Below are 141,719 nucleotides of genomic sequence, written 5' to 3' on the forward strand. Positions count from 1 at the left end.
ACAAGTGTATTTTGCCTCTTTCCCCTCACACACACGGAGGCTCTGCAGGATTTATCCTCCCTTGGTAGGGACAGGAATGGTTCTTGTCTTTGGGCAGCAGCCTCATGCCAAGTAACGCCCTGTACCTTGCCTCCCCAGCCACCCCTTAAAGTGCTCTTGCTAGCACCTTTCCTCCTAACTTTCTGAGACTGTCAAAATACTCCATCAAACATTTTCTGTGCTCCACCCCAGAAGTGGCTGCACATTCAGGCGTGGGCTACTTCCAAGCCTAATGCCTGTGAATCAAGTTTGCTCTTTAAGCAGCCAAGCAGTCCCCTGCCAAATCCTTCCCTCTCATGCATGACCTTACAAGAGACACTAGCAAGCCCTCCCACAGCTTGCTGAGTAGCTTCTTCTAACAGAAGACCTCCACTTTCTCCTTTCTTCTCCCCGAGTCTGTGGGCCTGGAGGAAAAAAAAATACCATCCAACAAACAGGTTTGCAGATGCCAGGAAACAAGTGGAGGAACGTGCTTACCCCATGCCAATGTCTGGATCTTTGCAGAAGGTATCAGCGTCAACCCAAATACGGCCCCTAGATGCAGCAGGCTCATGAGGATGATATTCCTCCAGACGTATCGCATGGGGGGCTTGGGGCCCTCTTTCTCCCGGTAGGTCTCATCAAAGATATCGTCTATCATGCCCCGGTCTCCTGCCAAGTCCTCATGATTGAGTAAGTCCTTCTCCATGACGGTATCCCCATTCCTGGTCACCCGGGAGGTGACAGTGCCGACAGTGGTGGTGCTGGAAGTGGAGGAGAACTCCTTGGAGAAGCAGCAAAGGACATTTTCAAGAAAGGAAAAAGGGAAAACAAAACAAGAAGTTGGTGATTACCAATGCAGGGAATTGGAACACAAACAGCTAGGCTGGCAATACCAAGACCTGCAGCCTGCCGTTTCCCTGGCAGGCTGCATTCTTTCAGCTGAGCCCTTGGCACCAAGAAAAGCCTGCTCTGGCCCCACGGAGTCATGGCCAGAGAGGGAAGGGGCCTGATCTTTCTAGGGAGAGGAGATGAATGGTGGACAGGGTGCAGAAAGTAAAAGACTTGAAAGCCAGTCTTTTTTCCACCAGTGGCTTTAGTGAGATCATTTGCAGGCTGGAAGGATTTTCATTTTCCTTCAGCTTTATTAGTAGGCGTTTTTAGGTGGGCTTGTGGTCTGGGCTTGTGCATAAGCAGACAACAATAAAGGAAATCTTGTGAATGAACAAAGAGGTGGGAGAGAAATGCGGTCTGAAACACGGTTTTATTATAAATCATTGGGCTGCTCCTGATATCCTGCCTCTTTGTGTTACCCCATTAGGGATCACTGGAGGAACATCAGGAAGATACACAGAGGGACTCCTCTGGGGTACCTCGTTATGTCCCCCTGCCTTACCTTCCAGGCTGGGACATGGCAAGTTCAACATGCTTGGAGATCAGTGGATGGAAGCAGTCAAGCAATGTGCTGCCAGTTAGACATCATATCCCATGGCTGCTGCCAAGCCTCTCATCCCTCTCCCGCTTTCTACCCCCAGGCAAACTGAGGCACAGGAAGACAATCCTCTGAGCCGAGGCCACCAGCACGCAGAGAGGAAGTTTTAAGCAGCAAGTTGGCTCAGCCTGGCTCCCGGCTCCCTCATGTAACCGTGACACAACATTCCCTCTGCACACGCTTGTTTGCCCTGGCTGAGTGACAGCCTGCCCGATCAGGCATGCATGACGAAAGGAGCAGGCAGGACTGACCCTAATGAGACAGGTCACTGAACCCTGAATCACCGATTTCCATCTCCATCATGACAGCCACGTGCTTGCTGGTGCTCGCAGCCCTTTGTCAGGCCCGAGCTCAAGCGCCCGACGGGGCTGGGCCCGGGGGTGCCAAGCACGTGGGATGTCAGCGGTAGGAGGGCACGCCGCCCCCATCCCCTCGCCTCCCGGGAACCTGCCCAGAGGACATGTCCCTCCGCCACCCGTGCCATTGCTTCCACGTGGGAAGGGGCACTAAAGGTCAGCCGGCAGGAACGGGAGAGCCGGGACCGCGGGAGGGAGCGTGGCCAAGTCGGGAAAACTTCTTTCCCAGTAGAAGTCTCTCCTGAATTAACAGCCGATTCCCACCCAGGCACCCGGGATTCATAAAAGACCACCATCCTGCCATGGCCTAGTTTCCTGAGAGCGGCATTAAAATCAGGCCAGGCAGCTTACGTGGCCACCCCAACTCCTCCCATTCCCAAGGGTAGAAACTAGAGGGTTACAGACATACCTTCCTACGGGGAGGAGCTGCCAAAGCTGACAGATTCCCCACATTTGGGAAGTAAAATGATCTCTACAGAGGGAGCCCTCTAAGTTTTTCCTTCTGGAATCAAAGGTTAGAAAGGAAAAAACCTGGACACGAAGTATCCTACTGCTTTCTCTGAACCCGGGCAGCTGCTGAGCTCAGGACCAGCTCCTCTGCATCCCAGCTACAGGCTATCTCTGCTTGCTTTCCTAATTAATGATTTGAGGGTATGATACTCCGAGCTGCTGGAGAATTTAGAGGCAATCCTCCCCCAAAGGAACCATGAGAAATGTCTTCTAATCCAGAGATTAGGCAAGGAAAAGTCCTGCCCATTTCAAAGTGTCAGATATTCTCATCTGGCATTTTGGCAGGAAGGCACAATTTTCTTCCTTGGCTGGAAGACAATCTACCAAAAAGACCTAAGACTTGTCTATGCAGGAAAAATTCCCAACAGAGATCGGGTGGTATAATTAGACGGGTAACGCTCCCCATATGGACATGCTGCTTCCAGAGTAAGAATGTGGGGTTGGAGTTGCATTTTTCTCCTCCGCGATAGCTTATGTCACTGTCAAAGTTACACAGGGGCAGAGGAGGAGGAGGGAGAGCGCAAGGAAAACAGCAGAGAGGAAAAAACCTCTTCTTCCAGAGTCGTAATAGCCACATGAGGAAATTTACCAGCATACCTATGCTGCTGGAATTACGCTGATATAATCAAACCGGTCATTTCTCACATGTAAACTAACCTTAAATCAAAAGGGCTATAAAGCAGCTGTGAAACACAGCTCCACCATTACAGACTTGGTGGGGGGAACATGGGGGGGAAAGAGGGAGGGAGAGTGGGCAGCTATTTAGCTGGAGACCAGGGAAATGAGGAGGAAAGAAAGAGGATTTTTACTCCCTTATGGCCATAGTGGATCCTGCGGCTCCTGCCAAGGAAAATGGGATGGGGATTGATCTGGGGTCTAGAGCTGAGAGGGGGAGGAGGCCAGCTAAATAATTTTCATGAGCTCTCCCTCATTTCTGAATGAATTTGCAGCTCTCATCTGCAGAACAGATGTGTTTCCCCACCTCCAACCCCCACCCCCCCAGCACTGAACACGCCATAGGTGACCCTGGCACCCAGCCAGCTTGTACAACCAACTGCAGCTCAAAGGCTGCCATGCTGGGTTCAGCCTAGGGGCCCCAGGGCACTCAGTCCTCGGTCCAGTATATTCGAGTATGCCCAACGTGACCCAGGGACAGGATTCTTTCCAGCCTCCAGGATATGCCCCAAAATACACGTCAAGACCATCAAATATGGTCTGAGCACACTGCCCTTGGCATCTGTTTTGGGTGGGGAGAGGAGTAAAGTTCCTTACATCACAGCATCCCTGGAAGGTCACAGCACCTGCACAAAAGGACCGGGGGAGACCCCGTGTGCTGGCAACAGGCGAGAGAGCAGGGCTGTGATTTACTTCCACTCCTCAGCATAGGCAGAGGGAGGAAAGATGAAAAGGCAAAAGCAGGAATACCAGAACCAGCCCCTGCCTCCCCTCAGGCAAGGGGTGGCTGCCAGGAGGGGCAAAAATAAAAAACAAAATCTCTAAAGATCCAACAGTTCTACATATCTTCCTGGTGCTGTGCTGTTATTCAGACCTTCTTATGCCAAAAATGGGCAGTCTCCCCATTGTATGTCTGCTTGGCTCAAGCAATGCAGACACAGTCATTCATTTCATCTGGGCAGCTGGCTGCTTTCACCTTGCGTCTGTCCTAGAGACGCTCTCTGCTGCTACGTTTGCCTTAAAAATGCTGTGAAAGCTCTTTCTTATATAAAAAAATAAATTTAAGAAAATAAAAAAAAATCACAGTCTGAGCACTACCAAAAACCCCACAACCTCTTGGCACAAGAGACCTTGCTGAACAGCCCTGACCAGCATACTTAGATGGATGTTTTTAAGAGAAACCTGTATTTTATGCTCAGTCTATCGGAGGGCATGGGTTCTGCGGGGAGATAATCCCAGCGGCAGAGATCCCCGCTTCAGTCCCGGTCTCCCCAGGAGGCGTGGGTGATGTCTTAAGTTAGCACCAAATGACTTCGCCTCATGACTGAGAAGCGGCGCAGAGAGGACACACGCACACGCATATGCGTGCGTACATGCGTGTGCGTGCACGGACACGCGTGGATGCCCAGACCTTTTTTCCCCGAGACAGCAGCAGCAGCGCAGCACTGCCGGAACCGCGGCGATGAAGGAGGACGGGGCGAGGGGAAGACAAAGCACCCGCACCCCCGCGCCCGCCGGCAGCCCCCCGCTTACCTCCTCCTGCAGCAAGTGCGCAGGCATGGGGCGGCCCTCTCTCTGCTTCTCGGCGGCGGTACGCGGGCGCGCAGGTCCCCGGCGGTGGCGGCGGAAGGAGGCTGGCGCTTGTCGGCCCCTCGCCCGGCGAGCTGTGCAGCTCGGGGAGGCGGGCGCGGAGGTATTTAAGCGGGGCTGCTTGCTCGGCGGCTGGCGGGGCTGGGCTCCCTGCGCCCCGGCCTCCCAGTGACCCCCTGCCCGCGGTCGGGATGCGCAGGGTCAGCGCGGCGGGTGGCGAGTCGCGGCGGGGGCCCGGCGCTCGACGTGCCCGGGAGGGGAGGCGGGGCGGGGCGGGGCGGGGGGCGGGAGGAAGGATGCTGAGGAAGAGGAGGATGACGAGGGCCAGGCTCTCTCATGATGCCTGGCTGCTTTTTTTTCTTTTTTTTTCCCTTTCCTTTTTTTTTTCCCTCCCCCTCGCGAGCCGATTGGCTGCGGGAAATTTGGTGCCACCTCGGCCTGCCCTCGCCATTGGCTGCCCGCAATCTGCTGTTCGCTCCCCGCGGCGCGCACCCTGCGCGCCCGCGGCTGCCTGCGCGCACGGCTCCGCGCACGACGCGGGGAGCGCGGCCCGGCCGGCGGCCTGCGCGGGGGATGCTGCCGGCCCTCCGCGGGGCGCTGGGCGCTGGCACCCAGACCTCCGCACCCCCCTCCTCCGCCGCGGGGGCTGCCCTTAATGACATAAGAGGGGTGTCGGGGAGCGGCGATGGAGCCCCGCGCCCCTTCCCCAGCTGGCTGCGGGGTGCGGCGGGGGAAGAAGGCGCTTCAGCGTCAAACATCTACTCTGTATAGGGGGTCTGTATGGCGAACATTATATAGGTAGATATGTATATATAAATCATGCATCCCTGCGAAGGAAAGCACGCCCACAACTGTATGTCCGGATAAACACGTATATCTGTATAGGTGTTTAACTCGATAGGCAAAACCAGTCTGGAAAATGTTGGCTGTAACCTTTTTAAAATGAATCCTGGCCGTTTTCCACCAGAAAACAGTCCCTTTTGGCAGAGGGCAAACGGAAAAAGCAGCAGCTCCGTTTGCTATCAGCTGTTTTCCATAACAACCTTCTCACCAGCCAGTAATGCCAGCAACAGGAAAATCCAAGCTCTCTCCCAAGGAGACCTTCACCATTAAAAGTGAAGACGAGGGCCCTTACAAATAAGACCTTGCCTGTGGCAGAGCCTGGAGGCAGCTCTCCTAACCCCACCGTGTGGTCAGCGTGCCAGGCACCCTCAGCTGCTTAGCAGCAAGGCTTGGGGTGCCCTAGTGCCATCACCCTGGCCAGGACCTGTTCCAGCTCCTTCCCCCTCGCACGGTGTGTCCCGTGCTCAATCTCTGCCCCCTGCTGACACATGAGTCATTCTGGGAGTGGAAGAGCGATGTCAAAAGCCATTTTGATGTGTGCCCATATCCCCTCACACATATCCTGTCTGGGCAGCTATCCCGCAGCAATGGAGCTGACCACAGGAGGTGCAGACGGACAATCAAGACCTTGCAGAGTCCACCCCTGGGCTCATCCTGCTCAGACATAGTGGGGCTGATTCAGTGGCGGCTGTCAAAAGTGAGCGGCATTGTAATCACTGGGAGGGAAAAGTGACAATGAAAAGTAACAGTAGCCCCGTTGTTCTCTGGATTCGGAGGTGTCCCGCAAAGGGGGAAAAATATGTCTCTCCTTTTTCATTTCACTGTGACGGATGAAGAGGTCTGAGAGCAGCCTGTGTTTTAGTTTTGCGTTAGGAACTCGAGTCTTGCCTGCTTTCTGAGACACAGTATTAAAACAGAGAGCCCACGTCAGAAGATGTTCCTAGATGGTGAAAGCTGACGTGAGTCAGAGGGGGACTTTTAACCGTCCCTTTTAAGACTCTCCATTAAATGTTTGGTTAACAACACAGAAGGTTACTGAACACTGGGGAGAAATGATATTTTAATTAATGATTCTACCTACTTTCTATGTGAGTGTTGGAAGAACTATAAACTGTGCTAAAAACTACCCTAAGGAAATCTGATTCCTGCTATTTCCAAAAGAAAAACAGAACGGAAATAAATAAAAAAAAAAAAAAAGAAGGTGGTACTTTTTGTTTTTAAAAAATAATCTGCAGTTCATGCCGCATAGGGAAAATAATCTCAATGGCAATGCTATCAGTGGGTGACAAGGAGGCTTTGGGGGATTCAAGGTTTGCAGTTTTGCAGATACTCAGACCCACCAGAGCCCTTTCCTTTCCCACCAGTTTCTTTCCTCAGACGTGGAGGGCGGCTAAGAGAGAACATACAGGGCAGCTAGACGTTGTCATCCCCTAAAATTAGCACCATGCCTGGCTGCTCCCACACAACAGGAATAAGTTTTCTGAATATTCCTCTGCCAAGTTATCCTAGGAGGTGACCATCACATTTTTTTCTTGTACAGAGGGAGAGATGGATCTTAACCATCGTCAGGGCTGTGCTCACCTGGCAGGTTTCAAGTCTTATGCGCTAAGGACGGCCCTGAGGAAGGCCTTTCACAGCATAGTCAGCTTCTCCACTGGCATTTTGATCACTTTTTGGCATTTTGATCACTTTTGAAACAGGTTAATGCTCCTGAATGTGGCTGCAAGGTTCAGGCATTGACATCTTGGCGAGGTGCGCAGGGTAGTTTGCTTTCCCAATGTTTAGATTGCGGCAGCTCCAGCCCTGCCTGTCAAAAGGCTTTTTGGCACTTTGCGGGCTGGAAGCTTGGCCACGCCGTGCCAGCCAGGCTCCCTCCCCTGGAGAGCTGCTGGCAGGGGCAAAGGCCAGCACCCTGCGCGCCCCTGGCCCCCGCCACCGGGCCCTGCGCATCTGAGTCTCTGCTGCAAACTCCTGCCTCGGCTCTGCAGCTCAAGGTTTGAGACAAAAGGGGGGATCACTGGGCAGCCCAGGTGGGAAATCAGAAATGTCTAGTATAGACACAGCAATACAGCTTAAACTGGGCTTTTCTTGCTCTAGTTTGTATCTCTCCAGACAGGCTTTTCCCTCCTTCCAGGGAGAGCTGCCCAGCTGAGCCTTCAGCAGAAGTACGTCACTGGTGGATTTCACCAGCACTGCTTAGCAAAGATTCGGCTTCAGCCATCGTCCTCAGGAAACTGATTCAATTCTTCTGTGTCTGGTGACTGCTGCCTGAGGTCGTCATCTTTCATAAACGAGCTGATGCAATGCCAGGGCCATGGTGCAGGGCAGTGATGAGCAGAGCCATGCCATGGGCAGCAGAGGCCATGAACTTCAGCACGGGCTTTCTTTAGAAATGCATGGTCTAACTTAAGGCTGTTTCCACCTTCCGGAGAAGTCCCCCCCACAGGTTCATGACTCAGCTGAGGCACTGTGCTAGTAAAAAGCTCTTGCAGAGCACTTTTTATCAGAGGGTCTCACAGTTTTTTATCAAGGTTGGGGAAAAGGGAGGCACGAACCAGCAGTGGGGTTTATCACAAGACACTATCCGTGAGCAAAGCCTGTATGAGAAAGAACGGTTGCATTCCTCTCCTGGGACACACTAACCAGCCTGGTTTTGCTACCACAGTGTCAGGATGCAGAAAAAAAACATCCAGGCTAACCTAAGGACGTTTCACAAAAACATCTTCCTTCCTACTCTCCCCTCAAAAAACCAAAAAACTATTGCTTTTCCATTTAGCACTGAGTTTTGCAAGGAGATTTCATCTGGTGTTGGCATCTTGGAAATTTTAGTGAATCTCTTCAGTTACCCCCTCCAAAAACACTGAAAAAGCCACACACACAAAAAAGCTTGCTGCAAGGGCTTTGCAAGGTTTGTTTCATGTTGTTTGTTTGTCTCCTTTAACAGTATTCCCTGTCTCCCCCTTTTTCTTCTATTTCAACTGGAAGTTGAAAAAAAGAAGAGACTCAAATAAAGAGGGAATAAGCTGAAAACTGGAGAAAGAGCTGACCCCTACCCCTTCCCCTCTTCCAAAAATAAAGGTTTGCAAAAATTCTCCTAGGATTATTTTCTGCATCTCTTGCATTGTTTTCCTGAAGAAGTATGAAGCAATTCCAGCTTTACAGCTTTTTCTAGCGATAGGAGAATCATGCCATGGGCTTTTTATCCAAGGAGAAGTGCAGGGGTGGTTTTCTCTCATTTCACCAATCCTCCTTTCTTTCTCCTCCTTCCCCTCATAATGAATCTGCTCTTCAAAGGCATTGAGACCTTTCTGCAGAGTAGATGAACACCAGCATGGTTCACCACTGCTGCCAGCAGTTTCAGAGGGTAATAGTCCCCCCGGTTTTGACAGCTTGACTTCTGGGCACTGTTACATGTTGCAGAGAAATGAGGTGGGCTCCCACGGCTACAGAATGAGTTGGGACAAGACCTGGCTCAGACTACAGGAGTTCAGAGTTAATGCCTGCTTGAAAGGTGATGGCAGCTACAGGTCTTTCAGGATTGTCAGTCACAGGAGTTCAGATGCCAGGGGATCGGATGCCAGCTCGTGGGGTCACCACCCTTGTTTAATGTTGCTTTCTCCCCGTGCTTTCTTTTGGAATCTGGTGATCCTACCTTATATTTTCACACACTTCTTCAGCCAGGAGAGGTAGCAAATGGCTTTCCTTTTTGAAATGGACAGCTAAGCCTCTTATGTAGTCACCTGGCTTCAGAAACTGCGACTTGAGGCGTCTGATATCATGGCATTTACCAAAAGCGAGATTTATGTTTACAAGAACTGGCATCATCTTGCTTGCTCGCTTGCTTGCTTTCTATCTTGTTTCTGCCCCTCCTTAAAACATCATCTGTTGCTCCATAAATTCAGTGGATCCCACAAACTCCTGAAGATCCCCTGCTCCATCCTCACCCTTAAAACATGGCTAAATTCAGTATGGGTTACCTGGGCTCTTCATTTAACAGCTGCTGTTGGGAGCTCCCAGAAGAGCAGCAGTGGCCAAACCCCCAGCTGCCTTCCCACAACTGCCTGGGGAAGGGCCAGAGCTGAAAGAAGCTGATGCTCACTTTGCCACCCCACTGCTGCTAAGTGGGAAATGTGGGGTTAGAGGGAGGCAATGAGGTAGCAGAAATCACTGGTGTCTCATTGCCAGGGTCAGAAGGGAAAGCAGATGTAACTGGCGTGACAGGCCATGCCTCCAGGCTGTGACCAGGATGGCTAAATTCCCTGCCATTGATGCAGTAATCTTATCAGGACCGAGAATTAGGCTGATAATACGGTGATGACTGGGATAGGGTGCTTATCTTTGCACTTTGCCCCATCCCTTGTTGCCCGACTCAGTGCCAGACCCCCTGCCTACTCTCCTCCCCTCCTGTTACCCCAAACAAGCTTTGCTCCCAGTCCTCGGGCTGCCAGCGGCAAGAACCCAGCCGGTATTGTCTAAACAGGGCCATACAATGGGCAGCATTGTTGACACTGGATTTTTGCCCTCATTAAAGATGACCTCACAGCCCACCCCTTGGCCACTTCAGCCAGCCCCTCGGGAATGTGAGGCTGTCTTTTGAACTCGGGTAAATAAATTGGGAGAGGAGGGGGAGAAAGGGATGGGGAGCAGAGGAACACAGCAGTCTTTGTGTTGCCACCCTCTCTTCAGCACTGGTGCTTTCTGGTGTCTTTCTACCCACATCAGACATGGCAGGCCAGGTGCCAAGGAGCTGGCATGCTGATCGCCCTTCCGCACCCATTCCGGCCTGCATTTGCTGGGCAGCGACACCCTCTGCGGTTCTGCAGCTTCCCTTCTTCGGGATGCAGTTTGCTCTGGTCGTCTCAGCAGTCCTTTCTCTTTCTCCAGGCCTTCTGTGCCTTCCTTCCCTCACCTGCAGCCCACACCTCTTGCCCCTTCTCTTCAGGCTGAGACCATCCTCTCAGGCATCCCCTGCTGCCAGCGCTGTGGAAGGGCCAAGCAGGGACCTAGGGAAATGCCACCTCTTAGTGGCAGATCTTCTGACCCAGCTTAGGTGGCATAGGCAGTGCCACACTGCCTCCTGCTCCGCAGCGTCACCCAGGTTTAGATGCAGCTAACACATCTAAGATGCCAGCTGCATCTAAGGGTGGATCTCCATCTGTGTGGGGAGATAGGTGATGCTGTGGGGCTGTAAGCGTGAGCCCTGAGGACAGATTGCCACATAGTTAGCACAGGGGCAAATTGCAGCACCAGGAAAGGATGAGGGCACATCCAAGGTCAGTTTGCTGCTGCTCCTGTTGGGCAGAGCACAGTGTCCCATGTCGCTCTGTATCCTCTTTGAGTGTGTACTCTGCATCATTGCTTTCTACACTGTCTCCTTGCTGCAAGAGCAGCCTGGGCATTTGGGGGCTGCCCAATACTTAGAGAACAAAAAGGGTTTCCCAAAGTTAAAAATAACCTGGGGTCTAGAGATCAGGGAGACAACCTCCCTTCCAAGCTGCTGGCTGAATCCCAGATATTTCTTCTCCTTCTGGAGAGGTTTCTGATAGACTCCTATTAGGGGAAGCAGGCATACCCTGGCAGGGAGAAGCTGGTGAGGCTCCCTGAGAACGCATACTTGCTGCTGGTATGAGAAGCAGGAAGGACAAAGAGGGAACTTGCTGGACACTTGTTCCAACCTTCCCTACTCTAGGCTTAGCAGTGGCACACAGAGGAAAACCTCAAAGATGGGGTGTGCCTCTCCCTGTGTGCCACCTCCAACTTTGCCTACATCCATACCTCAGTCTCCTTTAAAGTGAATGGTTTCTTTCCTCTTGGGCAACAGGACTAGAGCAGAGAGCTGTCTTTGTGTTCTTCAAGAAGCCTGTCTTGCTTTTCCTCCTTTCCCTCTTTGCTTATCTGAGGCAAGAGCTGTATCTTGTGAGCAGCATTTTTTTGGTCTATAAAATGGGGGTGGTACTTGTGTCCTTTGTCTAAGGCCATTCACAACTGAAAATCCCTTAGGATTCCCACCTGGGCGGAGTGCCTCCCCACCGTGACGTGTGACGGGCCGCGGCAGAGTGCGTGGCTGGCCAAGGAAAGGACATTTGGAGTCCTGAAGGAGAGAGGTGCTACAAGCTGTTATGTTTTTGGCCAGGAACATTTTTAGGTCTCCTTGCTGAGAATGAAGCCCTTACCTGCCTGCCAAGTTTTGCTGCCTTTCCAGGTCTTTGAAGAGCCTGTCTACCCTGTCTCCTTTAAAGAATGTAGCTGAAAACACACTCTTCCCTTTCCACATCTACTTCCTCACTGGGTTCATGTTAGTTTTCATGGGTAAAATGCCCCATGTTAACCTGGTGTTTATGTTTGGAATGTTAATAGGGGGAGAGATCTGTTCCAAGTGTAAAAGAAATCTGGGCAGTTAACCCTGAAGGGACCCTGCTTACTCTTAGCTATTTCTGATTACCTTTTTGAAGTGTCCTTGTTTTGTTTCTTAAGCCTTGTGACAGTGCTAACATAGAAATCTCATTCAAAAAGTCAATCTACAAAGGCCTCTTACAAAGTCTGGTCCTCATGGCACTGGAGAGCTGCAGCAGATGATCTACCGCCACATGCATTCACGCATTCACACATTCACGCGTTCACACAGCAGGCATTCGGTGTGTTCTGGAAGGTATGTGTTTTGCTTCATCCGAGCTGTGTTTGATGGGGTCATGTTTGCAGAGAATTCAGGTATAAACTTGAAGAACAATCCACGTTGGCACAGAAATTACTTCAACCTTCTCTAGTTGATAATGCCAAGCAATTTTATCCCTGAGTCTTTGAGAAAAGAAAGTCAGGTAATGGCGAAGTAGCAGAATTGTATGGTTCTTGGTATAGAGTTACATGACATTATCACAACTGTTCTTACCCTCCTAATTTTACCTAGGTGAGGATGGTTGTGGAGGTTTTGGGAAACTGGGCTAAGAGCACCCACTTTCAGTCTGAGGGTTGCTGGAATGGCTCTGGGATCCATACCTGCAGTACAGCTACTCTGAATTTCCCTGCTGATATATGTGATGGAAGACAGATCAAGCTTCCTACTTCTGCAGCCTGTACTAGACTAGGAAGAGTGGAAAATGTGTTGGAGGTCACCCTGCTTAGATTTCCAATAAGATCTTGGCAAATGGGATATACGGACTGAAATAAATAGGATGCAGTTCACTAGACAAGTATGAAGATCTAGCTTGAGGGGAAGAGTCAACTGTCCAAATCTACACTGGGACAGTAACTTGGTGAGATAGCAGTTCTGCAGATAAGGGTCTGGGGACAACAGTGGAGCATGTGTTCACAATGTTATGCTACTGTGAGCAGAGCAAACTGTAGGTGTAGAAATAGTAGCATAGGAAAGACACATGGAGTAACCGTGTGGTTCTGCTTGGCGCTGGGGACACCTTAGCTCTGAGGTTTTGCTTTGTTTGTCCATTGTGCCATTCTGCTTTTTAAATAGTCTGCTGGCTCTGTGTTGTGCCTTGGAAATAACAACTCTGCAAAAGGAATTACATATAAAGATTAGCAACTTGAAGAGCTTCCCTGAACAGAAAAAATAATACACAGGGAGAATCCAGGCAAACTTACCCTGTCCTGCACCAGCAAAGCTTTGGTTGCATGTGTGACACTGGGCTGTGCAGCTCTGGGGGATGGATGCCTGTCAGGATGGCACCTCTCAAACCACTATCAAGGGACTGCAATGTCGTCCCCCTGAGGATGTGCCCACCTGATCACAACTTCTATAATAGGCTGAGAGCACCCCACAAGGACCCCAGCATTCCAGCTAACATGCCTGAATGCTGGGGTAGAATGAGTCTGGAAAGCGCTGGAACACAGATAACAGCTAGCTGGTGTGCAAACACACAATGCTGCCAGTGACTGGTAGGGCCCCGATGCCTCCTTCACCTCCTCTTTCTCAATCAGTCAAGTTCATCCTTAAAGAGCTGGCTCAACCAGGTGATTGGCTCATCCCTGAATATCAAGCACATGTAGCATCTAATCCAAAACCTGATGCCAGCCTCTGGCTTTTCAAATGACCACCTGAGCCTTTCTTATCTTGTTTTCCTACCTATAAGATGGGACCTTCATGAATTATTTGGAATTACATGATCAGGAATGAGTAGAGGAAAACAAGTACTGTGCAGCATAGGACTGTGCAGGTTGAGTTGATATAATTGCACTGCAGACAAATAATCTTCATCTAAGCAATGGTTTGGTTAGAGAAAACCGGTGGACAAAGGTAGAAAGGTAGTGAACCTTTTGCAGCTCCTAAGGAATCTGCCTCTCTGCTCTCTAGCCAGGATTTAGCCAGCACCATCCCCCCAAAAATCAGTGGAGTGAGCTCAGGACATGCTGGGGTAGGACTAGGGCAGGTCTTTGGTGCCCAGAGGGTCCCTGCCTTGGTTTCCAAAGATGTCAGGACTCCTTGTTTTGCATTTCCTCCCTGGGGCTCTCGGCTGGGTCTCAGGAGGTGCCAGGCCCTCATGTGCCGGGACCCAGCTCTTCCCCTCATGCTGCTGGATCTATCACAGATATTTCTTCACCCTTGGAGACAGGGTCTCTCCTCTTCAGCACGTGGGTGCTAATGTGAGTCTCAGCCACGGACTAAGGGAAAAACCAGCACCAAAATGTCAGCAGTTGACACCTGAGGGAGAGGGATACTCCTGCAGCAAGTGTCAGAGATGCTCGAGGTTTTGCTCTGGAGGTCCCTGATGTCATTGTGTCTCATCTCTAAAGTTTGCTCTAAACATGACAGGAACAGGCAGGGTAAGTTCCCCCGGCCAGGTGTGAGTTACATGACAGTTAACCAGTGCTGAGGATCTAAGTTTGAACTGCTAATCCAGTTTTATCCCCCCAGCCCCACCCCTTGGACTTTCCCTAATTTATCTGCATGGGATATCTGCATTGTCTGCCCCTGACAGAAGGGCCTGAGAGGTGGGAGTGTTCCTAAGGTCTCTCACCCAGCCCCTCTCAACATGCAGTGATTTAACTGCAAAGACCCTGGCAACTTTCAGCAGGCAGCTGCTGGTGGGGACTGCAGTACTGCCCTCCACGGCATGTGTCTGCCCCTCCTGCTGCAGCATGTGGATAGTGTGCAGGGAGCAGCAACCTGCCAGAAAAAGCTTTCCCAGGTGGAATAAGTTGCACTCCCTTCATCCCAAACAGCTGTGTTGGTCCTCAGGCAGGACTGATAGCTGAGTGCTCTGCCTAGCTCTTGAAGAAGACTGGTGGCCTCTCACCTTGTTGGCAGATGTCTCTGTAGCTCTGTCCTGGCAGTGACAGTATGGGTCTTGTTGGGGCTGTGCTGGCTCTGCCCATATTGTCTTTATTAACCAGGGTGACAGAGTAGGCAGTAATCGACTGAGTTTGACAGAGGGCAACACCAATCTGGTGTGGCAGGTGAGTGCTGGTGGGACTGGGATTCCCAGTGCTCATGGCTGCTGCGGGTTGTGGTCCCAGGCAGTAGGAGCCAACTAAGGAGGGGGCCATGCAAGCAGGACCAGCTGCACAAAGGGGACAAGACAGCAAGTGCCCAGGCAGCCGTCCTGCGCTGCTTGGCCCAGGAGACCTTGTGGATCTGCAGCTGAACCCAAGTCAGCAGTGCCAGAGGGTTGCTAAATAAGCTAACAAAGCTTGGGCTGTGGCAGCAGGAGCAGCAGAGGTCACTATGTGAAGTCATCCCGACACTGGGAAGGCACCAGCTGGAGAAATGTGCTCAGCAGTGGGCACCATGCCCTTAGAGAGGGAGCAAATTTTGGGACAGTTCAGAAGGGAGTGAGGAAAACAGGAAGGAATGCAAGGTGTGTGCTCAGCCTGAAGGAGCTGGTTGGTGGCAGCCACAGGAGAAACGAAGGGAGGGAAGGACGAGGCTGGACAGAGACAATAATCTGCTTCCTCTCTGCACTGAATAAGAGGGAATGGGGTTATGTTGCAGTAAATGACATTTATATCAGGCCTAACTCTGGCTCACAAATCGTGCTTAGCCTGCTGGGATGGTGGTCCAGCCTGTGCCTCCCCCCTGCCATCCTCCGGCCTGACATGGGCAGGGATCTGGGGAAGTCAGCGGATGAGGTGGTTTCCTGTCACCCAGAAGTGCCATCTTCCCCCTCCACCCATCACCTGCCTGGGACCGGGGGGGCCCTTGTGGAAAAGGCAGCAGCCCCAAAGCCATGTTATCGGAGGGCCCCTGGGGCAGCAGCAGAGGTTTGTCCTGATACACAGGCTTTCCTGCGTGCGCATCACAGGTCTGGGCCACCTCTGCTCCTATGGAAGGACCACCTGAAAGACGGTCGTGGTGGGAAGAGGGCGTTACCCGGCCGGGGTGAGGGGCCCACGGCAGCCCCTCGACCCACGGTTCACAAGCGGATTCGACGTGTCAGCACTGCTCGCCCGTAAGGCCTCTCGGGTGCGGGGCTCGGCGGGGCTCTGCCGCCCGCGATGGGCGGCCGCGGCCCCGGGCGGGGGCACGGAGCGCTGCTGCCACCCGGCGGCCGCGGCCCGGGCGGCACCTCGGAGGTGCCGGGGCGGAGAGCCCGGGGAAGGTGGGAGCCCACCCGCCTTCCAAGCGGGGCTCTGCGGGCGGGCACAGGCAGGGGAGCGGGGCGGGGAGGGGCCAAGGTCCCGCTGCCGTCTCGCGTGGGCTCTGCTGGTGGTCTGCCCTTGTCCTTCACAGCAAACTGCCGCTTTCCCGTTCAATGCCGTCCTGTGCTGCCACACCGCCCCCAGTTCACAGAGAATTTTGCATTTTGGCTGTTTACGGGGGGAAGGGGAGAAATTGAGAGAGAGATCTGGTCCATTGACGCCTGCAGGGTTGCCAAAGTCCAGCAAAACTGGAAGTATAGGACTGCAGCCCTCGCCACGTCCTGCAGAGATCTCAGCTGCTGGACTGTACCCCACTCAGGGGGGCAAGTGTCCGAGGTAGGCTGGACCCGGACTGCTGAGGGGTTTCAGCGCCATCCTCATAGGATGCATCCAGAAAGTCAGAAAAGGTCAATGATGCTCCCAGTGAGCTTTCTGAAACGGGGCAGGCCTGGGCCAGTTTGTAGACAAGAGCCACATGCTATAAAATTCCTGGGAGCTGCCCAGCAAAACTAGGTGGTTACAATAGTGAGTTTAAGAGCTTTACTAAACTCATAAGCATGTAATTGGTGAGGAGATGAAAAGCAGTGAAGAAGAAATAACAGCTAATGAAACCACACAATATTTCAATGCAAGATTTACTGTGAATAAACTGAAGAGAGCATAGACCTTACCTATGCTTCAGAGACTAAATGCTTACAGAAGTGCTGGTGCATCTAAAGGTGGGAACGCCAGCCGGAACACAAGTTCAGGAGAAGGGGAACAATGTCACAACAGAGACCTTCTTTTACTAGTCTGCCATTATATGAATTACGGTATTCCATCAGGAAGGTGGGTGTAATGATGCTGTTTTCCATCGTGCTTGCTCCTGTTAACAAAGGTGATGGAAAGTCCCATCTCATATCTTACTTCTGATGTTTCCTGTTATTTTTTCCTATGCATTAGCACAACTTTCACCAGTTTAGGCTATACTGTCTCGTAAGCAGCTTCTCCTCTTCAACTAGCTCTTCCTACCTCTGTAGACTTAAACTGCTCCTTACACTACCTTATCATAGAAACATACTGAGTGTTAGTAGGGAAGGCCTCTTTGGGACTAAACAGACAAAGTATTGAATTCTTGGATGTGGACCTCTTCCTGTTGGGGTTGAGCTATAGAAAGGCAGGCTGCATCTGCCAGGAACCTGGTGGGATGGGAGTCTAGAGGTCTTCCTTGCTCAGCTCTCTTTGCCTGCTGTAGAAGATCCAGCCAGTTTCTTCACCTCTGTGCCTGCTTTCATTTTCTTTCCTATTCATGTAACCTGTAAGTCCTCTAACGGAACAGGCTATGCAGAGGCTAGGGATTCCTGATTATTGGAAAGGCCTTTATGGTATAATGCTTTTCTCTAGTTGTATAACACACCACTTACTGGCTGGTTCTTCATTTTGTGCACAGAGACACTGAGGGAAAGCGGCCTGTCTCAATAGTCAGTGGCTAGCGTGAAGGGTTCAGAGACACAGGCCTTCCAAGCAGGTGCTTAAAAACCAGCCTATGCCCTTTCAGGAGCAAACCAAGGAAGAGTGATGAGCATCCCTTCCTCTCATAACACTTACTCAACACAAGCTTGCAACCTGCTGTGTTCTCAGGGGTATTATGCAGGGACCATCTGCATTTGGCACATAGCTGGGTTGGGGAAGAAATCTTTGATCTCTGAGTCCTGCTTTGTCTTTGCAGCAACACTGGCAGGTGTTTGCTTGTGATATGCCATGGGGCACAGGCTGTGTGTGTCCTTCTGTCTGCTGGCTGTGCTAAATCCGGGTCAAAGGAGCAGCCTGGATCCGAACATCCTGCCTCTGGCACTGACAGCAGGCCTGCCTACTGGAAGCTGCTCTTTGAGCACCTTGAAGGAAGCTGCTTGACTCTCCAAGCACGGGTCACCTCTGGGAGTGAACTGCTGGTTGGTTGCCACCCCAGAGCCAGCTGCACCGCACAGCAGGAAGTACCTTCTCCTTTCAAGCCAGGCTCCTGTGCTTCTTTAGGTGTGGTGCCCACTGGGTGTTCATCCCTGCCCATGGTGTTTCAAAGATGGATTTTCCTCTCGGTAATGCTAGTACAAGGTTGGCCCAGATGGCTCCTAGGAGCACAGAGCATGCTTGCTGCAGAGGTGCTGCATCAGACCTGCTAGCCAGCTTTTGGTTGCTCTTTGAGTGCTGTCATGTCACTTCAGAGCTCACCAAGGCTGGACCAGCCCTACTAGAACTAGGGCTACAGGAGCTGGGCAGCTGCTGGAGAGTCACTGGCGCAGGAGCGCTCAAGGCCCTGAGCAGCCAGTGGGAGCCATGGGGCCCGGGGAGACCCATCCCAGACCCCATTCGCTTCAGCAAACTGAGACTGCCACACTGAAAGTCCTGGGTGAAGTCAGGGGGAAAGATGCCTGCAAGGCCTCAAGTTTAGAGAGGGAATGGTGATTGGAAGTGCAGGCTTTAATGCTTTTTAGCTGATGTGGAACTCAACAAAAAATTCTGTGGTACGTGTGTACATGCACGTGCATGCATGTGCACATCTGCATGTATTGCAATGGAGGTTTAAGAAAACAACACCCTGCAGAGCAATAGTAAATGTTATTCATTGTCAAAGTAAGACTAACAGATCAAGAATATTTAGTTATTATATTCTGAAGAGAGGAAAAATGACCATTGTCTTGTAAAGGATCTTGTAATATTCTCCTACACCTGCTTCTTTCTGCTCAGCCAGAGTTGGACATGCCATTCCCTGTGAGTTTGTAGCCAGTCAGTGAAATCCTCACTGAGGGCCTCTGCACAGGTACATGAATGCAAGAGAGCTCTCCAGTGTGTTAGGAAATATCTAACTGTTACTAAATCTGTATTTATACACATACAAATGTTTATGGATACTTACAGCTAAGTTGTAAAACACAGTAACAAGTGTCTTCTAACAAGCTCAATTTTAATCTGTGCTTGTCTAAGATGCACTTCGCTCCCTTTCCACTTTCTCCTCCTCCTCAGACAGATTTATCTTGATGGATTGGAGACACGTAGGGTTGCTTACTGATGCAGTTTCTACCTCTTGGTCTGTAGATAGCAGCTTTCACCTTTTGTGTTGGCTTCTTAACAAGTGTCTCATAAGATGGTTGGCTGTCTTAGCCTCTGCATGTTCTTAGAATGAGAACGGTACCAAGTAATTCAAATGGAGAGTAAATCCTCTCTTTTGATGCTAAAATGGAGATAGCCAGAGAAGACTTGGTTTAAATGCAGAGGAATGAAAACACATCTATGTTAATACACTGTGCTGGGAAAATTTTCCAAATGCAGCATAAACAGCTTAATCGGCACCAAGGTACTCTACCTGGAAGTCTAGTTTTTTCTTCTGATGTTTAACGGTTGATTAGTACTGCCACCACCACTTTCCCATCCTCTCGCCCTCATGCAATCCCCGGGGGTAACCACCAGCTCTAGCTCAGCTCAAGTTGTCTGGAAGTGGGAACCAAATGTTTGTGTAGGAGCTGCATGGGAGCCTGCTGAAAATGGATTATCACCAAGAGAATGAACATAGCACCATAAATAAGAAAGCGGGAATTTTGGTGTAGAAATATTTATCCACGGCTGTGTCTTTTTTGGTTTAGTTGCAGCAAAGAGTGACTATTGTGTAGTGCTACAACTTTGTTGTACAAGGTTTCTCAAGAATGAGACATCTGGGAAACCTTAAACCTCTGTGATGATTATTAAGCTCCTGGAAGAAAACTAAAAGGACTGTTCAAAATCCAGATACAAGCTGGTTATGTTATAGAGCTGAACACTTCAGTCCTGGTCCTCCAGCAAGGGGGTAGGGGTGGGGAAGTGAGGGCTTTCAGAGCTGAGCTTCCAGTCCTGCTCAGTGCAGAGAGTTAGTCTGTAACTGCTGTCCCAGCATCGTCTCTAACTAGAAAAAGAAGTTGCCCTCAGGGGTGCTTCAGCAGTGGCTGGTGAGCTCCTGGAGGGGCTGTTCTCTCGGGTCTGGCAAGCAGATTTGCCTTCAGTGTCTCAACAAGTGTCTGCTCTTTATTAACTGATTGGACTTTTTTCTACCCATGACATCTAAATTCTTTGTAGTTCTAACTCATGGTTCGATCCTGCTGTTTTGGGGAATTTATGAGCTCTTTGGTGCTCTCTTCTCCTTACACTAAGGATTTGAGTGGGACATTGTCTAAAGGTATGTATGCTTGGCACAGCAACCAGTAAATGGGTTCTTTTTTGCTGGCTACATGATTTGTGGTACGTTTCATCTCACATCTTCTCTATTGTAATTATTTCAGCATCTCTGACCATCTCGTCCTTTAGATTACCTTAACCAGTAGCATGGAAGTGAGCACTTTGTATGCAAGGATCATGTGTGTTCCAGCTGCTTTTCTCACCTGAGGCCTGGGTGCAGGACACTGGGAGTGCTGAAGCTGGGGAGAAGGGGAGGCTGAGCTCCATGTCGGGGATTGGGGATGCCCCAAGGCAGGCACCTTTGGGTAAGGTGGAAAAGGATGGGCCGATTTGCACATACAAACTTAAGTCTGCATTTGCACATACAAACTTAAGTCTGCCCCAGTCGTTGGAGTGTTTTGGCTGTGGTGAGGATAGTGTGTCTCTGTCAGCAGTTAGTGTAGGGTGGACTCTCTGGGAGAGCATGAGAGTCTTCATGCAGGTGTTCGCTGATGTTGGAGTATGATTGCAGGAAGAGAGACTTACTTTGTGTAGGCTTGTCTATGAGATGTAGTACAGAGAGTAAGACAGCAAATGGATGTGAATGGATGAAACCTGGTAGGTAGGTAGTTTATAAGCAGGTTTTGGACAGTTTGTAGGTACCTGTTAGGTACAACATAGAGGTCAAAGTTGACTTTCTCTGTGTGGTGCAATTGGACTGGTATGGAAAACTAATCAGAAGTGAATTTTTGCAAGTGTTAACTGCTATGGAATTAGAAGTAAGAAAGATGCTTGAGTGAAACCAGCAGAAAGGATGCAGTCCTATAAACTGGGAGGTGGAAATGACACAAAATCTGCTGTCTTGTGTTGTCCTGTGACCCTTTCCCTCCCACACTGGTACAGATGGTGGAGCCTTCAAGCTCAGGCTGTCCCCAGGCTGCCTCTGCCCGAGAAGGAAATGGAAAAGAAGATCCTGCGCCACAATGCAAATACCACTTATTACTCTCAGCTTCAGTGACCTGGAGAACTGTTCACATGTTGCCTTTAAACAGCCGCTGCTTATACACTTCTTCCAGGGAGAACACAGATTCCCCAATAAAGTGCCATATTAAACCATAGGGTGTACACTCTGCAATTTCCAAGCCCACCTCTGCATTAACTCACACCTACAATATTGCACTGCACATACAATTTTAACTTGACACTAGTTGTTGCAGTGTTTGGCTTTGGTGAGGACAGTGTGTGTTTGTCAGCAGTTAGTGTAGGGTGGAATCTTAAGGAGAAAGTGACATTTTTCATGCAGGAGCTGTTTGATGTTTGAGTGTTATTGTGGAAGTCTTCACGTAGGCATTTGTTGGTGTTGGGGTGTTACTGCAGGACGAGTGGATTACTTTGTGAAGGCTTGTCTATGAGATGCAGTAGAGAACATATGAAAGCAGTTTAGTGTGAAAGGATGAAATGTGGATGGTTTGAAGGTAGATTTTGGAAAGTTGGTTGGACAGGTGCAAGTTATGTTTAGGGTAGCGGGCAAAGTTGACTTTGCCTGTGTGGTGCAATTGGCTTGGTGTGGACAGCTAATGACAAGTGGGCTTTTGCAAATGACCTTAAAACTCACGATCCAGCTGGCAGCTGCAGACATTCTCCCACTGCCCGGCTGGGCTGAGGAGGGCGGTGCACAGCTGCAATGTTACCAGACCCCACTGGAGTGACGCACTGCAAGCTTGAACCTCCGCACATTCTGGAGAAAGTGTACCAAGGTGGGCATAATGTCTTGTACAGGGATGGTGAATTCTGTTCTGTCCAGGGGAAGATTGGGTTAAACGTGCCACTTTGCCTGTTTCCCAAATTATGTTTTAGACTGTATTGCACATTGTCAAAATAAAGCTTTTTTTCCCCCCACTTAATTCTTATCACATTCTTGTAATGAGAATTAATAGACATGTTCAAGCTTGCCCTAGCTGAACTGGAAAAGAGGCAATAGGCATGTGTACTTTTTAATGAAAATTAAATCAAATCTGCCTTCTCATTATCTTTAAGTGTTTTACTGTGATTAATTCCCTCCCAATGTACTATGTATATTAAGGCCTGACATCCCACTGCTAAAGGGGGTTAATCTAATCTCAACACTTAAATAACAGGAATCATACTTGCTGTATAACTTGTTTGCTGTCTAGGATATCTACTCCATTGGACTTTTTTTTTTTAGGAAAAGAGCACATCATGGAACTGAAGATCCATCTAATTGTGTCATTATACACATTCACTCCTCTTTTCTCTGCTTTATACTCTTTGTAGCTTTTATAAATTGGATTGTTTGAAAAGGATTTTTATTTTGGCTCTGCATAGGCAGCCTGATACTCCTTTACAAGGGCCTTCTACCAGAGTTCACCACACTTGTGTATCACGTGATTATTACACTACAAATTATGGCAAATTCAGCTGTGCCTTATATTTCTCCTGTAAAACAATTACAAAAATACAATATAATGATCATGACAGGAACTAACTTCACAGTGAATATCTGAACGAACATACTGCTAATATATTCTTGAAATTGTTATTTGGATTATTTAGATGCAGCAAAAATCCCTGCTTTCTTTAATCCTTTGCTATGCAGGAGGTGGTTGGACTTTTTTTTACAGCAGATTCAATCACTTGTTGGAAAGAAAAATTGCTGTCTCCCATCAAGAAACAGGGTAGATTTATTCATATTGTATAAGCACCATAGACTGGCTATATAGAGGAGCAGTTCAAAAAAACCAAACCAAAACCCAAACAAAACCGGACAAAAACTGCAAAGACTCCTGCGTGCCCACGCTTTAAGTGCTGTGATATCAATTTTCCTGAGAGCCTTTGAGGGGTTATCCCCATAATTACAAATACAAGTAAGCTAAACTGTATGATGCCACTGAGAGAAAAATTCTGTATTACCCCAGTCAGATTAGCTCATGACCCTGTGAAAAGCTGGTGAAAAAGGGTAGGTTTGGATCAGGCCAAGAGACTGATTACAGGCTCATGGCAATGCTATGTAAATTTGTGAATACTAAGCGTGCGATTGCTAAAACAGTCACAACCACTGGGCATACACCTGGCACGTGTGTTCCTTGTCCTGCCATCACGTTTTGTCCTGTTTCTGGAGATCTTTCCACAGGATTATTTGAGAACTATTTCTGAAGGGTGCAAAGCTTCCAGAGTTGCAATGCCTGCCCAGCTGCTGCTGAACTGTGGGTAAGGGCTGTAGAATTTAATGTTGTTACCGTAGTAGAGCTGTTAGACCTGTTGATGAGCCAAGTTATTGCTATAAACAAGACAAGGGGTGTGGGGAAAAGTAATACATTTTATTAGGCCAGGAGACATCGTTGGGAAAAACATATTTTTTAGAAATGTAAGCCTTCTGTTTTTTTTTTTTAGTGAGAAGATTTGCAGGAACCTGAAGGAGGGTTTGTGCACTCAGAAGCAGGTCTGTTGTTTCCTGACTATGGCAGTATAATAAAGGATATTTCTTGTTCTTACAGACTGCCTTTTTTGTGATAGCAGCGTTACTTAGTAGACAGCATCTTTATATTTTATCCTATTTAGTGCTGCTTATCAGTAGTGGCTCTAATGATTCTAGTTGGGGGAATCTCGATGGAAAACTGTAGTGGAGGTGTTTGTGTGTGTGTACTTCAAGATAACTTGATTTTTTTTTTTTTTTTTTAATGTTAAGCATTTTGTTTCAATCAGGTATTTGAATCAGCAATTTGAATGAAGTCAGAGCACTGACAACATTATGCAAACAGTATACCATGATTAAGATTATTTATTGGATTTTTTAAATGTAACCCTTCTCTCTTTCTCCTCTTCTCACATGATTTCCAATAGATGAAATCTTTTAATTAATTTTAAAAAGTCATTATTCCCTCCAGCATGGAAGTACTGTTTCATTCACAGCTGAATGCAAGCCAGCTGACAGGACGCTGTTCCAGCAGTGTGCTGCTGTAGCCTACCGCAAGACTTGAGACGCTCGGGATGAATAGCTCACAGGTTACCCACAGAGCCTCTGGCCAGCTGACAGGGACTGGAGGCCTAACCCTAGCACCACATAATTCCGTGATGGGAAGGGCCTTTAGAGATCATCCAGCTTATCTCCCTCTTCTCTCTCCTTATCATCTCTAAGAGTCCTTCACCTAACCTGTTCATAACAACATTCTCCAGCAGCAGGAAATGTGTCCCCTCCCTAGGTGAGCTCTTCCACAGCTTTCTTCCTCTCACCTGCTCAATGGCTTCCCTCAATGTCTGAATTAAATCTCCATCCCTGAGGTCACAATGAAGAAATTATCTCTTTTTCACAGTGGCTTTTTATGCCACAGAACACTTACTGTGTTGTTTCCTGGTCCTTGCTTCTGCCCCAGGACAAATTTCCAGGCTGCCCTCAGAGTATCAGAACTGACTCTTAGAAACAAGCCGCTGAAAAAAGGAGCAGCAAGCCTGGAGTTCCTCTACTGTAAATGCAGTGAATACATATGATTTGTTTTGTTCGCCTGTAGCTGGGTGTGAGCAGTTCTGCTGACAGTCCTTCTGCTTGGGGAACCTCTCTGTGCAGTGAATGAGTGATCAGTCCAGGAACTACTCTGACACACATCATATTTTAAGGAATTTATGGACAGGAAAATTTCTGGGGCTGTGCTCCTTTGTCTTATCCTAACATGCTGAATCCCACTCTGATGGTGGTTTCTGGTTTTAGAAACAGTCCTCCATGGGTACCTCTGAAAGGTTTCTTCTATGCCTGCTGAAAAATGGACCTCAACAAAGAAGAGAAAAAAAAGAACGGAGAAGAGAATGTCTGTTGGCTGGTTGAATGAATGGTTGGTGTATAAGGCCCAAGGCACTGGAAGGAATAAAGATGTGAGGTAAGGGCTGAAAGATGCTATCAGACATGTATTGCTCCTTAGACAGCAAATACCGGTGCTCCATATGGTTTCACATCAAACACCACAGAGGGCAACACATAGCATGGTGATTTATGAGGTCCTGACATTTGGGTCATATTCTCTCTGAGCTGACATATCTACCTGCACCATTTAGTGTGAAACGAGGCAGCTTCCCATGCAAATGTGTATCCTGCCTCCCAGCAAGGAAGTGCTTGTACCATTTTGCAAGCCATATAGACAGCTCAAGACACACCTAGACTCCCTTCCAAAATCAAAGCATGCACTAACAGTACAGTTCAAATTTACTGGCTGAAAAGGACATTTCCAGACGTGCATAAATGAATGAGTCACCCCAGCCTGCCTGCAAAGCACTGCGTGTGTTTCCTTAGTTATAGGGTGCTCTTTGTTCTGCCTTGTGTTAGGCTGTTCAAAATCAGGTGACACAGACATGACCTTTCTTCTGGGGCAGGTGGGTGACTCAGTCTTTCAACACAGAAGCTCAAAGTCCCCCCTCCCACCACGTGCTCTGTGCCCTAGCCAGTGAGAAGGCAGATCTGCAATGTACCTGGGCCCTGAAGGATGCGATGTGATGTGAAGCGGTGCTGTGCCACAGGCAGCAAGAGATGCACTGTGGAAAAAACCCACATGCTCCCCCGAAGCAGCAGCTCTGTACCATAAGCCATGCTGCTTGTGCGTGGGCAAGGATATCTGCTGTATGCTCCTGGCCCTGGCATGTGGCCTTCCACTGAGGTCCCGTCCCTCAGCACTCCAGCTGCTGGAGAGCTCTGCAAATGCTTTCCATCCATTCACCCCATTGACTCCATTCCACCGCTCTCATTTTGCTAGGGAGTAGTAAAACAGAACAGGCCCTAATAATATCAAATTCAGTCCAAGGATCCAGCCCAAACCTCCAGTGACCTTCCAACCAGCTGCTGCCCTCTTAGTGCCCTGTGACAAATTATGTCCTGCCTCACTGTTGTTCAAGCCGCTCAACACCATCATCAGGTAGGTGACATCCAGGGGACATCTCTGCGTATACCACCTGGCCTGGCAGCATCACCTGTATGAACATTACATTCCAGAGAAAACACCCTTGCTTGTACCTTTGAGCCCCGTGGTCCCACGGGTGCAAGGGTCGTGTTGCTTCCCTGGGTAATGTCAGGAAAATAGCTACCATCAGTACCGGGGGACAAGCACCTCTCACGTTACATATTCAGACCTGAGGGGGGACCAGGCTCAGGCTATACATTCATTTACCGTCTTACCACCAAGACAGAAGCCTGTCATCCCAGGGTTAAGCCATCACCCGATCCTCCCTGCCAGGGGTACAGTCACAGGTCTCAAGCACCTGTGGGGCCTGGGACTACTTCTTGCTGCTGGCCAGGGGTGAATGCTGGCAACCCCCGGCTATTATTATTTCCAGTTTTGCCTGGTATAATCCTGTTTTTTCTCAGGTTTGCCTCAGGGCCAGCAGGCACTGCAGGGCTTCTGGAAATTCTGCAAAAGCAGAAGAGTCCAGCCCCTGTTTTCCAAAATGAACGCTAGAAGTTTATTCCCATTTTTTACTCCTGCTTTTAACAATGAGATAGCAAAGAGGACGCTGGGGACACGCTGACCGGGGTCACGTTTTAGGCCAAACCCCCGCTTCTTCCTGAAGTCTCCGCGGCGCTTGGCGAACGAATTGCGGAGCCCCCGAGCCCGAGCGCCGGCAGCTGCCCGGGGCGAGCCGCCAGCGCCACCTGGTGCCCCGCCCGCCCGGCGCCGCGCTGCCGCCGCGCACCGGGAGCCCTTCCGCTCTTCGGCGCTGGGCTGGAAATCCGAGACTCCCCCGACCCCCGGAGCAAAGGCTCCCCGTCCGGCCCCACGCAGCCGGGAGCCCACCCCTCTCCCCAGCGGCGGCTGCACGGCGTCCCACCACGGCTCCCAGGCCCCGCTGCGCCCCGCCGGAATTTCACCTGGAGCTGATCTGGGCTGCAGGAGCCTGAGGGGTCCGATGAAATCCCAGCCGCCTCCTCCTCTTGCCCCCCCTCAACTCAGGGGCCGTCTCCTAGCAGCCTCCTCTTCCCACGACGGCATCTGGGTCTGTTATCTCCGTTGGGAAGCAGAGGAGGTCTCCTGGCTGTGTCGGTGTTCCCAGGACTGCTGGGATAATAGGGCTGATGGTGGTTCCTAACAACGGGTAGTGCCACCCCCCTGGTAGCTGTCACCAGCTAGCTGGTATAAAAGAGAGAGAGGATGCGTGCTATCCGTGGGAAGCTGGTGGCGTGCCTTCTCCTGGGTTCCTGAGGTGGACAAGCTGTTTGGCATTGACTGATTCTCTCTCTGCTAGTTAACAACTCCAGCCTGGGCAGGAAATCTTCACAACCCCAGTTAAAAAGCACTTCTGCTGGCAGTGACTAGCCATGAGCTCATCTCACTTAAACAGCAGAGCTCAGAGCCGCTTTCGAGCCTCAGAGGAGCATGAACTGGAGGCAGTGGGGAAGAAAGCTTGGGATAATCCTGTTTACAATGGCTCTCCCTCTACCTCCTTGAAGATTCGAGCCATCTACAACCCCAAGTCTGTCCTGGAGAATCCCTATGAGAACTTTGAAGAGGTGGGGGATCCACTGCCCTACCAGGAAAAGCAGAGCAAAGCTGTGGCTGGGAAGACAAGTCCTTTCCTCAAGTGCTGTTTCTACATCTTCAGAGGTATCCGAGGTAAAGCTCTGATATCTAACTGGAAAGGATTTACTAGCCCTTGGGAAGAACAATGGTATGGGGGGGGGGGGGTGTGAGTGTGGGTATGCAGAAGGTAGAAACCCCATAGTATGCGTAGGCCAGGAACTGCTCAACATAGACTAGCATTGCCCCAGAGATCATCTTTGTCTGACCTGGAGGGAGCATCCTCATTCTGTGCACCCTGCTGTAGTTCTAGGATCTGTCCTGTTACCTTTGCTACAAGGCAGGAGATACAGACAGACTTAGTGGTGTGCTCATGGTCATACAATGAATCTGTTGACAAGAGCTTAGGTGTCCTGAATCCACAGGAGCCATCGCTCTGGTGAGGATGTCTTTGTGTGCATTTTCTAGATGGAGTGGTACTGGCCCCTGTGTTACAGTAAATTAAGAACTGACATAAATATCCAGCAGAAAAATTCTAGCACTGTCAGGACTGCAGTGACGATGATAGCAGGAATGTATCAAACAAGGCTTTGCTTGAAGACAGCTGAAAGAAAGAGGTGCTAGTTTCCAGTTTAAAAGACAAACGAAACTGAAATATTATGTAGGCTTATTCAAAGGCAATCAGAAAGCTGGGAGCAAGTCAGGTCTCCTGTAAGGACAGAGCCCTGGGCAAGGGCATTTGTTGAACAGTTTCTTATAGAAGGCATCAAGTCCTAATGCTGTAAAAACAGGGAAGAAAAAGCAATAAACTATTTCTCAGGGAAACTATTATTTTCTTGCCAATGTGTCTTTTTTCTTGACTTAGAAGAAAAGCAACACTAGGAGCTCTGCTTCCTGGTCTTGCAAGAACCTTTCTCAGAGCTGTAGCCTCTAACAGTACATGTGAGTGAATAACAGTATAGCCTGGTCTTGAATTGCACAGCCCCTCTATGATCAATTCTTTCTTACTTGTCATTGCAGTTACAGTCTAACACTATTGATTCACATGGAAGCCAGAGCTGAGGCTTCAGAGGCTTCTCCCGGCCAAGGAGCAGTGCTGGGTGGGCTTGGTGGGTAATTACAGATTGCCCAGAGGCAGTGTATCATTTACCTCTTTTATTCTGATACCCTTTCTTCTAGGCATTGTTTGAGACTTAAAGAGGAAAAACAAATCCATACTTAAACATCAAAATTCCATTTGTGAGATGACGGGGGTTGAAATTGGAGCACACAAATGAAAATACCTGTCAGGACACTGAAGAATTCCCTTCTTCTGTGACTGTTGCAGCAGTGTGTCCTGCCAGCAAGGGTGGTAAATAGGGGTGTAGGACAGACCAGAGCTGGGAAGATGAGATCCAAAGGCCAGTGCAGCCAGAAGAAAGGCCTCTATCAGCCTCACAGAGGTGGGGACTTCTTCCTTGAAGAATTTGCATCCTTCCTTCGCATCTTTACTAGGTGCTCATTATTTTTCAATGCCTTTCCAAATATTGCTGGTTCCCCACCCCCTTCCATTTAATCACATTAGTGTCTCACATGGAAAATGGAAGTAGTAAAGATCAGTTGCTTAGCTAACGACAGCTTGTAGGGTTTTTTGCTTAAAACCCTTTCCTTGGGATTATGTGTCCATAGCTCTTTGAGGGTACTGGTGATAGTTGGCTTACTGAGTTCTTTCCTTGCCCTCACCAGCTGCTGGGCTGGACTACCAGTGAGTAGCTGCTACTCCTAGTGCCACTGATCAGGACTGTTCCTCTCTAAACTGCGTCCAAGCAGCTCTGGGTCCTCTTGTTCCTGCCTGCCTCCCTCCTGCCACCTCAGCTGCTCACGGCCAGCCTACAGACAGACTCTGCTGCGTATCTTGGTGGCACGGTGGCCGGTGAGGGGCACCCAGCTTCCCACTGCCTTTGGAAGGCTGTACCCGAGGCTGTGAATTAGTCACTCACCTGGGTCACAAGTCTGGTTTAAAAGCAGCCTCAGAAGATAATGTAGATGTTGCCATTAATTCTTACCAGTAACTTGTTACTATCAGGAAGGCAAGAATTATAAACAAATTGCATCCATTGCCTGTATCCTAGATTCTGAGTTTTTTTCTGTGCTCTGCCTTGTGAGTGCTGGATGGTCATGCAAGATGCCATAAGGAAGCCTGGATGTCTTCTAGTCTTAAGTATCCTTCTACTCCAAATGTCATGTCCAAAACAGCTGCATCCCTAAGGGAGTAGGTGGTGCCAGAGGAGACACAGATGGAGACATGCTTCATGTATGAGGTGGTATGTTTCCATGGCATGTTTTCTCAAGAAACAGCTGAAACTAAACCTCAGCTGATAACAGTTTTACAATTACTGGATGCAATCTGAAAGGGTACTGGGCCAGCCTCATGGTCCTCCAGGTATAATTTTGGTCCAGTCTCTGAACCACGTTTTCAAGGATATTTGAGTGTCCCTGAATTTAGGTGTTCCCAAGTACACTTCTACTCCCAAAGCAAAGAAAGTCTGTTCCCAAATGTGGATAGTAGGGGTTCCCTGCCTCATGGAAAAACAAATAAACCTGTTGAAAGATTGTGATGTAGTGATATCTAGAGATGAAGGGGGTAATTTAAAAGTGACCTGAACAGACAGGTGGTTTTTCTCCATTGTTTCCATTCCTGTAGACCACATGCTGCTCTCTCCTGCACATGAGTTAATCCAGATCTTCTCCAGGCTCTCATTTCTGTTGCTGGTCTGGCATGTCCAGAACAGGCTACTGGTTTGTCTGTCCAGGAGTGAGGATGAATGCTGCAACAGGTTCTATGGTAGCTGAAGGTGCAAAAAGCTCTCTAATCTGTAGAGATGCCAAAGAGCTATTGAAAGGACAGGAGTAAATGTGCACAGACCACTATACCACTTTTGCTTGCTCCAAAGAAAAAAGCCCTTCGTCCCCTGCCAGAGATGACTTCAAATGTGTGGCCTTTGATCTGCTTTGATCCTGGCTTGCAGGAAGATGATTGTTGCATACTACTGGGGATGGGCATCAGGGCTGAGCTCTCTAGGAGCTGCAGAAAGCAGCAAGACTATGGGTATTATTGATGTGGCTTCCATCACTAGGCTTTCAAGTGGAAGTTCTTATGCCTTTCAACTTCAGGAGCATTTCAGAAATCACAACAGAAAGCCATTACAGCAAGAACAAACAAATACACTAATGGTGTCAGGTGGTCCATCAAACCCAAAATATCAAGGGTTATCAAAATATCCTCCTTTTAAAGGAATTGTTTCTTTCTTTTTGATCAACCCTGGTGGCGTTTAATGAGTTGCTTTTACTGTGTGAAGAAATCAGATCACTAGCTGGTGCAATTGGCATGACTGTATTGAAGTCAGCAGAGCTCCATTGGTAGACATCCTGAAGATAATTTGGCTCTAAATTTTATGCTGAAAATATTGAGTTGGGTTATTTGATTGAGTGGTATGAGCTACAAGAAATCTGCAAGAGTTTTTAGGTAAGGAAGGGACAAATATTTGGGGCCTGATGGTTCAATATACACTAAAAGGACTAATAGTTGTAAAGCTAGCATCAGATGCAGTTCTGCTATGGAAGTCCTATCAGAAGGTCAGCTGTTGGCACATGGATGACTGAGATGAAATTTTGTGTTTTCAAGAATACTTGTGACAAAGAGTAAGCTGAAAAACAGTCAGGAAAAGATCAGTCTGTATTGAATTCAAACAGAAAACTGGAGAGTGATTTAGCAAAATAAGAAAGCCAATATATTTCAGTTTTGGCCAGCCCCAAGTCTTTTGTTCATGCTGGAATGGTTCTTTTTAGGGGTTATTTAACACATTTTTACAGCTTTTAGTCAAGTTTTGAGAAGAAAAATGGGTTTGCTTTGAAAAGTGACAAAAAATCCACTCCCAAGACTGTTCTTTGGGAATGGGACTTCAGGTCCTCACGTGGCCTTTGAGAATGGCCATCAAAACTCTTCTATTTCTTCTTTACACTCAACAGGTCTGTGGGGCACTACACTGACTGAGAACACAGCTGAAAACAGAGAGCTTTATGTGAAGACCACACTGCGAGAGCTGCTAGTCTATATTGTGTTCTTGGTGGACATCTGTCTACGTAAGTAGCTGTCACATCTCATAGGTGTCTTTTCTGTGTGCAGCGTGAGGGCAATAATGTAAGGTTTTATTATTAGACTTCCTCACCCTGTTGTAGGTGTTAAATTTATTGTACATGCACTCATTGCAGCAAGCAGGTGTGTCATTAACCTACAGAATAGCTGCTGCACACACGAGTAAAATAACTAACTATTGCTCTAGACCTAATTGATGTTGGTTACGCTTAAGCAGTATTTTCTGATCCATGTTATCAGTTCTAGCCATCAACTCCAGATTCCTGGGAGAATCTGCCCAAGGTCATTTCTTAGTTTCAGAGCGAATGTTTAAACCCCAGAGAGCAGCTCTAGAAACTTCCTGGGATCAAAGACACAGGGTTCAGAGAGATTTTTCCCCTCTAGGACTGGAGGGGTGCCTGAGGTGATAAAGCAGATGGCAGCTCACACTGTTGTTCTTGGGTGGATTTAATGCATCCCTGTGCTGAATGCTAATGGGCTTTGTGTGGGTAGAACAATGGCTGTTTGTTTTTTGGGAAGGTTCGTTCATTATCACAAATGAACACCTGTGGCATGGGACAGTGAAGAGGATTATATTTCATGGACCCTATGGCAGGAGAGATAGGCAGACAGTACCAACCTGAGTTACTATCACACTGGCCCAGGGAGACAGTGCTTCAGCCACTCTTCCTAAAGAACAAAGATACGGACACAGACGTACACGTGGTTGCACACTGACTCATCCAGAGGTGGTGGTGATGTCTTGAATGTCATCTGCTTTATTTTTATTGTGCCCTTTCAACAGTAGAACATGTTCTTAGTGATCACAATGATGGATGCTTTTCTGCAGGAAGGAGCATTGGAGAGTTGAAACAACATGTTCAGGGAAGTTACAGCCTGCCCCTGATTGAGGTTTCTTGGTAGATGAGAACTTAACTGGAGCTTTCCAGTGGTCTCTATACCTTTATGGATTCAGATCAGAACTTCAAAATACAGATCATGGACTTTGTTCTGAGAAACAAAATTTGTCTCAGAAATTTTGTCTGAAGAAAAAGAGTTGTTATCCAGGGTGTTCAGTTGCATCATCCAATGGTCTTCTCTGTCTTTTAAAGTCTTATAGTCTGGCAGTCTGGCAGTTTAAATTCTGGAACATGCAACAGATAAGTTTGTAAATTCCTAAGAAAGCAGAAAGTAATATGATTAGAGTTCCCAAGATTTCTTCTCTTCTGCCTTGCTCAGCTTACCTGTGATAGTATAAGCTACACAGAAAGTGTATATATATATATATTTATGTCAGGCTCCAATATTCAGGTATAAGGGAGGACCCTCCTCTTGTCTTTTCTCTTAGTGACATATGGAATGACAAGTTCCAATGCCTATTACTACACCAAAGTGATGTCTGAGCTCTTCCTGCAGACCTCTACGGATGGCCGTGTCTCCTTCCAGTCCATCAGCAGCATGGCTGACTTCTGGGTGGTGAGTACAAGTCCAGCCTGGCATAGGGAGCCCTGGAAATCTCAGCTAGACTGGGATAGTCAGTTCCCTCTGAATGTGCTACCTAGTGCTTTCAGCAAGGCATTTTGCTGCCACAAGCTTTTGCCAGCTACTAGCAATAGATACGGTATCATTTGCATGCAAAATATTGACTGATTTAAAATATAATTTAACCCTCTGAGCACTGTGGCCAGAATACTGGCTAGGCTAAGTGTTGTGTGTGCCCAGAAGAGTCCATTCCCCAGAAACTTACCAGCTAGACAGGCAGGACATAACAAAAAGAAGTTGGTGTGATACGATGCTCATTGCACAGATAGGGAGTACCAGCCTGGAGAGGCCAAGTGACTTACTCCAGGTTTCCTTGTGGTAGGAAAGGCTTTGAACCCTACTGTCCAATGTCTTTATGCTGGTGTCTTAGTAATAAGCCTATGTCCATTTTCATGGGCAACTGCGGGAACAGCATACTTAACCTGCCCGTAATTCACACCTGGGCTCATCTGATCTATAGATCTTTATGAAGAAGCTGGATGAAAATTTGCACTGACTTCTATCAAAGAGAATAAAGAGGGTCTAACACATTTCTGTCAAAGAACTGGTGAAGGAATAATGAGAGCCACGGTGAACGTTGTTGTGATATTGCAACACTTACCTCTGACAGTCAGCCAGAAATTGTCAGTTAGCTCTGCATTTTCCTGATGTATTAAAAAAGTAAAATGAACCAGGGCACTATTGTTTTTCCCCCACTGTTTCCAGGGCCCTGGCACACCCCCTTTTCATAATTCACATCTCATGCCAGGACAATTTCTTGAGACTTGTGCTCACTGAAGTGGAAGGGACAAAGAGGCTTGCAGGGACATTGTCTCTTCACTAACCCAACAAGGTGCAGTAATCATATTACAGGCTGGTGAGAAGCCAACGATGACCCTATTGCCCAGCATCCCGCCTCGACCCTGTGACTCCACCAGCCCTGGTCTTTCCTCTCCTTAGTATATATCCAGCACAAGCTTCTACTGCTTTCCATCTTGGGGAGTAGAGAGGGGTGGGTCAGGTCTTACTATCTCAAGCCTAGGCCAAGAAAATTCCTCTGATACGTGAGCTTTGAAGAAGTCATTCTCCTCTCCCTTTCTTGCAGTATGCACAAGGACCCCTTCTGGATAATCTTTACTGGACAAAGTGGTACAACAATGAGTCCCTAGCAGCGCACGGCACCCAGTCATACATCTATTATGAGAACCTGCTGCTGGGTGTCCCACGCATGCGACAATTGAAGGTGAAGAACAATTCCTGTGTGGTCCATGATGACTTCAAGGAGGAAATCTCAGGCTGCTATGATGTATATTCAGAAGACAAGGAGGAAAGGGTCTCCTTTGGACTCATCAATGGAACGGCGTAGGTACATCTTCAGTAATCTGTTCAGGATTAGAAAATATATGATTTTTTTTTTAAGTTGCCCCAGATTAGTCTCTTCTAATTAAAATAAGATCTGGGATGCCAGAGTTGAGTTTTTCATATAAGGCCGGCAGTCCCCTTGCAGTCAGCAGCAGCAAGTCCTTTTTGCCTATCAATAAGGCCAAGTGTCTCTTTGAGGAAAAGCATTACAGAATGAGTGGCAGAGTGGGACCTGTTGGGAAAGCCATGAAAAATCCAGTGGAGAATTAGGTAGAGATTGTTGTCTATTTCTAAGAGGGTGAAGCTAAATAGAGACATTTGGGACCAGATCTATCAAACGGATGCTGCTATCTGCTTCCCCGTTGGATTTCAGGAGCCAGAGAGAAGGGAGTGCATCTCTTTCATCTTGAAAACCTATTTCTCTATAATAATGTGAGGTAGCTGCAGTTTAATAACTCTTTGCTCGCTGCATGAGTCTTGGTCTGTGAACAAGAAGCTATTGTTCATACGGAAATATGAGTGCAAGTGTGCTCTAAGTAGAGGGTTGTGTGCAAGATGGTAGAAGGCAATGCAGCAGATCCTCCATGCAAACAAGACTGTGGCATAGCTAACGAACCTACAGAATTTTCCCTCCGTAGTATTGCAAGTCATGTTGTGTCACTGCTGGGAAGCACTAGATCAGAAATCTATCAATAACGAAAAACTGATGTAGGCTCATATCTGGAATAGGAATTAAGTGCCAACTCGTTAATTAAAAACTGCTCTCTCCCTTGAAAATGTAGTCTAATTTCTCCTGGCTACAAGGTCATATCCAAGCCTGGGATGGTGATGCCTTTGCTTATGGCTTGTCTGTTGCAGGTGGAGGTACCATTCTGAGGAGGAGCTGGGTGGCTCATCTCACTGGGGAAGACTAACTAGTTACAGTGGGGGAGGATACTACATAGACCTCAAGTTGACCAGAGAAGAGAGTGCTGAAGCCCTGCAAGTCTTGAAGGAGAAGTTGTGGCTGGATCGGGGGACACGAGTCGTCTTCATCGATTTCTCTGTGTATAATGCAAATATCAATCTGTTCTGTGTTCTGAGGTAAGCTGAGTCTCACTGAATATTCTTCTGTCTCTTGCTTCTTCCTCAATGCAACAGTTTCTTAAAATGCAAATATTTTAATATGGTCCACCAGGGTCGTAGGACTGTGTGGTGTCAGTAGATGTTGCATAGATTAGTAAGAAGACTTGGTCTTCCTGACATAACCAGTCACACTTCTCTTCACCTTTCACCCTTTCCTATCATGGGCAGTGAAGCAGCAGAGATAAGGCTGCATAAACACATGCACAACTCTTCCACTCATGGTTTGGTGGATAGCTCATACTCAGGTTTGATGCCTCTCAAAATTATTTAAAAGCCTCCCTCCCCCTGTTTGTAATTATCAGGGTTTTCTTGTCCCCTTCAAGGTTAGTGGTTGAGTTTCCAGCCACTGGTGGTGCCATTCCCTCCTGGCAAATCCGGACAGTCAAGCTTATACGATATGTCAGCGCATGGGACTTCTTCATTGTTGCCTGTGAAATTGTCTTCTGTGTGTTCATCTTCTACTATGTGGTGGAGGAGATTTTGGAGCTGCGTATCCACAAGCTTCAGTACTTCACCAGCATCTGGAACATCCTGGATGTGGTCGTCATTCTGGTGAGGATCCTTGCACACTTTTTTTGGGGGAGCAATGGCAGAGAGGTGTAAGAGTCAAAACAAATGAAGGAATGGGGAAACTGGTCTAGATAAGATGAGCTGGCTCATGTTTTGCTCCAATAGCAAAATGAACTAGCAGAGTAAGTACACACATGCTCTTCTATCAGCCGGTAGGAGAAAATTCTTTCCTTAGAGATGCCTGAGAGCCTGTGAAGTCAGGGCATCATTCTGTGCATTAAGACCTTGTTTCCATCCCCCACCAGTAGACTGCAGTTGTGAAGCATGATACCAAGGAATTCTGTGACACTTTAATTTCTGCGGAAAGCATAGGCACAGCGGTCACTGCAGACTCTTCCTCTTCGCAGCTCTCCATTATCGCTATTGGGTTTCACATCTTTCGCACCATTGAGGTGAACAGACTGTTGGGAGAGCTGCTGAAACACCCCGACACCTATGCAGACTTCGAGTTCCTGGCATTCTGGCAGACACAGTACAACAATATGAATGCAGTCAACTTATTCTTTGCCTGGATCAAGGTATTGTAGGGGGTCTGTGAGGTGCCAGGCCTCCAGTCTCAGACCTCTTCCTCTACATAGCTTGGGGGTTGACTCTTCCATCCCTCTGAATGTATGAGGGTAACAGCTATATGACAGAGAAGGATTTTCCTCAAAGTCGTGTGCTCTGTTTTGCAGTAAATCCAGACAGCTTTTCACCCTGCATTCTGAGCCCAGTTATTTGGAGAGAATGGTCAGGGAGATGAGCTCAGGCGTTGTGGTGTAAAAGTGGCTTTAGAAAATGCTGAGTACAATATAATTTTGTCCATCCTGTACTATTTTAGTATTTTGGAGGATAATCTGGCAAACCATGTTTTCCTTTCATGATGGCCACCCAACAACTGGAAATGACTCATCTGGTGGCGTGGACTTCGCATTTCAATCAAAGCATCTTGGCATGGTGGAAAGCCACACTGTACTTGGGGCTCCTCATTAGCCTCGAGACATTTGTCGTTATAGCAGTCCCTCTTTATATTTTTCTTTGACACAGGGAACAAAGTCTGTGATACCACAGGAACATGGTAGCATACCTGGGACAAATATCCTGAACACTAAGCCACCATTCTCCTAGCCTGGCTGTCTTCTTGGTGCTTTGGTACTATAGTGAACCTCTTGCCTTAGTTAGCATGCACATATATGAGAGAGACTGACCTAGCTGATGGTTTGACTTAACTTTGTCCCTGTTCTTTCTTCTTGCAGATATTTAAATATATTAGCTTTAACAAAACAATGACCCAGCTCTCCTCCACGCTGGCGCGTTGCGCCAAGGACATCCTGGGCTTTGCCATTATGTTCTTCATTGTCTTCTTTGCCTACGCCCAGCTGGGTTACCTTCTTTTTGGGACACAAGTGGAAAACTTCAGTACCTTTGTTAAATGCATGTAAGTGTATAAATCAGAACCAGGTAACCATCATTTCATCAAAAGAATTTTAACTACTTTCCAACATTTCCCCAACTGCAAATCTGAATGTCAATCAGACATCTGTTGTATCCCATTGTAATAAAGCCACAATGGTTAATAAGTCACTCACAGTCCTCCAGCCGTGACATCTTCACGGACAAAAGAACACAGTGAGAAAATTGAGGGTTACAGACAGATTTCTGGTTGTCTGGTGTAGCTGGTGTAGGGACGTGAGTAGCTGATTCTACCAGACTTTGAGACTCCTTGCAGGCCTACAATTCAATGGAAATCCCAGCCTTTTCATGGGAGCGTTTAGTAAGAATTTTCAGTTTGCTGAAGCTAGACATCTTTCCTTTGATGTGGAGTTGTTAGACACACCAAGGGTATTCAACATGCAGAGAAGTTTAATGTCTTTCTGCAGAAAAGCATCATAGCTCAGCTGATAATTTAGTTTCTGTTCTGCAGGACCTTCTGTCACCTTCACACCTGCTGTGGGTCCATAAAGGACTTAGAATGGTGCTGTCTGACTGTCACTGAGACCTTGGCAAATTTGTGGGTTTATACACCAGCAGATGGCTTTAGGGCTAGTTAGGTTAAACTTCTCTGTAATTCTGGTGGTAAGAACTAAATAGCTCAAAACAAGTGATTTGAGGTAGGCTCAGAGTGTTGTGGTTTTGTTTGTTTTTTTAATAAGGAAGAGGCCCAAAGAGAAGCTCCAGAGTTCTGAAGTTCTCTGGCTTCCAAATACATTTGCTGATCACATCATTTCAGTGTCTGCACAATGGCTGTGTGAAAACTTTTCTGTTTTTCACCAAATAGTGCACTTTAATTCAAACAAAGATTTGGAAGGAATACCGTGTGTTGCTACAGGGTTTTCACAGGGAAAAGCAGAAGAAAAAATCCATTTATCTTATCAAGATGATAGCTTTAAACACTGAAATTAAAAACCCAGAAACTTCATATTTATATTATTTATAAATACATCTGATTTTGATAAGATCACACCTCTACTTCATTTCTGAAAGCTAGTAGTCATATAATATGCTCATTTTAATACAGATTCAGCACGAAGTTTTCTAAAATATGCTGTATAATAGTCTAAATAAGATTAAGTAGACATTTTGAAAGCAAAACCGATAAAAATAATTTCATACTGGAAGAAAACATTTCAACATCACTGAATTGGGACAATTTAAACCACAGAAGAGGACGCAATGCCACATTCCTCTTCCTTAGACCTGGAAAACATTCCCAGCTCCCTAAATAGTCCAAATGCAAGGAATCTGACATGGAGCTTTGCATTCCTCAGACAGGATTTTCAGGCTTGAGGCTCTCAAGGTCCTTCTCCCTGCACACGGCTTCACAGTCTGTCTTTCTGTCTGTCTTTTTTCTTTCTTTTTTTTTTCTTTTCTTCATTATTTTCATCGGAGGATTTTTTTTTACAAGGGTCATTTCACTGATCAATTTCCAGAGAAGTCCCTCAGATAACGTATCAAGATACGTGAGATGGGGGATGACCAGTGGGTGGATGAGCACCCACAGAAGGGAGTGTTGGGGAAGTGAGTTAAGATACCCAGTCTCAGACAGCCCTTCAGTCCATGGGCCTGCTCAGGCAATGCGCGATGTTAAGGGAGGTACCTGTTACAGCAGCAGTTTTCAGCCTGTGTTCCACAGACCTCTGGCATCCAGGTCCTGCCTTTAAGGGGTCTACGTGAGATAACTGAGATAAACAAACTTCTGATCAATAGACTTAAACTTGCTTCACTATAGGGGCTATGAATTGCAAAAGGTTGAAGAGCACTGTCCAGTACTAACATCCTCTCCAGAGTCTCATGAACTGTCTTGCCAGAGAAGGCTTCAGTGAATCAAATGCCTTTATAAGGGAAAATTCAGGTTGGTTTTGTTTTGCTTCTGTTTTTAACTCCTGTTTAGATCAAAGCACACTTTGGACAACCAGAAATTTGTGTGGAAACTGTGTTTTACTTTCCAGCCAGCTCTTACTCTAACCAGATCAGCTCCATTCACCGCTGAAGTACTATGGGTACATTTAACTCACCAGTCAGACTGAGTGACTTTGACCCTGCTCTGGCTTGTGCCTGTGACCATCTGGGCTGCAGGCAGGTTCAGGGTTCACCTCAGGACTGTCTGAGGAGGTAGGATAAATGTATGTGCCTTTGTGTGACCTTGTGCTCCTCCTTTCCTCCAGCTTCACCCAGTTTCGGATCATTCTCGGTGATTTTGACTACAATTCCATTGACAATGCCAACAGGCTCCTTGGGCCTATTTACTTCGTCACCTATGTGTTCTTTGTTTTCTTTGTGCTCCTGGTAAGCAAGAAAGCCCGTCTTGCCCCTGTATTGACAGCAGTGTTTGAGAGACCCCTCCCAATAATCCCCGAGTTGGGTGCAGTGCAAATGCTTAGAGAGGAAGGAAGGTTCTGTTACGACAGCTTTGCAGTGCAAATAGACCAAAGCAGACAAAGAGCATGTCATCGCAATTGGGGATTCGATGATCATGGTGATTAAGGGCCATATTCACATCGTTTACGGTGAAGACTAATACTGACTGGGAATGCCACTGATGTGGTAGCTGAATTCAAGGGGATCAGTTCAGCTGCTCTGTAGCAGGCAGTGAACAAAGCATGGGGGACGGTCTCTGGCTTCCTAGGCAATGGCTGCAGAGGGATGCTCACAATGACCAGGTTAAATACCCAGTGCCAGGAATCTGAATGTAACCTAAGATCGTGCAGGAGAGGCTACCAAAGATGGTATCTGAGCTGGGAACATACGTATCTTCAGCCACTGCTTTAACTGCAAGGACCTCCTCCCCAGTGAGAAAGCACTGTGTGGCTGAAGTGGGCCTTCCCTTCACCCACTTTAATATGCGCAAGGGATACCCCGTGTGGAAACAACTCCTTGTTTAACTGAGCACTGCACAGCTATGCCTGTCTCTTGCTCCTTCAGGTGCTGGAGCAGGCAAGGTGCCTCATGCTTATTCATCTCTTTTCTTCCCCTTTTTCTAGAACATGTTTCTGGCCATCATCAATGACACCTACTCAGAAGTCAAGGAGGAACTTTCAAGCCAGAAGGATGAGCTGCAGCTCTCAGACATCTTGAAGCAGGTGTTGAATAGTGGAAGCTGTGCTACTTTCTAGCTAAATCCTGAGGCATTTTCTAGAAGTTCCTGACCTATGTGGAATTTACTAGAGAAAAACAGTGGTTGCCAACTCCAGATCCACCTTCTTGGTGCACACAGGAGTCACAGTTCCTTTCTGGGATAAATCAAGCTCCCAGACCCTTTGGCAATGGGAAGATGGGGCAGGGGTTGGGGCAATCCTGTTACTTGAACATGGTGGTATTGTTTCTGAGAGACTTTTCTTCCCAGGTGAGATTCTAGACAAAGCTCTTTCAGTCCTTGCTAGAGTGTACTTTGATCAATAGGTAGGCCCTATTTTGCTAAGCTGAGTATGTTACAGTGGTGCAAATCTAGTGGGTTACATCTGGGTTTCCCATGGGCAAATTCCAGAAAAGGTCATGGAAGTTCAGAACTCTGTGCTAAGGGACCAATATTCTGGAAAGAATGGTATTTGAGACATTATCTTAAACAGCTAATGACTGGGAGCTCAGATAAAGGGCGAGTCAGGAGGAGATAAGCAGAGGGCAAACTTTGTCATGGAGACCCTGGCTACCATGTTGGTGTCACTTTGAAGGTGTGATCCTAGTTTAGAGATGGGACTCATTCAGCAGTGTTGTATTTTTCTTCTGGAAAGCTTAAAATCTCCCTGTATTACTTCGCATCTGCTCACCATATTGCATTGTCTGCTCTGCCCTATTTTTCACTGCTCTGCCTGCACGATTCTGTGTCCGTTTGCATCTTTGGTAACAGAGCTACAACCGAACACTCATGAGGCTGAAGCTGAAGAAGGAGCGGATTTCTGACGTGCAGAAAGCACTGCAGAATGGAACAAAAGAACTGGACTTCGAAGACTTCAAGAACAGCTTGAAGGAGTAAGTGAGTCAGCTTGTGGGATGCTCGCTTACCCCTTTCTCTTGGTCGTACAGGTAATTTAAATTCTCTGGTTTTCAAGGCTGGGAGAGCAGGTAGCTCAGACCTGGGCAATGTAAGACTCAAAAAAATAGTTATCATCTTTCCTCACATGTTTAATCTCCTGTTGTAAATGGGTTTGTGTTGCTATCTCTTTCCCATTTGGGATGTTTATATTTGTCACTGGCAGGAGGAAACAATACACCGGTTTCAAAAGGCATGCTCCCACACTGTGAGAGCCTAACAGTGTAATTCAGTGCCTTGAGCTTTCTCTTTCTATTCTTTTGCAGACTGGGCCATGCAGACCATGAGATCACAGCAGCCTTTTCCAGGTTTGACAAAGATGGCAACCACATCCTTGATGAAGAGGAGCAACAGCAGATGAAGCATGACCTAGAGGCGAAAAGGGTAAAAAAAGGGCAAGGAAAGAAACCCTCTGTTTGGTACAGATCACTCTAAAATGGCCTCAGGAATCCTTGGGTTTGTGGTATAAAGTAAGCAGGCAACTCAAATACAGCTCCAACTCTGCCTGGATATCAGCTGAGTATATCACTGCCTGTGAAGCTCTGTGTTATTCATAGTGAAGCTGACACAGAGTTAGTATCCAACTTTGCAGGAGTTTCTTTATCTATCTTCTAGGTTGCTTTGAACACAGAGATTGAATATTTGGGGAAATCCTATGGTGACAACAACCTAGATGAGAATCTGACCTACGTGGAAGCAAGGAATAACCATGCCAATAAGGCCAGCTGGGTCTCCAAAGAAGAGTTCCAAGTGTATGTTTGCGCTGGCAGTAGTTTAATCCCTCTGCAAATGAGGGGTCTGATTCCCTGCTGCTTCCTTCCCTGATGTAACTGTTTACACTGGTGCTGAGCAGTTTCAGTAAGATCTTGTCCCTTTTTATCTTGCACACGTGTAAATGAGCAGGTCAGGAGAGAACTGGGACAGTTCTTGTACTGTAGTTTGCTTTTTCCTGTAAAAGACTGGGTTAAAAATTTTTGCTTTCTCCTTCTTGAATAACCTCTGCAGCTGTCAGACGGACACAGGCAATATGCTGTCATGTTTCAGGTCAGAAGGTAGCCCACATAACTGGGCCAGGGGAAGCTGATACCTTTACAGAAGGTCCTGTGGGAATAAATATCCTTAATTTATAGCCTAGTTGGCCTTCATCCTCCAGGTCTGAGAATAACACTTGGCTGTTTCTTCCACAGGCGGAGCATGGCATAAATACAGCACAGAGAATCAGGAGATCCTGATTCTGCTGCTGAGAAACACTAAGCAATCCACATAGGGCCATATCAAAGGAGAGGCAGGTGCAATATTTAATAATGGGATTATACTGTGGTCCAAACTGGTTGGGATCCTTCCTAAGCAGAATCACTGATTACAGATGAAAACACAGTGTAGCAGGGAGTCTTTAGTGGGTGTGAATTAGTTCTCTGATGTGGAGCATTCACTCCTGTTTGAGGTCTAGCCCATTGTCCATAAGATTTCTGCTGCAAATCCTGCTGTTCACCACAAGAAGAAGCTGGCAAATGCTCTCTATGTCTTCCTCAGCCTCCTGCAACGTGTGCTGCAGCTGGAACAGTCCATAAACAGCATTGGCTCCAAGATTGATGCAGTGGTGAACAAGCTAGACATGTTGGAAAGAAACAAGCTGAAGAGGAAGGACCTGTTGGACAAGCCACTGGATAATGTTAGCAAGGTTGGTAGCCCTCCACCATGCATTTGAACCAGCTTCAGGGTAGATGACCAGCCCTGCTATGTGAATGGACCTGGTATCATCTTTGCTTTCTCAGTCCCCATTGATATAAGACAAAAAGGGTCGGTCAGGGTCAGCATTTTGTATGATAAAGCTTCTTCTGTTCAAGCACAGTGACAAAAAGCTTCTTGCTTTCATGTCCCCCCAGTTAACCATGCTACCCTTAAACACACCTTCCAGCTCCTTTGAGGCCAAGCTCATTCCTGTGGCAGTGGATGCAATTCACTTGTCTTCGGTTTCTTTGCACCTACTTATCCTCAGATGACAAAAAGGATGATACTGTCCTTCCCAGCAAGAGCAAGTCATGATAGCGTTGTGGACTGTGATCTTAACATCTTGCCTGTGGATTATTTATCACACAAGAGGTGGAAGATTGTTAGCGGTGTGCCCATAGTGACTCATTGCTGACTTGCGACTTTTGCCAAAGACTGCCTGTGTTCAGTCAACCAGCACATTTTGGCTCTTCAGCTTTAAAATCAAAGGCAGAAAGTCACGCAGGAGCCATGTCATTATTCCATGTCCTCATGGCTTTCATAATGAGAATAGTCCAACAGCACACAGTGACCTAGCTGAGTCAGAAAGAAGCCTCTCTCTTTTGCAGAGTAGTTTTGTGATCCCTTCCCATCTGAAAGAGTAGTTCGGAGGGTCCTACTTCTGTGAATGTGCCTGAAAGACTTTTCGAGTGTTTGCTTGCAGATTTGCTTTGCCCTGGGATTTCTGTGAATGTTCTTGTAGAGGGCAAAAAGGGATGACTGTCTAATGCTTGAATGTACATCCATCAGTGTATTGCAGCAAACAGTATATTGTATCTTTAATAGACAGGCAGGTTGTACTAATTTCTGGAAGAATGTGGGAATATATTTAAGTATCGTGCACACCTTGTCTCTCTCCTGGAGTGTTGCTAGACTTCTTGGTAGCTTGCTAACCATGCAGGTCACTCTTTTTTCTGGTTCACAGGAGGAAGAACCCAGTCAGGAAGAGCTGCTCCCCCAGAGTCTAGATGAGCTGGGGAAAGAAGAAGCAGAAAGCTGGGGAATGGAACGTGTACAGGGAAACAACCTGAGTGGCAACTCTTCCCAAAATGGGGTCTACCCCATCTTGACCAGGTCAAGTGTGCTGGGATCTCAGGTGCTCAAGAACATCCAGCCCCGGTCTGATGTGTGCTTCTAGCAAACAGCCCAGTGCTCCCAGTCTGCCTCCCACTGTATGAAGTCACTATTAGCTGTTTCCCCACTGTTAGAAAAATCAGGACAGCCAGATGCAGATACCACTGTTGTCAGGAACTGGTGATGTGAAAAATCAGGGTTGCTCTTTTCCAACGTAATGATGTGTAATGTCACAGAGCCAGAACTTCTGGCCCCTGTATCTCTGGAGTAGAAAGAAACTTGGAACCAGACATTGTATTAGTTTTCTGCCCCTGAACAGGCCAACACAAAGTCTGTTATCTTCTCCCAAAAAGTAGAGACCCCAGAACTCTGTGAACACGTATGTCCAGAATGGCACATTGCAATTTGTTCCCAACACACAAAATTGTCTGCAGGACAAAGATGTAGTAAACATGTAAAAAAGAAGAATATAATAATTAGTGTGAGATGGAAAGGAGAAATTTTGTTATTTGGGTCTACCTGGTTACCAGCAGTTTTGTTCTGTGGTAGTTGGTTTCCAGAATGCTTTGGTAACCCTCTCTGTACCTTAGATTCAGATGCTGAGAAAAGAGGATACTAACACCTCTCCCAGTTGGGAGGAGATCTAAAATATCATAAACAGAGAAGTAGTTGTTACTGGTAGAGTCCAAGGTCTAAGTGTTAGGGAACAGACCTCTAGTTATATGATTTCTAACACAGCTGTTGACACTAAGAAATCTCTTTATGTTGCCTATTTTCACACTCCTTAAATTGCATTTCAAGGTACTTCACAAAACAATGTACAAAATTGTGACAGTTCTCATTTTTGTCAAGGAAACAATTTTGTTTGCAGTTGTGGATGCTGACACCATTTCAGTTTAGGAATATTGTGAAAATGAGATGAACATTAGTTTTTCACTCACATGCAAAATACTTCTTTTTCAGGCATTTTTCACTTTGCTGAGACTTCTCTTTCCTTGTAGTTAGTGCAGACTATTGCAGCTATTACAGAACCACTGTAAATGTATTTCAAGTATCTTAATCGCTGATATTCTACAACAGTTCACCTCAAATAGGCTCCATAGGCTTAAAGCCAAGGGAAATGCAAGTTGTCCCAGACCACTGCTAACAATTCCTATTAATGCTACACTGTTTAGTGTGCTATGCAGTGCAGTGATAGGTTTAGTGGGGACGTTGTGCGGTGGTATTTTCTATTGCCACCTTTCCAAGATGGATGTGTCACTGTGTTCTGGGGGAAAGCCTCCCTGGGAATGTCTGAAGGACCTCAGGATCAGGCCTGTCCCCAGATGCCCAGGCTCCAGGGCTGTCACAGCTACAAGATAACATTGATAAACTGAAGCAGAGGGTCATTCAGCTGCCAGAGCCCAGCAGGAGCTGTGAGACCTTGTCACCCAGCCCACAGGGAGCTTGGATTTCAGCCAAGAGCTGTGGATGCAGGAACTGCAGGGTTTCACAGCTCACTTCCCATTAGCTGCTCCTGCTGTTGGGGATAAGTCTTATCTGTGAGACATTGCCATGGGTCTTGACTCCCAGTTCCACTGAATTCAGAACTGAGCAAGAGCTTCTTACCTTCAGCTTTTCCAGCTGAACTTAGAACAATGATGTTGCTTATTTCCTCCTACACTCAGCATTGAAGCTATTGTCTTATTCAGAAGAAAACGGCCTCTGGCAGGAGAACATCCTGAAATAGGCCTTTTTTTTTTTTGCAAATTTTAATTAAACAGAAAATCCATATGCTAAATTGTAATTGAACAGAGGAGCTATGTGCTCTCTAATGGGCTTGAAGAGTGCACACAGCCCCTTGCGGTTAATGAATCAGGTGCTCTGTGTGTTGAAAGGCGCAGGGGAAGGTTTTTCCTTGAATTCATTTGTAAGACCTTGTTTTAGATCCTGGGTCAATAGCAGACAATGGTTATTGAGGCCTAGTTGCAAAATAAAAAATACAGGCTGCCCTTCTGAAGTCTCTGAAGGAGTGCCTGCCTTTCCAGAGACTCAGAATATTGGGTGAGGTCCTGAGTCTGCATTGCTGTGTAGATATCAAATACTTGGGATACTGATCTGTGAAGAGCTAAGTTTGGCACTGTGGGAGAGATACAAGCAGCAACTGTCTGCTTCAGGGGGTTGATCCTGTGCTGGTAGAGTCAGTGCAAGGTATGTTGCTAGCTGAGGCTCAGCTCCTTAACACAGCAACAACTACTCTGAGGACAACAGGACCCTGAACTCAGGTCCTGCCAAGAATATGAAGGTGAAAGTGATTATCTGTAAGGCCTGGCTTTATAAAGCCTCAGATTTCTCACACAGAGTGTTGCTTTGTTATTCTGTTCAACAGAAAATGTGGCACAAGACCTCCCTCTTTGCATTGCCCAGCATTTCTGTTCCTCTCCTGAGCTGTGCCAAACACCTGCTGGACCAGCTCCACGGAAAACTCACCCACTGAGTCAGGGATACTGCAGTGTGGCACAAGAACCCCACTGTCATTACACACCAGGAGACAACCTCTACCACCCTGCTCCTTTCTGCACAGGGACCCCCGTAAGCGCCAGGGAAGGCAGGTGAGGCAAGAGGACAATGCCGTGGCAGCTGGGCTCAGATCCACAGGACAGTGGCCATCAGCCTCAGGCAACCAGGTCACAGGCAATGTGGGATGCTCTTCAGGGCAGCAGGAAGAGCAAAACAGTTGTGTTTGCACTGCAGGGTTTGTTCATGCCTGAATCCTGGGAAGCCACCTTTCCGCTGCAAAGGGAGAGCATGGAGTCCCCACGGGGCCATTGCAGCCAGGAGAGATGTCTGCCCCTCACTCTGCAACCAGAGGAGCGGCAAGCCCAGCTTGCCAGGGCTCCCTGCTTCCCACTGACAAGAACAGCCTGGCAGCTTCCTCTCCTTCGGGGTGAGGGGCAGCAGTCAGCCTGCCCTGTTGAGGAGCCCTGAACCAGCTCTGGCTGGGATCAGAGAAGAACCACAGGCTGCAGTGGTCTCCTGGGTGTCATCAACAGCCTGGTCAGCGAGCTCCTTTCCCCCTTTCTGGCAGAAATACCACTCCCTTCACCCTGAGCTGTGATTTTGGTGGTTCCAGTGCTGCTCAGTGTAAAACAAGTTCTGTCACTGGTATATGCCTGTGCCTGCATTAGTGTCTTCTCTTACTTGTACAGCTCCATGCAACTGTGTCTTGTCTGTTCCTTGTCAACATGCTGTCATGTATATGATGTGTCCTAGAGTAGGGCAAGGCAATTACTTGTCCCCAGCAATTGCTTGTGTGTAATTGTCAATCGTGTTCAAGCTGGTTGAGAAATAACATAAATACACTGACTGGTAAGTTCATACAGCTTCTCTTTTCAGATGTGTGCTGGCCTCCCATCAAGAGATGGCATTATTTAGATGATATATGTCTCACAGGGAAAGTAAAGTATTTTTTCCTTGATAGCAGGTGCATGGCTGTGTTTTGTTCCAATTTGCAGAGGGTCGCCTTCAAAACTGCCATGACTGGCTGGGGAGCCCCTGTCTTGCAGAAGACAGCTTTGCCTTGAGGTGCTTAAAAATCTTCAGGAGGAGGTTTGGAAAAGCATAAGGTGCTCTGAAGAGTTATCACCACCATGGGTTTTTGTGTTGGCAGTCGCAGTGGCCAGGGTCCGAGCCCTACTGTGGTAGGTGCTGCGTGTGCTCCGAAGGAGAGGCTTGCCTTAAGGAGCTCTCAGATCCAGCCAAGGGGGAAGAAAGCAGTGCCCTAACCATGATGTCAGAGCACAAGTGAGGCACAGAGAGATTCATTGATGTGCGCAGAGAGGGGCATGGCAGAGATGTCCCGGCAGTGTCCCTTCTCCAAGAGCATGATGCATCTGCTTCAACAACGAGCAAGCCTACCTTTTCATGTTTAAAAGGAACACATAAATCCCCATACACCCCGCCCGAATACAGCCCAGCTTCTGGAGTTACCCTATCAACCGTGTTTGGTTTACCAGTAGATGTCAGTCAGCACCGCTCACAACCCTTTGCACCCACAGACCCTTCTCTGTTCTGTTTTCAAAGGAGGCTGGTAGCAAATCTCCTATCTGAGACACAGAAAAATTACTTTCTCAGTGGCAAAAAGACAGAAGCAGAATCCAGGGTTTCCAAAACATGTTTTATGATACTAGATCCTCCAACCCGAGTATTTGTTGCAAACTTTGCCCATCTCTGGCAGGATAAAGTTATTCTCTCTCCAACCTTTCAACAGGGCTAGTGTAGGTTTTGCTCGTTTTTTGCAGTCTTGTGAAGTCCTTATTAAGTGCTAGTATTAGCCTACAGCTGCTGCTGACTGGTCAGCCTTTAGCACAGGAGATTTTTGGCTGGAGACCACCCTACCCCTGCCTGTTTTACAAACACATCATAGCAGCAGTCACTTACAAAGAAAAGACCAACATCAGGGAACAACTATCAGTATTCATAAAGTTTATCGGTAAGGAGGGAAAAGGGAGAGGAGAAGCCAGCATCATCTGATGAACCAACTGATTACAAACCCAGATGAATTGCCATGCCGACCTTTTGCTGGTCACAAAAGCCCTAATTCGGGGCCTCCAAACCTGAAAGCAAGGAGCCTGGCACTGGGAGAGCAGTAGAAGTAGGAAGGATTTCAGTGGGTGCCAGGTCCAGCCCCTCTCCTGAGCTCAGAGGCCAAGGGATACATTAAAAAGGATATGCCAGGTTTTGGAGAGAGGTGGTAGAATTCAGTGCTTGAGGAACTGACTAAGAAGCCTTGCTCATGGCCCGATTTCAGAGGTGGCAAATGCCAGGCGCAGCTCATCGCCAGCCAGCCATGCTGCGCACATGCCAGGCACCCAAGCGGGTGGCAGAAGGGTGCCAGCCCCTGGGGTGCGGTGAGCGAAGGCTGAGCCCTCACCCAGGAGTGCTGAAGGAGGAATGCGAATGCTCAGCTGACCAAACAATGTGAGTGTTCGGTGACGGGTCTCCAGCCTGAGGTCACGCCAGGCTTTGCTGAGGCGTGCCACAGCGAGTTACCAAGAAAGCCTGTGCACCTGGCAGAGTGACAGGGCTCTATGGCACAGGATGTCCCAAACCAGCTCTGGATGGTGCTGTATCCTGACCACTGCCGTCCCCAGAAGGTACTAGTCATTTCTCTGACGGCGTGCTCACCTCTAGGTGCTAGGAGGCACAGTAGCAGCCTAAGAAACAGCCCATCAGAGCAACATGTGAGGCAGGAGCTTGAAGCTGGCTGTGCTTGTGCTGCCTGAGAAAGGGCTGAAAAGCCATCCCGTCATTTCTGTTGGCTGTGACTACCTACAGGGTCCCCTTCTGCAAAAAGCATCAGAAATAACAGCAAATGGCTAGCTCAGACATAGAAAAACTCCATATATGTACACACACATTGCTGTAATGTGTTAAACCACCCAGGTTGTTCAGATATGTTTGGAGTTCATAAAGCAAAGCAAGCTTTGAAATCACATACAAAGATTTCTGGGGCAAACAAAAGGGCAGAGCCTTTCCTCAGTTTCCTATAAAATAGACAGCCGTTATGGCAATGAGAGATGCCAGTCTTTCTGAATCCTTTCAGGAATACAGCCTCTTCTGTCTCAAAGGGTTTTATCCTGTGCGGGCCCAGCCTGCATTCTCCACCATGCATGTATGGGAACAAGGGCAGTGGACCAGCTGAAGTCCCATAGCACCAGGAGCTGGTCCTTGAGCTGCTTACTGGATCACATTGAGATGTGTGACAGGGAGTTTGCCTTCAAAACAGGCAAACAGTGGTGGAAGGAGACTTGTGACATCCAATACACGGCTAGACTTTCCAAGAGCAAGGTGGAGGGGAAGTACACAGTACAGCACTACAAAAGACTCCTTCATCACCTCCTCTGTATGCTGGACGCATTTTGTTAAAGGCCTTTCCAGCTCTGATTTCACCAGCCTTGTTAGGTTTGGCAGGATTTGTGAAAGGGGTCTGGGAGACCTCTCAGGGAGGAAAACCTCAGGGACTATGTTGCATGCTTGCCTGTTTCTTGCACTAGGGAGAAGAAAGAAGGCCTTCTATGGGAATGGCCCAACCTGGTGAACAGATCTGCAGGGCCCTGGCACTTCGATGGAAGGGAGTTTCCTGTGGGCCATGCTCTGGCCACAGAACTGGGCTACGCGGGTCTTTAGCTCTGGTGTGAGACGTGAGTGGCCTTGGTAAGGGCTGTGTTGCTGAGGAGCTGCTGAAAGTCGAGCAGAAGAGAAGGGCAGAGGTCAGTGCAGAGGTGGGCAATGCAGGCACCAGGAGCAGGAAAACAATATGCAACAAAGCTCAATGGTTACTTCATATTAATAACAGAACCAATTGCACTCACTTCTGTTTTCTTACCTGCGTACTCATGAGCACCAAGAGATGTGTCCAAGTGGACTGTTCAGAATTTGGGCACCAAGGTCTGTGTCCAGGTGCTGTGGTCAGGGGTCCTTGTGATGATACCAAACAAGGAACACCAGTTATGGAGTTCTCATGTCTTCTGCATTCTTAGCCTGGTGACCATGGCCTGTTTTTACATATGCCTTTTCATACTCTTCAGGAGATTAGTGTTCAGCTTCTTATCCTGTCCCTTGTCTGTGAGTCATTAAGATTTAGTTACTGTCCTTTCTTTCCCAGTCTGAGTGCCTGGAGGAGCAACCCCTAAATGTGTTGATGTCCTGGTGAGCTGCTAAGCCCAATGCCATTAGCATCTGCCACTCCTGTTGTTCCACACCCATTCTTTCATTTACTCTCCATTCAGATCTATCCTACCTTTTCTATTATGATTCTCTACTCCCCTTGCCTCTCTTGAATTATTGCCAACTGTTTCCTGCCCTAGGACACCTAGCTGCCCTTCAGAGGTTCCTGGGTAGCTTTGGGCTCCCTCTGCCCCTTTGGCATTCAATAGTCATCCCCACTTACACAGCAGTTTCCAACCTAGGAGAGGAAAATTAGGTCTGGAGAGGAGCAGAGCAGCACTGTCAAAAAACTTGAGAAGTCCTGGCCAAGACAAACACCAGGCAGTGGCTTTACTGAAAGAAATAGCTAAGTATTGAGATGCACCTGGGACCTAGTGGAACATAACCAGTTGGGCAAGCTGGAAGGTGAGTACAAAGAGCTCTGGCATAAGTACCTTAGGAGTGTGGAGCTTTTTCCTGTGGCATTACTGGGTGAGCTGTGCAACCAAGTGCTTCCTTCTTTTTGTTCTCCCCTTCATTTGTGTTACTGCCTTCATCCTTAAGTCAAACATCTAGTCTGGTCTCCTGCTTTGGGTTCTCTTTGATAACACTTGCTACCTGGTCATTCCCTGTCTTTTTGCCTCAGTTTCCCTACTGGTGAATGTGATTTTCCTGCAGTCTGCATTAGAGCAGGGGACAGCTGAGATTCTGAGCCTTTACACTTTGCCTTTTTCTTTCACCTAACATGATGCTCCGCCCTGTGTGGGAAGGAGCTAGTTTCTTATCTCTCCTTCTCCACAATGCAAGCTGTTTACTGTCATGCTACCTCATGTTCTGCTGTTGTGCAGTGTCCCTTTGGGGAAGAATACTCTGTGACTCTGGATGTACAGCCACTACTGAAAAAAAGTCTGAATCTGCTCGGGGCTGCCACAACAAATACTAATGGCAGCAGCTCAAGCCTTAGGAGTGGATAAAAGTTAAAGAGCTTTTAGGAATGGCCGGTGGGGCAGCCTGGACTTCGCTCCTGAGGAAGGAGGTGAAATATCTACGTAACATTGTGTATGTCAACATTCATGTCTAGGGAGGGAGCTGACCTTTGGAGAGCTGAGTTGGGACAGATAAAACACACTTTAATCCTGTTAACCTCCTGCGGGCACTGAGGCCCTCAAAAGGGAAGCAGGAGGACGGAGTGCCCATTCCTGGCTTGCAAATAGCAATGCAAACTGTACTTGAGGGAGTCCTGTCTCAGGAGCTTGGGCTGAGTGTGGGAGAATCTTGCGCTGGGGAACTTGTGTTGCTGCCCCAGCTTAGCTTGGTGCCGCTTCTTAGTCTGCAGTCCCAGGCTTTGTCCTAAAGGTGTAAGAACATGGGGCAGTCATGATTGGTGTCTCTCCAGATCTGCTTTGTTAGAGAGGACATGGGAGCTTCCTTTCTTCTTATCAGGCTCCCAAAGCTTACCTCCCTAGTAGCTGCTATACAGTGTGACTGAGATGTATTCCTGCCCTAGGTCTCTATTCCCAGCTTTCTCATCAGACCTCACCGTTTTTGCTTCCTCTGCTCCCTCTTTTCATCTATCTAGATGGTGAGGGAAAGGAGTGTCTCTCTGTATTTTTATTGTACATCTTATGGTAGTCCTAGGTTCTCTGTAACATTACTAACAACAGCAAGCTGGAGCTGTAAATATCCGAGCACAATGATGTGTATTATTATTAGCTTTTTAACTACTGAAGAACTGCAGTGATAGTTTAGATGTGCCAGATATTTTAGAGTACAGATATTATATCCTTGTCTGATTACTTGCTTTACCCAGATAACACCTGTGTGTAGTTCTATTGATCCTATAGTTTAGCTATTCGTGATTTCTGTCAGAGTCAAGCCCGTGATATCTCAGTGTACCACACTAGTTAAATATTGATTTCCTTTACTCTTAGACTTGCTTGAATCCTTTCTTATCTTTAACCAATTAAGGATTTAGTGCTACTACGAATTCAGATAATGGACTAAATGATTAACAAAACTTGACAAAGTTAGATTTCTTCTACATAATCTGGAAGTCTTGCAAAAGCCAACTTCCTCAAGGCAAGCAGCACTTTAACCAAGTAAGGGACGCCAGTCAGCACTAGTTTTGACATGATGAGCAATCAGGGTGGAAAAGGCATGATGAGATGTTTTTTGTGCCTAGGGTGGTGAATTTGTAGATGCAGCAGATTCAGCACATGTGTACACATCTGTACAGGGTGTGTCTTTTAGAATGGTTTACTGGAGCTTTTGGAAAAGAAGAGCTAGGAAATATCTCTCACTCATGCACCATGTCTGATATTTCTGTCTTCTGCATTGATCTCAGAGCTGCTTTGGTACAGAGAGCACTGGGATTTGCTTCCTGCTGCATTTGGTAGAGAAGGCAACAGTACTCATTAGCATGCAGTTCCTCCTGCACATATTTCTCATGCATTCTCTTGCTGGCTCAAGTCCCTGAAATATTTTACGAGCTTTATGAAATTCAGCATTAGGCAGGATTAAAAAACAATCTGGATCCTCAGGGCAATGAAAGTAGCATCCTAAAGAAAGCAGTGGAGAAACAGATCTGAAAATTTTGTGCCTGGCAATTCTGCTAGACAAAGCCAATGTCTGACTTGATCAAGTGGTGGCAAGTCTTGGTCCAAGTGGAAAGCTGGACTAGAGGGGACACCCAGCACCCCCTTCAAACAAATGTTTTTGTTATGCTGTGGCTCAGGCTGCAGGAAGATGGGAAGAAGAGGCCAGGACCTTCAGCAGAGAGTGGAACTCATAGTCCTCAGTAACTTCTTACCCACTCTATGTGCTGGAACACATGCAGGTCATGTCTAGGGTGACCAGAACCCATAAGAAAGGAGCAATGTTCAAACTAGCTGCAAATGAGAATGATGCTTTTCAGCAGGGCTCCTCAAAGCCTGACTTTCTGCTAGGTCCCTTCCCCTATGCCCAGCACAGTGTCATGGTCCCTCCTGTTCTGTGATCCTCTAGTGGCAGACAGATCAGAGGCTCAAGGCAGCAGGGAGCAAGAGCAAAGATCCCAAATCTGTGCTAAAACCTGCATGAGATCTGAAACATGACCCGGGTTGCTCTTGCCTTGCTATCGCAGTGTATCAAGGCAAGGTCTGTAGGTTTATTTGTTTAACGTCACTCACTAAAGGCAGCAGGGCTTTGTAGCTTGGTGCTTGCTAGAGCTTTACGCTAGGCTAATGCCTTCGTTGTCTTTCTGTAAAGACCACATCCTTTAATCAGAAGCAAAGGCTGACAGTTTACAAGGCAAATGCCCCTCTCTGTGGAGCTGCAGCATAAAACAGTGCTGACACCCACCAACCTACCGAGTGGTGCAGTGAGAGAAAAGTACAGTGCATAACATCAGGCTCTCCTCAGGCTTGTTATGAGTATTCATCTTAAAAAAACCACACCCCTGGCCTGTACTGGCAGAAATCTTCCTCAGCAACAGTATGAGCTAGATCAACCGGATCAGTAAAATGATACAGTTGAAAAATACTCCCAGCTGGGGTGGGAGATGAAACAGGCTGAGGATCAAAAGGCCCTTGAAGAAGCCCAGAAGACTGTTGCTTGAAGAATGGGCTAGAGGAAAGCCAGAGCCTCCAGCCAGATGTTGTAGGTGGCAGAGCTGGTTCCTGCCCATATCTCGGATCTCTTGTCTATTTCTTTGCCAACGGGATGCGCTTAGGCACAGGGGGCAGAGAAGTGTTTTTTCTATTCCATGAAGTATGGGAGGAGCAGTGCTGTTTCCTGAAATGACCAGCATGAAGGCATCCATCACCTCTGTCTGAGGAGCAGCTGAGCAACTGAAACTAACTGTCAAGAGTAACCTGAACTTTTAATTGTGCTCCTTCAGCGAGTTGTTCTCCTGCACCACTGTGCAGGCACTATGTGGAGCAGCAAGTTCATGACTCAGAAAATGCTCACCTCTGCTCCCAAGCACACAGGCTTTTTTTTCTCACTGTCCCAGGCACATGACGAGAGGACTGTCACAGCAGCACATTGAGGGCTGGTGAGTATTTAGGGTTGAAATACGCTTGGAGACAGAGAGATGCGTGTGCTTGGTGAAACTCTAGGGCAAAAATCTTCAACGCAGGCAGATTTTCCTTGAAAGAGGAAGTTAAATCACAAATGAAACATGAACTCAAGTCTGCTTCTGACCCATAGAGTGACTGAGGATAACATTCTTATCCAGCAAGCCTGATCCTTGGGTGTACCTATGGCAAAACTTGCTCTCCTGACAGCTCTCTAAGGCTATTTCAATAGCCCTATAATCCCACCTACTCTGGACTCCTGTCAGCCCTGTAGAGCAATGCAGCTGCATGAGATGTGTGTGTCTTCTGCCTAGTGCATCAATGACATTGAGTGCATCAACATGCCTGGAGGGAGGCAGGTGTCGGAAAGGGGATCGGTGAACCTCTGGAGTTTTTATTATTAGTATTGATTGGACAGCTAGAGGTATGCTTCGGCTTAGCTGAGCTTTAAATTGACCTAGCAAGCGGTCTTAGAAAAAAGCAATGCTGTACAGAACTGCAGAGGGTAGTCAAACCAGAGGCAATTAATAATGGTGACTTGACAGCTCTGCTATATATCATATTTATAAACCATAAAAGCGGGCTTTTCCTGCAATCATAACGCCAAGGAGTCTGGGGAGAGCAAGTTTATTTATAAAGACAACAGTGCTTGGGAACAGGAGGCAGAGGAGAAGCCTTGACAACAAACCGAAGGAAATCCAGTCTTCCTGCTTTCACGCTTTCTCCTAGCTGGGAACGCATGGCAGCACAGAGGCAGCCCCACGGACCCCGGCGGGCTGCTGTGACCCCCTTGGGCCCAGCGGGGAAACACCTGAGGAGCACACTGCCTGTGAAGGTGTGAGATCAGAGTGGCAGTGTCACCCCTGGAGGGGCTGCCAGGACAGCCTCTGGCCTCAGCTGACCCAGCTGGACTGGAACCATCCCTTGGGTGTGATGACCTTTCCCGTAGGTGGGAGGGCAGGACAGAGAGTGGGTGCTGCCTCCCACCCCTCCCTGTGCCAGGGATGTGCAGGCGCCGCGGGAAATTTACTGGGCATCTCATGTCCGATGCCCGCTCCCCCCTTCGGTGGTTTCCGGCCAGAGAACAAAGTTGCTCTCCCCCCTACCCCTCCTCTCCCCGCCCCGGGAGGGCGGGGTAACTGCGCGGGGCAGCCCGCGGCATCCCCACACACGGGGGCTCCGCCGCGCCGCCCACCCCGGACCGAGCGGCGCCGGCGGGGGGAACCGGCTCCCCCAGCGCGGCCCACGCAGCCGGGAGCGGCCCGGCTCGGCGGCAGCACCACCCCGGGGGTCGCGCAGCCGCGGGCCGGGCCGCGCTGCCCGGCGAAGCGGGGCTCCATCACCGCCGCCGCCGCCGCCTTGCCCGCGTCCCGGCGGGGTTTGCGTGGCAGCGCCGGGCACTCCCCGCCGCCGGTTTATGTAACCCGCCGCCCGGACCCGGTTATAAAACGCCGCCAAGCGAGCACCGCCGCCAAGAGCCTCGCCGCCGCTGCCCCGAGCGCCGCGGTATCCCGGAGGTAACGGCAGCCCGGAGGTAAGGGCGCGGGGCGGACCCGGCCCCGGCCCCGGGCGCGGCGCGGCGCGGCGGAGCCCTCCGGAGCCCTCCGGCGGGCAGCGCTGCCGGCGCGGCTCGGCCGGGGCGCGGGGCTGCCCCGCTGGCGGGCGGGGGCTTGGCAGGAAAGTGGAGCGTGGACGGTTCGCGGCTCCGGCTTAGTAGCGGAACCGTCCCGTGGGGCGGGGGTGGTAGGCTGGAGGGGCACTGCTCGTGAGGTGCTGCTGCTGCTTGATCCTACCTGTAGCCTCTGCTAAACTTTTCTCATCCTCCTGTCATCCTTGCACGTACCCGCAGCAGTGGTTTAGCTCACCAGTGCTAACCAGTAGCGTTGCAAAAACTCCCGCTAAAGGGTTCATGGTGTAATGAACTACAGAACCCATCCAGAACAGATGTGAGGTATACAAGACAGTCAAATGTTCAAAAGTCTAACCAGGTCTTTGCCCCTGGTGTCACTGTCATCCTGGCTTTTTTTTTCTCCTGATCTGTTGTGCAACCTTTCAAGCCTTCTCTTGCTGATGTAACCAGCATATCCCTTCTTGTTTCCCATAAACAAGCCTTTCCCAGGGCCGACCAGCCTTAGGGTTCAGGATGTGTTCAAGCTAAACAACCCTTCCTTCTCCCCACCACTTTTATTTTTCTTATACAGAAAAAAACTACTGCAACTTCTTGAGCTTTTAAGTGATAGGATGAGACAGAGAGGAAAGAGCAATTCCCATTTCTTTAAATCTGGCTCTTGTAGTTCCTGTTTCTTAAAAGGATGACCATCTCTCTCCCTGAGAAATCCACTGTTTTTGCAGTGGTGGATCTTGTTGGTCCTACTGGTTATCACCCTCTCAGTCCTGGGAGGAAAGAAGTGCAGATGGTGGGAAAAGGGTGACTGGTGGGATACATCTGCCTTCCCACAAAACTCAAGTAACCAGCAATGGATATCTTTGTGGACAGTTCTCTCTCCTTGGTCTCTTAGTTAGCCTGGCGACCACCTTGGCTTTCTGCAACATCACAGTAAATTTTTAGCTCTCCAACAAACACCGTCATGCCAGCAGCTAGAAGGGAAGTAAATGATTAGACTAACTTGTGTTAGTCTAACCTGTCGTGTTCAGTTTCTGGAAGGGGCATGCAGTAATTCCTTTCTTCCTTGCTACAGTTCCCTGGAAAGGGGACAGGAAGGTTTACGGCTGCGAGGGCACCTGGCTAAAAGGCAGGGTACCAGTTACGCCCAGGCCTGGCACAGGCTGTAGAACTTGCGGACTGCAGGGTTTCCAAGTTCTTCACATGCAACCTCAAGGCAAGAACTTTAAACTTTTTCTTTTTTTTAAATGAGTGAAGGGATCCAAACTTGGTCTCCATCAGTTACAGCAACAGAAAGGGAAGCAGCCCCTTGACAAAAGAGCTCTGCTGCTGTGACTAACAAGTGAATCAATATTAATGGTTATACCCATATTGATATATTTCCTCCTATGTAGGCTCTGATGCAAGGACAGGGAGAACAGTTCCTTCCCTTTGCTGTTCACATGTTCTCCCTTTCAGGTGCTCCCATCCTGAGCTAGAGAGGCAGCTTTTCTGTTTGAACCAGCAGGCTTTATAACTTTGTGATTACAGACAGATACCATATTTAATTTTCCTTAATGTACCAGTTTGTACCATGTTTCTCCTTACTCTGGCATGTCCCAGATCTCTCCCTGTGGGAGGGGGAACTCCTACTGTTCTTCAGGGTAAATGGTGCCTGCAGATAAATCCGAATTTCTCTTCCTACTTGTAGTGGAGAAGTATTTTGATACTGGTGTGACTGAAACATGATAAGCAACATGTGTAATTGCTATTTTAATCACATTGGTATCTCTGAAACAAACTTGTGCCGTCAAACAAGGTGCATGTGACTGGCCTTCATTTTCACAAGCACAACCGTTTTTCTTCCTGTAGTTCTTCATACAGATTCATTAACAGGTTTTCTCTGCTGGCTTTGTGAGGGGGTGTGTGTGGGGGGGTAAGCATGTTATGCCCGAAGGGGGGGAGCTTGAGTCTCTTTAGCCTAAGTGGTAGCAGCTTGTATTTGTAGTCCCCACTGTGTTGAGCAAGATGGTGACCAGCACAGATGGGCTTGCTTTTTACCTTATTAGATGTCCTTTGAGCTAGCATCACTTCAAGAACATACATGTCTCATTCTTAAAGGCTATGTGTATTGTTCTAAATCTGTGGGTTTCCATGCCTTTGGGGACTACTGGATGTCTTCCAGCGCGGATGTCCATCCTTTTGGAAACTTGGCACGTGTAAGGATTGGTGTGGTGTGCATGAACTTGCTTTTCCAAAACACTTTCTGCAGAAATCTTTGCTCACATATCTCCTTCCCTGCGCATTTTTGTGTTCTTTGTCTCAACAGATGGGAACTGCTGAAAACAACAGTGACCTCAAAAAACTCCATGCAGTGGAGCTTGACCTGTGTAACAAGGACATGATGGCAGACACATTTGATCACAGCATTATTTCTGTTGGAGAAGAGGAAGGAGCGGGCAATTTCCAACGTTCTCTTCCAACACGAGAGTCCCTCCAATCCCCTCGGGGATCTGTTGTGAGTTTCCATAATATCCAGTACTCCGTTAAGCAGTCCAGTGGATTCCTGTGTAAACGGAAAACTGTGGAAAAGAAGATCCTTCATAATGTTTAGTAAGTTCTTGCCTAAATAAAATACCGGAGGGTAGGAATTAATCTGCTGCTGTGAATCAGTGACCTCAATGTCACCTTCCAGATCCAGCTGTGCTGGTAAAGAAATGACTACCCTCCTGCCAGTCTGCAGTTCATGTGAGCACTTTCTAATTTGCTTTTAGGCAAAATAGCTGAGATATAGCTGGAGCAGTTTCAATTATTGATCTCAGCAAATTAGTACCAAACTTGCGTGAACTCTTCTGCCAGAAGATCTGAGGGTTCCCTTAACTATAGTTCAAGTTTTAGTCAGAGGAAATGAGCAGCAGAGTGCAGTTGTTTCTTCTTTTCAAGACCCAGCTCAGCAGGGAAGACACTTAATTTCTGGCCTTTTGTATATTGCTTTTTATGTCCAGCTCTGGTTCTGTTCTGACTGGCAGTCTGGGACAGGAAAGGAAAATTGCTTATTGATTTCAGATTTAAGGAGAAGTTTTTAATAATCTCTAAGTTTTCCTTTCAACAGCATTTTGTTCACACCTTACCTCTGCTATGAGCTGCATGTGAACAGTCCTCCATTTGGAAATAACTCTTTCCTTCTTCCAGTGGCATTATGAAGCCAGGCTTGAATGCTATCCTGGGGCCAACAGGGAGTGGTAAATCTTCGTGAGTACTTTCTTCTGCTCCTTCAAATGGACAGTCAGCTGTTCAAAGAGAGTTTGGGGTTCTGAGGGTTGGGGGAGATGAGAAGGATCTGCAGGCTCAGACCTTTGCATGCCTGTGAGAAATCTGGTGATGCAGTCTGGCCTCTTGGCCCTCTGCTGTCAGCTTTGCTGGAGTTCTTGCCCCACAGCGGTGTCACACCCCTCATCTGCTGCAATTGGTTGTCCGTATTACTGCAGTCACCTTTGGTGGTGGTCTGAGTACAATACCAGGCTGAGCTGCGGTGACTGGAGCTCAGGTGTAGGCTCTGTCCTAGACCTGTAATGCAGTGGGGAGGGGATGCAAGCTCCCTCGGGACAGGAGAGATGTCATCCTCTGTGAAGTCACTGCAGCAAGACTTCCCTGAAGATGCTAGGCCAAACCCCACTCTGGCAACTGACAGGAATATGGTGTAATGTCAGTCTGTAGGATGCTCTGGATCCTCACCCCAACTTGGCTGTGGCCTGATGGTGGGGCTGCACTTGTGCTTCAGTCCTTTGGATGAAAGCACAGAGAAATACTATGCAGACTATCTCCAGCCAGTGCTGATGCTGTTCTCTCTGCTGTATAACCATGGTAAGAGAGCTCTTTGTCACTCTCTGCCTTCGAGAATGTCAGAGCCTGGCAAATATATCCAGAGTTCACACAGATGTGTCTTTGTGGTGACCCTTGATCTTCTTCTCTGCGGAGACTGCTGGCTAATCAGGATGTTTCCAAGAGCAGCACTTCATCAGGGCGGTGTTTACTTAGCTAGCAGACAGGCTGGCCTCTGCATTGGCAGTAAGGAGAATCCAGTGATACGTTAAAACAAAATTACTTTATAGAATTAATCTTAACTCTAGTCTTGTTTATACCCATTTGGATTAATTTCCTTGAGATCAAAGTCGTTACTTCTGTGCTCCCCTGTCTGGAGAGCAGGCTGCAGCTACTCGGCAGGGTGCTTTTGTCTCTGTGCATTTGCGGTTAGCTGTTAATATGGAGACTGAGTTTATGTCTGTAGGGGGTTGACCGCTGTGAATTGTGAAGATCTGTATACTACCATACTGCTGTGGCACACCTTGTGCTGGAAAATCCCGTATCTACAGCAGGCTTTCTGTACAAAGAGCTAAAGCCCCCAGAGCAGAGGAAGCCCCTTTCTATGCCCTTTGGTTTGCAGCATGCTGTGAGCAGGCTGGAACTGCAGTCCTGACTGGTGGTACTTATCCAGTCAAAGGTAAAAGCAGCTTTTATAGCAAAACCTAATGTTTGGTGTTTGTCTGAAGTCTCCTAGATGTGCTGGCTGCCAGAAAGGACCCAGCAGGCCTGTCTGGAGAAGTGCTTATAGATGGCACCCCACAACCTCCAAATTTCAAGTGCATCTCAGGATACGTTGTGCAGGTGAGTAACTGCCTTCAGTGGAGGCCTGGGGAGCCCTTGGGAAGGGAGACCGCGTAAGATGAACAAAGCATGAACTACTAGGTTAGGTAATTTTCAATGATCCCTACAGAGTCTAATTTGGTAACTCAGATGTTACAGTATTTAGTATTTTTCTGGGATATGGAGGACAAGAGGATCAAACTGTTACTCGAACCAAGTCAAGCACAGAGGTGTTTGTAGTCCCAAAGTCACATGCATGCCCAAACTACTGGGCTACTGTGGCTCGTTCTTTGGGCTCTGCCCTGAAGCACTAGCAAGGGTTTAAAAAGAGTAAAAAGGTGAGGAAAAAACCCACAACACCCAGAATCTCTTGTTGTAAAACTCAGAAGCAGTTCTAGCTGGCAGAAGTACCTTCAAGCTATCAGACAATAATTCCAGGAAGTAAATAGATCCCTGCTGTTCTTCCTCTGATTCTGGCTGGCTGGGACAGAGCTTCGTTCCACTCGGAGACAGGAAAAGCTCTCTGAATCTGTGGAAGTGGGTGGAGGCCTGGACCAATAATAGACACTCAAAGCCCTGGGGGAGCTGAGGAGAAGGGGATTCTTGGCAGCCATATGAGCAGCCAAATCTGGAAACCATCCAGGCTTTTGACTGCAGGCAGATGTGAAATAGGCAGCTTTTCTGAAAGCTGCCAGCTGGGGGGCTCTGGGAGGATGCATGAGATGAGGCTGATGCTGAGTCTTGATCCTGAAGGTCAAAGATGCCCAAATCCTCAGTGTTTCATGAATGGCCAGGAAGTTTCTTGCAAGTGGTCCCAATTTGAGACATTTGTCTCTCAAATGTCCAAAGCAACCAAACTTAACCTTAAAATGATAGGCAACTAGGCGAGACATTAAATTGTCTCTCTCCCCTCCCACCCCCGTGCAGTACTCCCTAGATCAATAAAGATGGCCCAAAGACTACAAACAACACTTAAGGCCTAAATACATAAATACATACATACTTATAGGGTCAGTTTTATGTAAATGAGCATATAGACATGCTAAGTCATGTGTTATTCCTATAAAACTGCTGGTGGTCTCCCCACTCATGCCTTGCAAGTGAGGGTGTCATGTCATCGTTTGTTACGTTTGGTATTAAGGTAGCTAAAATTCACAGTTTAGTTTCCAATGTGGTGACCCAACAGTTGTATTGGTGGATCTGATGATGGGGAATGGGAGGCTAGGGTGAGAGACTGAGGGTGTGTGGGGAGGGAAGTGATGGTAGGAAATTCCTAAACCAGCTTTGCCAGCAAAGCCAGTTTATCATAACACTACACCCTGAGTAATCTGTCACATACTTCTATAGCACAGCAGCATGTTCAGTCCTCCTGTTAAGTCCAGTGCCAAACACGGTTGGCTGGCACATCCTTTGTGCTGTTGATCAACTACATCTGATGTGGAAGGAGTCCCAAAGCAGTCAAGAATCTGCTGCCCTGCAGCTTAGGAGCTATGCCTTCCAAAAGGGCACTAGATTTAAAGGTGCCTGATCAACAGGCATGTTTCTCAGCAGCTGCCCAGTGTTGCAGCCCTTCTCCCATCATACGGTGTGATGCAGAATTGGCTCAAATATCAAAGAAGGGGTGATGGAGAGGCATGGAGCTCTGGATGGACCTGACATCAACTCTGTTTGGCTCATGGTTGTTACAAGTTGGTGTAGGCTGCCCAGATGTTTGTCAACTGGATAGATTTGATTCTTACTCAAAATGCACATGACTGTTGAAGCTTTTCTAAAAAGGTAGCCCTTAGAATAAGGTCTTGTGCCCAAGAGTTATGGATAGTTGAGACATGGAAAAAATCAGGAGCATCTTGGTGCAATACTTTTGTTTCTCTGAGGAGCTGCTGCCAGCGAGGAGCTGGGGAGAGGTCCTTGTTGGCAGCTGAACTCGGCAGGTGCTCTGGACCACAGCAAGATATGGCTTGTAACCAGGAACAGAGCTGACTTGGGTGACTCCCTGAGTGTCTCTACCTTGAACACCGAGCACTAGCAATGTCCGTTGGCTTCAGCTGGACTGGCAGAAGTTAACTCTTTACAAAAACAGCTACCTGCTCTGCCTCCCTTTGGCTGGTAAGGAAAATGCACGTGCAGTACAAAATGGTAGTCTGCACTTGAACTCCTGAGCCTGAAAGCAGGCTGAGGTGGTGCTTGGTGTAAGCTGGGAGGCTGCAGAGGTGCATTCTCCCCTTGACTGCTACTGAGTGACCTTGAATTTCGTGTCATGTAAGTTTTGAAGGAGGGGTTGTCCCTCAGTCCAGTTTCCACTGTGGTCCACAAACAGCTTATCCAGCAACTGCCACTACAGGGACTCTGGTGCCCAGTCAGGTAGCTGAGAAGGAGACTTCCCAACTATCCATTTGTACTGCTTTCAGGATGATGTTGTCATGGGCACAATGACGGTAAGGGAGAACCTGCACTTCTCTGCTGCCCTGCGACTCCCCAGCTCCATCAGTGTTAAAGAGAAGGAAGAGCGAGTCACTCAGATAATCAGCGAGCTGGGACTAAGCAAAGTGGCTGATGCTAAGGTGAGCAGTGAGAATACCTTTCTCAGAAATCATACTACCTCTGGAAACTGAACTACCTGACTCTGTGCAGTATGGCATACATAGTGCAGCTACACTAAGCTAAGCAGGAACCTGACCATACTGCACACAAGAAATCAGTCTCCAGCTCAGGAGGTAGCTTGGAAAGAGATATGTGTATTTGCTACTAAAAGGGGAAGATTTTTGGACCTTAACCAGCATGTTGTGTAAGTTCAGAGGGGAAAAAGTCGCCTAGTCATAGCACCTTGGAAAGTTGCTCAGTCACTTCCTGGCTTTGTGGGACAAGACAGGGAAATTGTTTTTACAGTGCTGAAAGCTGTGAGGGATGGAAAGCTGGGCTGTGATGGAGAAGTTCTGTGCAGAGCTTGTTCCTCCCAGCAGCGTTTTTACTCTTACTTTACTTTTACTTTACTTACCCCACTCTTGAGCACCAGGTGAGCTACGAACAAAAGGCATCCCTGAACATCAACGCTACCTCTGACTGCTGGGCCTCATTCTGGCTCTTCCTTGTCAGTGTCATCCTTGTTCCCTGAAGTCATAAGGTGCCTGGTACCTCTGAAAATCAGGCTGTGCTTACTGCTGCACAGTCCCTCACACTGAGTCAGACCCATTGTCTGCTGCTGGCCCTAGAGTTCACTAATGGGACTCTGAGAGTGAGAAGGGCTGCGGGGTGGGGAGAGCTCTGAACTCCAGAGCATGCAATGACCAGGTCTTGTTGCAAATACTTGATTTCTTCTGCCTGTAGGTAGGAACCGAACTGATCCGGGGAGTGTCTGGAGGGGAACGGAAGAGAACCAACATTGGGATGGAGCTCATCACAGAGCCACCAGTCCTTTTTCTGGATGAGCCAACAACTGGCCTCGATGCCAGCACAGCCAATGCAGTCCTCATCCTCTTGAAGAAGTAAGTCAGTTCTTCAGGGCTCTGCTGCAACTTTGTTGTCAGCTCATTAGTAAAAAAAGGAATGCTGTTATGACTGAGTAGCTACAGTGCCTTTTTTTTTAAAAAAAAAAGCTAGACAAGTAGACTCAGAAGTGGTAGTAAATTCTTTATTTGGGTCTTGTCCAAAGCCTTTTGAAGTTGATGGGAATCTTTCCACAGCAAGCGTTGGATTGGAGCCCAAAAAGCAGATGTAACTTGGACGGCTTTCCTTTGCCACAGAGAGGGGTGGACTGGGAGGTCAGGCCTTGTAATCATAATTTCTTGGCCTTCCAGCTGAGTCTATTAGAAAGCCTCTTCCTCCACTCTGGCAATAGCCTTGAACTCAGATCAGACTTCACCTGCAGATTTATTCTCAGTGCCCCCTATGTTTTGAAGATGAACTGTCTTCTGGTACAAAGAGGACCAAACAAGGTCTTGCAGGCAGCATCTGACACAGTGACAGAGAAGGGGGAACTACAGCTTTTCGACTGAGATCCTGAGGAGTTGACAAATACTTGTCTTGGATTTGGATATTTATTTTCTGCTTGGGTTAACATGACCTTTCTGAAATGCAAAGTGTGGTGTATTTGAGAAATGTTTTGTTTCTATTTCAGGCTCTCAAGAAGAGGGCGAACCATCATATTTTCCATCCATCAGCCCCGCTATTCCATATTCAAGCTGTTTGACAGTCTGACATTGCTAGCTTTGGGAAGGGTGCTGTTCCATGGTCCTGCGAAGCAGGCCCTGGAGTACTTTAGTTCTATTGGTAAGTCTTCTGTGCCAATAGCAAAGACAACTAGCTAATGAGTTTAATCTGTGGGTAGATTCTTGCCCTAGCACAGTCCTGTGCTGTTTTATCACTAGGATACTAGAGACTGTACACATACAGTCTGAAGAGTGTTATGTCAGAACAGGAAAAAACCAATGATAGAAAGGAAATTTTCCAGACAACACAGAGCATGGCTCTTTCCTGACTTTGTTTTGCCTTGCATCAGGACAAAAACCCAGAATTGCTTGGACCTTTAGAAGTATGATGCACAACAGACAAGATGATGCTGGTAGTTCTGCCAGGCCCAGGTGGCAGACCCAGTGGGTTTTGAACCACAGCCTGCAGATTGGCAACAGTCTGTAGGAACTGATCCAAGAATCTGCTCTAGTCTGAATGCAGGTGGGCGACCGAGAGGACAAAATTATGGTGTGTCTTAAGATGGGTTAATAATTGCACTGTTGGGTGGCTGCACCCTGTCCAAGTAAGCAGGGTGAGTGTTTCTGATTATAATGGACAGAGAATGTGGAGTGAATTTCCAATCTAGTTCTAGTCTGGATGCAGCCATGGACACATTGGATTGTAAGCTTTCCCTGGCTTTAAGGGGGATGTTTTAACTTCTACTCCTCCTCTTAGTATCCCATCTCATTTCCTTTCTCACAAGAATGCTATAGAATAAGCATCCTTGCTTTTTTTTTTTTTTTTTCTTTCCTCCTCTTCCCATAGCTAGAACTATATTATAAGAAGCCACTCTTGGACAGCCCTTCCTCTTCCTTGTGACCAAGGAAACACAAGCAAGAGCTGAGCTTCTACAGCAAGCATCTGAGGCTGTACAGCAGACATCCAGCAACCTCTACTGAGGAACTGTGTGTCATTCAGAGTAGGATGTGGTTGAACAGCACTGGGAAGGAGGCAAGAGTTGTCCATGCTGAGCTGTGTAGAAGCAAGTTACAGATTTCTCCTCACCTGAAATCAGTGGAAAATAAGTGACTCTGACACTCTGTATAGATACCTCAGATTCACCGTCTCCTAAATCCTGTCCATTCTACTGCTGTAAACTAATGCTCATGGAAAGCAGTGAAGTTTTCTTGTAACAGGGCTGTGGAAGAGTGATATAGTATTAGACCTGACCTTCCAAGCTGTGCTCTGTGCAATACAAACATGTTGCATATGTGGTTTTGGGGTTTTTTTTAAGGATATGAATGTGAACCCTTCAACAATCCGGCTGACTTCTTCCTTGATATCATAAATGGTGATTCAACTGCTGTGGCAGCAACCAAGGAAGATCACAGACCTGCAGACACAGGAAAAGGTAAATTGTGCAGTCGAAATCCACTGTTGGCTTTTGTAGAAGGGAAGTTATATGTGGTGATGGCAAGCTTTTATTCTTTGGGTTTCCTCCAGTCTAAGAGCACTTCATTATCTTTTTATTTTTCCTACTAATAGATATACGTTGCTTTCGGCTTCTTTAAAGAGCTCGGAAAACTTTTAAAAGGGATTTTTTTTCTTCCTTCAGTAATATAGAAGAGCAGTGATAAATACCAGTAATTTACAAAACCTATGTGGGAAAGACTGAAAAACTAGAATTGCTTAGTCTCAAGAGACAGCTGAGAGAAGACAGAAGTTTTCAGTCACATAAGATGCTGCTGCAGAGAAGACATGGTAGATAGGCTAAGGAGTATTGGATTTACAGGGCAGTGAGAAAGACTGGAACTAGATTGGAGAACAAACTCTAACAATATAGTGAGTGAAATGTTGGGAAAGATTTGTTTGGGGATGCTGTAGCATATCCATGACTGAAGGATTATAAAGGAAGTTTTCGTAATGGTGCTTTTTGGGGATGGGTAAATGGATTAGAGCAAACATTGATTTCCCCAAAATGCAGTGAAACAAAGGTTTTGTGGTGCCTCATTCTAAGAATATGGCCATTTTTGTGCCACAAAGAACAGGCAGATTAGCTAGGTTCGATTAAAACTGTAGGGAAACCCTCTCACTCAAGATAGCCTCTTAAGCTCAGAGCTAAGGCTTGAACAATTCAAATTCTCTGGGCATTCCTGCTTTTTTTATTCAGCCTCCGAAGTGGTTGAGCATGTTGATGGGCCATGTCTGAAGGTAGGGTTCATGGGGAATCACAAGCCATATCTTGTCTTTCTCACTCAGAGGTGAGCAGTGAAAATGGAGTGGCAGAAGATAACGTGGACAGCAGTGTGGTAGATGTGCTGCACCAGAAATATCTCAACTCCAGCCTGTGTCAGAGCACAAAGGAAGCACTGGGAAAAATGGAGCTTGGACAGGAAAGCAAGCAGAGAGTATCCAAGCAGGGGCATGAGATTACCTATGCAAATGGATTCCTCACCCAGCTGTACTGGGTGTCCAAGCGTTCCCTGAAAAACCTCATCAGGAACCCACAGGCCTCCATTGCACAAGTAGGTAACAACTGCAAAAAGTCTCAGCCTCCCTCTGCTCTCAGTCCCACAATCTGCAGTTTGTAGGACAGACTTTTGTTTTCAAAGGCAGCTAGGGAAACAGAAAAGTCCTGTGCCACTGCCACTTAAGTGGAGTGAGATGCCCAGCTACCTTTGTTGCTTTGAAAGAAATCTCCATTTTAGTTTAGCACAAGGACTACTGCACTGAAGACTGGGGTGTGAGGGGAAATGCTCCATTCTCTCGTTCACATGGGGAGCTTCTAGAGTGTTGTTAATTTTGTGCCTCACTTAAAATTTTAAGCTGGGTTATTCTTTGAGTGTGCTTCTACTAGCCTTTCCCAGCCAAAGAAGATCAGAGGAAGGAGGAAAGTGAAGAGGACAAGCTCATAAAATTTGCCATAAGGCTTTTAATTGTGTGTCACAGGTATACATTGACTCACAACAGCAAAGTCTTGGGCAGGTGTGAATCTTAAACTCTGCATATGCCTTAATAAGTTTGTCCCTATTTACTTTTCTGAAGGACTCCCTTCTCCCTTTCTTCTTTCTACTTCTAGATTGCAGTGACCATAATTCTAGCCTTGGTTGTGGGTGCTATCTTTTTCGGTGTGAAATTGGATCAAAGTGGCATTCAGAATCGGTAAGTTGGAGAGCCACAGCTTTGCTCATTTTTCTGTCTGTAGCAGACAGGTTTCAGCCACAGGGAAGGCCTTGGGATACATTTGGAGCAGAAAGGAGGGCTGGGTTCACAAGCCTCAATGCACAGCTGCATGGTATTGCTGGAGGTCCTAAAGGGACCGCAGTTCCGTTGGGCTTGCACGTATGTACAAAGGAGATGTGAAAAGGAAGAAAAAGAAATAAATCTGGTTTTACAGTTAAGATCTACAGTAGCACAATTAAATATCTCCATTCTGTGGACAGAGACAGAAAAGCACTGACTTGATGGTATGATGATGATTGCGGCTGCCAGTGTTGATCTAGGCTGTTTCCTCACTTTTTGACTGTTCTGTTTTGCCTTCTAGGGTTGGATCCTTGTTTTTCATCACCACAAATCAGTGTTTTTCCAGTGTCTCTGCAATTGAGCTGTTCATCAGAGACAAGAAACTATTTGTGTAAGTAATGAGGCACTTAGACTGTCTCATACCCTTGAGTGAGGTGGGGGGAGTATCTTACAGGCTAAACGAAATGATTTCCACCAAAGGCTTGATTGCTCCCTTGCAATGTCAGATTATAATAGCAATGCTAAATTGGTCTGTAGAGCAGGGGGCTGAAATGCTAAGAGGTGGGGGAAGGAGGGGAGAAATAAAATGCTTTTACTTGCTTGCTGTGTCAGAGTTTATTGAAAAGTGCTTTTTCTACCCGCTTTTGGTAACAGCTGTTTTTAAGTCTGCATGTGTATCCTGCAGACTGTGAACCCTGCCTGCCCTCTTGCTGACAGGGTTGAAATGCTGTCTTGCAATGGTCCTAAAGTGGTAAGACTGTCCAAAGGTGAAGGGAGAGTTCTTGGAAAAGCTTCGCAAGGGATGCTCAGATGAAGAAGGCTGGCTTACAAGAACTCCCTAATAATCAAGCCTATCTCTCTGTCTCTCTATATATGATATGTGTTTGTATGTGTGTAAATGCATGTATATATAAAATAGACATGCATATATACATATATGTTGAAAATGTAGTTTGGAATAGCCTCCAGCTCATGGGATGAAAGGGCAAGAGACAGATCCTATGCAGCAAAGAAGAAATTGGAGATTCATGCCTGGAGTGCACATGTCCACCCACAGGTTGCTCAGAGCAGCTTAATATTGCCCCTAACAGCTGCTCAGGAGTGAATCTCCTCATTTCTTGCCAGTTTGCCCTGCTTACCAGCTTAGCTTACCAGCTGTGTCAATGGGGATTTTGGCACCTCACCAATTAAAGCATCTTTTCATGAGCTCCATTAAGCAGCAAAACAGTCATAATGACATTTAATTGCCCTGTGAACTGGAGGTGACTTGATGTCCTAAAGGTGTTTTCCCATTGTTGGGTATCATTCCTTCTCCCCTGGAAGCAGCTGTATGAGTTAGCTGTAGATGAAGTGTTCCTCCAGTTAATAGTCTAATACTTTCCCATGCTCTTTGTGCATCCCTTGTGTTAAGGATCATTGCCCTTGAAAAGACAGGAGCTTTTTTCCAATATGTTACTTAGCAGTCACATAGCCTTTCACTCACTTTCCTCGGGGCACTCTCAGTATGACTGCAGGGCCTGTGAGATAGATCAGCCCTTACTTTAGAATGGGAATTGATAGCACAGAGAAAGTAACAACTTGCATATGGAGAAGGAGCCAGTGGTAGAAAGAACAGAAACCGAATCAGGATAAACCAGACACACATGCTGAGCCTGTTTCTTAGATAACCTCTAAACCTGTACAACTCCCCTCCTTCTTGTCCTCGCAGCCATCAGTACACCAGTGGATATTACCGTGTGTCTGCCTACTTCCTGGCCTTGATGATAGGAGATCTGCTGCCCATGAGAACTGCTCCAGCCATCATATTCTCATGCATCAGTTACTGGATGATTGGTAAAGAATTAATGCTTTCATTGAACCTGTCATCTTCCAACGCATTTGATTTCTGACTTAACCAGAGTTTAATTCCTATATCTGTAACATGAAACTAGTTGAACCTTCAACTGATTTAAGTGCTTGGCATCAAAATTTCAGAGGACTCTGGGGCAGGGGCAAAGACACCAGCAATCTAAGACAGGGACCTGCTTGACCACATCTTTCCGTAATGCTCTTTGGGCCTTTGGAGAATGCATAGTTCCTGCCAATTCCAAACTTGGTCATTCTTCCTGCTTTCCCTGTCTTGTATAGGAGTCCAAGGGTACCTCTCTGCGATTCATAATGTGGTTGTTTACTGGACTCTTTCCTTTCTGTTTTTTGACAGGATACCAAGCTGTTGCAGGCCAGTTCTTCTTCTTCATGCTGACCCTAATACTGGTGTCCTACACTGCCACAGCCATGTCTCTGGCTATCAGTGCTGGGATGGATGTGGTCGCTGTGGCCAATCTGCTCATCACTGTTTGTTTTGTCCTGATGCTTGTAAGTATATAAGGGTGTGTGTGCTCCTTTGATGGAGGTGAGGAAACAGCTGAGACAGGCTGAGAGGACTGGGTTGAGCCAGCCCTAAGCAGACTGAGAATCCACAGTCCAGTAGCATGTCAGCCCCCTGCATGTGATTTTATTGCCACTGTAGTCAAAGATGTACTTCTGCCAACTTGTAATCTAAGGGTCAAATCATTGCTCAGGTGCAATTCAGTATGTGTGATGCCACCAGAGCTTTGCAAACAGCAAAGCCCCAAAAAAGTGTTTTGGTTTTTTTCAATTGTTCTTACAAAAATTGATTTTTAAAAAAATCTTGTATTTCCAGTACTAGAAATCTAAGTGATCAACTAGATTATTTAAAAGGAAAAAATATTGAAATAAACTTTAGTTTGATTTTATTGCATTAATTTTTGTTGCCCAGTGGGATTAGCAGGAGCATACCCTCTCTTTATTTTAATTCAGTATTGCCCTTGGGTTCCAGAAATTGCTTCAATACTCTTCTTCAAGGACTTCTAAGGAAGAAAGCAAGTGAGAGAGAATGGAATTTTGACTACTCATAGATGAGGGATGTGAATACTTTTTCAAAGAGATAATGTTAGTGCTGAAACTTCTTGGCTGTGAGGCCTATCAAGTTACCTTAGAGTAAGAAGTACCTTCTGCCAGGTGATTCCTGGTAGCTGTCTGCGTACATATTCTAAGCCCACAACGCATCCCTTATTTTTCGATTTGCAACTTAACCTGCTTTTGCAATAAGCTAAGTGATAGTGTATTGCTTCAAATGCTTGCTGTGGGTGAGAAGTGTGCATGCATAGTGAAGGGTAGCTGATGTACATTGAGTTAAGTCACAGTATATAAGGAATGGCACATGCACATCCTGAAAGACAGCAGGGTAAGCACAAAAACACTTGTGATGAAGCACAGCCTGAAGTGTCATGTTTAGCTGTGAAGTCCAGTTGTGCTAAGAAGTAAAAGAGCAAACCTTGTTCCAGGCAGGAGAGAGCACAGATAAAAGATGTAGGTCAGAGGAGAAAGCTGAAACACTAAGAGCCCTTAAGGCTCCCCATGGTTTCCTTATTGTTTCTCCACTTCCTCATTTCTTCAGCCTCTGGCTAGCTCTACCACAGGACACAGTCCTCCAGAGTAAGAAGTTGTTAGCATGCATGCTTCTTAGCTCACATGTGGATGTAGAAAACCTTTCTGACCTCTTTGCAAGCAGTTCAACTGGAGTACTTGGGTGTGCTGTTGGCCCAGCTGGCTGGGACTGCTGCAAGGTTTGAAACTCATGCCTGTAGGCACAGGCATAACAGCAGTAGGAGGTCCATCTATCTCAGCACACCTCTGCTGGGCAACTGCAATATCTGCAGGAATGGCATTGTTTGCAGTAAGCAGAGTTTTTGACTCATTAGTGTCTTCTGTTCTCTTTCAGATCTTTTCAGGCCTCTTAGTAAACCTCCCTTCTGTAATGGGCTGGCTAAACTGGCTCAAGTACTTCAGCATCCCCCGATACGGCCTCACTGTGAGTAGAAAGTAGCATTGGTCTCCTGTGAGTAATGTAGCCACCCTGCTGCTTCCTGGAGAGGTTCTGAGTATAAATGAAGTTCTCTTAAAAGTCAGATTTCGCTTCTTTCCTTCCATGAACATGGTAGAAGAAGAACAAACCAGCAAACCCCAAAGAGGAAGCAAAAGTTAATCTCTGTGTGAGAGGTGAAAGTCTCAAGAGACTGAACAAATCCTTTGTGCCACAAAATTAGTGCTGCTTGGACAGCAGCAGAGCGAGATGTGAGTGAGGCACTAATTCCTAGCCTGAATAGTTGATCCCTATGGTTTAGAATAAAGTCAAATGTTGTATGGCCTCTCCAGAGGCTGCTGTTTGTGTGGCCAGTCTGACGTTAATGACTGTCCAACTGGTTAAAGGATTTACCATAATGCCTGAAGGTCTCAGCCTTCAGTGTAGCTTCCTCTGAAGTGAAATGTGACTTATGGCCATTTCTGAATAATAAGGAGCTGGGGTACTAGAAAGCTAAAAGTGCAGCTGCTTGAAACACAGTAACTAGACATGGCAAGTCACCCACTGGTCACAGGTGGGAATTGTGCTTCCATCTTGTGTCTTCATCCTGGCCAAGCCTATTTGGGAGGAACAGTTTGAGTAAAAATGAGTGAAATGAATGCCAGAGATGGTGTTGCAGGGTGGTGTGGGCAGGACCATGTTGACTGGCAGTGGAAGAGAAACATAGGATCGGGGAGCGGGGGGGAGATATGTGAGACCTCCCCTGTTTGGGTATCACTGAGATATTCTATCAGTGTTGCTGACCGTGGAAGTGTCCCCCGAGATTGCAGTTAGCTCAGGATGCCAGTGCAAGGGAACCCTTCCCTTCTTGCCTTGGCTGACTGTACCATCTGCTTCAGTGTGCTGGTGCTGGGGTGTCTGCATGCAGCCACATGGTTTTCTGGGTCAGTAGATTGATCCAGGTGAAAGTGGATGAACAGGAACTTGCTGGCAAGACAGAACCCCCTGGCTAAATCACTGAAATGTAGCTTTGAAGCCAAAGACTCAGACACCAAACCATCCTGCATGTAGAACATGGAGCAGTTCCTCAGAAAGGCAGTGATTAAGAGCTTCAAAATAAAAAGGAACATACATATACGATTCCAAAAATGGTGATATGTGTCTTCTAATAATCAAGTTCCTTTGAGGTGTTTCCGTTTTAGTATCCCAAATCACTAAGTCTGTAAAAATCTGATGTCTGCCTCTTTCCCTAGGCTCTTCAAGTGAATGAGTTCAGAGATCTCTACTTTTGTGGTGAGAAGAATCCAAATATTACAGCGTCTGTGGGAGATGCAGGCAGTTGTCCCCCCAATATTTCAGGAGAAATGTAAGTCTCTAATTCACGGTAGTTCTTGGGTCTGAATTGTGATGGCTTTCTTGAAGCGAAGTCTGACTGTTTCAAATTTTTATATTATTCACAGAATAACCACTCACAGGCCAGTCTCAATAATATGTCCCAAAATAATGTATTTTAGGCTTATATAGTAAAACTATACTATATGAGCTATACTAAAAATATACTATTACCAAAGAGTGAAGTAGGGATGAAACTTTACTCCTAAAAATAGGCAGATAAGCTAAATTAAATTTTGTTTTTGATAACCTAGCCCTGGCTTATCACTTTTCTTAAACAAACCAGGGTCACTTAGCAATGGAAATGCAATGTGTGGACAGCTACAAAGTTGTTGGGCAGCGTTAGACCTGTGATCAGAAACATGCCTGCCCCTCAGAGCTTGTTTGTAAATACTAACCTCTCTGCAGATACAGCAGAGAGCCAAGGTATTTATCTCCCAGTGGTACTGCCCCATTTGAAATACTCTTGACTATTGATACCTCAAGTTGCAGCAATGCAAGTATTTCATGACACATGCTAGAGGGCTGGCAAGCTGAGGTTATTGCAGGGAACAGTGCTAGAGCACTGTTTCCACAGCTTTTGGACCCCAAACCCCTGCTATGGACCTCCAATGATTGCTGTGTGCAACTAATGCTTTTGTACTTATCAAGGTTTAATGTGGTTCTGAGGTTTACTCATAAATTGCCAGCTATCCATAAACAACAATTAGGCTATTACTGAAAAATTATGAGAACCAGAGATCTAGATTCATCCCTTAAGCTTTCATTTAGTGATAGGTTATGAAGTAACTCTATTTCTGTCACCTGTTCTGCAGAGCTGAGGGTAGAATAATCTTTGTGAAACAGGAATAAAAGTAACTACCTGAAGACTTGCACCACATAGTAATACCAACTTCTGCCCTGTGCTTTTCTGCAGGTGTTCTGGTGAAGCATACCTGTGCAGCCAAGGAATCACACCTACCAACTGGGCAATGTGGGAAAACATAGTGGCTCTCTTCTGCATGACTGTTATCTTCCTTATCATTGCCTATGCAAAACTCCGGTTTATGAGAAAGTTCACATAGACTCCCGCGTTGCCTTGCTCTGCAGCTTCTCCAGTCTTAAAACTGCAAAGCTAGTTAGGGCCTACTGGAGATTGCCAGAATATTTCAACTGACTTTACTGAACTTCAGATGGGAACCCTGTCGCCTTGTTTCTGGAGCATGATCTCCACATGATTGTATGATTTTGATTTTTAAGAAGAAATGCCTCAATGTACATTGCATAAGTGATTTTTTTTATAAGAGAATATAATTCTCATAATTCCTTACGTACATATCAAACAATATATTGTAAAGCATTATTCTTCTGTGGCCAACTTTTACAGGAAATGTTTGAAGGGAAACATTTTCCTTTGAACATGTGAGCCCCATCACAAATGGTGTAAGGTGATGATGGCATTTTTGCATTGGTACGCTGCCTCTTGTTAGTGCCCCTCACATCTGAGGAGAGCCAGAGACCATCCACAGCGTGTTGGAGATGCATTTGAGTTTGAAGTCAGTACAGGGAATGAGTGCTGCTTGCCAAGCAAGAACAGTTACACTTCTAGTAGCTTCCAGTGAGAAGCTACTTGCAGAAACAACTTTTGCTTGATTAGAAACTAAACAGCAGTGGTGTAAGACATCTCATCTAAGAAGAGAAATACATACTGTTGTACTGTAAAAAAACCAAACAACCCCTCCCCTGAAACCCAGCAACAGCAAAAAATACAGAGGAGGGGAGGAAATTCCCTTTTTTCTTTTTTTTTTTTAAATAAAAATTTGTATACTTAGCAATGGCAGATCTTTTTAACAGACTTAGTGCTTAGCTGCACCATCTATATATAGTGCTACTTACACCATGGACTGAAAAAACCCATGTAGACACTGCTGTGGCCACTACAGCAACGCCTACTGCCGTCACCACAGGACAGGCTGTAGCATGCCAGCAGTTGTCTCCTCACCACATCATTAGCAAAAGCAGAGCTGCTTTTGAGCTGTGTTAAGACCCTCGGATGGAAGTGGACCAGCTACGCCAAAGGAAAACATCCTCAAACACAAGACTAGGGAGTTTGCTTGTGCGGGCCAGTCTAGCAGCAGCCCTTGAAACTGGCCTGCAGTGTGAAAGTGCTTTTGATGCTCTTGCAATAAATGGTTCCGTTGTGGTGTTAAATAGAGAGAAATAATCCAACTGGCAGCGCAGCCACGTCAAACACAAACCGTGCTCTTTCTGTGCTGCTTCACTGCCTCTTACAGCTGGTAAGAACTAAACTCGTGTCACGTTTTACATCTCGGTATTTGTCTTTCTCCTCCCGCCGTGATGAAGGCCGTTTGTTCTTGCGTGTTCCTGCAACTGAAGCTGTCACCGACCAGACACCTGCGCTAGTCGGTAGCAGAGGCCTCCCCTCACGACGCGGCCAGAAGCCCGGGGGAAGGCCCCGGATCTACGCGCGGGGCGGCCGCCAGGACCCGGCTGCTGCGTGACCCGGCGGGGAGCGGGCCGGTGCCGGCACGGCGGTGACAGCCCCGCCGCCCCGGGACCAGAGCTGAGGGGCCGCCGCCCGCCCCAGCCCTGCGCCGCCGCAGCCGCAGCCTTCCCCCGCCCGCCCGCAGCCGCGCAAGCGCCGCGGCGGCCAGGGGCGGGGCCGCGGCCGTGCGCGGGGTCGAAGGCGGAAGCGGGCGCCGCGGGAGGGGGCCTGTCGCCATGGCGACCACAGCGGAGGGGCTGCCCGAGGCCGGCGCGCAGCCCGCCAAGCGTAAGGGGCCGGGGCCGGGGGGGCCGTCTCCGGGTTCGTCCCTTGGCCGCGTGGCGGTGGCCGGGCCCTGCCAGGCTGCGGCCTGCTCCCGGCGCGGAGCAGGGAGGAGCCGCCCGGCGGGGCAGCAGCCGCCCCGTCGCGGGAAGGGCTCCGGCGGTGGGGTGGGTGCCGGCCGCGGGGTGGGCTCGCGGCTTCGCGTATGTCGGCCGGCCGGCTGCTCCCCTGGAGCCCGGCGGCTGAATCCCGCCAGGGGCTTACCCCCGCCTGCCCGTCACCCCCTCCGCGCCGCTGCTGTGGCCGGCGGCAGCCGCGGGCCTCGGGGCAGCCTTTGTGTTCAAGCCGGCCAAAGCTGCCGACGAAGGAAAGAACAACCTTTCGGGTTGAGGAGGAGGTGCTGAACTGCTCCTGCGAAGAGCAGAACACGGGCAGGCTGTGGTAGCAATGGATTTGGAGAAGAAAAGCGGTGATTATTGCTTTCCACAGGTGGGGATTTGTTGTAGCCCCTCGTGAAACAGACTGGGGGGGCTGTGCATCTATTCTGAACCAGTGACTAGAAATAAGCACCAGTAGCATTGTGCACAAAGTCAATCAAAAGTTCTCCCAAATTACTTTCCTGTCGTTTAAGCACAGGAGACGGCTGATATTTGCAAGTGTGGTCAGGCCAGGTGCCTGTCCTTTAAATGCTCCCTAAAGTCTTGTTTTGGAATAATCTTGATGCTACTTCAAGGAAACTACCTAGGTTTGTTACCCCTTAGTGTAAAGTAGACAACTTATATGGTAAGGAGGTGTAGTCAATTTGAAGGGGAGAAAAAAAAAAAAAGGGACCATTTAATCTTTATGGTGCGTTTCTGTACCTGCTAACACTCCCCTAACCCTGTAATGTCTGTACCCTGATTAGAGGATCCTGCTGTTGAAACAGCAGAGGAAGCTAAGGAACCAGCAGAGGCAGACATCAATGAACTCTGTAAAGACATGTTCAACAAAATGGCCACTTATTTAACAGGTGAATTGACAGGTAAGGCACTGTAATACTGACCTGCAAGTAAGTTTTTGTTTCTTTTAATTTTCTTTTAAAGAAATCTGTTGCATAGTTTGTCTAAACTATACCTATTTAGATCATATCTAGCAAGACTAGCGGTTCAAGTCTGGCATGTTGCTAGACTATTAACAACACAGATTAGTCATGTTAATGAAATCCCAGAATAGCACATTTTTCGAAAGAATTCAGTATGATATCAGCAACTTAAAAAAATACCTTTTTGGTCTTGCAGCAGCTTGTATGTGGAAAACCAAACAAAACGGGGTCTAGGTTAAGAAGGACTAGAAGAGAAGCACAACTGAGAGGGGAACATGTGCAGCTATTTTGTTTCTGAGTGAGAGCAAGGATCACACACATGTTTTCCAACATTTGTGCTTTAGAATAAACTGCTGTGCAGCATTAACTGGGGCAAAGTAAACTGCTCAACAAGTTAGTGGATTCCATAGGCTCTAATTTTGAAAGCATTCCACAGCACTTCTGATATGCATGGACTTGAAATGCATATGGTACAGATTTCCAGTCTGGATTTGTGCTATCAGTTTTGTAAACATAAGTGTTTAACTGACAGAATAAGAGGAGAAATGCAAGTAATTAGTCAATTTTTCTCAAAAAAAAATTGCAAGTGAATAAGTATTCATCAGTCCAGTTGATTTTTACAATTCACAAAATGTTATCTCTCTTTTTGTAGAACATTATGCTAATACCTGTATTACCATCTAAACTATTCTTCGTTACACTTGGCTATTGGTTTGAAATCTCTTGTCCTCTTGAAGAGTCTGCACCCAATTCAAACCACATCAACTTTTAATTAAAATAAACTCTATTCTTTTTAAGCCACCAGTGAAGACTACAAACTCTTGGAAAACATGAATAAGCTGACTAGCTTGAAGTACCTAGAAATGAAAGATATTGCTATAAACATCAGTAGAAATCTGAAGGATTTAAATCAAAAATGTAAGTAAACCAAATAAGGTAGGGGTATAATGAACAGTACACTTGTTTCGGAAATTAGGCATCTAAGAGTCAGATAGTTCACACTCCATTAGGTGCTGAAGGAAGGAAAACTCACTGAAATAGACATGCTGCTATACAATGCAAATCTTGTATATTTCTTTACAGCTACAGACCATGTAGACTAACATAAGAGAAAACACATCTGAATTTATGTCCTGTTTTACCCCAAATTTTGGATCTGATAGGAAATAACACTTTTGATTCATGTTGTATTGTTACTTGTGTTGAGTCTACCCAGTACTCTTAAACATTTCATGTGTTCCTGGAACGCGGCTGTCAGTATCAAAACTTCATTTTGGGGCAGGGGGAGGAAGGAGCTTTTAAATTGTCCTGTCTGAAGATTGTCATGAGAAATTCTTGTGTTTCAAGTGTGAACTTTTTCTTGGAAGTGAATTACTTAGAACTGACAGATACAATTTGTCTGCTTTTTTAAGATGCTGCTCTTCAGCCATATCTGGAACAAATCAACCTAATTGAGGAACAGGTTGCAGCTCTGGAGCAGGCAGCTTATAAATTGGATGCATATTCCAAAAAACTAGGTAACTGTTGTCCTCTACTGTTACTACCTAGCAGCATAGTCCCTTGCAAGGGGATTTAAAAAGGCAAAGTAAACTCCTCTATTTAACAACTCCGAGCTGCAGAGTTGCCTATGTTGCTTCTGAGCAACGAACATTGTATGTGAAGTGGCAAGCGTAAGGAAAAGATTGATATATTAAGTTATATGGAGGTGGACTAGTACAGGTATTATTGAATGACAGCTTATTGGTGAGGCTTGATTTCTCTTTTACAATATGCGCTGACCCAAATTTTAAAGACAGATGTTTAATCCTGCAAATAGAGGGATTCATAAAGTTCCACCAGGCACCCAAGTCCCCTTGGCTTAAATGAATATTAGTTGTCTGACTTAACTACCTGGTTCTTAAAAATTCTATTGTACATTTATATTTGCCTAAATGCTTTAGTAAAAAATGACCCAGAGTGATACTGTAAGTTAACTTGAATTTTAAGATGTATAGCAGCTTACAGGATTCAAAGCTTTTACCTATCCAGTCCTAACATATTGTTGTTTTTCCTTCTGCAGAAGCCAAGTACAAAAAACTGGAGAAACGATGAAATTACAACAGTCTTTAAGTTGGAGTTGGGCTATGAGTCAGACTGATTTCTGTTTAAGTTGCACAACAGCAATTCTGTATGTTGACAAGGATTTGGTTACAGCTAACATCAAGACTTGTAACTTTTTATCTATTGAATACAGTAGGCTGTATTCAGGCTTAAGACTGAATAATATTTTCCTTTTCTCAAGAGGTTCTGTTGTCTCAGTTGTTCTGCCATGAAAAGCAGAAGCCAGTCCCTAACCCATATGTTGATATTGGCTATCCGTGTGTTAGTCCTATGTCCCACATGGAATACTCTATCTAGGAAAAGTCCTCCATAACCTACAAAGACATTTTTCCTTAGTAGCAGCAGGACCTAAACTTCATTTTTTCCTTCATCAAGCTCTGCGTTGAGAAGATACCTGGGCCTTTGGACTTATGAGCATGGTATTGAAAACACTTCATTTTGGTATCCACCTTTATCTGTTTGAAATAGAGAGACTAATTATTATAAATTTACAATAAAACAACTTGTTGCATTTGTCTCTCTGGAATCTCAAATTCCTTTTGGAAAGATTATGTAAGTTGTCTTTCTATTTTTTTAAAGGGTCTGTTACTAAAGACAAACTCCTTGCAGCTACTGGAGATCATAGAAGACAAAATGTTTTAAATGCTGCGTCAAGTACTCCTGCAATTATGTTCTTTGACTGTCTGGACCTCAGGTGAAATTGCAAGAAGTATTGCTTTATCACATGCTCAGTTAACTTAGCAGATCCTTTCTCTACTTTACCAATGAATTTTGATCCTAGTAGTTTTTGAAGGGGCATGCCCAGCACAAAAAGCTTCTTCTCTACCAGATTAACAGTGTTCCAAATCGCTAATTTAGCAGAACCCTTCTTACTGAACAGGTACTCCAAGTTTTTTTTTTTTTTTTTCTGTACCTATTGACCCTGATTAGTTCAAGCTGGCTTTTGAGTGAGTTGCAGTTGAGGACAGTACAAGTGCTGGTGTAGGAAAGAAGTAGTTCAAACTTCCAACAGGCTGTTTAGAAGAACGTCTAGTCAGTTGCCAATGTGGTAAAGATCATGATGCTGTCAGTCAATGTACAGCCACTGCAAATAGTCAAGATGAACACTTTTCCCTAGTGCTATTTAAAAGCAGTGAAGCAGATGACCTTTGAGAGCCTTCACAATCACTTTAAAAATCCTGCGTTTAAAACAGAAAATACTATTCTATATGGCCTTGGTGTAGGATTTGAGAAAGGGTTGAGTTCACTTTGAAGAAAGGCCTTTTTGGAATGAGCATCTTTAAAGAACAGGGTTTAAGTCTCCCAGATGTATCCAGCCATTTGCATCTGTATTGCTTTTATCCATAGTTAGCTCACTGATGAGTTAGCTACCAGTGAAAGCAAATCAGACATTTTAGTATTGTTATCAAAGCAACATCCTCCAACCCAACAGGACGAGGTACCAATGGATAAGTTATTGTTTCTGTGTTGGAGGAAATTATGTCATGTAGAACAGCAGTCTGTTTTAAAATCTGACATTGTCATCTTCTCAGGATTCATGGTGCATTAGCAGTTCTGCTGGGCAAGAGGATCTAGACAGCCAGATCAGACGTCTTCCTGGCTAGAGACTGGCATTTGAATGACAGTCTGAACAGTGGCCTGCTTGGTGATCTCTGATGCTGGGAAGTGGTACCACAAGGTGGTGGACAATCTAAAAGTCCTGTTTCTCCAGTGTTTCATGCATCTGTAGATTATACAAGGGCTAGACGTGATTCAGCCAGACTAATCAGTGTTTTTGACAGTACCATCCTTTCTCTTTGCCATTGTGAAGGAGAGTCACAGATGTTTGGCTGCTGATGTAAAAGCTTGAGGGTGCTGCTCGGAGCTCCTCTGTTCCCTGGAAGAATAAGGATTTTCATTACAGCATATAGCACTTGCATGTGGCTGGAGCTTAGTCGCTGGTCCCTTGTAAGTCCCCTCCCCAGCCCCTACCCATCTCTTAGAACAGAAAAGTTGCTGATTTGTATCAGGTTGGAAATGGTTCTGGATAGGTGGACATCATCTAGAACTGACCAGCCACTGAAATGCTTACCAGGGCAGGTTGTTCTAGGGTTGAAACACGACCACAAGTGATCTCTTTGATTCGCAGCTCTTTCTGGGAAGACTGTGCCAGAGGCATAGAGCAGATGCTGGCACACAAAGGGATTGTTCTCCACTGTAGGGATGCAGCTGGCAGTGCGCTCTGACTAGGTGCGGAGGCCATGATGAAGGTGTGACAAAGTTGTATCCCAAGGAATTACAATGGAGAGCTGGCCATCTGCTGTCCAGAGAATTGTGATCATCTCCATGTGATAAGAATATCAAGCCCGAAGTGCAAGTGGCTTGTCCTGTTGCATAGCAGCAAGCTAAATAAGTTCTGCTCATGGCAGATAACCTGCAAATCAAGTATCGAACATAGAACGGAACGTGGCCTGGACACGCTCCATGCTCTAATGGCAGCACACTGGCAATGCAGTTGCAAGTCCAGTCCCTTATTGGATGTGGCCCACATGCTCAGACCCTCAGTGGGAGACAGACTCCACAGATCTAAGCTAAGTACAGAACTGGATGTATAGCAGCCCTGCTCTGTCTTAAGATGAGTCCTGGTCACCTTCCCATTTCCTTAGTGCATACTGTTCACATTCCAGTTGGGATGCCAAAATTCATAGTTCCATAGTAAGACTTCATTGTCACTGGGATCATAATAGCAGCCTTGCTGTGTAAATTCCTGAAGTGGCCAAGTAAAACAGCATGGCTCTCCTCTTTGTTTTGTGTTTACGTCCTCTAGCACTTCCAACTGCCTTGGACCCAGTAGGGCACCTTTTCATCTTGAGACCATGGAGAGGCACATAATAGTGAAGACGTTTCAGGGCTGCTAGTCTTTCTTAATAGAAAAGAGGAGACAGTTATGTGCCTTACCCTTCTTAAGCAATGTTTAATGTCCCAAGCTCATCCTGCAGCAGCAAGACTTGCCTTCCATAATGTGTGCCTGGAGCATGCTGTGTTGCCAAAGGCAGCTATGGACACAACAGCAGTCCAGTAGGAAGTTTTCCTAACACGGGAGTTAGGTATAAGGATTTTCAGACTGTTTGAGCAGAAAGGGTTGCACTCAAGGATACACTAGTACTAGCTAAGCAAGAACACATTCTCAGGGGCATGAGGCTTAGACTTTGTCCTCTGCTCAGTGGAGAACTGGAAATTTGTGATTAAGCAGGTTGTGACTGTGCAAAACACCATTCTGGAGTACACACATGCTAGCTGTAAGCCCTAATCACTTCTCAGGTCTCCAAAGGCATGTCTGAAAGCCGAGGATGCTGTCAGTGTTATGACTACAGTTGGAATGGTGCCCTCTAAGACAGCATCCATGCAGCTGTTGTTAACAGGTATTGCTCCTCACCCCTCAAGGCCAAGGGGATCAAGAGTGACAGTGGATAGGTAAATACAGTCACATGAAAGTAAACCATTGTATCTCATTCCCTCTGTACTTACCTCACCTGGAGAATGCTCAGTCTGCATGGAGCTTCCTGGCCTGCCCCGTCCCACCTCTTCATAGTCAGAGGGCTGGTGTCTGGTTTCTATGTTTATAGCAAGGCAAAGAGCAGGCTTAAGAATAGGTTTAAATATACGCTAGTGACACTCCTATCTGGATCTGTTTTGTAGAACTGCTGGCTTAGCCATGTCTTGTTTTAATCACAGCTGCATTTGATAGTTGCTTTGATAAAGAGATCCATTCACCACATGCAACCCAGCATGCTGTTGGAAGGTCTAGGAATCTGTGTGATTGGGGCATAGAAAATTTCAAAGAAAATATGGCATTTCTCTGCTCATGGTCTTTGCTTGACAGGATTGCAGGGGGGCCATGAGAGGCCAATGTGTCAGCAGAAAAAAATTCCACAAGAAAATAAGTAAAGGCAAAGTAAGGACCAAACCTTGTTCCTGTTGAAAAAAGTTGCTTTTCTACCTATAGAAAATACAATGCTATTTTAAAACTACAAAGATGAACATCTCCAGGAACTCTGAAGATGGAAATCTATCTAGCCATGCATTGCCGGCAAGCGCTTAGCGTTTTCAGGTAAGAGAGCTAAGAAATAGCAAATTCCTTCACAAACTCTTGAGTAGCCCATCTCCAGGAAGCAAAAATGGGAAGAGGAGCTTGTCCCACAAGTGACTCTCTATTGTGAGGAAATTTTAGAGACTGACTACCTGGCTGGCTGGAGGATTGTGTGACAGTGGCATCCCAATTAGGCCAAGAGCTGACAGCTGTTTTCTCAGTTCTGTCTCTGAGCAACTATTGCCCTCTGTGCCTGAGGGCCCTCTGTGTGACTCGTAGAATCCAAATCATGGCAAGGATGGCAGGTGCTTGGAGAGTAGCACCACAGAAGAGACATAGCTGGGTGTGTGTGAACAGCATTGTACTGGGGAAATGTATAGTCCAAATGCAGAGGCACAGCTTGGTTGGTGCTCAAACATTTCACCTGGAGAGTCTATGAGAAGTTCCAGAGGAGGTATGGAGGTACAGGGGGAGACTAAATCTCTCTCTCTTCTCTTCTGCAGTATTTCCTGGTGGAAAAGACAGTAAGAAAGTAGCGGGTGCTTGGAGGGAAGAATACGGAAGTGAACAGAGGAAAGGGAGGGCTGACAGATGAGAGTCAAGGGACAAAGCATGTCATCAAAGCGGTCTATGCAGCTGCTTTGGAGCTGAAGCAGTTCTTGAGGACTTGGACTGCAACTGCAAACCAGGGGGTGAAAATCAGCCTAGCAAATACAGCTCTTTAAGCAGAAACAAAAAGAATTCAGTTCCAGAGGAGGATTTTTTCCCCAGCACCTCAAGACAGTTCTGTGCAGCTGCTCTAACAGGTTATTCTGAAGTGATCCAACTTTCAGAGCAGTACTTTGTGGAGATGTCCACAGTCTTCAGAATGGGCTCTTAAATCATTAGCAGAAACTGCAGCATGTCCAACAGCTGAAAAAGGACTTTTCTAGAATGGAGTATACTTTTTAAACTGGAACTCCGTGTTCACTAGAAATGTTGAAAGATATCCAATAGGATGATAATCACAAGTGTATATAATGGCCTGAAGATAAATACATTCTTGTATTTGCAGCATCCCATTAGAGGACAAACATATAAGCAACAGTAATAGGCAGAAGACAAGCATTCTATGAAAAGTGTGACAGGGTTTGTTAATGCAAGGTTTGTTAATGATTAATGTTAGTCCCTGCTTTCCGATATTACAGTAGAACAAGGCTGACCTTAAAAAAGGTCACAGACTTAAAAATTAAAGCAGTTCATCCAAGTTTGTTGGCAGCAAATGATTTTTTTCTAACCAGTATGTTTAACCCAGAGGAAACAAGAGCCGCTATTGGTTACCTTTGCACTGTTGTTTTTACTGTAGGCTTCATAAAGTGAGCCTTCCAGGATGCAGCTTCAGCCCTTCCTGATCCCACACCCCTGTTCCACGTTGCAATGGAACCCCTAGGAGCCACAATCATTTTCTTGCTGGTTTCCATTGTCTTTGTCCTTGTCTGTTCAGCATGGAGGAAAATGTCTGAAACAGGGAAGCTGCTTCCTGAGCCATTTCCTTTGCTCCTCATAAGAAACATGCTGCAGCTGAAGAATAACCTGCCCGAGGCACGTGGATATAACTTAAAAGCTGTGTTCTTTTTTGGTAAATTGTTTCAGCTCAGCAAAAAGTACGGTCCTATGTTCACAGTATGTTTGGGCTCAGTATGTGCAGTGGTGGTGTATGGATTCTGTGTTGTGAAGTAAGCTCTGATTGATTGACAAAGGTGTAGAGTTCAGTGGAAAAGGACTTATGCCACTCTCCCAAAAGTTCTCCAGAGAAACAGGTACTTTTCTGTGAGATTCTCCCTAGGTAGAGGTGTTCTTTGGGGAGGATGTAACTGAGAAGTCAGAAGTGGGAAGAGCTGATGTTTCATTTAGTATAGGAGCAAAGCCTGGCGGAATCTGGAGAGACCTTTGGCTCACTGGCATTAAATGGTCCTAGTCTCTTGCTGTTGTAGATGATAGCTGTTGCACCTTGTAAGGTCTGGGTTATGACCTGGAGAGCACATGGCTGTGGTGGCATCCTCACACAGCTTTTCATCCTAGTAACTGGGTATGTCATCCCAGTGGGACAGGTATATCCTAAGATAGCCAAGACTACTTTTCACTGAGGGCCATTGCCCTCCCTCTCTCTCCCTCATTTCCCAAGAGTTGAATTAGGAACAGGAAGTTCAGGCAAGCTGCTGTAAAGAAACCAGGGATCTCACTGACATGATAGCAAGTTAAAGAATTTTACTTAAAAGCACTGCATAGGGGGTAGTTAAATAGAGCGGTGCAATACAGACACGATATAGGAAATCCATGCAATACAACAGTATGAACCGTTAGTAACTTGAAATAGAATATAACATGAAAATGAGAATCAATGTGAGAAGAGTGAATAGCTGTTCAAATTTAAAGGTAAAGGTTGCTTTGAAAGATGCTACAAAGCATTTAACCTGGGAATTATGGCAGGAAATCTTTTCTACCTTACCAACGTACAGAGGCCAAATTTCATCTGAAGGGCAAAAGCCAATGGAAAGACCAGTTCATTTTTGCCTTCTGAAGTTTCTTATGACTAATGTTCCCTGGACTGTGCAACCTAAAGCCTTGCTAAAGCTTAACTGCCCATACTGGTTACTCATGCTTCTAACCTACAGCATGTACAATGATTTTATTCTATGTCTAGTGGTTATCATATGCTGTTTCCTATAAAAGAGGCCACATTTTAGCCTGTGAAGGGAGTTCGGATTAGCATGTATGTTATTTCATGCAGTGTGTCAGCACAGGACAGGAGGGTCTCAAGGTCATAGTTTTTAGGGAATTAATCCCCTTGTGCAGGGTTTTGAGGTTTTTCCTTTACTTTTCAAGTAGTATTTCAGACAGCTGCAAATGAAACACATCAGGAAGCTGGGCAGGGAGTGAGCTGGAACAGAAATTAGATGCCACAAGCTAGGCAGTAAAATGCATCATCTATCCTTTGACACCAGTCCTGTGATCTCCTTGATCTGAAAAATGAGTAACCAAAGGATGTTCATGTGTGTGGGAGACAATCTATTTAATTCCACATTGCAGAGAGTGGAAAAGTTGTGCTCCCTGGACTGAGAGTCTTCAGTGAAAGAAAGAAGCCAAGTGAGGCATATGCCATATTAGAGCTTGAAAAGGCAGAAGCACAAGTGTGAACACTCTCCTTGGGTCCCTCAGCTGCAAGAAAGTTGGAACCTTTGCTCTCCGTGTGTGTCTCTGTTGTGGGGGGTGGTGGTGGTGTATCCCACAGCACACAAGTACTGTGAGTTATGGTTATGACCCGTATGGACAAAGACCTCTGGTGTATTTGTGTGCGAAACATTTAGAAAGCTGAGTCCCACAACCAAAGTTCTTCAGTGTTAATCAGTGATCCAATAGAGAGCTTCATCCTCAGGATAACTCAGCACTGGTGAACCTCAGTATAGTCTATGTGATACAAAGTCACTTTCAATTCTTAGGTCCCTTGACAGTCATATATAGCTTAACATGCTACTGTACAGACTTAACAAGGGAGCACTGACATCCCAAGAGGTCAAAATGTATTTTTGAAATTGTAACTGGGAGAATCATGAAGAACCTTGACAGCTGAGGATAAAACCACTGTTTTCATAACCTTCCCTTTTAAATGCAACTTCTGCATGGGAATTCACAAATGTCTCAGCATCTTTCCCTGCAGCCTACAAGGGGTAAGTAACATATATGTGCACATGAGGCTCTGGTATGCCCTTTGCCCACAATTTTTTCCTCTTCAACAAAAAATTTAAAGATATTTGAGTTTACACCTGGCTACTCCAAACTGTTTGTATTCACCTTTGATCACCCCATCTCCCTTGACCCACATCTATCCTTAATGTCCAGACATACAATTAATCTATGTATGTCATGTTAATTTATAATAGTAGCTCAGGCAAGTGCTATTGCCCTGTTATGGGGAAAATGCTCCAGTGTATTTGTTTGCTTCATGGACTGCTTCACTGAGTTCCTCATTTGGGGACACCTTTAGTAGGTTTGAGAACTTGCCAGTTTTTTTCTTTGTCAGTGCTTGCCCAGCTGACTGTTGCTTCTGTGGCTGCTTCCCAGCTTCTTAGAAACTTGAGCTCACAGAGGTGCTTATGTTCTGTGAGAGGTATTTGGGACCTAATAGCAACAGTGCACAGAATACATTAATTGAGTTTGAAAGCCACTTCTTCATGTAGCCAAGTGACAGGACATTGTGTCAGGTTTGCCATAGAAAATTCATATATCCCTGCCTAGACCTGCACATGAGCAAGCAATGCACTGTCTGTACAGTCCCAACGGAAGAAAAAGTCTAGGCAACACTGAGTGCTAGCAAGCAGGGAGAGAGAAAGAGGTGTGGCTTCATGGGAGATGTAGAGCTTTTCAATAATGGTTAATTATTTAAACTGATGATTTTCAGTTTAGTGGTCAACAAAGGTCGATGAGCTAAATCCTGTTCATTAAGTTTTCAAATTTTTAAAAATCCGATCCTTAGTTTCCCAGGAGGTGGTAATATTACTTGGTGGTAAAGCAAATTAACCCAGAGGAATTGTGACCAGTTACTCGTTACCATTGCACTATTTTTGTGCCACAGGGGACACAAAGTGAGGCTTCCAGGACACAGCTTTAGCCCTCCTCTAATCTCAAAGCCCCATTGCATATCATGGTGGATTCTCTGGGAGTTAAAGCTGTTTTCTTGCTGATTTGCATTGGCTGCCTTCTTGTCTTTTCAGCATGGAGGAAGATGTCTGGAACAGGGAAGCTGCCCTGGCCATTTGCTTTGCCTATTTTAGTCATGGCACAGCTGAAGAGAAAGTATGGAGTGCTTTCTTCTTTTTATCTGGTGAGAAGACTTGTAATAGTTGATCCTCTTTGGTATATGGCGATAAACTAGATGATATTTTCATATATCTTTCTTTCATTCATATTTCCATGATTCTGTGACATATTTGTGACTTTTGCCTTTGCAATGCCATGCTACCAACTCATGGTATATGTATCTATCTTATTAATACTTTGAAAGGAAAGAAGTTGTGCCTGTTTCACATAAACAGTTAATGCCGTTGTGGTAGTATTACATTGCTGTCTTTTTCCGCATAGCACAGATTCAGCTGTCTTCACTGTAGTCACTATAAATGATACGTTGCAGGGAATGTGATCAAGTTAGGAGATGCCAGTCCTACATCTGTACATGTATGCTTGGCAACTCAGGTAACTCTTCTTATCTTTTTTTGCCTGATCGTAACATTGCTGTAGCGATCTTTATGTGCTTCATAAAATAATGGGAAGATGCAAGCTGCTCTTCATCTAGTAAATGGCACTGAGGGGATCCCAGTATTATTTAATTTGTCCTCTTTGGCCACAATGGACAGCTCTGTAACCACGATTGGGGTTCTGGTAAGTCTTGCATGGTCAGTCCAGCCTTCTCCCACACTGTTACTAAGAATGGAAGTTTTATAGGTCATTGGCCAGCTCAGTCTTCAAGCCATAATATAGGTTTTTCACTAAAAGGTGTTCTGGGATCTCAGAAAAACAACAATTCAGTGTACTACTACTTTATTTTGCAATATAAATTGTAATTTCACAAACCTTCATTTTAATCACACAGGAGAGGACTCATCTGCCCAGTCATTGATAAACTCCATCCCCACCACAGGAGACAATATGTATTGGGGCAAGAATACAGTAGACGATCATCTTCTAACAGAAAAAAACCTTCAGTTTTATGCTTACCCTTACAAACAGGTCACAAACAAACTGAAAATACAGAGGAGAGAGGTACAGCAGAATCTGTGGAAACGCTGCAGTACAAGTGTCTCTTCCTGCTATGCTGAGAGGATTGAGTGATAGGGACAGCAGCAGCAGGGCTCTCAGAGCACTAGTCCATGCACCCTGACACGTCAGGGTGTCAGGAGCCAGATAGGAACCGGAGCTAGGTGAGGTAGGTGCAGAGGAGATCCTGTATAATTTTGCACAGGGAGCTGTCTCTTTCACTATGCAATTGCCTACTCTGTCTCTGTTTAGAGCCGGCTGTGGTGATTATAAAAGCACCATAGAAATTTCTTTCATAAGCACGTTTCTCTCCATAAAGTATCTAGGAAATGATCTGAGTGTTTCAGTCTCAACAGATTGGGAAATGACTGTCATTCAACCAGAGTTTTCATGAGTTTGGGAGCTGGCAACTCTCTTCACTTGGTTAACGTGGAAGAAAAGAGACCTCATAAGGTCGGGGCATATTTGCCAGAGTGCTGACTAATGGGGAAATGTCAATGTCCTTGTGATCCACAACAGGTTTCAAAGTAAAGTTCTGCAGGATGGCTGTTAAAAATATGAATAGCTCCATCCGGGCCAGACCTTCTCCTGCACAGATGCGTTTTCCTGCAAGCAAAAAATAATAAAAAGTGAGGTGACAGTGTAGTATTTTGCTGGTAACTTATTTTAAGCACTGTTCCATGAGAGTTCAGACATCTGAGAATGGACAGGCAGCGTTGCAGCATTTTGGGGGAGCAAATGAATTAAACTAGGGGCTAGGCATCTAGAACAAGGAGAGTGTTCAGTGGGCAAAGGCAGTTTGAAGGCTTCAGTTTCTCATGTTCTGCTGCTGTTTGATGGTAAGTTTGAAGAGAGAGAAGTTGCATGTCTGAGTCCCACTTCATACATCTCTTCTTGTAGAATGCGTTGGAGGAACTTTTGTGATTGCTAAAAAAGAAAATCAACTGAAACTCCAGTACAGGGGTTAGAGCTGCCCAGAAGTTACTCTAGCAGATCACCAGATATCACTGTACAGACCATGGTGATGGAGCCACCTTCATCGACCATCAGCCATCTTCAAATAGGTTCTAGGAGAGGATAGTCTAGGATCCGAAATAGAAAGAGGTCTTACCTGCAGAAAATGGCATGAAGTAGTCACTCTTTTTAAAGGTACCGTTTGCATTCAGGAAATGTCCTGGGTCAAATTTTTCTGGATTTGGAAATTCCTTGCTATCATGTAGGACGGAAGTCAGCATAGGGAATATCATAGTGTCCTGAATTAACAAAGAGAGGAGAAGAAATTTAAAATGGAGACATGCTAAAGCAAAGCAGCTGAAAAGTTCCCAGAGCTGAATAGAAGGGTAGTCAAAGTTTATCCGGTTTAAAATGAGCATTTAAAGAATAAAAATGTGTGCCATTGATATGGCAAAGATGTTTTTTTAATGAATTTTAATGGTGAGTCTGATTAGAGTATTTAATATTGCTTCCAAATAAATTAGAACTTTGATTGCTTACATTTACATGAAAAAAATAGAAAGCTCTATCTCCCTCTTCACACAGAGGATGAAAAGTCTTTTTTTTTTTTTCCCCAAATACAAGGGATCGGACTCAATAACTTCTAGAATCCCCTTCCAAACAAAATTATTCCAATTCTGTATCACATTTCAGTGGTTTTGAAATTAAAATAAAATACAACGTATAGAACACATCATTGTTTTCAAGAGATTATGACCTTTCTCAGACACAGTGGAACAGACCTTGGGGATAAAATAGTCTCTGAACTTGGTGTCTTTGATCACAGTATGTGGGACATTAAGTGGAAGGAAATCAATGAATCTCTGGATTTCATGGACCACAGCATCTGTGTAGGGCATCTGGCTCCGATCTGCCATGCAGGGACTTCGGTCTCGGCCAATCACACAATCAATCTCCTTTTGAATTTTCTCTGTTAGGAAATAAGTAAGTGTTGAATGGACAAGTCCACCATCTGTTTGCCTAAACCTCTCCACATATTTACAGCAAAACTTGCTCTTAGTGCACCAGGAATATATGAACATACTTAGTACTACTATCTCTTTCCTGTGAATAGAACGAAGACTAACACACATTTCCACACTGCAAATACATGTTTCCTTAGTCGGGTGACCATTGCCACATGTGGTAGAGACAGGAATTGTCCAAATTGATCCCATGACCAATAAAGTTTTCAGTTATTTATTCCCTTTTCTATTACCTGCTATCTCTGGGTATTTCTGGAGAATCAGAAGTCCATGTCTCAGTGTGATGCTGGTGGTCCCTGTTCCTGCAAGGAACAAGTCGAGTGTGGTTCTGCTCAAGGTCTCGACGGTGAATTCTGAGTGACCATTCCCTTTTTCCTGGAGGAAGATTTGGCAGAACATTTTGAATGACAAAGCTAAGCAGCTTGTTTAAAAAGGAAGTCCTGTACCCATAATGTATGTTTTTAGACACATCTAAGGCCCTTTCAAAAATATGACACTCACTCTCCAGAACACCAGCATTTATGGTACTTTTACTACATAATGTTATGAACCTTTTTTAATATGGGAGGATATGGGAGGAGCACTGAACTACATCAGCCAGGTTGGTCTTCAGCTTTCCTAACTTTGGCCAGTGCTGTTAATTCTGTGTTTAAAAATCCTCAATAAGAAAATGGAGAGGATTGAATGAAGATGATGTTCCCCTCTGTATTTGCAAAAGCCCAGTGCCCTGCCACAACTGAAAAGAAGCTGGGATTCAAGCAGTGGTTTTCTTATAATTCAATAAATCTCTCACTCTTACATTACCTGTTCCATTTTGTTAAGAAAAGCATCAATAAAATCTCGAGGACAAGTGGGATCCAGGGTTTCCTGGTGTTCAGCTATGATTTCAAAAGTAAATTGATCAACTTTTCCAGTATTTTTTATCATTTTTTGATGAGGCCCAGGTAAATAATCCATGACAGTTGGGAAGAAATTGTATAGCTGTAAAAATAAAATGATGGAAAAGCACGTTCTGATTAATGTGTATACAATGAAATGTTCCCCTAACTGATACTATGAAAATAGGGCAATTAAACCATTTTGGAACAGTAGGTCTTTATTTTTCAACTAGTTTTTAATGCCTTTTACTTTATGGTTTCACTATATTCAAGGACAGACTTCACTTAAGCAACTTTTGCAATTATATCCTTCTTTGGACATAAAATAGCAATTCCAAGAAAAAACAACAGGAATTGGTTATTTAACTGCCTTTTTGGCTTTAAAAAATTTTCTCCAAATTTAGGAAAAACCACTCCAATTAAAAATTAATAACATGAATAAACATTAATAAAATAATAATTAATAAATTTATTAATTAAATAGAACTGTACATACCTGTGTTTGTACAGAGTTCTGGAGCTTGTTGTTTTCATCTAGCAACTCAATTAAAGTTAGAAATTTCTTGTCCTCATAGTCAAACCGATCCCCAAAGACGATGGAGCAGATGATGTTGGAAACAGCGTGGACTAGGAAGTTGCCAGGGTTGAAGGGTCGCTCTGCAACAACAAAAAAACCCAGTGTCTTGCTTTCAGTATTTCAGGCATCATCCCTACCTCTGACACTAGAGAGAAGTTTTGCATCTGCTTGAGACCCAGAGTTTTGCAGTCCTTTGAAAGGATGGTGAAGGGCTTATCCAATTTATTCTTTTCTGCTTGAAGTGAACTAATTTCCCTGTTTGAATGGTTTAAGTATCTCTTCTGTCCTATTCTCAGCAGAACACTGGTCTGAGTGGCTTGGTTCCTCTTCAGCTGACACATGCTTGTCTGCCTTATGGACTGTTTATTAGAAATGGCCTAAAGATTCCCACCAAATCCCAATGAAACCACAAGGACTTTGCCTGAGCCATGTCTTTCAGTTATTGCACCCTGTTTATGAACTATATTAGCATAACCTCAGCTGTATAACCCTCTCCTTGGGGTTCAGATGCCTGTGATCAAAGTCTAGTTTTGATAGCACAGCTGCATAAGCTTCTAAGAAGAGAACTACGGTGTGAGAAAAAAGTGAGATTAGACCCAAGAAAGAAAGGAAAGGTATAATTGCAGACAGTGATAGGGTGCATCTCAAGGTTTCAAGAGGAGAAACAACAACATGAAAAGTATAAAATCCTAAAGGAAAAACAAGGAGTCAGAAAATGGCAGCTTGGCATGATTGAGGATCTGCTTATTCCAAGAAGCAATGGCACCAACCCTTCTCTGTCTGACTGATGACTCCCTGGTTATTGAAGACTCAGCAGATGTCTCATCAGAGGTCATCAGTGTATTAATACTAAGCGTAGTAGATAACTAGTCCTAGCTATTTATTATTTGTATTAAGAGTAAATAATGCCTTTATAATTTGCAGTCGTATATATCTTGCTTCTTGCTTGCAAAGCCTTTTAGTATACAGTAAAAGATGCCGTAACAAGGTGAGCCAGAGATGGAGGCTTGGAGTAGGGCATAGGAAATACAGTATTATTGTGCTAGTGAAAGGATGAGAGCAATGCAGGTGAGAGTGTTTTCTCTGATTTGTAGCAGAAACGTTTATCTCTGAAGCCAGACTGAATTTTCTAGTGGCTCATGGGAAACTGTGATGCTGCATCATCCTTTTAGACCCATCTGCTTTTTTCCCCTTGCAGAATAAGCACACATTTGAAGGCTGGCTGTGGAAGGGAATCCTGTGGTCCAGGCTGGTACTCTCAGGGGAAGTACTTAGAAGTAACATTGTCTTATATTCTACCAGAAAACGCATTCATAGGTTGGAACCAAGGGGGTTACCTTATGCTCTGCCCTCAAAAGCAGCTTATAGTCCCTGTTCCCATTGCACACCCCCACCAATACTGGGAGGTATTGTCTACTGTTCAGTCGAACTGGACCCAAATCCAAATATCTGTAAATGAGTTCTCTGGTCACCCACTACTGCAAGATCCGTTTACCTAGAGCTGCAGGAGACAAGGCAAGGAAGTGCATGTTGCTTGGTTACCTGGCGGTGACCAGCACTGTCTCCGTGGCTGAATTCCACCAAACCCTCGGCTTTGGGGCCAAGCCATTCCCTGCCACTTCATGTTCCTCAAGCAGAACAGGTTAAAGGATGCCTTCCAACACCGATGTCCTACATTTATCCCTCCGTATTGTCACAATGCCTTTGACTGTCCCACTCCCAGCAGTGATAACTTTGCCTATTGGAACAGGGAGCAGAAACAACAGCCACATGCCCACTTCTTGGGTCATGGATTTGGTGAAGTAGCCCTACACCCCTCATTGTCTCATTGCAGATATGCAGGGTGTCCCAGCAGGCACAAAGTCCACGTCCTACCATGTGTGTTCCTGATCCTCTCCACCAGAAAATGAGCTTCCTCCTGGATTCGCTCCTCGATGCTCTTCTTCCCCATCCCAAAATCCCGCAAGGTAGTGAGTGCAAATCGTCGGAGCTGCTTCCAGGTCTCCCCATTGCTGGTCACAATGCCTGACAGAGGAAGGAAAAATAGACCTCCATGAGGAAACAGATTTTTTTTATTCCCTGAATGGGTGCTATACAGTAAATACTCAACATGCAAAGACACCTCTCTGTGGAGTTATACTGCAATTGCTATATGCCCAAAAATGTAATTTCTCTGCAATTCTGGAGGTGACAAATCTAATCCATCTGTCACAGCACTTTGAGTAAAATTGAGTTTATTCCCAGAATAAGAAAAACTACATTAGGGTGTAAATAAGACGGTAACACTGGTACTGAATTGATCTTGGCCACAAGCAGATGGCCTTTGCACTGACATAACTACTCAAATGTTCTGCTATGCACCTTCACACAGCATTTCCTTATTGACAATACCATTGACACTGTACTATAGTACCATGGAATAGGTACTATTTACCCAGATAAATGCCATACTGGGAACTGCCCTGGTGAATAAGCTCAGGGCCTAATCTTGAATGTGGCCCTTACTGGGACAGCCTATATTATCTTGTCTTTGTTGTGCTGTGGACTTTCCTTTTGCTGGTTCCTTAGCTGTATGTATATCATCAGTATTTTCAGAAACAGGAGAATGAACATAAGATCTTAGAGGCACATTTAATGAACAAAATTTTAGCCAGAATTTGAAGCATGCTGAAAATAGAAAGGCACTCAGTGAAGCCAACCTGGGACTTCAAACAGTTCTCCAGGGGTCCAATTTACTCAAGGCTCCAAGTAATGAGTTGGGCTTTTAGTCTTTTATTGCTAATTTGTATGCATGAAAGTAGTAAATTAAATCCAGCATTGCCTCCGCCACTGGCCTCTCAGCTGTGTTCCTGAAGCACTGAAAGCATCAGCTTTGTATGCTAATACTAACGGGGACGTACCCGTGCCTTGGAAGAGTTTTTTAAGCAGTGGTAGATTGCCTCTTCCACTGAAGTCATCTGCCTGATCAATCAGAGCTTCTTTCACAACATCATAGCCATACAGCACCACAACCTTTTGTGGGCCTAAATATATTGTGAAGACAGGACCATACTTCTTGCTGAGCTGTAGGAAAGAGGAACACAAAGAACAACATGTCTGAACGTTAATCATGTGAAAAGAAGTTTGTAGCGAAGGAGTCTGAGGGGTGATGTGCCAGCATTACTGTGACATGGCATTGATTAGCATCAGTGCAGAGATCTTTCAACTATGAATTACAGCCAGGGGAAGAGGGAATTGTAGAAGAAATAGGGTATATAAATGGAAATGGTATCAAGTCCAAATCCCAAAAAAGAAAATAGTTCTTCATAGGGCTGGCAAAACAGTCTGCAATGCCTTTCTACAAGGCACAGTGGATAACAGTTTATACAGGTTCAAAAAGCAATTATATACACTTACGGAAGCAAGTGCCTTTGAGCACAAACATACCACGGTTGTCTCTAAAATCTCCCAGGCCACAGACCTCTGGAAATTTGGTGAGTATATCAGTGGAGAGTCACTGCATCCTTGCCCTAATCATGTACTCTTTCCCAGGCATCTCCTTTTGGCTACAATTGCAGAAAGATTCTTGGGCTACTTGGTCTGACCTGGAAAACTTCTGCTCATGCTCAGTTTTTAAGAACAAACTAGATATAGTCCCAGGTTTTTTATGGTGGGAAACTGAATCACCTAGTGCCGTGAAACAAAGCAGAATGCCTGAGGGTCCTCATGATTCTCAACATTCACAAGCACCAAGGCAAAACAAGCTCATATGGGTATGTGTGCACCTGATGGTACACACGGTGATGTCAGCCATCACCACAATTTTGCTCTGAAGAACCCAGGAACATGCACCCTTCCCATCCATCTGCCACCATCCCCTCACAATCCCCTAAGGAACAGGCACTCCAGATGAACTCGCTCCACCTATCCCCTCCCAGGCACTGCAACACACAGGTTTTGTTTGACAGATGTGTGACACCAGCCAGGGGTGGAACGAACAGCACAGTTCACCTCCAAACTTTTTTGCTTCAATCCTTTCACTCGCTACTTCTGCTTCCAGGAGATCCTACCTATCTGCTAGGGAGCAGAGGCAGCAAAATGGAGCAGGCTCCTCCCCAAAAAAGAGCCAGGCCATGTTGCCAGCATGGTGAGGAGTTGGGCACAGAGAGAGTATAGTGAATATTGCAATAGCATTAGTGCCTTGATTGCAAATCCACTGCAAATCGCAGTATTGCCATGAGGTCAGCACAGGACTTGTCATTAGTATGATTATTGCAAATATATAGACTTAGACTCACAATATATAGACTTAGACTTGCAATATATAGACTGAGATATATAGTTTATTGCAATATATAGACTTCAGAAGCATGTATTTCTGGGAAACCTTTTGTTTCTGTTTAAGTCTGACATTTGGTCAGTGCAAATTAAGCTCATGAATCAAGCTGAGATAGTCTGGACTGTACGTTGTTTTATAGGCAATGGAGACAACATAGGAAAAAAGGAGACAGCCTCTTACCTTCCTCAAACTTTCAGGCAAGTTCCACGGGTTCAGCTGGAGTATGTTTCCAACAATGGGGAGTGTGATGGGACCAGGAGGCTGCTTCTCTTTTTGTGATATGCTTCTCCATGTGGCAAAGAGAAGAAGGCATGAGATGCAGACCAGCAAGAAAATAGTGGTCATTCCCAGGAGCTCCATGGTGGGCTGAGGAAAAGAAGTCAAGTGTCAGAAGAAACTATTGTTAGAACTGTAAATCCATGCTTATTTATATGCTGTGATACCAAAGCACATTGATGAAATTAGCCAATAGTGTGTCCCTATTCCTGCTGAGGTATGAGATTACTTATTAATCTGCTCAAGATAAGAATGAACAAACTAGGGATGACCTCCTTGTTTGCATACCGATTTTTTACCTCTCGAGCTTGTGTTCCTTTGGGTAGTCATTCATGTACAACTAAAGAAATCATGTTCTAATGCCGTCAAACAAACTCAGAATGCTGAAATAATTGAGCCTAGCTGAAATATATATATGCTTAAACTCTTGCTGTTTGCCCTCATGCATAGATTGACCTCTGCCAGCCCCTCTAGTATCTGAGCACAGTGGAGGGAGGTGTTGTGGTGGAAAAAGGGCATCACTCCAAGTTTTTCCTAGGCATTTCACCTCCATTTCTGGAATGAAATTATGCAATTGTACCCAAGTCACACAGGTAGATTTTGAGGAATACACTTAGTTTGTCCTAATCTGGAAATTAACCAGACAAACCATACTGTCTACAGCATTTGCATGGTCACAGGTTCTCCCCAAACCACAGATCCCTGCAGCAACCTGCGGTCTCCTTTCTGATGTTTCTAGAAACTAGTTGAAGAGCCATAGAAGGTGTGAAGATCCATGAAAGCTAAAGGCACCCTGAACAGAATGATTGGTTTAATTAATAATGAATATTTAATACAATGTGTAACCTTAAAAGAAATATTATGCTTCCCACTCCTCCTCCCCACAGGAATCCATAACCCTACAAACAGGGTGAGAACTGCGTGTGTTTTCTGGCAGAGAAGTAGAGCAGACCAGTGCTTCAGTCACCTGAGACCGACGAGCCGATCCCAGCAGTCTGTTGCCAAATCTTGTCTGTACATCATACGTAGTGTCTGTAAAGTGCTAGCAATCTACTGTAAACACTGTACTCAGACTCCTACAGCCCCTTGGGTCTAATGTGCCTCCACCACCATTCCCCCACTTTCCACTCAGCCCCAACTACAAGGCATGGCATTAGGCTGTATATTTCCTTTTTATGTGACTTTATGTAAGGAGATACTGATCTTCTCTTGGAGCACATTTGAACATGGTAGCTATAGCAAGATGACTAGAGCAAGTCAGGGACGCTTGGAGGAAACATCACTGCACAAGGGGATGTGAAAGGGGCTGCGTGTTCAGCAGGCGCTCAGGCTTGCTGCTGGCCAGGGCTGGGTGGATGATGGCTTCTTAAAACTAAATAGGTATGGGATGGAGTCTGAATAACAGGTATACCTTTCCTAAACTAGATGTGTAATTACTAAATAGCATAGCTCAGGTTTCAGGAAACCTGTAGCAGAGTAAACCGGTGAAGTAGGTACAAGGTGAGAAAAAGTAATTTAGTAGGTGCAAAATTATATTTATTTTTTGACACTGCTTAAGTGTCAAGAGCATGAATTACTCTTTGGTTATTAAAGTTAATGAATGTTACTAAACTTGACTTTTGTGAGTCATGTAATAGTCCTAAAGCTGTTAATTCAGACCCAGTGAAGCCCAGTAAGGGAAACAAATAAACAAGGGAAGAGGACACGGGGTGTAGAGAATAGAAGCTGATAACAACTTCAGCGTAAGGAAGGGAATGGGAACATTACTGGAATAAAAAAACCAATTAGTTTCATCTCTGTGTAATAAGAAAGAGGCATGAAATTACTCTTAAACTCACTCTCAGTGAGAATCAGTGCCAAAGGATATTATTTTCATGTTTATCTCTGATTAACAAAGGTCAGGTATTTTCTATCTATGAAACTGGTGCTCAAAGACAATGCAGTGGATAATGCTGGCAATAAAAATGGAGTGGGTCAAACAGAGTTGCTCTGTAGCAAAATCTCCCTGGACATCTCTGTTTGAAACAGCTTCCTTTTTTTTTTTTTGCCTTTTTTTTTTCTCCCCCCTCCACGCTGTTGAGAAGCTTTGTGTTTTACAGCCCCAGATCCCCAGCAGGGGTGAGAAGTCCCCGTTTCTATGCTCCCTGGGTAGGTCTTGCCTCACACAAGAGCTCTTCCCTATCACCCCATAGCCTCTGGTCACACTCTGACCTCTATCCTGCTCTTCGCCTCAGACACCCGGGTATCTGTCCAGCACCTGTCAATAGTGGGTGAGCATTAAATGGGTGTCAGTGTCCTCTGGCAGTGCCTATTTCTCTCCACACACTAGAGAGGGAGCTCATCCAGGTATTCAGACAACTAATGTCAGATGAGAGAGATCCTACCCAAATGACCACATCAGGGGCCACTTCAGTTCCTCTGAGCCACTGAAACAGGCTCTGCCACCTGCCAACACGCAGCCTATCCCATTACATCTTTTGAGATACATAGCCAAAATGATACTGACCCCTTAGGTGTGACACTGGAAGGAAGTGTTAAAATGGATATATTCTTATTTATCCTTATATATCCTATTTATATATTCTTACACACATCTCTAAGTCTCTTACTTGTCTCTCAGGTAATGGCGACAGGCTGTGAAAGGCATTTTCTTTCCTGCACCAACTCCTTGGCTTAGAACTTGAGTCTACATTGGTTCAATCAGTTTTTGAGTGCTCACATCTGCACTTTCATGAATACAAAACCAGCGAGATATACTGTGAACACCAGACTTTGTTTTCTACTGAGCTGTCAAAATGGGATTTAAAGGATGGGCAGTTTTTATCTGTAGTCCAATTAGCTGAGGACTAGCAGATTCTACAGCAGCGAGGAAAGAAACGCTTTCCACCTAAATTTAGGTATTAAAAAGGTACATGCACAAATCAGCTAGTCTCCCCTGCTAGTGGAGAAACACTGATTCTTCCAGAGAACAGATCATCTGACTTTTCTTATGCACCTATTTTAGTGTGAAATGAGTCAGTCACTGAAGAAGTTTATTTGTTTCCCTTAACTACAAAGGGAGCCTCAGGAGACTTATACAGATTTACATGTCTGACTGCTAGGGATCTGTTTTGAGGCAAATGACTATGATTCCCTGTGCATTTCTCCTGGTCCTAAAGATGTTCTTTATCAGCAAGAAATTCTGCAAATTCTGGTACAATGGGTACTTCTCTGAATACTGCACACCGAGGGTATTTAAAACCAGAAGTGGGCAGATGAGTGAAATTGAAAGGAGCCTTCTAGGCCATGTCTGGAGGGATGATGATATCACTGAGAACAGTCAGGTTTATTGTCATCAAGGAAAAATGGAAGTTGTTTGCATTTTTGTTTCCTTTACTTTTGCAGATAAGGTGCTTTGTGTTCCTCTACTGGCAGCCCTGGGGGTGAACAACTGCTGTGAAGCCTAATGCGCTGGAAAAGCAGGGCTTTGCTCGCAGCATCTCTCCCACATCCAGACATGGCTTTTTTATTATTTATTTAATCACTCACATAATCCCTGAAGGGTTTCAAAATGGTGTTAGGATAAAGCCAGAACTGCTTGGAGGGATCCTGAGTTTCACTGGAAAGAGGTTTAACTGCCAAAGATCTTGGGTCACCTCTGATGACAGAAAAATAGGAATTATTTGAGTATGAAAGGCTATTTGAATATGAAAGGCTTATTTGAGTATGAAAGACCTATCCTGATACAGTTCACATTCACAAGAAGTACCTGAAAGACTCTGTTTTCTTTCTTCCCAGTGTAGGATGAAAGCAGATGCTGGGACCTCTGGTATTGTTATGAAATGGCACTGTTCTCTGGCTCCACCTGTGAATTTGAGCTCAGATTGACAGGGTGGTATGCTGCTGTGTGAACTGATCTTTCAAAATCCAGACCTTCCTCTGAACGTCTTCTGGAAGCTGTTGCTTTGCTGGGCCTGCCTAGTGGCATGTATGGGCTGGCTTCTGGGATCCCATCCTGCGTTTATACATAGCCTTTAACCTGGGACCTGCACTTACTGTTTAATTCATTTGCTTCTGTCCTCCTCCAGATTGGGTCTGTGAGAAAAAAGACACCTTCTTGTCCCCAAAACAGCCCTTTCGAGTGTATTCACAGCCTACAAGGCTGTACTGGATCTGGCTTCTTCACAGCAGCCTGTATGGCACTGTTCTTGATTTGTGACTAAAACAGCGTTGATAGCACAGCAGTGTTTTAGCTATTGCTGAAGAGTGCTTGCACAGCGTTGTGGACTTTCTGGTTGCTCACTCTGCCCCCAAACCCAGGTAGCAGGCTCGGGATGGGCAAGAGGTTGGGAGGGGACACAGCCAGGACAACTGACCCAAATTGACCAAAGAGATAATCCATGTCTTCTAACATCATGCTCAGCAGTAAAAACTGGGGACTTGCCTTTCCAATGTAGCCATTGCTCAGAGACTGTCTGGTCATCAGTCTTGTGGTGGGAGGTGGTGAGTCTTTGCATCACTTGTTTTTTTTTCCTTCTCTTTCCTTAACTGTCTTTATCTTGACCCAGGAGTTTTTCTCACTTTTGCTCTTCCAAGTCTCTTCCCCCATCCTGCTGGAGAGGGATCCAGAGTTTCCACAGTGGAAAGCTGGGTGCAGGCCATTAACCAGTGTCTATTCCCTGGCTTCCAGATACAAATAAAAGCAACGATTTTCAATATTTGTTCCTTTTAATATTCAAGATCAAGGTTCAGAAATATTGCCCGGCAAAGGAAGCTATCTGGCTAGAAACATTTACAACATCAGAATACATATCTTCTGGCTAATCATGCACTGGGGAATGTGATGGGTATTGAAGGTTCTAAGAACAGCTTTATGTAGGGTAACCCTTACACAATTACATATGCACCACAAGCAAACTGAAAACAGATCCAGCTTCTGAAAAGGACAGCTTTACCCTTGGGCCCCAGGCAGTGGGATATTGTACAGTAACTTGAGAGGCAAGGATATGCAGTCAAATTTCTAGCATCCATGCCCTAAATAACATGCTTTAACTTTTGGTCAGCCCGGAAGTGGTCAGGCAGTTGGACTAGATGATCGCTGTAGGTCCCTTCCAACTGAAAATATTCTATTCTATTCTATTCTATTCTATTCTATTCTATTCTATTCTATTCACCAACTGTGCAAGCTCCAACCTCTTTCAAAAGTCTCCTGGCCTATCTGCTTCAGTTGAGCATTTTGCAAAGGCTGGATAATACTTGTACATACACCTTAAGACATCCAGCATTTGAATCTTTTCTCATCCCTGAGACACAACTATATGTTTGACATGCTTTAGTGAGGAAAGAAATAGGCTGGTTACAGCAGGTTTTGGTGGGGAAAGGTCTTCCCGATCTCAAAGGCTGTAGATTAAACTGCAAAATTATCAGCAACATTAGCATCTCTTTAGATAGGTCAAATTTCTCATCTTTCCTTAGCTTTTACAAGGACAATGTCCTGGTTTTGGCTGGGATAGAGTTCATTTTCTTCCTAGTAGCTGGTATAGTACTGAGTTTTGGATTTAGGTTGAGAATAATGTTGATAACACACTGATGTTTTAGTTGTTGCTGAGCAGTGCTTACACTAAGTCAAGGACTTTTCAGCTTCTCATACTGCCCTGCCAGGTGCACAAGAGGCTGAGAGGAGAGAGAATCAGGACAGCTGACCCAAACTGGCCAAAGGGATATTCCATACCACATGACATCACACCGAACAAAAAAAAAATGGGGGGAGTTGGCCGGGGCCGGGGGGAGCAGCCACTGCTTGGGAATTGGCTGGGCATCGGTCAGCGGGTAGTGAGCAGTTGCGTTGTGCATGACTTGTTTTGTATGTCCTTTTATCATCATTATTATTGTTTTCTTCCTTTTCTGTCCTATTAAATTGTTTATATCTCAACCCTCGAGTTTCACCTTTTCTCCGATTCTCTCTGCCATCCCACTGTGGGGGGAGTGAGCGAGCGGCTGTGTGGTGCTTAGTTCCTGGCTAGGGTTAAACCATGAGAGACAAAGTCTTTCTACCCTTTCTCTTTGCTAGGAGGAGGCTGGGAGGTGATCGGCAGAAACAAGAGTGCAAAAGGAGTGTGCTGCGGTAGTGCTCCCCTTCCTGCTGCCGTGGAGGGCAGCCCCTGGACAGACAAGAGGCTCTTGCAAGAGGCAAGAGGCTCTACAACTGGTGCAGCCTGGAAACCTGCCAACACTCCTAGACAATGTCCTGAACCTTTTGCTTTTTGGCAGATCGAGGTCATGGAAGAAGAGACTGTGTCAGAGTTTTTACTCATTGTTTTTTCCTCCATTGTATTGGATATTAAGGGGGCTTTATGCCAAGTAGGATGCCTAAAAAAAGCAAATCAAACATTAGGCTTTATTAAAAACGGTACAGATAACAAAAAGGGCACCTCTTTACACCACCATAGAAGCTTATGGTGGACCTTTAGCCTGAATTCTGTGTGAAGCTGCGATTCCAAAAGGGTGGAGTAGACCTTGAAAAGACTTAGAATAAGGCATTTAGGATGATTTAAAATCTGGAAGGTTAAATGGACTAGGTGTCTCTGGTCTGGAAATGGTATGAATGAAGTGGATATAGCAGACATCTGTGAAACTGTGAAGGGTTTGGAGAAGGTAAGAAGGGAATGACTGCTCATATTCTCTTCCTTTATAGAGCTACAGAGCACGAAAATAGCAATTGGCAGGTTTTAAACAGGCAAAAGAAGGTGGTTCTTCACACACCATGCCCTTGAGCTGTGGAACACCATTTTGCAAGATGTATGTGTCCAAAAAGAAACTGGACAAATTCATGGGAGAAAAATCCATTGAGAGTACTCAATCACAAAGATACCACAGATGGCTCAGCAATCACTGGAAGTTGAAGCCATCTGAAAACATATTCCTCTGTGGTTGCCATGCTTTTATTCTTCTCCTTGGGAACTCATTTTTAAGCCACTGTTAGACAGGTTTCTGGGCTGGCTTGACTATTGTCATGATCTAGTACATCCATCTCAGACTCTTATGTCCTTACATTATAATGTGACGTTTCACTGAGCATTTTCATTAAGCAGTTTAGCAGAGTAGCCTGTGGAAATAATCTCGCCTGTTCTGCTGGGAATAACAGCATCTCAGCTACTAAACCCTTAGTACTTTCAGACAGGACTTTCCTTAGTGCCTTGTAGAAAGTCACAATATCAACCTCTGCCTTGTTTCTGGCAGCAATTTGACAAAGGATCTGCCATGATCTGCACATATTAAGGTTCAGTGATAATAACTTCAGCATTCTACAACTTGTGTAACACCCATGTTTGTAATATGCTACATAGGTAGTACTAGAGATAAGATACAAACCACATCATTATTTTTCAGATCACAGAAATGACATTTGACCAGCTAGCTCAAAAAACTTGGTTAAATATTTGTGTATGAACTCACTGGACCCAAAACATAACTCAGCTGAAAAGGATGAACCCAATGAAGTTCATCAGTCATTTGCAATACATAGCAAATTGCTTGTTTAGTCTCCAAAAGGGCAAGGAAATTAACCTGATAACAGCCTTCCTGTGACCTGTACTGTGACTCCACCAATGGTAAATCACTGTGTTGCTGCTATAACATATCATCTTTGAATAAAACCAAGACGCTTAGCTCTAGACTATGGTCAGCATTAAGAAAGAACGGGCCCTTCCTCAAGCCAGGCAGAAAAAAGTCAGGAAATAGGAAAAGTCTGTCCCAGTACTATACATGGTTGAGAGGCACAGAAGTGAAGGCTGACAAATTGCAAAGAAGATGGCTGAGCTTAGTAGGGATCCTGAGATTGCTGCTGCCAGCTGGCTGCATGGGCAGTGGAGGTCCTCCTGAACCAGCTGCAGAACCACCATGGTGTACAGCAGGTCATCTGAAAGGTCCATACCCTGGGAGATAAATAAGTCAAGGGGCAACTTTATCAGATGTCCCCAATTGTGACATCATCATCACAGGGCAGAGTGCCCACCCTGCCTTTCCAAAGGCTGAGCAAGGAATCTGCAGTACAAACAGGACCTGAATGCAGATCTGCTGAAACACAGGCTAGGGCCTTAACTAGAGGCATTCAGCAACTTTAAATTAAAGTTGCTTATCATCATCACAAAAGGTAATGGAAACTTGGTAATAGTCTGTATGTTCTAAAAACAGTGCATATCATAAAGAAAAATGATGATGGAAAAATGCCCCAACTGACAATTTAAAATTCAAGAAAAATTCAATCATCAATCATCAAGTAACAAAACCTTTGGCTACACTTGGTGATATCAAGTAAGTACAGTGATAAGGAAAACAGATGAGAAATCATGCATTTAAAATGTGGAGAAAAAAGTAACTAACTGATGCTAATGCCAAGTGATACAACGTATGCATTCACTACGCTTTTCAGTCCTGCCAGAGACAGAAGCACGGAAGTAGCACAGCGGTTTGGGAAGTTAAAGGAGAAAATCAAAGAATCAGAACAGCCCTAAGAAGTGATCCCACCACAGTGGCACAGCCAGGGCTGGACCGTTCCAGCAGGAGGGTGGTGGTGGAGGAGGATTCTTCACTCTGGTGACATCCTGTCCCCGTTTATTGTGTAGAAACTCAGGCTGTAGCAGTTTCCTCAGTATCATGCAAGAAACCCCAAGTGTGATACAGCACCAGTGTCTGTGGGAAAATACACTACTGGCTATTCTTCTCATCAGCCTAGTCTTCCAGACAAGTTCCCATAGAAGGGTTTACACGTTTTCTTACCTTTTGGGAGGCTTCAGTTTTTGAATGGAGAAAATTCCAAAAACTAGCAGCATTTTAACTTCAAGTTTACAGGTATTAGTATCTGTCAGTCGGGCTTTTCTCCTAACCATGGCAAAACATAGGAAACGCAGTAAAAGTGTAAATCATGTCTCCCGACTCTAAATGCTAACCAAGGACATGTAGAATAACTTGAGAAAGAAGAACTGTGTCAGAAAATGGAAGAAAGTGAAGGAAGTGATACTATACTGATAGTTGTAATATACTACAAGTCAAGAAGTGCAGAGAGCCCAGGACAGGGTGGAGGGCACTGCCTGGGAGGGACCTTTCTCTGAGGAACTCGGTGCCAAACTGGTGAGTATGCAGTGAGGCTGTGGGGTACAAGGACAGAGACAGGTGAGACAGGGAGGACCAGTGGTTGCCTTGGCCAAAGACCCCAAGTAATCCCCTGTGTGAGGCCCTACACCAGCAGCACGGTGACAGAGGGAAAAGGAGAATTTGCAGGGTTGAGGGCGAGTTTCTGGGATATCTTTTCTACTCATCACAGTGGAAGTCAGTCATGAAATGCTCTGGCAGGGAATGGTGAACTGACACCTTTCAGGACCTGCATGCCACGAGGAACAAGAACTTGCATGAACTCATAAGCAGACCCAGGTAGCAGATGAACAGACAGTGCTTTCCTGGCAGGACACAAGCAGCAATGGCTTGGAAGGTAACATAAAAGATGAACTTGTCAATGAACCAATGCCAGAGCTCACTCGATTAAATCAAAATATGTGTGTACTTCATGCTGAAGTGGTATTTTCTAAGTTAATCATTGTATTTGAGTTTCATGTAATGTTTGATAGTGATTGGTTCAGAGTCCACAGGGACCATTTTCTGTGGCAGCTGTTCGGATTCAGGTCTTGATTCTCTCGCCCCATCCCACAGCCAAAGCATGTAACAAGCTCTTCCAGTCCTCCCCTACTACAGGTTTCATGCATGGGACCACTGGGTGAACAAGGCCCAGGTAAAGCCGCTTCTGCTGCAGCCTTCATCCCTGCCTTCCTTAAGTGGCTTATCCCCTCCTCCCAGCCATCATCTATTCCTACACATATCACCTCCACTGGAAATTATGGTGCCTAATGTATTCTCTCTCATAAATATGAAAGATGTCCCCTATCCTTTGGCTTAAACTCATTTGGAATAGTGGAAAAGGAGAACATCAACTATGATTTATTGTCCCCACTTGAGAGATGTGAAATATATGATATTTCAACGAAAAATTGTCAATTAAAAAAAAAATAATCTGGGTATGTACCCCTGCCTTCTTCCTATGTGACTGTCAAGTAGAGTTACTAACCGAAGTAAAGCTCCCAGTAGTGCTAAGGCAAAAGATGCACAACGATCCACAGGTGATACAGTACAATACATTCTGTTAGTATTCCATAGCTCAGATGATACAGCTGCTGGAAGCAAAACAAAGTATAAAGAAGAACTAACCAGACAGATTGCACAGGCTGTCTGATATTTCACAATGACTTGGCAAGAAGGATATTTGATTTATCAATGCAAATGGGTTGGTTAAACGTTTCTTAATGAACTCAGTTAATCCAGGCATCAGCTGAAAGGGTCCAACATCAGACTTTCTAAATAGCTTTCATTGAAAATGAAGAGTGAACTTCCATGACCTCTTTCAATGTACCTTTCAATGTAAGGTACATTGACTCTTCAGACTAAAAGCTATTAAGGAAGGGCTCTTATTTATTGTTTGATCCAGGTGTACTTGAGGGGACCTATAGATCAAGTGAGGGTGAAGACCTGCTTAAAAGTACTTCAGCCTTAATAAAGGTAAATTAGAAGAAAAAAAAAAGGCAGATCACAATCCTCTTTTTACATAATAAAGTGTTTTTCCAGTGTCTGAATCGAGTTACCCCAGGCTCTAGTGTCAATACCTTAACTGGATTCATCCCTATGATATTGTGTCTTGTGCTACTGTTGTTTTGCTTTCCATGGGTCACCTGAACGTATTTTGCAGACTGCAGACTGCTGCCTTAGGGAAAATGAGACATTAAGGCAGAAAATCATCAGCCCAAGCACTAAGTGCAGGTCCTGAATTTTGAATGGCTCACAGACTACGTACTTGCAGGCCAAGAGGAGAGGGGGCTTTAGGTAAAATATGGGCCCAGAAAAGCAGCTCCAAGCAGCATGGGTCCATCAGCATTCCCTGAAGGGGATGTGTCAGAGGCAGCGGTCTTGGAGTGCTGTTGGCCGAAAACCTCAGCACAAAAACCTGGTCAGTAAGCAAAAACTATCTGGGAGTAGTGGGTAGACAGGGTTAAAAGACAATATGTGGCAGAATAAAGGCAGGATGAGGGTGCATCCCTCGAGCAGCAGGTCTCTCAGGAGGAGGGCAGTGGTTCCACTTCTGAGAGCCTGCAGGGGACTATGGGCTGCAGAGGAGGAAGAAGTAAGGAGAGATACTGGTAGGTGTCCAGTTAAGGGGTCCTATTTCATTCCTTAGACACAGCCACACTCTGCTACTGGAAAGCAAGGGATTTACAAAGGTCAGGGAGGAACTTCTGAGGCATTTCCCCTTCTGCCATGAAGGGAAATGAATCTTGGCTGATATAAAGAGCAATTGGAAGTAACGAACAAACTTGGATGAGATAAAGCATGTATTTATAAAAAGCAATACAGCTATCTGGGTAATTTATAACCATGGTATACAAATTTTAAAAGGATTTTACACTACTTGCCTTAGCCATTCTTTTTTCATTTAATTTTTTATTGATCTATATGGGAATTTGCCACCTACTGTGTCATGCGTAAAAAGCCTCGCTCTATCAGTGCGATCATCTGATTAATAATAATCTGATAAATTGCTTATGGCTGTGCTGGCTTAAGTAAATTTTTGGCAAAAAATAAGAAGAATCAAAAAACCAATATGAATTGCTTTCTTTATATGCTTCTTCTCTCACCTCTCTCCATTTTTTCCTCAACTCTCCACTGGCAAAAAAATACGGGCCTTTACTTATATCTCAAAAATTAAAATAACACGCTCCACAGCCAATGCATCTGCATCCTAGATGATTGTCTATATGCCCACTAGAATTAATGGAGTCAGACAGGCATGTCTTGGGAGGTTGAATCTACACCTTTTAAATATTCATTTATGATCTCTCCACTGATGACTATAAGAATAAAACCATCAGTATTTGCATTAAGACATTTTTGGTTCTAAAAGTAGAGTTTAAAACCTAACAGGAACCAAGTGATGATATCACTTTGAGGGTAACCTCTGCAGTTAACCACTTTTTCTCCCTTCATTTGAGTTTAGCAGCAGAATATCACTGCTGGGAGTAAGCTCTAAAGAAAGGTAGACCAAGTCATACACCCACAGCCAATGTTCTACAGCAGAAGAAAAACCTTTAAGGAACCCTGCCTAGGAATTTTCTTCCAATATTGTCTTGCATTGGTCTGGGAGAGCTTGAAGTGATGTCAGTAAGCTGCTGTTCTACCTCTACTTACACAGAGGAAGGCCTTCCTTGCAGTGCATCAACATCAGACCAATCAGTCATGCTACAAATATTTGCTTTCCTTATCCTTCTTTTTGGTCCCTGAAGACTCCAAACATATTTTTATTTCCCAAACCAAAACCATAAATAGGAAGAGGCTCTAGTGACAAGTGGCGCTGCACAAGGACAATGCTACATACGTGTCACATTTTTTCCCCCCTTAAAAGAGAAGAAATACCCACAAGGACCTGCAGACCCAGGGCCCTACAGATACATTAGGGTAATCTCCAGCATGACAGGACCTTTCCAGGGCTCTGACTGCACTGCTTATGGACCTAGAGATTTGTTTGCTCCATATGGGAAAGTTCTGTGTCATTGTGTAATCACAGATCGACCCAATGTTCCCAGACTGAGCAAGAGACCTGGATGGTGGGAGCACAGAACAAGGATAACTGGAGTTGAAGGACTCCTCATACTTCTAACTACCCAGAGACACAAGTCACCGGTAACTGTCACTTTGAGAGCTGGGCTCCAGAGATCTGTAACCTTTGTGACCAGGCCATTTAGTTGGAGTCCCTAAGACAGGGAGAGATGAGCTAGGGGCGGTCTGGGACATTCCTCCACTCCTTTTCTACTGCTGGCTGGTTTATCCCAGGTCCAAGGAGAGCTACTGGGGTTCATTCACATCATCACGATACGCAAAACAATCCCTCCAGATCACTGCTCACCAAGAAAAGGTTTGTGCTGGAGAGGACAAGATGCTGCAAACTTGCTCCTTTCTCAGATGCTCTGCAGAACCTCTTTCTTCCCAGGCCTCTGGCTGAACACATTATTTGCCCCAGTGATGGCACTGCGTGGTACAATGTAACCGGCCACGTGCAATCTGATTATATCAGTGCAGGAGGGTCACAAGAACCGTATCTGACATCTCTGAGCCTGCAACATTGGGATAAATGCAACATGTGTACAGCAAGACTACAGAAATTTGGACAAATCTGTGTGATGTTCATTCACAGCTTGGGCTAAACTCCTTGCCAGAGAAGTGGTACCAAGAGATTGATCATTTTGTGCCCATGGAAGCTAGATGCCTAGAGAGATGTTGTAACACCTAAGAGCCAGAAATTTTTCTTTCTGTCCCACACACTGCTCCTAAACCAAGCAGGTCAGACAGCAATTTATCATTCAGACCAGTTCTCAGTGCTGCCATCTAATGCCAAACAACTCTGTCTTCTATTCAATCTAAGAATTACTCCCTTATTCTCGTAGCCTCACCAACTAATCCCATCAAAAGCTGCGCCACTGAAATTTTTGCTACACAGTCCCTCAGGCAAGCTCAGTCTTCTCCTCGTCCCCATCCAGGGCTGTGACAGGAGAGGTAAGGAAAGCCTTGTCCTCTCTCCCAAACGCCACCTTTTTGACTCTTTGACTGTCAATACAGAGTATGTTGCACGCAGCCAGAAGCGTGTGCCATTCACATTCACATACTCACACACGCCCAGCAGCTATCAGACAGGCTTTGGCATAGATGAAGCATTGGTCTGACCCAGGCTTGGCTGCTGGTTTTCCTTACACTCCTTCTGCACACATTTCCAGCTGTGTGTTGCTATACAATTTAGGATGTGTTTAATTCACCTAATGACAGAGCTGATGTAGTGGGGGGACAGAAGTGTAACTCTCCAGCAGGAAGTAAATTCTGGTTTTGTATTCTAGTTGTCACCCAAATCCACCAACAGTTTTTTGAAAACAAGCAAACCAACCAACCCTGTTTGTTATCACAGTTGTGTTTTGGTAAGCAAAATCACCCAGTTTTATTCTCAAAGGTCATGTACTCATATGTTAACATTCAAAATGCTTTTTAAAAGTGAACAGAAGTGAAGTCCTTGCAGTACAGTCGTGGAGGTAGTTTATGGGAGGTGGCTGGGTTCCTGCCTGCCACTGATGCGTTCTCCTTGCCAGAGAAGAAATAGTGTGGAACAGTGTTTGGAAATAGTGTCATTATTAAACAGCCCATTGAAAGGCTGGTAGGTGCCCTGTGGCAAAAGCTCCCCCCTCACCATTGGGTGAATCCTCTGTGTTAACTGATACTGTGTTATTTTGAAAAATGAACAACTGCTGCTGCTTGGCTAGTTTGTTAATGATTTCTGATCAGAATGCGAAGATGTAGGAGAGAGGATGTCCTTTTGCTGTTCAGTCCCACCAGTGATTGTGAGAGGTGCTCAGGCTCCTCGGAGTGTTTCGAGATCCCAGTGCCCTCTCCTGGCTGGTACTAGTCATGCTGGGATTTTAATCTGCCACAAATCAGGGATTTGCAGAGGTCCAACATCTTGCTTTTTCCATCTTTGTTTTTTTAATGCCAGTTAATGCCAGTATCACCATACCATTCAGTCTCCTTGAAAGCAGCTGGGCTCCTGTCTATTCCTCTTTTTGCCTCAAACTCATAAACCATCTCTCCCCATTTGTCTTGCTTGGAGAAATAAAGATCGTTCCCTTCTAAAAGGTGGACTTGGGGGGGATCACCAGGGTCCAACATGTTGCCAGCAGCCTGTGGGAGATCAGGGTCTAACTCTAGAACCATGTCGTAAATATGGCTGAAGGAGTCCTCCTCTGGGGCTTTGCTCCCAAAGTAAACAGAGTTGTAGTCCTGCCTGTCAACACGAGAAGGCACTGATGCAAGCCTGGCAGCCTCCGATTCCCTTTGGAGAGAGAAGAGAAAAAGTGATCCTTACCCACATCCTGCTGCTGGGGTGTGATTTGGCCAAGTGCTGGCCCGTCACCCCAGAGACGTACCTCGCTGGCTGACTCACATTGTTATTCAGAAGCATTCAGCATCAGAAACTATTATCTACCCGCTCTTAGCATGAAGCACCACATGATTTTCCCTCAGTGTGGAAAGCCGCAGGATGCTCTGGAGCTAGCAAGTGCCACATGCTGCCTCAGTGTTGTTGCAGCGGCAGCGAGCTGCTGGGCTGACGGTGGGTGTCACACACAGCACGCGGTAGGTAATGTGGAGCTGTGCTAATCTCACTGCAGCAGCTTTACAAGCTGTCTTTTAGTTCAGGGCTTCTTTTATAAGATCACAGGTGTTCTGCAGACAAGTCTCTATGTCTGCTTTCCATACCCTGCACACAGATTTCCATGAAAAGCACGGATAGGGACAAGCAAAAGTCTTTAATGCTCTCCATTAAGTTAAAGACTTCCTCAAGCAGGCAGCTCTGCAGGACTATGTTTCATGACCATGCCTTAGAAAATACGTGCTGAAATTTACCATATTTTAGCATTTAAAAACTTTTAATGGAGACACTTGTGGTGTATCTACACAGACACCAGATCTCTTTCCTGTTGAAGTGAATGGCCATCATGCTGCTGAGGCTGGGGTTTGTCCTACAGAGGGAAGTGATTTCCCCTTTGGAGCTCTGTGTTCTGCAGTGACTCTCTGAGCTAGCAAGCGGAGGAGTCTGGCACATGTTTTTCTGCTGCTGTACATCATTTTTACATAGACTAACAGGAAACAATATAAACTTCCTAGGAAGCAGACAGCAAGTCTCTTGGGGAATTAGGTGAAGGCAAATGCAGCAAATGGAGCCATTCCAGGGCAACTTACTTGACAGCGGAGCATTAACTCCATTATTATATTGTTGGTACCCAAACAACTCTCCTTCTACTCTTCCTCCTCCAACCGGGAATTTATAATAAACTTTGGGCAGATGTGACAAGCCTCCATCCGAATGTTTTTCCAAAATTCATGAGGAGGCAGACTGTACTGGGAATGTGCATGCAGGGAGGCACAAACCTCCCACCACCCTGGGCCCACTCCACCAAGACCTACGTGGAGCTCTGCACAAGACAGGCTCCCCGCCTGCTGCTCTCCTGCCGTAACGCTGAGCCTTTGTGAGACAGCATAGCAATGCCTGAGGGACCATGAGTCTGCTCTCCTACTGCAAGCAATCACCACAGCAATATATGGCTCTGGGCTGGCTCATTTATCCTCCTCAGACATAGTGTGTGGTGCAGAAGACTCTTGGGTCTTGATTAGATACCAAAGCATTTGTCTAACTGTTCTAACACAGTCCTACCTAAGACAGTTCTACCTCCCCCAAAAATGCCAACCAAAGCACAAAAGGGCACTTGCATAAAATTGTCTCCTCTTTCCTCCTCACCTGCTCTTCCCACACAAATTAGTTCTTTAGCAACACAATTATTCCAGCAAAAAAATCAGTGCTGGCCTTGATTGAGGCTGTGAGCTAAAGGATGGGAGACTTCCCTTGGTTAAAAGCAACCCCTATGGATATTACTAACCACTCACCAGTTGGACTGAACGTCCAGTTACAAAACTGTGCAAAAAAAGGAGTGCAAGTGAATATTATTACCTGATTGCTTGTATTTCCTGTTTGATCATCTCTAATATGGCAGAAAATGCAGGTCTCCTGGTGGGGTTGTGATTCCAACAGGCTATCATGCACCCAATCAGTCTGGCAAGGTTTGGAAAGCCGAAATCACCAGGAATACTTCCTAACTCCGTGAATTTTAGAACCTGTTTTTATTTATCCAGACAACATAAACAATGTCACGTTAGCTTTCTGGATGTGCAACTTTGCTGCACAACAAACTTGCTAGCAATAAAAGTGGTCAAGCTTGCACTGAATTGCATAATAATTGCATAACAAACAGTAATTTTTACATGTTAATTGAAGTTAGTACGAATAAATAGTTCCTTGAAAAGAGGTTTTGTATGGCTATTGTGTAAATTCGTTAGCAATGTGTTTAAGTTTACACTGCAGCCTTTTACTACTGAAGGCGATAAACTGTTTCTTCCCTCTCAGAGGGAATCTATCTCCAAAAAAAGTTGCAGGAGCCTGATAGCATCGAGATTGGTACTCAGCCATCACACCCAGTCAACAGGTTCAAAAGTCACTGTGGTGCAAGAAGGGACCATGATGCTGACAAACTGATGGGCAGACAGACAGCACAGCACAATCAAACAGGTCTCCTGCCCTCAGGATCCGGGGAAATGCATAAGCAGGGAAGGAGAGATATTTCCATGAAGCCTGAACACGGCTTTCATATGGGAAAATGTAGATGAAGAGAAGAACAGATTATGGGTAAAATGCATTTTGCTGTCTAAGAAGGGAGTGCCATGACCAGCATTGCAGGTGCTATACTCAGAACATGGTGGAATATGTCTCAGTCCAAATATTGACTGAATTAAGGAGAAAATAATGACCCCCTGATAAATGGCAACATCCACACTTAGGGTGGTGTTTCTTTCCACACATGAAAGAGAAAAACTGGAAAATGGGTCTTCCCACCCCTATCAATGTCAGAGTTATAGAGATGCTGATACTGAGTTTCCCCCCAAAACACCCTTACTATCCTTACCTCCCTGCTGTTCAGTGAGTGGAAAGGTTTCAGCGGCTTGTACATGTGTAGGTTGGTCAGCTGTGCCGTTAAAGATTCCCATATCATAATCCCAAAACTAAAGACATCTGATGCTCGGGAATAGAGCCCATCATTTCTCACTTCTGGGGCAGCCCTATTGAAGAAATGAACAGGTTATTGGTCTAACATGTTTCTGTATCCTATAGAGCTGGGGGGCAAGGCAAAGCAGAGTGGTCCATGCTTTTCACTGTGGATCCAGAGACTTGAGTTCACACTTTGCATTAGTGGCTATGGTGAGTGTCTAAGAAAGAGAAGAGAAGTGGAGTGACAATGGTGTATCGTGCGACATATACCTAGGCTATTGAAGAGAAAGGGGGCACAAGGCACAGCAGCATTTTTTCCCATGTTCAGATTTATGGGAGAATTCAATTTTTGCCAGAACGTCCAAGTTTCTGTTGGATAAAAAGCTGTAAGACAGTTTCTCTGAAACAACCATGTTCTGCTGTTTGGATAAGTATGGGGTAGAATATGGAAAACACAACTTTAAGATAACACTCTCAGCATTTTCCTCATTTTCATAGGAGCTGTAAGAAGCACATGGATATTGTGAAACAAGATGGTGGCTAAAGCTGTGGATGGATAAGGTAGAGTTTGTGGAAGGAAAATGAGCAGAAAAGAGAGAGGAAGTAAAACATAATAATGCGCTTACCACTTGGCTGCATCAGCTGGCATAACTTTGCGCACATAAGGCTCAAAGAGGTTGTCATCTGTCCCTGGATGTGGCAGACAGACTGCTCTTCCCCAGCGACCAACTTTTGCCATCACCTTTCAGAAGACAAGGGAAAGAGAGGGGGGATATATACCCATAGCATTTATCCAATCTTCAGCAAAAGCAGCAAGAATTGAGTAGTTGTAACACTGCAGAGCTTGCTGGACAGTTTATCTGTGTTCTGTCGACAGTGACCAGCATCACTGCTTCCCAGTTCAGGGATGAGTAATGATGGATTGACCCATCTTGACACTCATCTAAGCTAACCTTTCAGAAGTTAAGATAGTTAATATAAGCTTTTTATACAGCCTTCCTCACAGAACAGAGCTGAGCACCTCCAGAAAACAATTAGACACCTTTTCTCCAGAAACCCACCTTGGCATACGATGAATCTCTGTCTGGGGTTATTGCATTACCACCTGATTAAGAAAAAAAACAACTAAAGATTTTGCAAACCTCCCTGTTCTAATATAACTAAAAATGCATCCTTCAACATGTGACAAACCACCTATGACTGTAGTGCTGTGCTCCTTAATGTCCATCTGTGTGTACTTTCCTGCTCATTTTCCAAGGGCTCTCTCTGTACAGGGGTCTACCTGGGTGGAAGTGGATTGTGGTTACAGGCAGCAGTGGTCCAATAGAGTTAGGGAATAATCTGAAACAAGATGGAATGAGCAGAAAGAACAAATACCTCTGGGCAACTGTGACCAGAGCTAATGTAAATGTAACTGCACCGTAGGTCACAGTGTATGATCCTCCTGGAATGAAGATATGCCATGGCAGAAGCAACCTGCTCCAGACAAGTGAGAAGTTTGACATTATCCATGCTAGGACTTGCAGCAACTTCTATTAGGGACTTTGGTTTGCCATCAAGAGGCTTGGAGATCTGCAAAAGGGATACATGAGAAAATTAGGGAGAGGAGTCAAAGGGCAAACACTTGCTAGCAAGTTATCACAAACAAAGCAGAACTCTGCATCTGTATATGCCCCTCACAGCAGTTTCCCATCTGCCAGGAGTGAATAGCAAGACGCGGTATTTTGCCCTGGATCTATGTGGTTTGCCTACTTTGGGCACAGGTGCGATGTGCAGAGGTTCCCATGCTAGCTCTGAATGAGCAATGGGCCGAGCCCAAAGCTCTGCGAGCCAGGGGAACACACCCAAGTCAGCACAGAATTAACTTGTCTGCATTCAGGAGAATGTGTTTAGCGTGGCATAGTGGGGATGATATTTCATCCTTACCTGAAGGGATTTTAAAACAACATACTCCTCAGTCACTGCAAACAGTAGTAGAGCAACCACAACCATATTCTGTTGCAGTGCTTGATGAGGGCACCACCTTGCAAAAGACTGGGAAGACACAAACTGGGATGAGGTCTCTGACTCAGAGAGTTTACAGTCCACTGCCTGACAAACAGCCCCCTTCTTTCATTCTTCACTCACTACTGTGCAGCTCTTTCAGTCCCTGCTGGGGCTAAATGCTTTGTAAAACACTTTACAATCTCTCAGTCGAAGCTGGCAGCTCTCTCCACTGCTGTTCAGCATCTTGAAATGCACGAACAGCAGAGTAGCCAGCAGCCATTACCACAAAACACTTCATGCAAAGAGTTACAGCTGCATGGCGATATCCCTACTCAAGGAAGGACTCAGCAGCAGGAAGACTGCAAAGACAACAATCTCATTCCTCTATCTACCCAGAAGGCTCCTCTTGTACATTGCCCAGGATCGCAGCTCGAGACATGACAAACCCAGGCATCAGGTAATATGTCAAAGAAAATCTTGGTATGGAGAAATTACTCTTTCCTCCACCACACTGGTATAAATATGCAGAACTTCTCTTGAATTCAGAAGAATCACTCCTGATTAACGTGGGAATGAGTAAGAGCAGAATTATCCAGTAATGCCTTCATCGTCTGCAAAAACAGCTCTCCATGGTATGATAACTGATTTTCAGTCTTGGCCTGATGGGCCCCTGGGAAAGAACAATTTATGATACAGTTCTGATGTGATTATGAAAGTCAGTTAATTACAGAGAAACAAGGCCATTGGTAACAGGCTGAAAATCATTCTGCTGTGGCGTTACACCTCCACCTCCCTTGCTTACAGGAAAAGTAAAAAGCACACAGATAATTAGTAGCTCCTTATTACAACAGTGAATATTCCTTTCCTGAGGTCTCCATCTCTGCTTTCAGAGAGAAGAAATATGACCTTTCTCTGCCTGCTTTGCTCTGACCGGGTATTTCAGAAGGGATCTGCACAAACACAGCCTTTCTAACAGGAGCAAATTTATACTTCATGCTTCCTCGAGCCTCTTGTTTCTGCCACACTAACACATGCACACTCGCCACTATCAAAAGCCACACAAAGAGAGCAGCAGAAGCTTCCAACTGCAAAATGTTAGAGATGCATGTAGAGACAGAGCTTAGGGACTGACTGGTTGGTGACATGATGTGCCTGGAGAGCACTCCTGTAGTCACAGAGCTTGGGAGAGACCTGAAGGCCCTGCACTGATCCCTGTCCCTCATGACCACATCACTGCTGCTGTGGGACTGCTTTTATCATCACCCGTGGGGGTCTCCTTGCGCTAACTCACTCCAGAAACGACTGCTTTTGTGTTTCTGCTCTGCCTGAGAAAGAAGAGAGTCTTCTCTGTGGTTGTACCTGGAGGAAGTGCTGGGGACAAATTCAGCAAACGTCACCAACATATTTTATGATGTCAGATAATGAGGAGTCAACAGGTTTCACTGAGGAAAAAAAAAATGCTGTACACACCCGAGGCATGGGAATTCTGTCTACACAAAATGACTCGGTGTTTTTATACCAATAACCACTAAATGAGACATGAAGTCAGTAGCAGTCAGTCACGTAAAGCTATGTCTGTGTGATTATACAGGAAATCACCATACCAGGGGTATGTCAGACGTGTCTAGGTGAAAACATAAGCTTCTGGAAACTCTGAATCTGAGCTCAGAGCTGATTCCAAGGGAAATCAGATCAGCAGGGATCACTAGGGACCACTCCACGACTTGCTAAGATGTAAAGAAGGGGGATCTTGGTGCTGTCAGCAGTAAAGCTCTATCAAAGAAGAAAATCCTATCCACATGCTTACACACACTCTCTTAGACATACTGTAGTGAGATGCAAGAGCATTCCCTTTACCAGGCCGTAAAGATTTACAACGTTGGCAAAGGACAAGACATATTTCTAAAAAATGCTTAGCGTGCTTAACGTGATCTAGCAGCAGCAGAGGGCACTGGTCACAACAACATCTGACTTCTTCAGAGCCCAGAGTAACCTTGGCCGGGGCAGTCCCCTCCACCCTGCAAGGTCCCTAGGAGGCTCCGGCAGTTCTCCAGGACTCTCTCTGCATATCTGCTAGGCTGCTTCCCTTCTCCGGCCACTCAGCTTTGGGTCCTGCTTCAGTTCCAGTCTTCTCTCAGGATACTTACCCCAGCTCCTCCCTGGGTGATCCTTGCCCATGCTGTGGCCATTCTCACGCTCACAGCTTGTGCTCTGAGTCCCCTCGGCACCCTCCCCTCCTTGCTTCAGGTGCCCCTGCCCCAGGTGGAAGAAGCCTCTTCACAGGTACATCTCCCTGCCTGCCCCGTGCCCTGTGGGACCTCCCCAGAGACATGCCTGCTACACAACCCCCACTCCAGGGCTTCCACCACCCCTTCCCATCCTCCTGGAATTTGAGAGGTCACAGCCACTATGACTGTCATTTGTAAATCTATTGTAAGATACTCTAGAAAACTCTGATCTCATAATTTTGCTACAAAGAAAGAGTTTCTTTTTTTTAGCCCTCCTGATGATCTCCCAGAGGACAGTGGACTATCTAAACATAGTCACAAAGCTACCTCCAAACCAAACTACCTTCCACTTGAAACAAGCTGGATTTCAGGAGGGCAAGAGAATAGCGGTGACAACCAATGGAAGACTCACAGTATTAAAGGCAAAAGATTCATATCGGAATTCACATCATAGTCATGTCAGATATTTCTCTCTGGTTTTCTTCACTGACTCATATCCGGACCCTCAAAAGCTAAAACCCTCCCAAACCTGCATCACATCTGCCCTCTCTTATCTCCCCTCAAGATCTGAACGTAGGGCCATCCCCCACCAGCACTCTATGCACGGGAAGTCAGGTCACAGACATCACTCATTTGGTGACACAGAGCCCTGGCAAGGCTCTCACAAATCATTCCTGCTGCACTCACCAGCGCGGTGGTCATGGGGAAGTAGTGCATGATTTCTTTTACCGGCAGTATGTTCTCATGCTGTAGTGCGTGAAGGGCCATCTTGGTCATATGGTTCATTCTGAATGACACCAACTCACACAAGCAGTCATCCTGTAAGAGAGCCTGAAAATCAACTGCCACCATCTTTATGGAGAAAAGGACAGAATTTGAATCCTACCTGTTACAGCAATGAAGAGCCAAGCTCTTCCTTCAATAACCTTAGTGAAACCCAACTGACTTTAAAGGAATGACTGGAGAATTACAGTCTTTGTAATGGAAGAAAGTTGCTTTTACTGGTCCTATCAATTTAATTAGCTTTGTGAATGACTGAAGAGTAAAAGAACAGTTTGATGATTTAACGGAATTTGCATTTGGAAGAAACAAGTGAAATTTTCCAGCTTTAAGTGCCCCAAAATTTGGAAAACCAGAAACACGTATCCAAAATATACTGTGAAATTTTATTGACCTAACAAGATTTGGTCTGAAAAGACCATTTGTTACTTATACAAAACATTTTACTTATAAAACCCGGGTTTACATGCCCTTTTTTGTCAGTCAATTTACTCATAGTGAAAATGCTCATCTTGAAAGTCCCAGAGACAGATGAACATTGGCAGGTCAAAATATACCAAAAGGAATAAGCAAAATCATAAAGAAATGTCACAGAAAAGCCACATATATATAAGTTTTTCCATCATATTTCTTTTCCAGCTGTCCAAGGATGTTGCCTCATTCCTCTGATTCATCTTAAACTGGTTCCACTCGTTAAAATGTGCATTTACGAATGATGAAGCCATAAACAACTAATGCAGTTTGACTTGACCATCTCTACAGCACAGACAAAGAATTTTTGCTTGTTTGACTGCCAGCATAATCTTTAAAGATTCAGCCAGACTAAGTTCAGAAATTGTTAGTGATGATAAATCTACCACCAGTCCTACTTTTATCTGAATTTTTCTATCTCTAGCTACTGGCTCTTGACATGATTTTGACTGCAAGGTGTAGGTATTTCTATTGATAAAGCAGATAAAGTTTTAGAAGAGATAAAGTGATAACAACGAAACCAAAGCGCTACCTTTTGCTCAACAGTGTCTTCACACTTCTCTGGAAATATGTTGGGTGGATCATTCTTCTTGAAGTTGCCTGAAGAAACAACAAGACAAAAATACAGGGAAGCCTGTTTCTCCTCATATGTATACCAGCTGTATGTTGACATACTGGCATAGATGTCTGACAAGTTGCTCCTAATTTATTCCTACCAAAGGAAGATCTGCATCAGTCCTCAGATTTTTTAATAAAGTGTGTTTAACTCTCCACTGTGGCTGAGTCATACAATCACTTCACCAGAATGTGCTCTTGCAAAAAAATGCCTCCCTAGCAAAGTAACTTGTGCAGAGCAATCTCCCACTGAAAGGACAAGCTCCCTCCTTCCCTCTGCAGGGCTCCCATTTCCAGCACAGCATGTTCTGCCAGCCGAAGGTGAAGGAAAAAGGAATAAGGAAACTCAAAACTCATGCAGTGAGGTTGCACTGAGTTTCTGAAAGCAGCCGAAGCCTTTGGACAATGACCTACTTGCGACACCCTTTATTCTCATAATTTCTGAGGTCTTTCAGGAATTGATCTCACAAGATGTCAGTGTTCATAAAGCCTCGAATTCTTAGTGTTGTCCCATCACCCGTGCTCAGTCCCACTAAGTCCCCCTTGGCAGTTTCCTTTCTGTGGGTTGCCCAAATGCAGCCCAACCTGCCACTGTTCTCTTCAGACCCTCCTGATTCCAGTAGATGCATTTTGCAAAGCCTCCTGCATGCTCCTATTGTTACATCTGTTGATTTCCTCTTGAGACACACTGTTAAGAAAGTTTTCTTGCCAGAGACATTTGTCATGCATGCTTTGAGAAAACTAGTTCATACCTTTGCTGTCAAGGTAGCCCTGTAAAACAAAAGGGAGAAGAAATATAAATCTTGGCCATTCTTAGTTATTATTTCTGCTTACTTCCATCTATGCAGACAGAAATCCCAGTACTCCCACTTTTAAATCATGTAGCATTCATTAGCCTTTGAGATCTAACGACACCAGAAAAATGAGGATTCAGCAGTGCAGATCCTGGGAAGGAGAAGGCTTCCAGATGGCCCTTCATTCCCCAAACAAGAAAAGCCTGCTGTGAAATGCTGCTGCTAGAACAGCTTGAACATACTGAAACAACCTAGGCTTAAGTAGGGTCCCAATGGTGTAAATCCGTTGCTTTTAGGTTAAAATTTTAAAAACATTTTTCTTCACGTCTGAAACCAACATGATTTTCTGGAGTCCACTATCAAGTCTGTTAAATGGATACTTTTACTTTGGGCCAAATGCAGTGGCCAAGTGAAAACAAGGCAACACTTACATACTTCCCATTAACACAGGGGACCAGCAAGTCTGCTTCTGACCTTTTTTTTTCCACAGGGCCAGAGAAGCCAGATCTGCTTGTTTTAGGCCTGGCCAAACACAGTTTTCCCACCATTTGAAGTTCAGCAGTGACCCAGGCAAGTGCTGGACAAAGCCAAACTATTCAAAGATTTACACAAACACTTTGTGAGACCTGATCATCAGAGTATCAGGCTGGCTTTCTCAGCATACATATCTGGTTTTCAACAAACATGCCCTCCAGATAGATTATCCTGCAATTATTAGGATAATGATCAATGCTGATTATTGATTACTGATTAACACATTGCTACTAACCATTAGTGGGTATAATGTGAGTGGCAGCAGCCACTGCCATAGACAGAATCATAGAATCACAGAATCATTAAGGTTGGAAAAGACCTTTAAGATGATCACATCCAACCATCAACCCAACACCACCATGCCCACTAAACCATGTCCCACAATGCCACGTCCACACGTTCCTTGAACACCTCCAGGGAGGGTGACTCCACCACTTCCCTGGGCAGCTTATCCCAGTGTTTCACCACTCTCTCAGTAAAGACATTTTTCCTAATATCCAGCCTGAACCTCCACTGGCACAACTTGAGGCCACTTCCTCTTGTCCTGTCGCTAGTCACTTGGGAGAAGAGACCAACACCCACCTCTCTGCAACCCCCTTTCAGGTAATTGTAGAGAGCGATGAGGTCTCCCCTCAGCCTCCTCTTCTCCAGGCTAAACAACCCCACTTCCCTCAGCCGCTCCTCATGAGACTTGTGGTCCAGACCCCTCACCAGCTTCATTGCCCCTCTCTGGACACGCTCCAGCACCTCAATGTCCTTCTTGTAGCGAGGGGCCCAAAACTGAACACAGTCTTCGAGGTGTGGCCTTACCAGCACCGAGTACAGGGTCACGATCACCTCCCTACTCCTGCTGGCCACACTATTTCTGATACAGGCCAGGATGCTGTTGGCCTTCTTGGCCACCTGGGCACACTGCTGGCTCATATTCAGCCGGCTGTCAACCAACGCCCCCAGGTCCTTTTCTGTGGGGCAGCTTTCCAGCCACTCTCCCCAAGTCTGTAGCATTGCATGGGGTTGTTGTGACCCAAGTGCAGGACCCGGCACTTGGCCTTGTTGAACCTCATACAATTGGCCTTGGCCCGTCGATCCAGCCTGTCCAGATCCCTCTGCAGAGCCTTCCGACCCTCGAGCAGATCAACACTCCCGCCCAACTTGGTGTCATCTGCAAACTTGCTGAGGGAGCACTCAATCCCCTCATCCAGATCAACGATAAAGATATTAAACAAGACCGGCCCCAAAACTGAGCCCTGGGGGAGACACCATGTTCTAGAACACGCAAAAAAGATATTTACAAAGTTGGCAGACTTAGAAAAGTTACTTAGTAGCTTTGACGATTACCCTTATAATATCTTCCTCGCGGATGGGAGAGAACTGGTTCATTATCTCATGTAGCTTGTCCAGATCTGACCCTGGAAAAAGAAAAGAAAAGAAAGGCTGGAGTTTGTATTCCATACTACTCAAAACCTGAGGGCAGGGACAGAGCTCCCTTTGCTGTCATGGCTGCAGTATCTTTGAGGCAAATGGTATGGCTCAGCTTTTTCTGAACTGAAGCAAAAAATCTGGCTAAGAGCTGCAGGCTGCAACCAAAGAACATTGTATTGTAAGTAAAGTATCTAACAGTCATTTAAGTGAGATGAAAGTCACCCACACTCTTCACGTGTCCCCCCTGCCCCTCCCAAGACAGTGGCACTTATATTGCTGTGCTTCCAGCACAGACAAAAGGACTCTGAGACTCGGCTGCCTAGTCCTCAGGAAGACCAATGTACCACTTGCCTGTGGGGATTTCTCCTGAAATGTATTCCAAAGAGGCAGCGAGTGGGGAGGAAGGAACTACATGTCACAGCTGTCAGTCTGCACATGGTGTTAGCCACTTCGTGTATGTGAGGAAGGTGCTCAAACAAGGTACTGAAAAGTGCATGAAGATCTATACAGACAAGCACCAAGTTGGGAAAGAAATGACTTTTCAGTGATCCGTACAGAAGGATGATGTCAGGCCGGTTCCCACCGCTGACACAAACTGCGGTAATTACATTGAGCGTAAGGTGCTCCTCTGCAGTATTTGTGCAGTTCTGCCGAACTGGCTGGCCAGACTTCCCAGAAACCTCTGCTGTATACCGGTATACGCAGGCAGCCAAAAGCCCTAATTAACTTTAGAGTGAACCCTGATTAAGTTAAATACAGGTTAAATATTTCTAGCATCAGAGGCTAACCTCTATTAATTAAAACATCTTACAACTTCTGAATCAAGGGGCTGCAGCAGTGACCACCAGGCAGCAGAAATCACCGCAGACGTGTTCCCGTGCTCTGAGTGAACACTGTCAATAATTACAGGAAATGTCTAGGCCCCTCCAAAGTCTGACAAGTTCCTCTATGAAGAGGAGACTCAAAAACACTCCCAGATGTGGGAACAGATGGATCCGTCAGTGTGCTCTGTAACCAGGGAATTGGACCAGAGGCTGGGAAAGGACCTCCTGCCTCTATCTCCGCAGGACTGTTCCAGGCTATTCTAAGTGTCACGTTGGTGACATCATGCTATCAAAATCATTGTCATCATCTGAGGAGTCTCTTATTTAATAGCGAAATGAAAGAGAATTCAACCAGGGAGTCAAAACTGTTGTTAGTTCAACTGGAAATCATTAAGACCTAGGTGAGTAATGTTGCTGAGTCAGACTTCTATCCCTCTGACTACGTAGTGCACTAGGTAAATGGAATGAATTAAATCAGATTTCATTCACACCTAAAAGCCAAGGTCCCGCTGTGGAAGACATTACAAACACAGAGGTAGACCTGAGCCTTCACTTAAAGGAGAGATACCCAGAACAAAATGGGGTATAATAATGGGGCAGGATTAGTGGATAAGTTTAACCAGACCCTGACAGCATCAATGAATAGAGAATTTATCAGTCAGGTATATTATATCATATGCAGTTTTTAATGCATTAAACAGTCTGCTTGGTCACTGTTACTATCACTCTAGAAGCTGTAACTGAGCTGGGAAGGTGACAGGTATGGGCATACTGCTGTCTGAATTCCTCAGACTTAGTTTTTTACAGCACGAGGAATTTTACACCGCTGGCCTGGTATTTTGCTGGTAAAAGGAAGGATCACGAGCAGGATCCTGGGAATAAAGGAAAGGGTGTCCCTAAGATTAGCTCTCTAGTTGGTGGAGATCCTCCAACTGCATGGGCCTGCTCCTCTGCAGGAGGGAATGGACACATACTTTTCATGGCTATATTTATCTTAAAACGGTAAGCTCTCTAACTCTGCATTTGTACAGCCCGAGCACAGCCCCTTGACTGACTACTACAATGCTACAAATGACCAGTACTGCATTAAGCAGTCATTGCTACAGTGATGTTGACCAAGAGACTAGCCAGTTATAGTGATTTCCATACCCAGGGTCCTCCCGTAGTTTTCCAGGAGCTCTACCAGTGCCTCCATGGATGTACGCTTTGTCTCATCATGCTCCAAGTTGGGGGCTATTACGTCCCACAGTTTCAGAGGAATTGAGTCTGGTCTTTGTGCTCTGTGCCCACTACAGATCTAAGAGGGGAAGACAAAGAAAAGGACCAACCATGGTGACTGCAGCTGAGTCTGACTGCAAAACAAACCAGCCCTGGGCAATGTTTACCTTACTATCTCAAGGTGACATCATAGGTTACAGAAATGTAAATGAGTCAACTATTGATTTCCAGGATTACACCAATATAATGGAGCAGAATTTGACCTATCTAAGTACCCCTTTCACTCTTCCAGTTCCCCAACACCCCTGTGCAGCACGGTTGAGATTTTCGAACTGCTGGTAATCTGGCTCTCACGTAACATTTCGCTTGATGACTTCACCCCTGAAAGACCCAACGGTGTCCTACTGCTTGTAATTAAATCCCTTTATACCGTAGCTGATCCCACTCTGTTTTTCTTTTTACCAGTTTCCAATGCAGCAGTCATAGATCTTTCAAGCATAGGGGTTATCAGATCCTACTCCCATCCCTAAGTAGAGACAATATTCAGATACAAGTGGTTTTCATTGAGCTCTGATACTATAACTCAGTACAGTACTCAGAGCAGAAACTTCAGCTTTATTCTACCCTACACAAGCTGCTACAGCAAGTCCAGATTTCTTTTAACAACATGCAGATTTTCCCTCTGGTTCCCATAGATGTCTGCAATTTCCTCTCCCTTTCTAGATGACTTGATCACCTCTCTGGAGTCTTCAGTTCCCCTTTAACTGGAGGAAAATGGAGCTTATGCAGACTACACACATGGATGTATAACCAGTCAGATAAGGACAGCCTATTTGTGTGGCCAAGGATTGTTCTTTGTGCACTCTCCCAGATTCAGATGTTTTATCAAGCTCCACAGGTTTGAAAGACCAAATTAAATGTGAACTTCAGAGCCTCAGGCTGAAATAGGTTGTATTTTTTACGGCTTCTGTTCATTTCTCACTGCCCTCTGGCAATAAGGACACATCCCCCAGTCAGTAGAAGAGATATTTTTCTCTTCCCCTATGAAAACCACTTACCTCTCCTATGAATCTGGATACAGGCAAGTACCTGAGCTCAAAGTATGTTTGCCCACCATACAGGAGAATGGAGTAAAACGTCGCAGCAACAGCCCATGCATCGGAGAAAGCAGAGAAGATGTGATACTGTAGGGACTCGGGAGCACTGAAGTATATGGACAGTGGCTCCTCACTGTCTCCTGTGTTAAGACAGAGATGAATCAAGACAAAGGCCATGACCAGAATTCTCTTGGCCTTGCCATGGGTATAGATTTATCTTTGTAATTATCAGTTATCATCCTCACAGCACCTGGACATGGCCAATAAGAAAAGAAAAGATGGAAAACTGTTCTCAGCAACTACTAGAGAGCCTACAAGTTACTCATAAGGAGGGTAAAGAGAGCAGAATATGTAAAATAATTCATACTGTCTGTGTGAGACTGTTTCTATCACATCTTAATAATATAGAAAAATGTTGACCACTTGTAACTGCATTTGACTGAGGGATGGAGGTCTCAGAGGGAGTTCTGACAGGTGTGAAAAAAGGAGGCTTTTTGTAGTGTCTTCACTGAAGGAGGGCTGTGGCACCACTCAGCCTTTACTACACATACAAGAACCCACATAGACACTCACCCTTATAATATATTCCTGGGCCACCAGGCTTGTGTGGCTCCAGTAACAGGGTGGGAAACTGAATGAATGAGTAGGGGCTTTGCCTAGGATTTCAAAGTATGAGCTGCAAGGCTTCAAAGTTTACATACTCCTGGGCATTTCTGGGACAGTTTCATTCTTTAACCTTTGACTGGCATTGTTTACAGCATGAGTTTTCCATCATTTCTTATGACTCACTGGTTTAACCTTAGTCTGTTATGACAGCTTCCCAGGCAAAGTTGCAACAGGTGTCCTATGCAGAGACTGGCTGAATTTTTATATACTTCCTGAACTGATGGTTTTTGTTAAAGCCATTTCCTTATAAGAAGCACATGATTAACACTATCTACAGCAGGTTTGAGCTCTTACTGCTGCTGTGCACATATAAATCATTCGTAAGAGCCAGCCAGCCCTAGCCATGTACTCAGAATGACTGCCAGACTGCAGCAAAAAACTGAGCAGGAGAACAAGCTGGGGTCCTAGCAATTGAATTCAGTGGTTTCAATAGCAGTCAGGTAAGAACAGGTGCTCTCTGAGGCTTCTTACATTTCACTCTCGGTCTTTTTGCATATTCATATCATTAATAGTGTTAGCTTGCATTTATCAGGGCTCTCAAAGGTCTTCACAGATACGGGGAAGGACAAATAAACTTTATTTTCCCTGAGGATACTAAATGTCAGAGCAGAGAAATAATTCACAAAAGAGCAGTTCAGTGAATAGCAGCCCAGTGAAAATTACCGACTTTTCCCAAGCCTGTCTTCACCCCACGAGCTCTGCGTGTCTGTACCTCTGAGCTGCCCAGATTTGATGGTTTCGTAGGGACAATCAGTAGCTGAATAGTATCTCTCATCCTCTGGGGGAGCCAGCCTGGCCTGGAAGAAATCAGACAGCTTGACCTGCACTCGAAGTGCTCCAGTTCCTTGTCGTCCACCTACGACCACAATGAAGCTGGCTGGAGTGACGTTGCAAAGTAAGACCCTTTTCTGGTGACATGACCCGACAGCTCTGGCAACATCTTTTAAAATGCCTGTTATAATGGATTGGGTAAGCTTATTTCTTTTTTCCTGCAAGAAAGCCAAGAGCGGGTTCCCATCTTCCATCATGTATAGCGGAGGCACTCCACAGGCACTGGACATTTGCAGCTTGGCAATGGACTCCCTGTCTTGACACAGAGCCACTATTTTGATCACCTCTTGAAACCTTTCACAGTCACTGTCAGTGGCATTCGTCTGCAAGATGTCATTCAGGGTCTGTTGTTTGGCTATGTAGATCTTTGCATTGCCTACAGGTGTGATACCTTGCACAACAATGCTACTGGCATTTGTCTTCATCTGTCCCTTGAGGGTAAGATCAGGAAAGGTGACCTTCAGACATTCTCGGAGAGCTGCCTCCACGTGGCTGGGATCAGCTGGGATCACTTTGTTTCCCAGCTCAGTAACATGTGTGTATGTGCCATCCTTGCTAAAGAGTAATGGTGCAATGCAGCGTCTCACCTCATTCAGCGGGTGGTAAAGCAACTTTTGGAAGAAATGATTGAGGATGATCATTGCCAAACTCTTCTTCTCTTTAGTAGCATTTCTCATGCACCATTCCCACAGGTTTTGGAGAAGATGCAGGCACTCTTTTACTGCCCCTGTGACAGAGAAGTGCTCTGGTTAATGCCACTGCAGAAGAGCCACCATATCATACATTGCAGACTTTTAAAAAGAACATGGCACCATGGTACAATGATTTGAGACAGGAAGAGAAGAAAAATACTGTTTATCTGCTATAGCGTTGACTAAGCAGAGCCAAGTCACCACAATCTCATCGAAAAGGCCATGCCAGGTTGAACATCTGTAGGCAACTGGAGTGCTGGTTTATGTCTCTAGTGAGAGTTTTGTCTCAGCAGCACACGGCTCAATTCAATGGCTAGAAAAGCAGTCAGCTCAGAAAAATTGGACAGTGAAGATCGCAACTCCTTTATGGAAGAAACTGAAAGCCCAGTCCTGCCTCTTTCTGAAAGGCTATAATTTTGTCATTGCCATCATCACCTTCCTGAATCACGTCAGTCAGTGGTGAGTACTAGATGAAAAGGGATAATAACTGGACATACAGTCTAATAAATAAAGCAGCTGAGACCTTTTGGAATAGTAGCCAGCAAAGCGGTGGCCGTTTTGCCATTGCCTGAAATCTGATGCGCAAAGCAAGTACTGGCTTTGCCTATGGCTCAGGCCAGTCCTGAATTTCCTTACCTTCTGTGTGGCTGGCTTGGATATGTTCAGTGATGCGCTCAGTGATTTCCAGTAGAATCTCCCAGTGCTTTTTCCCCAACTTTGTGCACACATGGAAGAAGAAGGGCTGGCTGACTGCAAGCAGTTTGTCTTCAAACACCTAGAAAATACAGAGTAACTGACTTGCGCACATTTACTGTGAGCTTCATTGGTAGTGTTTGCACACTTTCATATTAAGTAGCTGACTGCATGTCTGACTAAAAGGATGGATAAAACAAGTCTCTTGCCCAGCGGTCATGTATTTGCTGCTCACAGAGTAACGTCACACCAGTGAGAGATGGACAATTCAGGAGTTACAAAAGCAATACTAGGATAGCATGATCTGTTTGTTACGCACCTTTTCAGTAAGAACAAGAATAAAGATATGTCTTATCATCCAGGGTACTCTCTGAAGCTGCTTCTGGATGAATTGGAACTGCACAACCCTCTGGTTTGCACAAGTCACTGTTTTCTCCAGTGTCTTAAGGAAACTTTCCAAGTGCTTCAGGTACATTTCCATGAAATTTGGCCAGGGTATTTGTTTTTTTACAGCAGTGGAGATGGCCATTCTGATTTTCTGGTAGGCACTAAAGCACAGATACTCGTAATTTCTCTCCTCTGAAGGGACAGTGTATTTTGCAAAGACCATTCCTCTCAACAGAGCCTTCAGCTTTCCATTGTTTGTTGTGGAGACATGAACAAACATAGCTGCCAGAATCCAACAGTGTAGTTTCTCCTGCTGAATGCGAAGCTCCTGGTTGGAAGCAGAGCCATTGCATTGGATGAGATTTCTTACTCTCAACTCTAAGTTCTCCAGGTTTGCCAACCTAGAGAAACTCAGAAAGTCCCTCCTGATGTTTTTGACCAACACCTGACAGATCTGTTGTCTGATCCACTCATTGCTAGCATCCCAGTATCTCATAAAATAATCATCCAGCTCTTGAAAAGACATGTAGGACATTTCTTTCAGGATGTCTTCAGTTTCTGGACAGAAAACAAAATAAGCATATATCAGCTGGAACCCTCCCAGAGTTTCTGGCTGGTTTCTGTACTGCATCACAGCCTACATGGGCCATTAGTCAGTTTGTCTGTCCTCAGAGAGGAGGATGTGTTTTGGGATGGTGCTAGAAACACAGCAATGAACATACTTACAACCTACCAGGAATCTGAAAGGAAAAGAAAAGAGTCACTCCTTACTATTCTGTTAAGCACCTGACCAAACCTTGCACATAATGCTCCTTGCAGATCGCCCAGAATACAAAGCCATATACATATTCTGAAAGTGGTGCAGTGGTCAAAACCTGACTACAGCTTGTGTTTTTAATGAAAAAGATGGTCAGTTGACCCCTTGAAGAGGTAAATTGGAAGAGGTGAAATCTTACTATTGACTATGGTAAGAACTGAAGCTGGGTCACAGCATTGCAGAAGCAATGCTGCACAGACATGAATGCCAATCCATACTTTAGTCGATTCTTGCCCATTAAGACTACACAGCCTTATGACACTCAAGCTGAATCGTAACATCTCTCTTATCTTGCTTGTGTTTTATAGTTCAGCTAGCTTCACCAGGCAGTCAGATGTACACTTAATGCTATAAGCAAGGGACATGCAGTTCATGCTTTCTTTCCCTACCAGCTCTTCCCTTTGCAGCAGCTCCAGTGCACTGTTTATTAACCACCACCACCTGAGAGCATTATGCCTATATGAATCATCTTCCAGTAATTACTCTGATGCAGATAAATACGGTCTTTATTCTGCAGCTCAAGAGCACAACTGCAAAGGCAGGAGTCTGTTGTGTGGGACATGAAAGTTCCTAAAGGCTATTGCAACAAAGTCCTCCCAGCTGCTGCTGTGTGGGACTATCACATGAACCGGAGCGCCCTGGCTGGGAGAGCATCACCAGTGTGTGGGAGCAGTCTCTGTATGGAGTATGTGTGCAGGAGCAGTACCTCTGTGGGGAAGCACTCTGTGCCGCAAGAATGAGTTGCTGAAGGAAGATGTGCAGTGATGTCTCCAGTATGGTCTGAATGGCTCCCTGGATCTATCTGACCTCCTGAAAGGGGCTGTAATACAAAGATAGAGCACAGAGACATTAGTTGGCTAAATCCATCTCTGTTATCCTGCAGACACTCTGCAGTAACGCATACTCAGAAATGCTGGTATCACTTACAGTCTCTGCCTGTGGTGGATGAGAAGGGTGAAGTAGACTCTGGAAAGAGAAGGCAGGACAGTTAAGGAGAGCAAGTTCTTCTCCAGGATAAGACAAAATATAAACAACTAAAAGGCACAATCATGTCTAATCTGACATGGAATAAGCAAGTTGGTTTATGACTGATGTTTAGTACCTGGCCCTGTGTGTGTATTTACTGCTGGGTGCATAGACCCAAATCAGTGCAGATCTGCTTCTCTATCAGTATGCAGACACATAGGTGTCATGAAAGGTTTAGGATTTTAGAGACAGCAACAGTGCCTGTCCATCTGTTTTGTGAAGTGTTCAGCACAGTGAAGGGCACTGAAGAAAATACTCCTGAGTTCCACTACTGAATTTATTCCCCAAACTAGGTCAGATACTGAAAATCTATAACAAGAAACGTGCCTTTTATCTGAATACCAAACTGGTGGCCAGAAAGTCATGATCGGTTCTACACAGCAGTGTACATCAGAATACAGCAGTATGTCCTGCATCCCCTGGCTATCTGGAGAGTTTCATACTATTGAAAAGAGATGATTTCAGCTTCTCCTCAAGGTATGCAAATCTCACTGGAGCACTAAGATTTCTTGGAATTCTTTAGGCATGATATTTCAGGCCAACTAAAGATGTTATTTCAGTTTGCATTAGAAGGCTTTTACCTTTGAGAGGTATTTTTTTCTTTCCCTCTGGGACCAAAGATCTAGATTTCACACATAGAAGAGTTTTGAAAAAACTGCCACAGGACTGTTGTGGTAAAACTCTCAGGATCTATTACCCTCACCAAGTGCTGACAGCATGACTTTGCTCTGCCTGTATTTCTGCTTGATGCAACATGAGCTATGTCTATCTTAGAAATCATTTATGAGCACATAACTGTGCCCAAATTAGACAGTTCTGTCTCATCATGGGGTCTGACTGCGTAGACACAGTCTTAGACATTTTTAAGTATGCTGGATCTGTCAAAATCCTCACTGAAGTGAGGTGCCTATATAACAAACAGTTGGCCCAACTTGCATCCTGGATAGACTGATGGAGGAAGCCTGGACTGATGGAGATAATCTGGCAGAAACTTGCACCAGTATTGCTGAGCAACCCTTAATGTCCCATACCAGAAACTGTCTCTTTCCAAAGCTGTCACCATTCTCTTCCTCTCTGGGGCAAAATAAACTTCAAATTAAATTAATCCAACAGTCAAACATGAAAGGACCTATGAACTTACCTGTGTCTATTTCCCTTGATACTATCTGTTTCCTTGTGCTCAGTGGAAAGAGTTTTCTATGACGATCTATGGTTTTCTTTATTTTGCGCAAAAGTTGTGGGTCGTTGACTTCTACTGAAAAGCAACATTGCCGTATATTGGGCAAAGTATAAGTAGCATCAAACAAAAGCAGTACAATTCTCCTCAGCTTATCTGCAGTTACAAGCATGTCTAAAAGAGTTCGGAAGTATTGGTCTTTGTAGACTGGTATAAGTGTAACAGGGATAATTTTCATGGGTTTCTGCATGGCATGTATGATGGTATCTCCACCAACAAAATTCCTGTAACCATGGTAACAGCAGTAATTATCGTTCTCCAGGACTTCCACAATCTTCTCGTTAATAAAGCTGTCAACAGCTATCTGCTCCTTGTTCCGTGGTGCAGGTGCAGATGGGATGTAGAGGTCATAGCAATACAGTTTATGACAAATGAGGTCACCTGAAACGATACAAGATGAGTAGTAGGACAGCTCACTCCACTCAGTCAGGAATATTGGTTCCACATGGGCGCATCCCTCCAGGAAATCCAGTTAACTTCACAGTGCAATGACTGCTCATTCGCTAGGAAGAAGAGCATTAGTTTTGCCGACTGCAGATGCATTTGGGCAATGTATAAACAGGTATTAGGGTCTGAGTGAAATTCTATGCTTTGAATGAAAGAAAAAGATCATAGAATCATAGAACAGTCCAGATTGGAAGGACCTCGAAAGATCATCTGGTCCAATCTTTCGTGGGAAAGGGAGCCTAGGTGAGATTATCTAGCACCCTGTTCAATTCCATCTTGAAAACCTCCAGTAATGGGGACTCTACCATGTCCCTGGGAGGTTGTTCCAATGATTGATTGTTCTTACTGTAAAAAATTTCTTTCTTATATCAAGATGAAACCTCTCCCAGTGCAATTTGTACTCATTGCTTGCCCCTTCTCTTCTCCATGCGGCTCCTTGTGAAGAGAGCCTTCATTCTCTTTGTAGCTACCCTTCAAGGATTTGAATACTGTGACGAGCTCCCCCCTGAGCCATCTCTTCTCCAGGGAGAAAAGACCTAACTCCTTCAGTCTTTCCTTACAGGGCAGGTTCTCCAGCCCTTTGATCATCTTTGTGGCCCTCCTTTGGACCATCTCCAGTCCGTCCGTATCTTTTTTGAACTGTGGGGACCAGAACTGGACACAGTACGCCAGGTGTGGCCTGACTAGCACTGACTAGAGTGGGATATGGTTGTCATCCCAGGTGTAGGACTTTGCACTTGTCTTTGCTACTGTATACAGTATTTGCTAGTCCACTCCATGCTCTAGATGCCTATTATAAGATCACAGTCTCTGAATAAGCTTTTGGGATTCTTGCATTCCTCCTTAGGACTGTCTAATATTCTAGCTTAGCAAAAAGGTCAAGTATGAAGCAAGATCTGATTTTGGTGAAGTAGGTAATTTTCTTCTCTTCCCGTTTTATTCTATACACTCATAATAGTTAACCTGAAACTGAGATAATGTTCTGGAAGAGAAAAATGTCTTTCCTTTAGTGCTTTATGAGGGGACTCTGAAGGACAAATTCCAACGTTACCTTAACTGAAGTTAAAGTAAAAATACCCACTACCTTCAGTAGACATTGATCCAAGAGGCATTGATGTAATTACTAGCAAATCTGAGCAGTGACACAGCCATCCAGAGCAGCCCCGAGCAAAGTTCAGGTTCTGCACACACTCCAACAGTGGAAGAAAACAGATATATATTTCAGGGTAGGGTTTTACTCACTTAAGTCGCTCTTGCATTTGGTTCTTGTTGAAAATTAGACTTGGTGCATTTGTAAATTTTGCCATCATGGCTTTGAGATTTGAGTAATCAATGTTTGCTCTAAAGTTCCCTGCTAATGATTTGTTTAGAGAGAATGATCACTTCCAAGAGTTTCCCTTTCCCCATCTCCTCTGATCTACCTCCACAGACCTGGGACAATATTGACCTTTTAATAGAGGGCTTGAGAAATATTCCCAGTTCAGAGAACAATGTTCTGAGCCTGCAGACCAGCTGCAGGTTGCAGCCTAGATAGACTGGTTTTGGAGACCCTTACCACATTTCCTTTCTCCGCACTGCTGACAGGTTTCTGTCTCACTCTTGGTATTCATCCTTCTCAGGGCATTTGTAGAGTCACAGAGCAAATGGACGGGGCATTCATGTATGTGCGCTTGATCTCTCCCCTGTACTGTTCCTTGTGCTCTTTTCAATCAGGCACAATTTTTAAGCTGAAGTAGATCACTGTAGACTGACTTTTCATATTCCATGGCCAGACCAGAGCCAGGGATCAGGATCAAGCCTAGAGATCAGACAGGTTAAAGGAGAAGGTCAGACAGTAAATGTTAGGAGCTGAATAATTCTTACAAGAACAGTTTGCAGGATTTCAGACCCTAACAGGCAGCGGTGATCAAGGAAGAGTCCTTTCAGCTCCAGGCTATCACCTTTTCTACGCATTCTAGCTCCCGCACTGTGGTATCACTGAGGTCTTTGTGGAGGGGACATAAGATCAGGTTCTACAAACATCTATGGCAGCTTCCACTGCCATAGGAGGCTCAGTTTGCCTTCCCCTAGAAGCACTGGTAGGGTGGTCTCAGTTGTTCTCCTGCCTTGCTTTGCAAATATTTCTTCACAGACATCCGGGTGCTAATTTTCACATCCTTGGGGATATTGGCATGCATCTGTGCAAAACACCCAGGAAATGATGTTCTATTGTTTTCATTCACATATAACAATCCACATTTCTTCCAGCAACTGAAAAGCTGCAGAACAGGACATAGCAAGGTAGGCCTTTTCATCATCACAATAGGAGGTATCACTGCTACATTTGCAAGTATGCTTGCTACTTTGCCTGTTTCCTTTTCCAGCTGTTAGCCATCCTGCAGCCCAAAAGGGTTTTTCCACTAGCCCTCCTCTTACTAGGACTACGGTTTATTCATATGAAGCTCAAAATTAAATAGTGAAACTATCCACCTGCTTCCCTGGGCACCTTTCTGGTGCACAGGACTTTCTCACAGCCACCTTCTCTTCCCTCCCCACCAGAGAGTTCTCTCCAACCTCTCCAGGCAGCTCCCTCAAACTGTGGCCAAGGCCACCACCTTTCTTTGTCTAGAAAAGCTGTTTTGCCTTGATTGGTCATACCACACCTCATCTCTTCAGTCTCTACATTTCTCTCTGCACCACACAGCTTCTGGCTAGAGAAGAGGACTAATTACAGGAGTAACCGAACTGAGGACTCATTTAAAAGGCCATTATTTGTCTAGCATGTTCAGCAATGCAGAAAAAACAGACCAATCACTGTGGAGCCTAATTCCTGCTTTGTAGGTGACTGGATGGTCAATCTTTGGTACCGGTCCTCATGCAACTGCTCTGACTTGGCAATATAGCAAGGTCGGGCAGAGTTCTTATTCTGCCACAGGCAAATCAAGAACATTATAGATGACACATTAGTTTCTACAAGTCTGTTTGTTTGTTTAGGCATATGTGAAAGATAACCATGGTATGTGAGAGCAGATATACACATCACTTCTGAGAATAAAGACTTGAAACCCAAACCATGGTGGTTTCCTGTGTGTTGTCTCACTGAGCCCAGGCTGGGATGAGAAAATATTAGTAAAGGTGAAGACCCTGAGAGCATCAAGAAGACCCCAGGAGTTCCAGAGCATCTCTTACCACATTGAATCCCACTTCTTACTTTCTCCTAGACAACTTGATTTTGTTATTGGCCTGGAAACACAGATAACATGAGAGCGCGCTAATTGCTTTTTCTCATGTTTTTCTGTTTCTAAATGTTGTTTCTAGTCAAGTAAGCAAAAAGGAAACAAGGAATCTGCAGACACAAGGTCTGCTATTTATGGAAAGGAAAAGAAACTTCAGGAGCAACACCTGCAAAACAGATCTAGCAGTAGATCAGTCTGAGCAGGTGAATACATTATTAGCAGTAACTAATAACCCATCTGCAGCTAGAAGGTTTAGAAAGAAAGAAAAGCATAGCCTGTACCATCTAATGCCATTCTAATTAAAGTGGGTTCTCTGGCTGAACTTGCCAAGGAGTCTGGCCTGGTAATATTCTTCCCAAGCACTTTTGTCTTGCAGTTACCAAATGGACACAACAGTAAAAGCAGCCTGGATTCAGGGAGGTGAGCCAAACAGTTCATCCCATAGGGAGTATATCAGGAAGGAAAGGAGCAAAAAAGCCAGCAAAGCCAGAGACAAATTCATCTTTTCTATAAAATTGCTGGGGAGTTCAGTGGTTAGGATAGAAATACATGTTTTACTGCCTCCATAAGGAATAAAAATGACATGACTTACCACATGGTGCTCGCAAGTCCCACCAGGATGTCTGCTCCTTCCCTTTCTTATGTCTTGAATGTGGATTTTATAGACAGAATGAAACATGCTCCCTGGTTTGTCCCATTGCCAGTTCCTTTTCTTTCCTTCTTCCCTGTACAAAGCTGAATCCCTCTTATGTCAGCAGCTGCCTCGGAAAGCAGTGGAAAATGCTGGTGTCTGCTAGCAAATCCACCGAAGGCTTAGACCCTGGGTTGTGTCGTAAAGTATTCGGGCCATTCCTCTCTTTTGAGGCAGGGCTTTGCTCTTATTTCAAGCTTTTTCACCCAGTCTTGGCATCAGTCCAACTAATTATTGGAATAGGTGGAGATACGAACTTTGCACTCACACATCAAGAAGCTCAGTGCCTTGTTTCTTCCCGCAATAAGTAAACGAATTACGGCAGGCCCACTTGCTGTCTGGTGGTGCCCTCTTGGTTTTGGCAGAGGTCTTCCAAGAAGGAATCCTATGAACAACTGAGTTTACTGACTTCTCACATAACTTCTTCTCTCTTTTTTCTAATGAGGGGATAACTCAGTTATGTAATTACAGATTGGGCCTAATCACCAAGTAGTGGCTTTTAAACACCACAAAAGTAAAGTTAAAAAGCTGCTGGATGTACAGTTTTAGTTGTGCTCACCAGAGAAGCTGAAGCTGGAAAGAGACCTACCAAAGGCCAGATGTTAAAACTAGGATATTAGTTTCCAACTCAAATCTTACAAGGAAACATTTGAAAAACAGCTCACTTAATATGCCTCTCGCTGCACTGACGGTATTTAAGCATTGCCCACCACTTGCATACGCGCAAACAGGAAATTTGTTCAGTAACACAGATAATGGCTGCGTGGATTGTGAAGCAAAACCAACGTCTTTCTAGCGCAGGATGCAATCCCAGAACTGAAGTAGAGGACAGCTCCAAAGGAGGCACTGAAAGCTATGAGCCGATACATTGCTATCCTCCTAATCTGACGATTTCCTCTTACCCAGACAGTGACTATCTTGTGCCCTGAAACTTGGAGATAAGTAGACAGTTAGAGACGGACCTGAGCTAGAAAAATCAGACTCTCTCTGGATTTAGAGGCAGAATTACCCAAAGCCCATGACAGTTCTGATCTAGGGTCTTCATCCATGTTTCTGCTTTGTTTATTTTTCATTTAAATTCAGTTAATTGTATCCAGCCCTTTGCCTTGACATTACCTAGCTGCACTACTCTCTGCAAGCCAAGAAAACACACCTCCCTTAAATGAAAAAAGTGAGCATTTGGCCCCTGACCCATTGAACGAAAGGCTGTTGCTAGTTACAATGGTAGAGATGTTGAGTCATCTGTTGAAGCTGAAAGGACTTAATCCAACTTGAATTTTCCTGCTCTCACTGACTGTGGTGTAAGCACAGGATTTATGAAACCTACTGCAATTATTCGCAGAGCCATGCAGTGCTTAGGAACTCTAATCACATACATTTTTCTCTGCCATCTAAAATGCTGAACTCTTACTGCTTTGGCCTTTCCTGCCTCAAAGAGATCTGTTTTTGTTTTAGATGAAATATAAAAAGCTGAAGCTCTCGAAGGTCTGCCAAATAACCTGAAAAGCATCTAGTCTCCTCCTGGGAAATCTCAAGAGCAAGAGAAGCGTTGGATAAGCAGATATTCCCTCCAGACCAAGAGCTGACATGTGAACACCCTGTTCAGAATCACCCGTAGATTTGTCACCCTCCTGCCTCAAGTAGAAGTGAACCCGGCATGCAAAACCACAAGTACTGAATATGTCAAGGCAACAGCCATGTCTGATATTGCCAAATAGGTGGCAACGTCCCAGTTATGACATTCTTGCTTAGTATCAGAAGGGCTGTCCTTTAACAGTGCTGCTAGGAGAGCCCATGTGCCAGGAGGTGGCCAGCAGGAACAGTGAGAAAGCCTCAGACAAGCAGATCTCATGTACAGCAACTTGCACACAGAGGGAGCTTCTTCATGCCCTTCCACCTAAGCATGCATTTAAATCAACAAGTGGTCTAATGCAAAGGCAGAGGGACTGAGTACAAGCCAGCATACCATACCCAAGTGGCAGACTTCGCATGCTTGAAGTCTGCTTTAGTACAGCAAAGGATGAATAAGGACTCATTAAAAAAAAATTTAAAAAATCAGTGATATGGTGTTTGCCCTAGCAATCAGAATTGTGATTGAACAAGTTTACCAGCTCTGTTGGAGAAGAGGACTAGAAAGAGAAACCAGGGCTCATCTTGGTGGTACTGGTATCGTGCAGGGCTGGAAAGAGATTTATTTTTAATATATTATTGCTGCCTTCTAGTGCTTTGGAAAAGAATCTGCCCACAATTAGTAGCCATAAACAGACTTTAGGTCAGGGAAGCATGCCATTTCCAGGAATGAACAGGAAAGGATCAAACTAGTCAGCAATATCTAGAAAGGAAAAGATTAAAGACAGCTGTGTGCGGGCATAAATCCATACAGCCATCAATTATTTCAAATAAGCTACATCAATTTAGAGCATCCCTAGAACCTTGCCCATTTTTGTTTCCAATATCAACAGACTACCAACAAATAGATCTCTGCCTTCCCTTTACTGTATCCTGAGGCAAAGGCTTTAATCAAGAGAGGTAGTTGCTGACTATAAGGTGGCAATGGCCAGTAATCCACAACACCTAAAACTGCTCTTGACACTAAAACTGACAGATGGTACAGGGAGACTCTAATATATTATAGCTATTAAATTATCTTCTGACCTCAATGATAACTTCAGGTCAGCAGTCAGAAGATCCCTCATGGTCTCCAAAATATGCTCCGCATATCTCTGCATTTGCTGCACCTGTTCTGTGGCTAAAGAATGCTCATTAAAATAAACTATGTGCAAAATAATCTCTACTGACATCTGCTTAAAAAAAAACCCCACCAAATGAACAAACACTTAAACCGCTCTGTTACTTCTGATTTTAAAAGTGATAGCACAGGTCTGTGAGAAGCAGCTCAAAATGACTACTTCAGCTACCTTTCCCCCCTGCCCTTTCAAAGCAATTTATTGCGTACGCATTCAATTCAAATTTTTAATTGATGTCAGAAGCATCAACACCTTCTTCAGCATCCTCGTCTCACTATATAGGGCAATTAACCTTCTCAGTGTTTGCCAGATAAA

The 141,719-nt window shown here is 45.4% G+C and overlaps 5 protein-coding genes across 10 annotated transcripts in view; 3 read left to right on the forward strand and 2 right to left on the reverse strand.

Moving 5' to 3' along the window:
- SCD (stearoyl-CoA desaturase) overlaps positions 1 to 4,611 on the reverse strand; it is an 18,652-nt gene extending 14,041 nt beyond the window's left edge. Inside the window, exons 1-2 of the mRNA XM_059821216.1 lie at positions 4,585 to 4,611; positions 517 to 802 (exon numbers count right to left, since the gene is read on the reverse strand). Of these exons, the coding sequence (XP_059677199.1) occupies positions 517 to 802; positions 4,585 to 4,611 (313 nt within the window). The remainder of the gene's footprint in view (positions 1 to 516; positions 803 to 4,584) is intronic.
- Positions 4,612 to 27,544: 22,933 nt separating this feature from the next.
- Positions 27,545 to 44,849, forward strand: PKD2L1 (polycystin 2 like 1, transient receptor potential cation channel). The gene is made up of 15 exons (XM_059821263.1): positions 27,545 to 27,839; positions 31,752 to 31,865; positions 33,206 to 33,333; positions 34,484 to 34,740; positions 35,599 to 35,823; positions 36,189 to 36,417; positions 36,783 to 36,953; positions 37,671 to 37,852; positions 40,080 to 40,200; positions 40,896 to 40,994; positions 41,759 to 41,880; positions 42,208 to 42,325; positions 42,557 to 42,693; positions 43,475 to 43,622; positions 44,637 to 44,849. Exons 1-15 carry the CDS (start codon positions 27,545 to 27,547, stop codon positions 44,847 to 44,849), a joined length of 2,559 nt encoding a protein of 852 aa, XP_059677246.1.
- Positions 44,850 to 56,991: 12,142 nt separating this feature from the next.
- On the forward strand, positions 56,992 to 75,698 carry LOC104255482 (broad substrate specificity ATP-binding cassette transporter ABCG2). Of its 3 annotated transcripts, none has more exons than XM_059821184.1 (16): positions 56,992 to 57,061; positions 59,460 to 59,743; positions 60,323 to 60,382; positions 61,681 to 61,795; positions 64,183 to 64,335; positions 65,099 to 65,256; positions 65,889 to 66,040; positions 67,236 to 67,352; positions 68,201 to 68,466; positions 69,021 to 69,103; positions 69,486 to 69,575; positions 70,893 to 71,017; positions 71,385 to 71,539; positions 72,969 to 73,058; positions 74,303 to 74,415; positions 75,358 to 75,698. In XM_059821184.1, the coding sequence occupies exons 2-16, from the start codon at positions 59,460 to 59,462 to the stop codon at positions 75,503 to 75,505; spliced, it is 2,109 nt and encodes a 702-aa protein (XP_059677167.1). In that variant the 5' UTR covers positions 56,992 to 57,061; the 3' UTR covers positions 75,506 to 75,698. The 3 variants fall into 3 exon arrangements, with proteins under 3 accessions (XP_059677167.1, XP_059677169.1, XP_059677170.1); XM_059821186.1 differs by having other exon boundaries at positions 56,992 to 57,044; XM_059821187.1 differs by lacking the exon at positions 56,992 to 57,061 and having other exon boundaries at positions 59,713 to 59,743; positions 60,243 to 60,382.
- Positions 75,699 to 77,157: 1,459 nt separating this feature from the next.
- On the forward strand, positions 77,158 to 80,908 carry BLOC1S2 (biogenesis of lysosomal organelles complex 1 subunit 2). Of its 2 annotated transcripts, XM_059821390.1 has the most exons (5): positions 77,158 to 77,214; positions 78,113 to 78,229; positions 79,088 to 79,207; positions 79,702 to 79,806; positions 80,349 to 80,908. In XM_059821390.1, the coding sequence occupies exons 1-5, from the start codon at positions 77,163 to 77,165 to the stop codon at positions 80,378 to 80,380; spliced, it is 426 nt and encodes a 141-aa protein (XP_059677373.1). In that variant the 5' UTR covers positions 77,158 to 77,162; the 3' UTR covers positions 80,381 to 80,908. The 2 variants fall into 2 exon arrangements, with proteins under 2 accessions (XP_059677373.1, XP_059677372.1); XM_059821389.1 differs by lacking the exon at positions 80,349 to 80,908 and having other exon boundaries at positions 79,702 to 79,907.
- A 9,764-nt stretch (positions 80,909 to 90,672) lies between these two features.
- On the reverse strand, positions 90,673 to 98,360 carry LOC104262983 (cytochrome P450 2H1). 3 transcript variants are annotated; one of them, XM_009819530.2, is made up of 9 exons: positions 98,181 to 98,360; positions 96,583 to 96,745; positions 95,558 to 95,707; positions 93,602 to 93,762; positions 93,032 to 93,208; positions 92,461 to 92,602; positions 91,985 to 92,172; positions 91,360 to 91,501; positions 90,673 to 90,854 (listed from the first exon to the last, which is right to left on the reverse strand). In XM_009819530.2, exons 1-9 carry the CDS (start codon positions 98,358 to 98,360, stop codon positions 90,673 to 90,675), a joined length of 1,485 nt encoding a protein of 494 aa, XP_009817832.2. The 3 variants fall into 3 exon arrangements, with proteins under 3 accessions (XP_009817832.2, XP_009817831.2, XP_009817833.1); XM_009819529.2 differs by having other exon boundaries at positions 93,593 to 93,762; XM_009819531.2 differs by lacking the exon at positions 93,032 to 93,208.
- Positions 98,361 to 141,719: the final 43,359 nt, after the last annotated feature.

Source organism: Gavia stellata, chromosome 9 (assembly GCF_030936135.1).
Source record: "Gavia stellata isolate bGavSte3 chromosome 9, bGavSte3.hap2, whole genome shotgun sequence".
Classification (NCBI taxonomy): Eukaryota; Metazoa; Chordata; class Aves; order Gaviiformes; family Gaviidae; genus Gavia; species Gavia stellata.

Coding starts and splice junctions, on each gene's coding strand:
- PKD2L1 (XM_059821263.1), top strand. CDS start 27,545: ATGAGCTCATCTCACTTAAACAGCAGAGCTCAGAGCCGCTTTCGAGCC. Junction 41,881..42,207: donor TTCAAGAACAGCTTGAAGGA/GTAAGTGAGTCA, acceptor ATTCTTTTGCAG/ACTGGGCCATGCAGACCATG. Junction 42,326..42,556: donor ATGACCTAGAGGCGAAAAGG/GTAAAAAAAGGG, acceptor TCTATCTTCTAG/GTTGCTTTGAACACAGAGAT.
- LOC104255482 (XM_059821184.1), top strand. CDS start 59,460: ATGGGAACTGCTGAAAACAACAGTGACCTCAAAAAACTCCATGCAGTG. Junction 61,796..64,182: donor TCTCAGGATACGTTGTGCAG/GTGAGTAACTGC, acceptor TACTGCTTTCAG/GATGATGTTGTCATGGGCAC. Junction 65,257..65,888: donor GTCCTCATCCTCTTGAAGAA/GTAAGTCAGTTC, acceptor TTTCTATTTCAG/GCTCTCAAGAAGAGGGCGAA.
- BLOC1S2 (XM_059821389.1), top strand. CDS start 77,163: ATGGCGACCACAGCGGAGGGGCTGCCCGAGGCCGGCGCGCAGCCCGCC. Junction 77,215..78,112: donor CGGCGCGCAGCCCGCCAAGC/GTAAGGGGCCGG, acceptor TACCCTGATTAG/AGGATCCTGCTGTTGAAACA. Junction 79,208..79,701: donor GAAGGATTTAAATCAAAAAT/GTAAGTAAACCA, acceptor TGCTTTTTTAAG/ATGCTGCTCTTCAGCCATAT.
- LOC104262983 (XM_009819529.2), bottom strand. CDS start 98,360: ATGGAGCTCCTGGGAATGACCACTATTTTCTTGCTGGTCTGCATCTCA. Junction 93,209..93,592: donor TACAAACACAGGTATGTACA/GTTCTATTTAAT, acceptor TTATTTTTACAG/CTATACAATTTCTTCCCAAC. Junction 92,173..92,460: donor GAAATACCCAGAGATAGCAG/GTAATAGAAAAG, acceptor ATTTCCTAACAG/AGAAAATTCAAAAGGAGATT.